The sequence below is a fragment of the Vicia villosa genome, unplaced genomic scaffold (assembly GCF_029867415.1).
Source record: "Vicia villosa cultivar HV-30 ecotype Madison, WI unplaced genomic scaffold, Vvil1.0 ctg.000073F_1_1, whole genome shotgun sequence".
Classification (NCBI taxonomy): domain Eukaryota; kingdom Viridiplantae; phylum Streptophyta; class Magnoliopsida; order Fabales; family Fabaceae; genus Vicia; species Vicia villosa.
The window spans coordinates 202,830-335,402 of record NW_026704997.1 but is presented as its reverse complement, the minus strand read 5'-3'; the positions used below and the strand labels follow the sequence as shown (position 1 = coordinate 335,402).

At 34.6% G+C, this 132,573-nt stretch overlaps 14 protein-coding genes, 1 long non-coding RNA gene and 2 other non-coding genes across 21 annotated transcripts; 6 read left to right on the top strand and 11 right to left on the bottom strand.

Annotated features, from left to right (window-relative positions):
* Positions 1 to 3,300: 3,300 nt before the first annotated feature.
* On the top strand, positions 3,301 to 5,378 carry LOC131623482 (bHLH transcription factor RHL1-like). Of its 2 annotated transcripts, none has more exons than XM_058894490.1 (7): positions 3,301 to 3,701; positions 3,779 to 3,847; positions 3,944 to 4,063; positions 4,212 to 4,277; positions 4,485 to 4,550; positions 4,658 to 4,726; positions 4,886 to 5,378. In XM_058894490.1, exons 1-7 carry the CDS (start codon positions 3,414 to 3,416, stop codon positions 5,192 to 5,194), a joined length of 987 nt encoding a protein of 328 aa, XP_058750473.1. In that variant the 5' UTR covers positions 3,301 to 3,413; the 3' UTR covers positions 5,195 to 5,378. The 2 variants fall into 2 exon arrangements, with proteins under 2 accessions (XP_058750473.1, XP_058750472.1); XM_058894489.1 differs by having other exon boundaries at positions 3,770 to 3,847.
* Positions 5,379 to 7,245: 1,867 nt separating this feature from the next.
* Positions 7,246 to 9,539, bottom strand: LOC131623515 (uncharacterized). Of its 4 annotated transcripts, none has more exons than XR_009290245.1 (4): positions 8,969 to 9,539; positions 8,367 to 8,877; positions 7,957 to 8,168; positions 7,246 to 7,858 (listed from the first exon to the last, which is right to left on the bottom strand). It is a non-coding gene; the product is annotated as an uncharacterized LOC131623515 (long non-coding RNA). The 4 variants fall into 4 exon arrangements; XR_009290246.1 differs by having other exon boundaries at positions 7,246 to 8,168; positions 8,367 to 8,733; positions 8,823 to 8,877; XR_009290244.1 differs by having other exon boundaries at positions 7,246 to 7,634; positions 8,969 to 9,537.
* A 9,957-nt stretch (positions 9,540 to 19,496) lies between these two features.
* LOC131623514 (ATP synthase subunit O, mitochondrial-like) lies at positions 19,497 to 24,435 on the top strand. Its single transcript, XM_058894525.1, has 6 exons — positions 19,497 to 19,717; positions 20,160 to 20,210; positions 20,469 to 20,712; positions 23,542 to 23,654; positions 23,883 to 23,969; positions 24,159 to 24,435. Exons 1-6 carry the CDS (start codon positions 19,604 to 19,606, stop codon positions 24,282 to 24,284), a joined length of 735 nt encoding a protein of 244 aa, XP_058750508.1. The 5' UTR covers positions 19,497 to 19,603; the 3' UTR covers positions 24,285 to 24,435.
* A 25,406-nt stretch (positions 24,436 to 49,841) lies between these two features.
* Positions 49,842 to 49,912, top strand: TRNAG-GCC (transfer RNA glycine (anticodon GCC)). Its single transcript has one exon. It is a non-coding gene; the product is annotated as a tRNA-Gly (tRNA).
* A 1,314-nt stretch (positions 49,913 to 51,226) lies between these two features.
* Positions 51,227 to 51,770, bottom strand: LOC131623481 (uncharacterized). Its single transcript, XM_058894488.1, has one exon. It carries the CDS (start codon positions 51,744 to 51,746, stop codon positions 51,273 to 51,275), a length of 474 nt encoding a protein of 157 aa, XP_058750471.1. The 5' UTR covers positions 51,747 to 51,770; the 3' UTR covers positions 51,227 to 51,272.
* Positions 51,771 to 54,078: 2,308 nt separating this feature from the next.
* On the bottom strand, positions 54,079 to 55,235 carry LOC131623513 (uncharacterized). Its single transcript, XM_058894524.1, has one exon. The coding sequence runs from the start codon at positions 55,018 to 55,020 to the stop codon at positions 54,136 to 54,138; it is 885 nt and encodes a 294-aa protein (XP_058750507.1). The 5' UTR covers positions 55,021 to 55,235; the 3' UTR covers positions 54,079 to 54,135.
* Positions 55,236 to 58,438: 3,203 nt separating this feature from the next.
* Positions 58,439 to 59,326, bottom strand: LOC131623551 (uncharacterized). Its single transcript, XM_058894565.1, has one exon. It carries the CDS (start codon positions 59,324 to 59,326, stop codon positions 58,439 to 58,441), a length of 888 nt encoding a protein of 295 aa, XP_058750548.1.
* A 2,722-nt stretch (positions 59,327 to 62,048) lies between these two features.
* On the bottom strand, positions 62,049 to 62,838 carry LOC131623480 (uncharacterized). The gene has a single exon (XM_058894487.1). It carries the CDS (start codon positions 62,681 to 62,683, stop codon positions 62,216 to 62,218), a length of 468 nt encoding a protein of 155 aa, XP_058750470.1. The 5' UTR covers positions 62,684 to 62,838; the 3' UTR covers positions 62,049 to 62,215.
* Positions 62,839 to 66,063: 3,225 nt separating this feature from the next.
* Positions 66,064 to 67,099, bottom strand: LOC131623479 (uncharacterized). Its single transcript, XM_058894486.1, has one exon. It carries the CDS (start codon positions 67,059 to 67,061, stop codon positions 66,177 to 66,179), a length of 885 nt encoding a protein of 294 aa, XP_058750469.1. The 5' UTR covers positions 67,062 to 67,099; the 3' UTR covers positions 66,064 to 66,176.
* A 2,295-nt stretch (positions 67,100 to 69,394) lies between these two features.
* Positions 69,395 to 70,705, bottom strand: LOC131623550 (uncharacterized). The gene has a single exon (XM_058894564.1). The coding sequence runs from the start codon at positions 70,703 to 70,705 to the stop codon at positions 69,395 to 69,397; it is 1,311 nt and encodes a 436-aa protein (XP_058750547.1).
* A 500-nt stretch (positions 70,706 to 71,205) lies between these two features.
* LOC131623548 (glutathione S-transferase T2-like) lies at positions 71,206 to 72,287 on the bottom strand. The gene is made up of 2 exons (XM_058894562.1): positions 71,996 to 72,287; positions 71,206 to 71,912 (listed from the first exon to the last, which is right to left on the bottom strand). Exons 1-2 carry the CDS (start codon positions 72,285 to 72,287, stop codon positions 71,206 to 71,208), a joined length of 999 nt encoding a protein of 332 aa, XP_058750545.1.
* Positions 72,288 to 88,020: 15,733 nt separating this feature from the next.
* On the top strand, positions 88,021 to 89,262 carry LOC131623478 (uncharacterized). Its single transcript, XM_058894485.1, has one exon. The coding sequence runs from the start codon at positions 88,274 to 88,276 to the stop codon at positions 89,180 to 89,182; it is 909 nt and encodes a 302-aa protein (XP_058750468.1). The 5' UTR covers positions 88,021 to 88,273; the 3' UTR covers positions 89,183 to 89,262.
* A 771-nt stretch (positions 89,263 to 90,033) lies between these two features.
* Positions 90,034 to 91,443, top strand: LOC131623477 (uncharacterized). Its single transcript, XM_058894484.1, has one exon. It carries the CDS (start codon positions 90,429 to 90,431, stop codon positions 91,311 to 91,313), a length of 885 nt encoding a protein of 294 aa, XP_058750467.1. The 5' UTR covers positions 90,034 to 90,428; the 3' UTR covers positions 91,314 to 91,443.
* Positions 91,444 to 93,729: 2,286 nt separating this feature from the next.
* LOC131623476 (uncharacterized) lies at positions 93,730 to 94,805 on the top strand. The gene has a single exon (XM_058894483.1). It carries the CDS (start codon positions 93,808 to 93,810, stop codon positions 94,693 to 94,695), a length of 888 nt encoding a protein of 295 aa, XP_058750466.1. The 5' UTR covers positions 93,730 to 93,807; the 3' UTR covers positions 94,696 to 94,805.
* Positions 94,806 to 95,716: 911 nt separating this feature from the next.
* On the bottom strand, positions 95,717 to 95,787 carry TRNAG-GCC (transfer RNA glycine (anticodon GCC)). Its single transcript has one exon. It is a non-coding gene; the product is annotated as a tRNA-Gly (tRNA).
* Positions 95,788 to 108,175: 12,388 nt separating this feature from the next.
* LOC131623475 (uncharacterized) lies at positions 108,176 to 109,254 on the bottom strand. Its single transcript, XM_058894482.1, has one exon. It carries the CDS (start codon positions 109,225 to 109,227, stop codon positions 108,328 to 108,330), a length of 900 nt encoding a protein of 299 aa, XP_058750465.1. The 5' UTR covers positions 109,228 to 109,254; the 3' UTR covers positions 108,176 to 108,327.
* A 9,070-nt stretch (positions 109,255 to 118,324) lies between these two features.
* LOC131623474 (small ribosomal subunit protein eS25y) lies at positions 118,325 to 120,332 on the bottom strand. The gene is made up of 4 exons (XM_058894481.1): positions 120,197 to 120,332; positions 120,030 to 120,104; positions 119,616 to 119,750; positions 118,325 to 118,558 (listed from the first exon to the last, which is right to left on the bottom strand). The coding sequence occupies exons 1-4, from the start codon at positions 120,197 to 120,199 to the stop codon at positions 118,445 to 118,447; spliced, it is 327 nt and encodes a 108-aa protein (XP_058750464.1). The 5' UTR covers positions 120,200 to 120,332; the 3' UTR covers positions 118,325 to 118,444.
* Positions 120,333 to 132,573: the final 12,241 nt, after the last annotated feature.

The following is a 132,573-nucleotide window of genomic DNA, read 5'->3' as shown; positions in this document are numbered from 1 at the left end:
CTTTTTCTGTGAGTTGCCCCAAACTCAAAATATTTGTCTTGAGATCTGGTACATAGTACACATCTTGGATTGACCCAGTCAAGTCATCCTTCTGCAAGTAACAAATTGTACCTTTGCCTTCGACCTTCACTTTCGATGCATCTCCGAAAGACACATGACCATCTTCAATCTTTTGCATTTCTTTAAATAGGTGTTTGTGACCACACATATGGTTACTTGCCCCTGAGTCAAGATACCACATATTATCATTATTCGCGTCTACTTCTTTTTGAGTCATCAGCAGAAAGCCTTCATTCGCTTCGGCTTCCAAAGCTAGATTGGTTGTTTCTTCTACCTTCATTTCGACTCGACAATCTTTTGCAAGATGTCCCACTTTATCACAGTTATAGCATTTGTAGGAGTTGCAATCCTTTGCATAATGACCATGTTTGTTACACTTGTAACATTCGATGTTGGAGTAGTTCGACCGACCACCTCTTTGACCATGTTCTCTGTCACGCCAATTTTGCTGGCTCGACTGTCCTATCTCGAAGTTGCTGCCTCGACCACTGTCACGACCTCCACGGCCACGTCCTCTTCCTCGAAAGTTTTGAGAAAAGAGCACCTTTTCGTCTTTGGTGGACTCCTTGGTCTGAACTGCTTCGTCGTTTGTCTCCTCCTTCTTTTTGATCTTACGTTGTTTGTGTGCTTCGAGAGAACCAGCTAGCTCTTCGACTGTGAGCGTTGCAAGGTCCTTCGATTCTTCTATCGCGCACACAACATTCTCAAAGTTATCAGTTAAAGATCTGAGAATCTTTTCGACAATACGAGCATCAGTCATCGTTTCTCCATTTTGATTGAGTTTATTCACCACTGTTTGCAAACGTGTGATGTATTATGATACAGTTTCCTACTCCTTCATCTTCATTCTCTCCAGTTCTCCTCGAAGAGTTTGAAGATGAACTTGCTTGACTCGGTCAGCTCCTTTGTATACATTTTCTAACGTGTCCCATGCTTGTTTCGAAGTCGTTGCACCTGCATTCTTTTCAAAGCCTGATTCATCAACAGCTCGGAACAAGATGTACAGTGTCGTCTTATCCTTCGAACGCGTCTCTTTCAACGCCTTGGTTTGAGCCGCTGTATACCCTCCGGTATTATCCGGTTCTGTGAAACCAGTTTTGACTGTCTCCCACGAATCTAGAGATCCAAGAAGAGCTTTCATTTGGATACTCCAGTTTTTGTAATTCACCTTCGTTAATCGTGGTAGCGGCATTTGACTCATCGTATTCGCCATTAGCTCTGATGCCAATTTGTAAAAAACTGACTGCTAGTTCTATTCTGCAGTTGTAACAATTTTGGACACTCTTAACACTATACTTCCACTGGTGGAAGACTTGCTTTAAAACTGCACAGAACACTTTTTACACTATACTTCCACTGGTGGATATCTTACTTTAAAACTGCACTTTTTACTTTCTTATTGAAAATGAAAATACAAACAAGTCTTTATATAGACCTAAAAGACTTCTGCTATACTAGGAAATTAAAGCAAATAAATACTCTTAATATGCCACTATCTCTTGGCTTTTCTACTACAAAAACTCTTGGCCTTTCAACTACAAGAGACTCTTTATTTTTCACTAACTTATTAATAAAAACCCACTTAATAACATTAAAGTTTATTCAACAACATCAACAACATTATTCTCTTTAACCGGATTGTCTTCGTCACCACCACTTTCCTCAATTCCCAAACCAGAGTTAGATTTAATTGATTTTTTATAAGCCTTATAGGATCAACTGGACCTATTAAGTTTTTTAGCTTCAATAGAGTTAATAACTTGAGAAGTTTCCCCGTTGTTGGAACTCATAACAGAACAAAGCTCTGTAGGTTTTAATGATATTGCAGGAAACAACGAAGAGAACCCTGAAGAAGAGGAATGTAATAACAAAGTCATTGAAAAAACTAAGGCTTTGTTCGCGAGTTTGTAGGGGAAGGGAGGGGGAGGGTTTTGGAAAATGGGAGGAATGAGGTGAAAAGAATAAAAAGATTTTGGGTAGGAGGGTTTTGGAGGGTTTGATTTTATTCATAACACCAAAAACCCATAAAATGGGAGAATTAAAAAATTGCATTGAATGAGAGTTTTGGAGGGCTTATATAAATTTTTTCAAATATCTTTTAAGTTGTTATACTATTCTGAAAATTAAATATTTAATAATGATAATGACTCTTTTATCATTCTAAACAAAATAATTTTTTCAAAAAATGTTAATTATTTTCCTATAATTTTTTAAAATTTTGTTTTCGGAAGTCATCCCCTCCACTATAAACTGGCAAACATAGCTTAAGAGACTGTTTGGTAACACTCAAAAAAGAGCTTTTAGCTTTTAGCTTTTAGCTTTTCAGCTCACATTAATGAAATAGCTCTGTTTGGTAACGCTGTTTTAGCTTTTAGCTTTTAGCTTTTTTACTAGCTTTTAGCTTTTTTTTCAAAAGCTATTTGAGCTCTGTTTGGTAAAACTAGCTGATAGCTTTTAGCTGGTAGCTTTTAGCTGGTAGCTGGTAGCTTTTAGCTGGTAGCTGGTAGCTTTTAGCTGGTAGATGATAGCTGGTAGCTGATAAGCTGGTGTGAGTGTTTGGTAAATTAGCTGTTTTATTAGCTGATAGATACAAAATGACATTAATGTCATTTTAATTAATGAGGGTAATAATATATTTTAGTTAAAATAATAAGGGTATTAATGGAAGAAAAACTCACAAGCTAAAAGCTACAAGCTCAAAAGCTACTTCAATTAGCTTTTGAAAAAAAAGCTAAAAGCTAGTAAAAAAGCTACAAGCTAAAAGCTAAAATAGAGTTACCAAACAGAGCTTTTTTATTAATACGAGCTGAAAAGCTAAAAGCTAAAAGCTCTTTTTTTGTCTTACCAAACAGACTCTTGAAGTAGCTTTTGAGCTTGTAGCTTTTAGCTTGTGACTTTTTTTTTCCATTTATACCCTTATTATTTTAACAAAATATTATTACCCTTATTAATTAAAATGATCATTTATGTCATTTTGTATTTATCAGCTAATGAAACAGCTAATTTACCAAACACTCATATTAGCTTATCAGCTATCAGTCACCAGCTAAAAGCTACCAGCTACCAGCTATCAACTACCAGCTATCAGCTATAAGCTACCAGCTATCAGCTACCAGCTAATTTTACCTAACAGAGCCTAAAAGTACTAGATAGAAAAAATAAATAAATGAAAATAATTCATGTGAAAAATAAATATTCATCACCACTCAGAATTGAGCATGTATGTGTTTGTTGCAACTGCCTCTCTCTCTCCTACAACAACCCTTCCATTAATTTCTCTCTCTTTCAACTTATTAAATAAATAATCTCTCATTCCAACCCTACCACTTTCTCTAACTTGCACACTTTCCTTCATGCAACCTTTCAGCACAGAAATGCATTCTCTTAACTCCCTTTTCAACTCCTCTTCTTCTCCTCAAATCCCCATTCCTCTCCCCAATCACCACCAACACACCAACAACGACACAGAAGATTTTCTCAAACAAATGCTCTCCAATCTTTCTCCTCCCTCTCCCTGGACCATCCACCCTAATTCCGACGAGCATTTCACTTTCCCTTATGATCAACAAACCAACCTCGCCTCCAACAACCACCAGATCACTGTTAAAACCATCCCCGCCCATCCCGCTGACTTTGACGCCGTGAGTATTTACATTATATTAATATTTTCTCTCGCACGTTATCTTTTTACTGAATATTTTATTGTTAGCTTTTACAGACTGGTGACGGTTCCGTTCAAGATATCTATAACGGCCTCTCTGGATTTCTCCACAATCAACCTCCTCAGGTTCTACTCTTTTCTTAATTTTATTAGAATTTAACATTTTCTGTGATTTTTTCTCATATTGATTTGATTTAATTTTTTTGGAATTTTGAATGATAGGTCCAAAATATTGGAGGTGGTTCAGTGAGTGCAACGAACCAAGCTCCGGTGGCTCAACCGAAGCAGAAAGTTAGGGCTAGGAGAGGACAGGCCACTGATCCACACAGCATCGCCGAGAGGGTATGTTTTTCACTGCAAATTGAACAAAATAGTTTCAGTTGTCAGTTTCAGGGTAGTAATTAAGTTAAAATTAATTTTCAAAACAAAATCAATTTTTATGGAATAAATGGTACAACTCATTTGATAATTTTGTTTTGATGTATGACAGTTAAGGAGGGAAAGAATAGCTGAAAGAATGAAATCATTGCAAGAGCTTGTTCCAAATGCAAATAAGGTAAAACAATCCTCAATTATCATCCTCTTCGAATGATATTCAATTTCAATGATCCTGTGATATTTAATTAAACTTTCAATAGTCATGGCCTTCACATTCCCTCTTAGTTTAGTCAACAAAAAATTTAGTATACAATAATTTTATAACCAAATTAATTATCTATTCTTGTTGTAATTTTAATAATTTGTCTGGTCTATGGTGTGACAGACAGATAAGGCCTCCATGCTGGATGAGATCATTGATTATGTCAAGTTCCTAAAGGTTCAAGTCAAGGTGGGATTTTTTTTTTTTTGTTTTTCTTCAATAATTTTCTCGTTGAAAGACATAAACTAAATTAAATGTAGATTTTGTTATTGATGGCCTAATTGTAAAATTTACAGGTTTTGAGCGTGAGTAGATTAGGCGGAGCTGCAGCGGCCGCTCCTCTTGTAGCTGATATGTCCTCCGAGGTATTTTCTTCATTTCTTGTTGCCATTGTTCTTTCAAAAATAAGAAAAGAAAAAATCTCACAAAACAACAAATCAAAATATCAAAAGAATCACGCGTGGCTACTTTTTGAGTTTCCACTATTTCCCTTAACAATGACACGTCGTATTTTCTGTTTTCAGGGTGTCAGTGACTGCGTCCAAGCCAACGGCGGCAACGCTGGGCTCCACCCTAAAACGTCGTCGTCGAACGAGAGTCTCACAATGACGGAGCATCAGGTGGCGAAGCTTATGGAGGAAGACATGGGATCCGCCATGCAATACTTGCAGGGCAAAGGCCTCTGCCTCATGCCTATTTCTCTCGCCACTGCAATCTCCACTGCCACGTGTCACACCAGGAACCCTTTGATTAACGGTGATGGGCCATCTTCTCCCGGAATGTCCGTTAACAGCATAGTCAAAGATGCTAACTCTGCTTCTAATAAGTCGTAGGCACCGTTTGATTGACTTTTGGTAACAAAATACAAAATGAAGAGGACCTTTACGACGTCGTATTTACCTAGACTTAAGAGGATACTAACTTTTGTATTTATTTCCGCATATTCATCACACCCTTATCAATTTTCTAGGTTCTTATTTTTGTTTGATATTTTTTAAAAATATTTTCCCTTTTTTTTTTACATTGGTTAAATCTTAAGTGTTTATCTTTTTTCTTTTGGAAAATGGTAAATGCTCTAAAATGTATTTGTTAAGAAATTAAAAAAAGTTTGCAAGAGAAAATGACATATTTTGTATTTTGTATTTGTATAAATAAATTTATTTTATTCTTTAACTAGTAAGAGACCCGTGCTGCCGCAAGGGTATTCGAATATTTGATGTAATTTATTTTGAATAATATGCGTAAATGCCTCTCTGAGCAATTTTATTAATGATTATGTTAATTATTTATACGTGAAAAAATATCAATTTTATTAATATTTATTAATGATTATATAAATTAAAATAAGAATTAAGATAATGATTGGTTAAATTAAGATAATGATTGGTTAAATTAAAATAAATATTATATTGATAGTGACCCGTGAGATGAATAAATTATTAATTTTATTAAAATTTAGGTTTACGTAAAGTTAACATTAACATTTTATAGATTGAGGTTAGTATCTTTGGTTAAGTGAAAAAGTAACTTCTAAGATGGGATATATGTGAATGTTTGAGTTTTTTCTATGAACAAATTAAGAAAATGTCTTAAACAAACCCAAAGTTCAATGTAATAATAGTTCAAAATTAATTCAACATAATAATCAGAGTTTCAAAATGAATTCTAATGTTTTTATCTGAAATTGAAACAACAAACTGAGAACAATTTTTTTTTTATCAATAACCATATTGAAAAAAAAAATGAATGAGATTGTGTAAATGATAAATTATTTGCTAGATTGAGATACTAAATTATATGGTTCGATAAAAATTAAATGAATAAAATAAATTTATTCTATATAAATTTAGACTATATAAAAAAATGGAATTTGTGAACTTACAAACAATTTTGTTCATTAATAAAACTTGTAGACTATATTTGAATATAGGTATATTGCAATGCAATAATCGTTCTATACTAATCAATTTACTTCCAAAAATATATTTCCAATAATCATTCTATATCAATCAATTTACTTCCAAAAATATACTTCCAAAATCATTCTATATCAATCAATTTATTTCAAAAACTGAATATTTATTATTAGTTAATTTGATTTTTATTATTTTTAACAAACTTTAATAGAATGATTTCATGATGTTTATAAATATTTCACACTTGTGAGATGTTTATAAATATTTCACACTTGTGAGTTTTTTGGTTAAAGATGGTTAAAAATGATAAAATCAAATTAAAATTGTGATTTTTCAGAGAAGTGTTTGGGTACAGACATGATTTCCTGTGTGTTGCTGCTACAATGGTAGCTGGTTTCTGCATTCTTTTTGCATTCCTGTTCCCGTATGCAATTAAATCCTTCAACTTCCAAAGGAGATGATGGGATGAACTTTGCTGTTAGTTTTCCAATACAATAAGCGTGAAAAGTGTATAGCCATATAGTTATAGCAAAGATCTTGTGTGCTATAGCAACACAATATCGAAATTATTTATTTTACATAATTCAGGAGCAAATTTGTTGTAAAGTGAAGTGTTGTATTATTGGTTAGTAGGTTATCCTGTTAGATATATAAAATTCAGATTACCTACTCTTTGGCTTAGTGACAGATTTTTGGCAAAACTGTAAGCAAGTTTTTCTGCAGCTATATGGAATATAATCATACTGTCCTTAATTTGGTTCTCATAAAATTTCATAGATATGTCATGTAGTTCTTTACTTATTTAATTATCTTTGTCATCTGTCTCTTATATGTTATATGAAGAGGTAAGGTGCAGAAAACATTTTTCTGACCTACTTTTTGGAGAAAGAAAGACCTAGAAAAGTGCTTGTGAGTTGTGACTCATCCGAAAGGGAAAACATTACTTGGATTACATTCATAGATGTGAATTATTAACAAAAACAATTCTTATATTGTTTTTTTAGCAAACATTTGAAAATGTGTTTGTTTAAATTGGTTTATCCACCAGTTCTTACAACATAATCAAGTAGTGTATTTAAGAAATTGGTTGTAGAAAATAAATCTCTTACCAATTGATTCTTTGTTGGTATAAATTGTGTACAATATACTATCTTGTCCAGATGGCAGTGGTGTTTACATAGTTGGAGTCGAGAGTGATCCGGTGGATGATCCTATTATGTTTGAACTTACAAAGCTATATGATGCTGTGAGACTCCAAGAATGCTGGATTGAAAGTGGACGGGGCTGAATAATTGTTGAAGATGCTGACTACTCTTTTGAACTTCTTGTTGAAAAAGATACTTTAATGCACCACGGGCTGTAATCTCAACAAAAATGCATAGTTTGTTAAATTTAATTAGATAAATACTTTAAGTTTCGCACACATTCAATAAAAGGTGAGAAGGGAAAAACATAAGAAGCTATGTCTGGTTATCGTATTATGAATGACTTCATAGCACAGCAGCTAATTTAGAAACATGAATACCCCAGTTCGGTGATTTTCTTGGCAAGGAGCTCAACCCGATTCACTGAGTTGCAGAACTGGTTTATTTGTAGTTAGAAAAGAAACTACTATTATTAGCATCTTAATATTCACAGATGGCAAATAAGAAAATCAAGAGGACAAAGAAAAATCAAACCTTAGAAAAGAGAGTATTTAAGCAGTGGATTTTCTGTCTCTCTTCCACAAATACATAAAATTGTGTAATACTCTTCAGAGTGAACTCATCTGTAAGTCCTTCACAGTAACATGATATATTGCTGAAAACATCAGGATTTGACAGTTTGTTGGAATAAAATGAATCCGTTGCTGAATCGAATGCTAGAACTCTGGGGATAGAAGCTTATGAGCCTGAGAAACACATAAAGTCATGGAAAACTGCAGAGTGATAAATGCCAATCCACACAAATGCCAGACTATAACTTAAACTCCAATAACAATTCATAGCAAACTAATCACACTTATAAACCAATCCATATAATGCCAGGTATACAGTTTAACTTGATTGAACTAAACTGTTGAAGCTTTATAATTATGGATTAAACTTACATATTGCAACTTATGTACAGTGAAAGCCATGGCTCCTGTAAATTCAAAAGGTTCTGCAATTTCTCCATCATCTGGAAGCCAAAAACTTAACTTTATAAATACAACCTGAAAAGGATCAAAAACTCAAATGAACTATAAGAACAAAAATTCAAAATCAGAAAGTCATTGAACTCGGTGTTAATCAAGTTGGCAGCAGAGTTATCAAAAGGGAACGACCCAAAGACAAGTTTGCAACGAAATCAAAACCTGAAAAACCAAAATAACATGGAAACTAAAATGAATGGAAAATCATACTTTGAGTTAAAGTTCTTATAGACCGCAAAAGGTCCATTTAAAATAGAAGACTTGATTACCTAAGCATTGACTTCTGAAAAATTAACAAAAGTCATTAAAATGTGTTCTTAAAACTAAACAGAACTTTGTGTTATAACTCTTCAACCATATGACTAAAATTACCTAAACTCTCATTCGCATCCATCGGTTCAAGTGTGGTGGGTAAAGCTAAGGGAACCTACAATTTGTTAGTGAGAAATTAAATAAAATCAGTATATGTTTTATTCATAATATCTTACAAAGATGACTAAACATGCTTACTGTCACACCTTCACCATCTCACAACTTTCGTTTATTCTTCTTTGAAATTTATAGATCTCTAATGTTCAGGAATGAAAATAATGGGTAGTAAATAGATGTGATACACTTAGAGAAATTTGCAGAAAAAAGGGGTAAATCTATGGTGGAGAAAGGAGGGTGGCGGTAGTGTTAGGGTTTGTTGATGAACCGAAATCAGTGGTGGCATGAGAAAGAGGCGACGACGGGGATGGGAGTCCCGGCGCGATCTGGGTGTGCGACGGCGGGGGATGGGAGTCTGTGGCTTTTTTTGTTCAGACATTTTTAGGGTTTGAGAAGAAGAAGAGAGAAGAGGGAAGGAGAGAAAGAGAGAGACGAGAGAAAATGAGAGAGAGAGAGAGAGAGAAAAAAGTTGTGTTCTTGAAAACAAAAAGTGAGAAAGAGGGAAAAGGTTTATCCAAAGTACAACAATTGAAAAATCTGACCAATGAGAATACAACATTTGGCATGTGCTATTTTTTATTTTGTTAATTACATGATTAACCTTTTGTATGGGTAAAGAAATTATAGGAGAAGGGCAAAATGGACAGTTTGGGCAATTTCTTAGTATTGGATAGATAGTAGATTAATTCCTTAAAGAGTGTTTTTAATTAAGACACTCATTAGGAAGATCATTTACTTATTTGCCATCAAATTTGTGTATTTGTTTAAGTTTTTTTTATTTTTTACATCGCATTTTCACTGCTCATTTTGTTCCTTTTTAAATGTTATTTTAGTATAAAATTCTTCAATCAAAATAGTAAATTTTTAGAGTTATTTTTTCTATTATATTCTCATTTATTTTTTCTTTTTAAATAAATTCAATCATCACTCTTTTTTTTCAATGATTAATTAAAAAATATTTGATAAATTATAACATTAAATTATAAATACGACACTTAAATAAAAACAAAAAACTCCTCTAAAACCACACTTAAGAAACAATTAAAGGAGACCAGAAGAATAATTTTTTTCAATTTAATACTTTATGCACAGAAATGCATTATGATGTAAACGTATGTAGGATGAGAATTAGGCATGGCAACGGGGCGGGTCGGGGACGGTTTTTACCTCCCCCAAACCCAAACCTGAATCCCCAATCAATCCCCGTTACCCGTCCCAAACCCAAACGGAGATGGGGAATTAAAACCCAAACCCGTCCTTAACGGGTTCGGGTTGGGTTCGGGTATCCCCGCCACCATGTATTTCGTAAAATCAATTTTTTTAATAAAAATGTTTAATTTTTCAAAAATCAAATTACATTATAAATAACAAAATAAAACAATCTCAAAAAATTCCATACATATATTACAAATATTTAAAATAATAAATACAAATCAAATTATTAAAACATTAGCCACATATTTAATAATATAAATTATGAAATATAAATAATAATGTACATATTAAAATAAACGGGGCGGGTTCGGGGTGGGTACTAGTGTCCCCATTACTCGACCCATCCCCATGTTTTATAATCGGGGAAAACCCAAACCCGAACCCAAACCCAGTCAAAGCGGGTTTTCCTCGTCAACTTCGGGGCGGGTTCGGGTGGGTACCCGTGGGTCTGGGTTTTATTGCCATGTCTAATGAGAATATGTTGTTTTGTAGCATAATTATCTTTTAGTCTATTTTTTTTATTTTTTAATAAGTAAAAGATTGAATTAAATTAGAATAGAGGATAAGAGGTGCTCAATCCAAGATATAAACATCACAAGATACAAAAATTTACTAGCTAAAGCTATGATCAAGACCAAGTCAACTGAACACAAATCTAGATTTACATTCCATTAATTAAAGTATTTTTGCACAACCAAATTATCCAATAAACAACTAACCAGAAGAAAAAAAAAACAATGGAGGTTCATATGAGATTTCCCTTTAATTACGCCATTGCATTAGATGAGCCACTTGATTGATCCACCAAAATTGAGTGCTCATTAAACAGTCAAAGAATAAGTAGATTAAGTTTTCTACTGCATTAAAACATAAGGGACATACCAACTTATAGTTTCTTTGAATGAACACTCTCTTTGTAAGTTCAGTTCTAGTTGGCAATCTATTGATCAAAAGTATACAACCAAACAAACGCACTTTACTTGTTACCTTTGTCTTCTATAAAGTATAAAGTATCTAAAGATCTTAACACACCTTCATTCACATGATTTCTTGCATAGCATAATTCTTGGTGTCTTGCAAAAATGCTTAGACCCTACTCTGGAGAGTTGTATCAGGTCAAATATACCTTGGTCTTTCCATGCGTGTTATTTCTTTTATTGAACCCTATGCAACCATGCGATATACGTAGAGTTATCTTCATTGGAATGAGACACCTTAAACACTCTATTTTTCATGAAACTAAAGTCAAAAAACTGATCACGAAAGACCAGTGGTTTATACATAGGGAAGCTAGGAAATAAATATGTTATAATAAAGGGTTTCTTAATGCGCTTAGGAATATGACCCACAAAGGCTAAAGTCTTACCTGTTATGGAGTAAGGCATTAATGTTGTAGAATACCAAACCGTTCTTTTCTCTTCTTTCATGGGAGGTTCTAGCACATAGGTGTGATTATCAATGATGATAGGTTCGCTGATTTTAGCAACAAAAGGCAAGTCTGGAATAGGTTGTGAAGCTCGTTGATGCGCCATTGTTGTTTTCTTAAAAGTTTTGTGGGGAAGAAGATGCGTGAAGAAGATGACGTAATAAAGGGGTTTTGTGTTTTATTCTTTTTGAAGAAGAAATGGAGGAAGAGAAAAAGAGTTGGTGACAAATGTTTAAATAGTCAAAAGAAGGAAGAGAAAACATTTAAGTTTTCCCTCCAAAAATGGACAAGTGGTATGATGTTAGTCACAGATGGCGTTAAGTCATGGGAAAAGATGAGCTTTTGAAAATTTAAAAGATATTTCTTTTAAATTTTATTAATGTTAGTGGCTAATTAACCTCATAGGAAATAGGGGTTAATGACGAGTCTAATGTTGACATGTTTAGACATGACAGTTTGTTGAAAAGTTAATCATGATGACTAACAAATGTCCCATTGGTTTGACGTGTGCAGGGTATTGTAAACAATCTTGAAGTAGTTACAAAAAATGTCAAATTTTTTCCATCAGACATATATGATCGAAAGTAGCATTTTTGGGGGGTAACTGTTAATCTCAAAATTCCATCTAAAAGGAAATTCATTAATTAACAAGCTAGCTCATTTCCGTCGAGCTCAATCTAATGACTTCTTAGAGCACTGATGAGTTCTTCAAGGGATACTTCATCTAGATTTTTTGCGACTTTGAACGGTGTAACCATTGGTCCCCATCTTCTTGGTAGACTTCTGGTTATTTTCTTGATATGATCAGCTTTAGTATATCCTTTGTTTAGAACTCTTAAACCAGCAGATAGAGTTTGGAATCTCGAGAACATAGCTTCAATGGTCTCGTCATATTATCTTGAAAGCTTTATACTTCTGGATTAATGCTAGAGCTTTTGTCTCTTTGACTTGAGCATTGCCTTCATGAGTCATTTTGAGTGACTCAAATATATTGTGCGCCGTATCTCTGTTTGTGATTTTCTCGTATTCTGCATGTGAGATAGCACTTAGAAAGATAGTTCTGGCTGTGTGATGGCTCTTGAATTCTTTCTTTTGTTTATCCGCCATGTTCTTCCTAGCTATCTTTTCACCCGCATCTTCAGGATGATTGTAGCCATTTACCATAATATCCCATAGGTCAGGATCTTGTCCTAGAAAGAAACTTTATATTCTATCTTTCCAATATTCAAAATTTTCTCCATCGAACACAGGGGGTTTTGTATAACCATTGTTGTTGAATTCATTTGTCATAGTGTTTTCTTTCTGGATCTTTTTCTGACACAGTTAAGTGTTTGCACCCAAAACCAAGCGCTCTGATACCAATTGAAGGTTGAGAAAACACTTAGAAGGGGGTCGGGGTTGAATAAGTTTTTCTTTTTTTGCTTGGAGGAACAATAGACAGGACACAGTTATTTTAATTCTGGTTCGTTTGCAATTCAAACTACTCTAGTCCACTCTCCACATGTGATTTGCCTCTCTCAACGAGGACTTAATCCACTATAATCAGAACTTGATTACAATTGCACAGCCAACTGGTGTGACTAACAATACAATGCACGAGCCAAACTGCTGGTGACTAACAACCTGCACAAACCAACTGCTTGTGACTAACCAACTTCTAAGACTCAACTAGTCATAAACTTCTTGAGACTTCAGACCCAACTGGTCTCTCAAGGAACTGTTACAGAGTAACTTCAAATGAAAGTGTTTAGGATTGCTTCTATAAAGCGTTAATCACAACTGTGATATTTCACAAATATTTAGTACAAAAATCTTGAACTCAAAATATGGATATGAAACTTTTTCTTCAGCAAGTTTGATGTATTTTCACACTTTGATAATTTTCAGACTTATGATGTTCGTGTGTGTAATTGTTGTTGTTGTTGTTTCAAACGAACATGAATATATATAGCTCAAGGATTTTTTGTCCGTTAACTTGATTATTGGACGAAACATTTAATGCTTGTGTGTTTCTTTTTGTTTTGTTTTCTCCGATGAGCTGCATGTGGATAGCTTCTTCAATCAACCTTAGGAGTTGCACTTTTTGAGTGTTGCAGCCGCCTTGCTAATGATTATGTTTTTAACGGTATCTTTCTTTTTGAATCAGATTTCATGAAATTCTGTTCAGCCTTGAATAAATCTTTTGTATCAGTATGTTTGCAGCGGTTTTGGTGCTTTATCAAAAGTTGCCTTAAGACTTAAGTATCTTTGCATTTGTTCATCTTTGCGCATCAAGTTTTGATGGTACTTGTATTGAATCATCTTCTGAAATCAGAAACATATAATTAGAGTACCACATTTGCTTATACAAAATTTATTTGCTTGTTATCATCAAAACACTAAAAATATGATTAGAACCAAACTATGTTCTAACAGATGCATCTTCAAAAAAAACCCCAAAAAATGGTCAGAGGTTTTTCGGATATGCATATCCGAAAAAATCCCAAAAAAAAAAAAAATTTGGGATATTGATTAATTCAGATATTATAAAAATGATATAATTTATAAGTTACGAATAATAATAATAATGATAATTATACAGTTGATATTTCTATTCTAATTCTAATTATAAATTAAAAAATAAAACTCATAAAATATTTAATTATTTTTTGTTAAATTTCATATTAATAATTACTAAAATTATAACTAATACACAACAATTATAATTATATAAAAAATAAATACATTAATAATTATTCAACAAAAATTTAAAATAAAAGAGATCAAGTAAGAATAAAATTATTTACTACTTTATTCATATTTTAATATAAATTTAGAATTACATAGTTTTTCAAAATAATAAATAAAAATTACAAATATAAAAATTATTTTAACAATATATATGATAAAAAATCATTTTTCATTTAGTTTAAAAAAATTACAAGAAGATTTTGTCTTAATTTTATTTAGTGAATAAAATTTTATATAATTCAAAATTTACTTATGAAATATAATAAAAATATTTTTCATTTATATAAGTTAGTAAAATAATTTTTAACTCTAAAATTGTTTTAAAATTTTTGTTTATAAAATGAATTTTTTTAACTATAAATTGTTTTTGAAAATTAGTTTATGAAATAATTTTTTTATGTATCATAAAAAAATAAAAAAATAGTAAATAAAAATCTTTATTATTATTATTATTATTATTATTATTATTATTAATTTTAAGGTTAATACCTATTTTCACCCATGCCATATGGGGTTGGTTTGAAAAACCCATGCCAAAAAAAATGTTGCCAGAATTCCCTTAACAATTGAAGATTCTCTCGTTTTAAACCTTGTGAAAATTTTATTTTTAAAATCAACCTTGCCACTTGAAGGACTCTATCATTTTGAACCCTGTAAATTAATTTTTTTAGTAAAACCAACCTTGCCCGTCATATTTCAGAGAGTTTAAAATGACATAATCTACAAGATTATAGGGTTTAAAATGACTTAATCTTCAAATGGCAAGGTTGGTTTTAAAAACAAAATTTTTACAAGTTTTAAAACGAGAGAATCTTTAAATGTTAGGGGAATTCTTGCAACTTTTTTTTTGGCAGGGGTTTTTTCAAACCAACCCCATATGGCAGGGGTGAAATAGGTATTAACCCTTAATTTTATATATAAAAATAAGATGTTGATTTAAATATTTATTAGACTAATATTATTATTATATCTTGATTATAATGATATATATTTAATAATATTATACTATTAATTGTATTGATTCAACTTGATTTTAATTTTTTAATAATTATTGAGCTATTTCGGATATGCATATCCGAAAAATTACAAGACCGAAAATTGGAATATTTCGGAAATGCATCTCCAGAAACACTCCCTTTCCCAAAAAAGGGTGTTTCTTGAAGTACATCTCCGAAATCACCTTTTTTTTTTAAAAAAATAAGGTGTTTTCGGAAATGCATCTCCGAAATCACTTTTTTTTTCTTAAAAAGGTGACTTCGGAGATGCACTTCTGAAATATAAGAGCATTTTTGGAATTTCGCCACGGATTTTCAAGAAGGTTAGGGGGTTTATAAAGAAATTGTCTTTTTGTGTCCCTACTGTGAACCAAACTTGGTTTTGTGATTTGTAGTAGGGATTAGGCCTATGATTTAATCTTTGAAATGTATGAGGCCTTTGCTTTACAAAACATGATTGAACCAAATCCCTAAATTCCGATTCCATACACAAACCCTAATGATGAATTATCAATCTTCTTGAGACTTTCTTGTATTGTGTTCATATTCATATTGATGGTGCATTCTAACACTTTCCATCTCTTGTTTCATGTACAATGATGATGATTGCGATGGCAAGTCAACAAGAGGTTTGGAGATGCTTGGAGTGAAGCTTTGAAAGAAGAAACTTTGAGACAAAGTAGAATTTAGGCTTGTGTAAATTGGAATGACTTTGGACATTGTTCGTAACTTGAAATAATTTTGTAGTCTTCTCTTTTTGTTTGTTAAATGGACTTGAATGATTGAATTCCAAATAACTTTGTATCTCAAATGAATTTTGAGATGAATCTTGCATAATGATATGTAACCTTGAATCTTATAACTCTGTGCTAAGAAAACCAAATGAACACATCCTTCATCTTTGTATGTTCAAATAATTTTGATTCAATCTTTGAATGACAAGGAAACTAAAAACATTACACAAATGAATTTCACTTTATTTCTCGATTCGAGTCCAAACCAACTTGTATGACAAACCACAAACAAAAGAGACAATGATAACGCCTTAAATCACAACAGATAGACCTTAATCCACTTGATCTTGAGAAATCTTGGCGAAGACAGAAAACCTTGTAGCTTGGTGAAGAAGAAATTCCTGATAACCATACTTCACAACCTTAACTCTCCACTTCATTGCTTGAAGCATCACCAAAATAATTAGAAGAATCAGACCTTATTGATGTAGAACTCAAATCTCAAAAAAACCTTAACTTCATATGGTTCATGATCCCATGCTTCAAGAGTTTATGAAGTGAATGGGTGTCACATGCAAATGGTCTGATGAATATATACAGATGAAGATGTAAAGCATAAACCAATAAAAATAAAATTAGGAGGGCAAATTTTAGGGTGCAACAAACGGGCTACCGAAAAGAAGATGCATCTTGTTGGTGTATATAGTACCCATCAGTCCTTATAAGCTTTCCTTCAACCACGCAGTCCAACATCTGCATAGCCTCAAGATACCTCTCATTCCGATATGGTGACCACTCTTGTCCTCTTCGATCTCAGGTGTTACTTGCGGTGCAACAACCATCGCCTTCTTCGGCCTCAGGTATTATATGCCCACCAGCTTCCTACATGGTTCGTCCTCGAACCACATCATACTGGGAGAGGTCTGGCTCTGATACTATTTGTAACGCCCTAGACTGCTTTCGGGATGATCGATTGACCCCACAAACCAACACAGGTCTTTTCAGCATGATTTATCCTCACTCACACGCTTTCTGGGAAACTTTCCAGAAGGTCACCCATCCCATAATTGCTCAAAGTCAAGCACACTTAACTATGGAGTTCTTATGAAACGGGCTACCGAAAAGAAGATGCATCTTGTTGGTATATATAGTACCCATCAATCCTTATAAGCTTTCCTTCAACCATGCAGTCCAATACCTGCAGAGCCTTAGGATACCTCTCATTCTGATGTGGCGACCACCATTGTCCTCTTCGGCCTCAGGTGTTACATGCGGTGCAACCACCTATCGCCTTCTTCGACCTTGAGTGTTACAGAGCTTCTTGCGACACATCAAGCCGCTGGTGATGACGCAGAGACGGATATACACAAAGAACGGGTGCTGAGATGTTACTTTCTATATTTGATAGGCACTCAGCTCTTAGTGGACACGAGCTCGACCTACACCGACGTTGTTTACCTAACGTACTTATCGGACATTGCATGTGTCCGTGAGTACAACTAGAGAGCAGTTACACTGGCCTACACCTACCATTGACTGGGAAAGGGATGCCTATGGAAGGTGAGGGTTGTGGCTGGCAACTGTACCCTCTTAGTGGTAGCAAACTTTTATCCTTCTACATTTTCTCAAAGTTTATTATATATTTGTGATAGTATGTTTGATCACCGTGTATTTTTTTCAGGCTTGGATACTACAACACTTCCATGATATTATTGGTTGGGGAGAGGTGTCGGGTTACATCGAGGACATGCCGCGTGCCAGAGACTACGCCCTCCTCAGAGAGAACCAGGTGTCGGATCCTTATAGGCGCTGTCTTAACCGCATGGTTGCTGAGGACATCCACTTCGACTGCTACACTGATCACCGTGAGACGGTTCCGTTTGATGAGATCGTATTATATTCTGGATGGTTAGCTGCAAGTTTGACCATCATTGTCCATTATCTTCCGGAGCGCGTCATGCATCAGTTCGACTGCCAGCAGATGATACCTCGCCACCCTACTGAGTCCATTCCTATTGTCATAACCTGTTGGCAGCTAGATGAGGTCATTGCAGACTATGAGCACCACTTGGTTCCTGCCGAGGCTAGGACGACCACATCAGAGAAGGACTGGAGCTGCGGCGGAGGGTACATCACCTGGTACTATAGAGTGTCACACCTATACATGCTTCCCACCGTACCTGGATCACCGCCCATACTAGTCCACAAGGAGATTCTACGGCTCATCAGGTTGAGATAAACCACACTCATGATGTTCTTCCTCAGCGTCGTGAGATATCTGACATCCCGCGGGCAGGCATTACCGATGGTTTCTTCCCCGAGGGGTTTGCTGGCATGCGTCTTGTGGAGGATATCCTTGTGGTGGCAGAGGGGGCATTTTTGTACCGTAGAAATCGTTCCAGGACAGGTGGGACACTCGACGCTAGAGGCAGAGTAGCCAGCAGACGCCGCGGTGGATGCAGAGGCAAGGCCATAGGCAACTGAGAAGTGCAGTATAATGTATGACACATGTAGTAGTTATGCCGACGGATTTATTTCATATATGTATTTTGATTTTATTTTTGTACGAGGATTTGATAAATGTATTCGACATTATTGACCGACGATTTTATACTATGTTTATTTTTGGTGTACTATTTACTTATTGCCTCTAAATTGCATTACTATCACTGACTAGAATTGGATTTTCAATTGTTGTTATAAAATTTGAGTTTTGGAGTGAAATGTATGTGATTTTAAAAAATAACAGACTGTTTCGTAGGTGCATCTACATAACACTTTGTTTTAACACGTTTCGTAGATGCAACTACGGAAAAAAATAAGGTTTTTTTTTTTTTAAAAATTGTACTTCTGGATGTGCATCTAAGAAAGTAAATGACAAAATTGGAATTTCGTCAGGTAACTAAGAAATTCAAGGTGACTATTGAGAAATTCTCTAAATTATAACTCTTCCGATTACAATTCCATCAATTAAAAATAAAGTAACTAAAAGTATTATAATAAAAAATTTATTAAAAATAATTAAGTATTTTTTATTGATTATTACTATCAATTTAATTCATATAAATTTCTCCATGTAAGAATTTTTTTATAATATTTAATATGCGTAAGGATTTTGATTGGTTGTATGTGTAAAGTTAGTTGGCATTGTCAATGCACTATCTTTAAACTCTATTTAAAATAGCTTAAAAAAAACTCTATTTAAAATAATTTTTATAAATATTCATGATTTATAAATTACAATACTAATAAATTATAAAAAATGCTTAATAGTAAGAAAATATGAAAACAAGAAAGGCAAGAATAAATCTCAACTATTCATTAACACCACCACCCCATGATCCCTATTAAAAAGAAAATTAAATTTAAAATCAATTTAAAATTTACTTATAAAATAATGACATGTATACATTCTTTGCATTTATTCTTTAAATTGTTTGGTACTAAATAACAATATTCATAAATTATTATAATTTTATTTTTTGATAAAAAGTATTATTATTTTATTCGTTTGCCTTCAACCCATTCAGAGCAAAACCATATATTTCTTCGTTTCTCACTCCCTCAAACACAACACCACACAGAATCTTCAGAAAACAAAACTAGGGTTTCGAAATCGCGGTTATGGCGTTTTACGGTCGCGTCAAATCTGGGATCTCTCTATGCAACAAGTTAGGGCTTCTTTCTTCTCAGAGATCTACTCTTCAACGCTCCCTCATTGCGCCTTCAATTTCCCAGGTGAATCAACCGTTCCCAATTTCGATTTCTTATACACTAATCTCTCTTTTTTACATTGGATTTGATGAATAAATGTTTGATAAAGTTGTAGTTCGTTAGAGTTTTGAGAATTTTCATGTTTTTTAACCTAGTGATCCAATATGTTAGACTTAGATCTTTTCATGCAATTTAATTGTTTGAGAAATTACCCCTTTACGCATGTAACCTATTAAACTGGTCATCCATTTTTGTTGGGAAAATGTTTTCTCCTTGATTTTTATGATTTTGTTTCATCCATTTTTTGAGTGCTTGTGTGTGAGAAACGACCGCTTTTATACATAAAATAATATAAAAAAAATAAATAAATTAGACGTAATCACAGGTGTTTCGCGTTGGTTTTGTTGCAATTCTTTTGTTTTTCTGGGGCATTAATGTGTTATCTTTTCATCTTATGTTTATGCAGGCCTCCAGAAATTTTGCTGATGTGCCGGGGCAAAAGGAAACCAAAATTAAGGTAATTGGATATATTGGTCTTGAATTGTTCAGTCCTTTATGTGATTAGTAGAAGAAGAAAAGAAAATATAAAAAAAGTCAAGAGTTTAAGTTCAGTTATTTGAAGAAAACTGTCAGGACTAATTTGATATATCTTTTTCTGTTTCATATATTGTATTTTCTTTAGGTCAGGTTGAATGGTTGTTAGTTTTTTTACCATCTATTTTGTTGTTATCGGATTGATTAGTTGTTCTCGGATTGATTTTTATTGTTGTTTTAGGTCCCCATTGCAATGTTTGGAGGTTCAGGAAACTATGCCTCTGCTTTGTATATTGCAGCAGTGAAAGTTAATGCAGTCGAAAAGGTTGACTCTGAGCTCATTCAGTTTGTTGAGGGAGTAAAGGGTAGTCCCATAACCTCACAATTTATAAAGGATATATCTGTGGCTAAGGATGTTAGAGTAAAAGTCATCCAGGATATTGCTAGCCAAGCTAAGTTCTCTGATGTGACAAAGAACTTCCTTGGTAAGATAGGTTTTACTTATAACAGTACTGTTTTAATTAAGTTACTGTTTCAATTATGTTGCTAAAGTAAGTTAAAATATTTTATGTGATTTTATAATCTTGGGTCAGAGAAATTATTGCATTTTTGTCTTCCATGCAAAAAGAAATTTCACATCGATGATGAAATTTTGCTGATGTGCCGGGCCAAAAGAAATTATTACGTTTAAGGAAATTTATGTTTTAGTTGGTGTCTCTCAGTAGTGCCATCATTTTGTAAAAACTTCGAGTTAGTTATTAACTTATTATTTTATTTTGGATGGGATAATTGGAATTTTATCCCATTCTGGGTTGATTTCTAGTCACAGGTATCACATCAGCCTCAATCTAAAGTGGCAAAGTTATCTCTTTTGATTTATAATCCACTGGAATGATACACGTGAATTTCCTGCTGTCTCTAGAAATATCAATCCTGAAATGATTGTGAATGGATTTATTTCCTATAGCATCTATCACATAGCATTATGCTACTGTTATTCTGAAGTTTCCCTTGATTTCATCTGTATGTCTTTACTTGTTCACGTTATGCAAGTCCAACCTATTTATTAGAGCCAATTCTGCTTGTGAAACACTCACATCTTTCGTTGGGTTCTAGTTATTCTCTCAATGTACTGTCATTACCACCAGTTTATCTCAAATGTTTCGATTACATATATTTTCAATTTTAATATCAAATTTTCAACTAAGTTATGATACAAAATGCTGAAAATAATCATTTTCAACAAAATTGTTCATGTTTATAAATGCTTTTTTTCATTTTTTCTATAAGTCGTCTAGCACTTAATATTCTTAGTTAGCCAAAGTTACAGCTCTTGTGTGGCACATAGGGTTTGATTTTGCCTGAAATTTTAAGTTGTTTTACCATTTAGTTTAGAACCATTAATAGATTTAATCTATTGGAACCATTACATAAAAAAAAAAAAAAGAACAGAACCCCAACTTTAGTGCTAACAAAAATGGAGACTCACATTGTAATCATTTAATACTTTTCTCAGTCGTAGGATTCAGCTGTATTTGTATAGCTTTATATATTGTTATGCTGGATTATGTATTCCTTATTCTGAATATCTGTGCTATAACCTGCTGCATACAAGAATTCACATAAGTGATGATTAAGACTTCTGATTTACTATCTTTTTCCCTATAGAAAGTATATAAGGCCATTTAATAAAAATATAGTATTAGTTAACTATATGGAATGCCATGATATTTGGAATTTTGGATGTTTTATACTTGTTTTGTTGTCTTGGAAGACTACTAGTTACACCAGTGTCCCTTCAGATACTTTAATTGCTGATTCTGTAGTTTGTTGTATGTTAATATATTAAAACATCTTGGTATATTAGTTTCTAATCTTCGAATATCTTTGACCACTTCTTAAGATTAGTTTTTGTTTGCCTTTGTCATTTTCATCATTTGTTCTCCTGTATAATTGCGATTTGGAGTGTTGTATTAGTATCAATAAGAGTTAGCTTGTATTCTTTTCTGTATGAAATTGTTATCCTCTATAATGTCTCATCATATTCATAATTCAAAGACTTTATTCGTTCTCCTCTTTTATAATAAAATCATATAACTTCATCATAGTAACAAAGCCATACAATTCAGTGGTTTATTCTGTCAGTATTTTGTTTATAGTTCGTCAAAGTTTGAAACTCTATTTTTTTGTGTACATATTTTGGCCTTCTCTCGTTCTGAACAAGTTGTGGTTTGAAGCTCTCTGCTGTGGTGTCATCCATCTGTCTTGTTATTGGTGTGTTCATATTCTTTCCCGTGTCAATTTTCTGGCGTGTTCAAAACCCTCTCCTCTGTTGTATCCTCTTTTTCGGGCAGTTCTGAATTTCTGAGCTGCAGTTTGGCATTATTTTTTCCTCAGTTGTAGTTTTGCATCAATTTTGTTGCAGTTGCTGTATGATATTGGTTTTGTCCCTGATTGGGTTTGTCAATGGTTTTGTCTTGTTTCTGCCTTGTTTTCGGTTTGTTCATATTCTTTCCCGTGCCAATGGCGTGTTAAAACCCTCTCTTCTGTTGTATCCTCTTTTCGGCCTGTTCTGAACTTCTAATTTGTAGTTTGGCATTAGTTTTGTCTCAGTTGTGGTTTTGCACTGACTTTGTTTCAGTCACTGTTTGATATTGGTTTTGTCTCAGTTTGTGTTTGTCAATGGTTTTCTCTTGTTTGTGGTTTGGCACTGGTTCCGTCTTAGTTGCTGTTTGTATGGCACTATTTTTGCCTATGTTATAGTTTTGCATAGTTTTGTCTCACCTGTAGTTTGTTTCAATTGCACTTCTGTTTTGGTTTTCACTATTGCAGCCTGGCACAAGTTTTATTCCTGCTGCAATTTGCTCTCGACTCTTGTTTCACATGTATCTGGATTCTGGCCCTGACAAGCTTTAATGTTGAACTATATTGTTTTGGTTATTTTTCTCTTTCAAAGTGTGCTCATGAAGAGCTAATAAGGTTTAGTTTTGAGAGGAAGTGTTACTAAATTGCAAATATCATATAATTTTAAGTACCTACTATCTCAAAGGGCTAGATAAGTTTCTTATCTTAGATTACCTCTTAAGATTAGTTTCCATATTTTTTTGTTATTATTATGATAATATGTTTCTCTGTTTAATTAGGATTGAGTTTTTATTATCATAGATAAGGAAATAAGGATTATTGTTTAGTATTGTGTGGAATAACTATCCAATTCCGTCCTTAAAGTTGTAGCAGTGTCTTTATTCTTTTTCTTTACATGTTTATCTAAAACTTATAACTTCAATGTGCTGATTAATTTATTTGTTGTAAAGTTCTCCTTGCTGAGAATGGCAGACTTAAAAACGTAGATACCATCGCAAAGAGGTTTGCAGAGTTGGCAATGGCATATAAGGGAGAAGTGAAAGCAACCGTGACTACTGTCATTGTAAGTGCTACTTCTTTGATGGGTAGTTTATTTCTAATATTAATGCGTGTTATTAAATATTTGTACTCTTAATTGTAGAAGTTATATCTATAATATTTGCAAATAGATTATTGCATTTGATATTACTTTTGGATTCATTTTAGCATTGTTATCTCATCAAACAAGAGAGTGGATAATTTCTATATGACCTAACTTTCTATCTATATATATATACGTATGTTTAATTAGGCCCTTCCCCCTGAGGAGGAGAATGCATTGAAGCAGACTGTTCAGGAAATGCTAGGTTCCGGGGCAAAGGTTAAGCTTGAACAAAAGGTATTTACGTGACATCTTATCTTCCATGTTTTACATACATACATGGCTCAATATCATCCTAGATGCAAGATTTTTTTTACTCAAATCTGTTCAAGATTAGCTCTTCTTGTCTCACTCTCACTTTGTATGCCAATATATTCACGCACGTCGTCTGAGTTGAAGCTTTACATTTGATTTTTGAATTTTTAGATTGATCCAAGCATACTTGGTGGTCTAGTGCTGGAGTTCAGCCAAAAAGTCTTTGACATGTCTATAAAGACTAGGGCACAACAGATGGAGAGGATCCTCCGCGAACCGGCAAACTATTCCATTTAGAAGACAACAATTTTCTCCTGACAGTCTGCATCCTCATCATCGTTTGATGAAAGAAATGTTACATTATTGGTTAATATAAAATTGTTTGAATATGGATTTATTTGGGATGGAATATGCCATCATTTTGCAAATAAAAAGACACATTTTCTAAGTTTTTGTTATACTTAATTGTTGTTTCATGTTTCCGAGTATATTTTTATTTGGCCTGTTGAGGTTTTAATTGAGTCAATTACACTAATATTCAAATTTGTTATGATTTCTTGTATTGCCAGATGCTTTGTTATTGCATGATCTATAAGTCATTGAGAGGTGGACCCCATGGGTCTGTTCATCGAACTATTTTATTCTCAGAATGGTTCATGATGGGTGCTTTTTGAAACTATTAATGTCTTTTGGGAAGAAGGTGATTTGATGAATACCTTAATGAGGATGAAATATGCTCCTTTCTCCGTCTATCTATTTTCACCTTTTCTGAATGAGTGATTTTGGGGAGTTTGTTTTAGTTTTAAAAAATAGTTTGTGATGAAGATTGATCTAGCAAAAGCTTATGATAACCTGAACTGGAACTTCTTCAGCAAAGTTATCACTAAAATTGAACTACTTGACAAGATGAAATCCATCATTATGGAAGCAATGTCCAAGGTGAAGTTAAGATAAGATGTAGAAAGGACAACAAGATAACTACTTTGACACAAAGAAAGACACGAGGCAAGGAGATCCTATTTCTCCTATGTTTTTTGTTATATGTATGGAAAAGTAACACACTTGATTTTAAAAGTTGTGGAAACATAAGGCAAGGAGATCCTATTTCTCCTATGTTTTTTGTTATATATATGGAAAAGTAACACACTTGATTTTAAAAGTTGTGGAAGATGGCACTTAGAAATGCATAAAGGCAAGCAGAAGTCAAGTATGAGAAATCCAACACTCTCTTCTCGAAGAATACTAACATTAGCTGCAGAAGTCAAATGATCCAAGTGACCGACATTAAAGAGGCCAAGTCAATAGGATTTTATCTTAGGGTTTTCTTAACAAGAAGGAGCCCTAAAGCCAAAGACTACCAACATGTTATTGATAAAGTTAAAAAAGGCTATCTCTTTGGAAAGGGGGCTCTAGGCTATTGGAAATGGGGAAAACACCAACGCTTTGGAAAACTGCTGGATTGAGACATGTACCTTTCTCAAGAAAGTCCTAATTAACAACCTCGATAATCATCATCCTATTACTGTTGTCGAGCTACTGAGCGACAAAGGAGAATGAGACTGGTGTAGGTTAAGGCTCATGTTTCAGGAAGATATTCTTGAGAAGATTGCTTCCATTCACCCTTATATAAAAGATATGGGGAGAGATGTTAACATATGGGAAAGATCAACACGTGAAACATTTACTACCAAAACAACTTATGAAGCATTACCTGATGAGAGTTGCAACAATCAACAGAGCCAATGGAAGAAAATCTAGAATTTAAAGATACCTGAGAGAATTTGTATTTTCATCTGACAGGTTCATTGAAAAGGTTTGAAAACAAAGAAACTTTTTGATCAAAGATCCCTTGTGATCCTATATGCAATGACTGTAGGATCAATGAAGAAACTATATACCATGCTTTAAGAGATTGTAACTCTATAAAGCACGTATGGCTAAACATTGTGCAAAAAACCAAACAAGCTGCATTCTTTAACTCGAACTTGCAGGAATGGCTAGCCCTGTACATGAAAAATAACCTCAATAGGAGTGATGAGTTGAAGTGGCAGGAAACATGGGCCACTGCTTGTCACTGTATATGGCTATGGTGTAACCAAAAAAAAGTTCGAAGAGCACTTCATCATGCCTCATAACACGGTGGCAACTATCCATAAGCTATTGTAACAATACACCAACAGCTCTGAACTGACCCGCAGAAGTAGTATGAGATCAAGATCTGTGATCCACATTAAGTGGGAACCTCCAGAGTTGGGTTGGCTCACGCTCAACACAAGCGGAGCAGTTTGGAAGAATGCTAAAGTTAGTTGTGGAGAGGTTTTGCGTGACAGTAGCGACAACTGGATAATAGGATATACCAAATATTTGGGAAGAAGCAACAACCTACAAGTTGAGCTTTGAGGAATTCTGGAAGAGGTGAAAATGATCCAAAACAAAGCACACCTGGATTTGTGTGTTCAAACTGATTGCAGGCAAGCCTTTGAAGCCATTACAAGAGGTAGCAAGATAGTTGGAGTTGGGGAAAACTTGGTGAGGCTGATCGATAAGGAGTTAAGCTACTTCAAGGAGATGGACGTCAAGAATATTCTGCTTGAAGCAAATTGCTGCACTGACAGATCAGCGAAAATTGGTGCTAGACATAAATTGAATTATCAAATGTATGACAACCGTCTCATAGATGTCTTTAAGGTGTACATAGAAGACTTGAAGGGTGTTGCCAAACAAATGATTGTGTCTATGTAGTTTTGGTCTTTGAGCCTCCTTTTTAAAGAAAAAAGAGATTAATTTTGACATATAATAATTTAAATATACATTATTAAAATTATATAATATTTTAAAAATATACTTTAAAAATACTTTTTATAAAAAATATTTGAATTAGATTTTAAATTTAAATGATTTTTTAAAATTTAAATATAAAAACAATTATAATAAATTTGACCATAGGTTGGATTATGACCATGGTGAGAACTGTTTCTTATAGGTATAAGATTAACAATGTGACTTCTGATAATGTGCAGGTAAAAAGGGGGTTGAGACAAGGTAGTCCTATGTCTCTCCTTCTCTTTATTCTAATCATGGAGTAGGGGTTGAGACAAGATGATCCTATGTCTCCCCTTCTCTTTGTTCTAATCATGGAGTACTTGCAAAGGGTACTGCAAAAGCTTTGTAAGAATCTCAATTTTAGTTTTCACTCTAAATGTGAAAAGTTGAAAATTATAAATTTGAGTTTTGCTGATGATCTCTTGGTGTTTACTAGAGGTGACATTGACTATGTAAACCTTGCTTTGCAAACTTTAAAAAGCTTTTATGAGTCCACAGGTTTTTCTATTATCTCCAACAAATATAAAGCTTACTTTGGTAATGTAGAGGATCAAGATGAGGTCAAACAGGAGATCCTTAGAACCACTACCTTTGTTGAGGGTCCCATTCCTTTTAGATATTTAGGGATTCCCATCACTAGTGAGAAACTAACTGTTAATAAATAATTGCATTGGGTTGGTTAACAAAATAATGAGAAGAATTAGGCATTGGAGCTCTAGGTTGTTGAGCATGGCTGGTAGGACTAAACTGATTAAAAGTGTCCTTTTTGCCATTAGTAATTTCTGGCTGAAATGCTTACCTATGCCTAAGAAAATTATCAAGAGGGTTGAAGCTATTTGCAGATCCTTCTTGTGGTCAGCATTGAGACTATTACTAGAAAATCGCAAATGTCTTGGGAGAAGGTGTGGAAGCTATTTGCAGATCCTTCTTGAAGCTATTTCTTTTTTGTAGGAACACTGAAACTTTGGATCACTTGTTCTTTAAATGTCCTGGTATCCAAGTGATTTGGGAGAGTATATTGTAGTGGCTGGAAATTGTGCATTGTCCTAAAGAGTGGAAGGAGGAAATTCTGTGCATGACTATCATGTACAACAAAAAAGGTTGGAAGATCAAGATTCTACAATGTGCTTTTAGTGAGACAATTTACGAATGTTGAAGGTTCCGAAACCAAACCTTTTTTTGGAGACAAACCTTATCACAAAATAGCAGTTTCTAAGATTATTGATGCAACTGTTGGTGTACAGATGTTGGCTTAAGCAAAAGTTAAGGAATCCTATTAGTAGAACTCTTATGCCTTAATCCTAGGCTAGTTGTTATTTTGTAAGTTGGATTAGTTGGATTCTTGGGATCACTTGTTTTGTAATGTTTTTTGAATCCATATCAATAAAGTTTACTTTTTGATTTAAAAAAAAATTGTAATAAATTAATAAAATATTTAAAATACTATTTAAATTAATTTTTAGTTGATTTTTTATTTTTTCATAAAATTTATTTTAATAAATATATATAATTATACAAAATTATTTTTAAAAAAAATTAAAAGTGCATTTGAGGTCTAAATAGAGAGAATAAGCGTTGTTCTATACACAATTTTGAAACATTTCTACAAGAAATAACACTTAAAATTGAGAAGTTATTTATCGTAGCTTCATTCTGAGTTTTTGCTGTTACTTTTACCAAACGTGAAAATCCTATCATCTAACCAAACTGATGTTATTTCTGTGTTACTATTCTGATTAAGACAGTTGGTTATCTTCATTTGCAACAATTTTTTATTTGTTAAATAGACTAAATAAAAAAAGGAAGTAGAAATGGGAAACTGGAAGGCAGAAATTTAGCAGATTCAAGTTATGAACTACTCCCTCCATCCCAAAATATAAGAGAGAAAAAATTCATTTTTCTTGTCCCAAAATATAAGAGAAAAAATCATCTTTCATTTCTTTCAAGATAAAATTAAATGCAAATTGCATTTAACTTACATTCTCTCTCATCATTTCCATAACCAACCACCAATTATAATTTTTTTTTAAATTTTCCAAAGCACTTTATTTCAAGAAAACCATAAGTCAAATGAGTGTGTTTTTACTTTTCTTAATAAGCGTGATTTTGTTTTTTCTCTTATAATTTGGGACGGAGGGAATAAATATTATTATTTTAAGGGTTAAATATTCAAACCCCCCTGTAATGTTAACGAGTTTTAGTTTTAGCCCCTGTAAAAAAAAATTATTGACCCCTGTGAGATTTTGGATCGAACTCTAGTATGGCCGAAGGGTAGCTTCTTGGTTCGACAGGGTTAAGCATGAAGTCGAAGGTTGTTCACATGCTTGTGTCGAAGATGCTAGGGTTGTTAGCATGTTAAATTAGGTTTTAGTGTTTAAACCCTAATTTGTTAAGTTAGCTTGTTTATTAAGTTGACTTGTGTAACGGGCCTTGTGGAAAAAGCCCATTAGTTAGTATGTTAGGTTTTATTATAAATAGCATACTAGTCTCTCATCATTGCTAAGCTGCAAATCCTAATTTAGGGTGAGAGAGGTTATTTGTTATTCTTGTAAACTTGTAATCTTGTTTTAAGAGAAAGTGAAAGAATAGCAGTTATAACCAATTATTGTGTTCTTCTTCTCCCCTATAATTCCCTATTATACTTTGTTATTGGTATCGTTTTTCACAACAAATTGGTGCGGTGAGCGTGGAGAAGATGCCTTCAACAAAGTATGAGATTGAAAAGTTCACCGGAGTGAATGATTTCGGTCTGTGGCGCTTGAAGATGAAAGCCCTACTGGTTCAGCAGGGTTGTTTGGAAGCGTTGAAGGGAGAGGCAGCCATGAATGCTGCATTAACGGCAGCGGAGAAGACGACTATGATTGAGAAGGCACACAGCGCAATTTTGTTGAGCCTTGGTGATAAGGTTCTCAGGCAGGTATCAAAGGAGACGACGGCATCAGGGTTATGGGTGAAACTTGAAAGTTTGTATATGACCAAATCGCTGGTAAATTGACTCTACCTGAAGCAAGCTTTGTATTCATTCAAGATGATTGAAGACAAAGTATTGGCTGAGCAGTTGGATATGTTCAACAAGCTGATTCTTGATCTTGAAAATATTGATGTGAAGATCGATGATGAAGATCAAGCGTTGTTACTATTGTGTTCTTTGCCTCGATCACATGCTCACTTTAAAGAAACTCTCCTGTATGGAAGGGAGTCCCTGACGTTTGAAGAAGTTCAATCAGCCTTGTACTCTAAGGACTTGAATGAACGAAAGGAGCATAAACCTTCGACTGTTGGCGAAGGTTTGGCCGTTAAAGGAAAACTCTTACGAAAGGATGGTAAGTTCGACAAGAAGAAAGGCAAAAGCCAGTCGAAGACTTATAGTGGCGAAGCATCTGGCATTCGATGCTACCATTGTAAGAAGGAGGGTCACACAAGAAAGGTGTGCCCTGAACGCTTGAAATATCATGGAGGTAAGGATAATGGCAACGCTGCCATTGTTCAAGATGATTTCGAATCATCTGATGTTCTTGTGGTTTCAAGCAGTGACTCTAAGAAGGAGTGGATTATGGATTCAGGTTGCACTTGGCACATGACTCCAAACAAAGACTTGTTCGAGGAATTATGTGATCAAGATGGTGGATCAGTATTGCTGGGAAACAACAAGGCTTGCAAGATTGCAGGTGTTGGATCTGTGAGATTCAAGCTCCATGATGAGTCAATAAGGTTGTTGACTGAAGTCAGGTATGTTCCTGATTTGAAGAGAAATCTGCTTTCTCTTGGTGAATTCGACAAGAAAGGATATGTTTTCCAAGGAGAGAAAAGTATCCTAAGAGTCATGAAGGGTTCGAAGGAAGTCTTGAGAGGCGTGAAGAAACAAGGCTTGTATACCCTTGAGGCTGAAGTTGTAAGTGGTTCGACAAATGTTGCATCCACGAAACCTTTGTCGAAAACAGAAATCTGGCACATGAGATTGGGCCATGTCAGTGAAAGGGGTCTGGTCGAATTAGGGAAACAAAATCTGCTTGGTGGAGACAAAGTCGAAAAGCTGAAGTTTTGTGAACCCTGTGTACTTGGAAAATCTTGCAGAGTGAAGTTCAACAAAGGCAAACAAAGAACACATGGTTCCCTTGATTACATCCATGCTGATCTTTGGGGGCCTGCAAGGTGTCCATCACATTCAGGAGCAAGGTATTTTCTATCCATAGTAGATGATTATTCCAGAAAATTATGGGTATTCATCCAGAAGACTAAGGATGAAACTTTTGAGAATTTCAAAAGTTGGAAGACTCTGGTTGAAAATCAGACTGGCAGAAAGGTCAAGAGGTTGAGAACCGACAATGGCCTTGAATTTTGCAATGAGGCATTCGACAGTTTTTGTGCTGCCTCTGGTATTGCAAGGCATAGAACTACTGCAGGTACTCCACAGCAAAATGGTTTGGCTGAAAGGTTTAATCGAACTATTTTGGAGAGAGTCAGATGCATGTTGACTAGTGCGGGGTTAACAAAGGTGTTCTGGGCTGAGGCTGTTTCGACAGCAACATATCTGATAAACAGATGTCCTTCGACAGCGTTAGATATGAAGACACCTGAAGAAGTTTGGTCGGGACATCCACCAGATCTCGACAAACTGAGAGTATTTGGCTGCGTAGCCTATGCTCACATTAGGCAAGACAAGGTCGAACCTAGAGCTCTGAAATGCATGTTCATGGGATACCCTGAAGGAGTCAAAGCTTATAGGCTATGGTGCCTAGAGCCAGGTCACAGGAGGTGTATCACCAGTCGAGATGTAGTTTTCAATGAAGCTGAAATGGCTTTTAAGAAAACTGATGATGTTGGTCGAAGTACAGAAACATCTGACGAAGAGCTGGAACAGGTAGAGATTCCTGTTGAGGTGGAGCATGTTGATGCTGAATTGCATATCCCAGATGAAGTCGAAGAAGAAGCAGAAGATGCTGAAGTTGAGGAAACTGACGATGACTACCTATTGTCGAGAGATAGGTCGAGAAGAGTCATCAAGCCACCTCAGAGACTTGGATATGCAGATCTTATAGCTTATGCCTTAATCTCTGCAAGTGAGGTTCTAGACGAAGAACCTAGAGACTATAAGGAAGTTATGAGGAGTCGAAATAAGACTGAATGGCTGAAGGCCATGGATGATGAGATGAAATCTCTTCATGATAATCATACTTGGGAACTGATCAAGAAACCTGTTGGGGCAAGGTTAGTCAGCTGTAAATGGATTTTCAAAGTTAAGGAAGGAATTGAAGGAGTGACGTCGAAAAGATACAAGGCAAGGTTAGTTGCAAGGGGTTTCACTCAGAAAGAAGGTGTCGACTTCAATGATGTGTTTTCTCCTGTTGTGAAGCATAGGTCCATTCGAATGTTGCTTGCCATGGTGGCACAGTTCGATCTTGAACTAGAACAGATGGATGTGAAGACTGCGTTCTTGTATGGTGATTTAGATGAAACGATCATGATGAGGCAACCTGAAGGGTATGTCGAAAAGGGGAAGGAAGATTATGTGTGCAAGTTAAAGAGATCTTTGTATGGGCTGAAACAATCTCCTCGACAGTGGAATAGGAGATTCGACAAGTTGATGGCACGCATAAGTTTCATTAGAAGTCAGTTCGACCACTGTGTTTACTTCAGATTTCGACCTGGTAATTCATTTGTTATTTTGTTGCTTTATGTGGATGATATTCTCATAGCAAGCAACAGTGTCGAAGATGTGATGAGGGTAAAGGCTGAACTCAATAAGGAGTTCGATATGAAGGATCTGGGAGCTGCTTCCAGGATTCTTGGAATTGACATTCGAAGAGATAGAAAGAAGTCGAAGTTATGCCTATCTCAAGAGGCATATCTACGGAAGATTCTTGAAAAGTTTGGTATGTCGAATTCGAAGCCAGTTGTGACTCCAACAAACCCTCAATTCAAGCTGAGTATTGATCAGTGTCCCAGTACTGATGTGGAAAGAGCCTATATGAATAGCATCCCATATGCTAATATAGTTGGTTCTTTGATGTATGCTATGGTTTGTACTAGACCCGACATAGCATACGCAGTAAGTCTTGTAAGCAGGTACATGGCGAATCCTGGAAAGGCTCACTGGCAAGCATTGAAGTGGATTTTAAGGTACATAAATGGGTCTCTGAATAGAGTCCTAATTTATGGTGGAGCCTTGGGTGAAGATGGTAAAGCAGTAATCGAAGGATATGTCGACTCTGATTATGCAGGTTGTATGGATTCCAGGAAATCTATTTCTGGATATGTTTTCACTATGTTTGGCACAGCAATTAGTTGGAAAGCAACACTTCAGAAGGTTGTTGCTCTATCAACCACTGAAGCGGAGTACATTGCATTAACTGAAGCTGTGAAAGAAGCATTGTGGCTTGAAGGTTTTGCGAAGGAGCTGAAACTTCAAGGTCGAGGTATCACTGTTAAATGTGATAGTCAAAGTGCAATACACCTGTCGAAGAATTCAGCCTATCATGAGCGAACTAAGCACATTGATGTGAGGCTGCATTTCGTCAGAGGAGTAATCGAGCGTGGAGAAGTCCAAGTGCTGAAGGTTTCGACTGAAGACAATGCTGCTGATATGATCACCAAGACATTGTCGAGTTGCAAGTTTTTCCACTGTATGCAGTTGATAAAGCTGCATGAAGAAAGCTAGTTTGTTCCCTTGATGTTGTAGAGTTAGATCCAAGGTGGAGATTTGTGAGATTTTGGATCGAACTCTAGTATGGCCGAAGGGTAGCTTCTTGGTTCGACAGGGTTAAGCATGAAGTCGAAGGTTGTTCACATGCTTGTGTCGAAGATGCTAGGGTTGTTAGCATGTTAAATTAGGTTTTAGTGTTTAAACCCTAATTTGTTAAGTTAGCTTGTTTATTAAGTTGACTTGTGTAACGGGCCTTGTGGAAAAAGCCCATTAGTTAGTATGTTAGGTTTTATTATAAATAGCATACTAGTCTCTCATCATTGCTAAGCTGCAAATCCTAATTTAGGGTGAGAGAGGTTATTTGTTATTCTTGTAAACTTGTAATCTTGTTTTAAGAGAAAGTGAAAGAATAGCAGTTATAACCAATTATTGTGTTCTTCTTCTCCCCTATAATTCCCTATTATACTTTGTTATTGGTATCGTTTTTCACAACAACCCCCTTGATCTTATTTAGATTCCATCAACAAACTCCCTAATTGCCTAGTGGCATGAAAGATTCTATGTTTTTTTCCAATATTTGCTACGTATTAAAAGTTATTTTTACACATGGCATTTTGATTAAATTTTATGGCCACTGGATATATAGTTTTCAAAAAGCCCCTTGAAATTCTTAGGGTTCATCAGTGTTTGGAGTTTCTTCATCTGGGCATTGCGAAGACGAAGAAGGTTCATGCGAAGACGAAGCAAAGGAGCATCGAAGCCCTAGAAGCCGAAGTAAAGGCTGCGAATACGGTTGATAATGTCTCAGGTAAGTTTTTCGTACACTCCTTCCAAGTTTTTCGTCTGGGTATGGTTTTTGGGAAAATCTGAAATTCCATCCAATTTCTTAACAGGGATCGGAACATTTTAACTTCACCTGTCACCATGGGGGTGAATTTGTTAGGGACAATCAAAATGAACTCATATATAGAGGGGGTGTTGAAACAAAGGTAACTAGGGTACACACTGTGAGTTTTACAATGGAGGGTCTTATGAAGTTGATTAGTAAGCTGGGATATAAGGATGGTAGAGTTAGGGTTTGGACAAAAGTACTGGAGATTCAAGATGGATTTATTCATATAAGAAAAGATGATAATGCTTTAGACTTTGCTTCTTACTTCAGTTCAACGGGTATTGATGGGGATATATTTGTGGATCATGGACAGGAAAATAGGGAAGATGATATAGCCAATGGTCTAGGAATGTTAGGAGAGGTGTTTATTGATAGGTTAGATGATAGTGAAGATGAAAGAGCCACAACTATTCATGATGGCTTTGAATTATTTGATGTTACTTTGCCCATCAGAGTAGATGCAAGTGGTAGTGGGCTTTTTGGTAGGTCCAATAAGAACATGGATGAGGATGAATACTTTAGTGATGAGTTGAATAGTTCTGACCCAGACGATTCAGGTGATGAAAAAAGGCCCAAGTTTGAGAGATTTAAGAAAGAGCATCTTAACAAGGACTATAAATTTAAGTGGGATATGAAGTTTAATTCACTTGTTGACTTCAAAGATGCTATTCGTGAGTGGTCAGTGGTCAATGGGAGGGAAATTACTTTTGTGAAAAATGAGAGCTATAGAGTAAGGGTAAAGTGTAAGGCTAAATGTGGTTTTTGGTCTTATGCTCTAAAGTGGGCCACAAACACACCTTTGCTATAAAAACACTTAAATACACCCACACATGTGCTAGGGTTTTGAACAATAGATCTGCCTAGGGGTGATGAAAACCAAACCAACCCAATATAAAACCGCAAACCAAACCAAATCAAACCGAAACCGCAAAAAACCGCATTTGGTTCGGATTAATTTGAGTCATCTGTTAACAAAACCGCACGGTTTGGTTCGGTTTGCGGTTTGTATTTTGTAAACCGAACCAAACCGAATCAAACCGCATCATGTTACAACCTAAATTTTACTTAACTCACATCCAACCAAAAATTAAACCTATTATACCTTATCCTTATGATTACCAACAATTTTCTCATCCTTACACATATAATTTTAGTCCCGATCTTCTCAAATCTCTAATAATATTATCGCACCTTCTTTGCCACATAACTCTTCCTTCTTCTTCTATAATCTCTACTCTCTTATATTCTTTCTTTTTCACCTTCTATTTTTATGTAAATGTTCCGTATTTCAGTTTCGTTTTTATCGCACATTTTCTTCTCTAATCTCTCAACACTTTTTTTTTCTTTTTCACCTTCACTAATCTCTTGTCTCTTATATTATTTTGTTTTATTATAATATTTTTTATATTGTTTTATGTTATTACTTTATATTTAATATTCCACTTTTTTCTAATTTAATTTTTATATATTAAATGGAAAATTGTTGTCAAAATATGACGAGTTTTGTTGTTATTTGATAGTGTATGAATGTCTAAATACAAAATTATGTTGTCATCTATATGTGTATTATGGCTCAATAAAATATTTGTAAAAAACCGAACCAAACCACATTAGTTTGGTTTGGTTCGGATTTTTTTAAAAGCAAACCGAACCAAACCAAACCGCACGATTTTTTCTCTTGCGGTTCGGATGATTTTTTTCGTCAAAACCGCCCAAACCGCACCGCGAACACCCCTAGATCTGCCAACTCTAAATGGGTGGCCAAGCATGTGGTGAAGATGCTGCAAACATCTGAAACTGTCAGGATTAGTGACATAATACAAGAGATAAGGCAAAAAAATTTCATTGGTGCAAATGTTGCAAGAGCTTGGAAGGCTAAGATGATAGCCAAGAAGGTGATTGAAGGAGATGCTGATTCTCAGTATGCATCCATATGGAGGTATGCAGCTGAGTTAACAAGGGTAAATCCTGACAACACAGTCAAGATTAATGTTGAAAGACCTAGCCCAACCATACAACCAAGATTTGGCTCCTTTTATTTTTGTTTTGATGGCTGTAAGAAAGGCTTTATAAATGGATGTAGACCTTTTGTGGGGGTTGATGGGTGTCACTTGAAGACCAAATATGGTGGGCAACTACTAATTGTTGTGGGTAGGGATGCTAATGATCAATACTTCCCTTTAGCATTTGGTGTGGTTGAGACTGAAACTAAAGAGAGTTGGAGATGGTTCTTCAACTATTAATGGAAGATATTGGACAAGAGAGGAGATATGTTTTTATATCTGATCAACAAAAGGTACACTTCTTCATTATGTTCACTACTTCATTGTTTATTATGTTCAATTCTTCATTGTACACTTATTTGAGAAAGTTTTTTTTTTTTTGTTTTTCAGGGACTTGTTGCAGTATTTGATGAAATGTTTGATAGAATTGAGCATAGATTGTGCATTAGACATTTGTATGCTAATTTCAAGAAACGGTTTGGTGGTGGAACCTTGATTAGGGATTTGATGATGGGAGCAGCTAAGGCTACATACTATCAGACATGGGTCTAAAAGATGGATGGATTGAAGAAGGTTGACACCAATGCTTGGAGTTGGTTGATGGCTGTCCCTACAAGAAGTTGGTGTAAGCATGCATTCTCTTTTTACCCTAAATGTGATGTTATGATGAATAACATTTCTGAATCCTTTAATGCTACAATTCTAGTGGCTAGGGACAAGCCTATTCTCACTATGTGTGAATGGATACGAAAATATCTTATGAATAGGTTGGCAACATCTGCAACTAAACTTGAAAAGCGGCAGCATAGAGTTATGCCAATACCTAGGAAGAGGTTAGATACTGAAGTGTTTAATAGTGGGCATTGGTTGCCAACTTGGTCAAGGGATGAGAAATTTCAGGTTACTCATAGTTTCAATACTCAAGAGTTTATTGTGGATATTGCAAAAAGGACTTTTAGCTGTAACTTTTAGGAACTAGTAGGAATCCCATGTAGACATGCTGTAGCTGCCTTGAGCTATAGGAAGCAAAACCTAGATGATTTTATGGATGAATGTTATACAAGATAAAAGTTTAAGTTGTGTTAGGGTTTTTCTGTTAGCCCTATCAATGGTCAAGATATGTGGCCAGAAGTTAAAGTTGAAAAACCCCTTCCACCTGCATACAAAACTGGTCCAGGTAGGCCTAAGAAGTTGAGGATAAGAGAAAGTGGGGAGGATGGTGCTAGGAAGAGAAGGTCTGGGGTTGCATATAAATGCACCAAGTGTGATAAGTTTGGTCATAATTCCATGACATGTAAAAGCAAGACACAAAACCCCAATGCACTAAAAAGAAAGGTAAGTAATTTGAGATAATGCTTAACATTTCTGGAACTGCTGCCAACATTAAGACTGCAGCACCTGATTCTGAGACTGTTAATGCCAACACTGCCACTGAGTCTTCTTGTGTGGCTGATGATGCCAATATTCAGACTGCAGCACCTGATTCTGAAACTACAATATCTGGTGATGCCAACACTGAGCCTACTGTGGAGCCAGACCAATTACCAACAGTTCAGAGTCAAAGTGGATCATGTGTTGTAGAGTCAAGCAAGAATAAATCTAAGAAACTAATGCCCAAGAAACCAATAGTTAAGAGAAGGCAGAGTGAGAGGATTAAGTTGAATTGGTTTAAAAAGCCAATTATAGGCCAGGGATCTACTAGTGAAGAACCAATTACTATAACAGATGCTGAAGAAAAGCCATGTGCCAAAGACTCAAAGCTTGGTGTGGCTACTAGGTTTATGAAGTCATGGAAGAACAAGAAAACTAGAGATTAGAGATGTTGTAAAACTATGTACTAAGACTAAGTTTCTGTTATTTTGTGCTTGTGGCATTTTGTGTTTATGTACTAAGACTAAATTTGTAAGGGTGTCATTTTGGGTGTCATGTCATTTTGGGTATCATGTTATAAGGCTGTAACAAGTGTTGTAACAGACCTTTTAGAAGTTAACTTATGATGGAACATGTTTTGTAACAGACCTATTTCAAGTTATGATAAGTTATGTTAAGTTATACACAAGCTGTTCAATTACAATACATTATAAGCTATAGAAGGTACACATAATATTACTTTCATTGATAAACCAAATCAATTACAAATATCAGAACAAGGTTTTCCATTGATAGACCAAACCAATTACATAGAAACTATGAAAGTTACATGAACCTTCCATTAAGACACAACTACATTAACTTAAACAATTTTCAGTACAAGGAAATTACATTAGCTTAAACACTAAAGCAAAAAACATCCATGACAGACTAAGTACAACAATCAGAACAAGATTTTTTCTCTTCTCCATTCCAAGCTTCTTCTTCAATTTGTCTAATTTCTTTGAGTCTTCTCCCAATCTCTTCCCAGCTTCCCAATCAATATCCTTAATAATTTTCTTCGTAAATTCAAGCAACGAAACTGTGGTGATTTCACATTGACAGAATCTTGAAGGATTAAGTTCATTCACCAAATCGTCCCACATAAACAGACCACAGCCATTCTACAAAATCCAATTCAACATTCATCAACTTCTGAAAAAATTGTACATTCAAAGGAATAGAAACACTTACCATTGAATTTTCACATTTCTAGAATTTCCTATTGGGGTTATCAATTGTGTTTGAAACCCACAACTTCATTATTTCATTGCACCCACATGTTGGCAATCCCCTACCAAAATTACCAGCTGATGATGACGATGACTTGCTACCACCCATGCTCGATGAAAAAGGAAGAGAAGGACAGAAACGAAGAAGAATCAAGACGAAGAAGGAAGAGAGGAACAAAAACGAAGAGAAGCATAAAGAGGGTTAAATTGTACAAATCGTAACCCTAGATTTTGAACCTTCCAAAATTTGGCCACGTTGTACTGCACATGTGGCATAAAACCATGATTTAAAATAAACAATAAAGCCACATAGGAAAAAAACATAGAATCTTTCATGCCACTAGGCAATTGGGGGGTTTGTTGATGGAATCTAAATAAGATCAAGGGGGATCAATATATTTTTTTTACAGGGGCTAAAACTAAAACTCGCTAACATTACAGGGGGGTTTGAATATTTAACCCTTACTTTAATTATCTAAGTTATTTATAAAAAAAATAAGGATGACAAATGAGTTTGTTGTTCTGTGTTAAGCGGAACTAGGAATGACAATGAGTATGATTAAATAGGATACTAGTATCCGTCTCTAAAGTCACAGTTTTGAAAAAATTTCCGTACTCAAGTCTATACCTGCGTGGACACCAATCTTTATACTTGTACTCGTATCTTATGGATACTTATATATCTGTATCTATATCCGTTGTCCCCCAATTCTAATAAAATTAAATCTATAAATTAAAAAATATCATATCATTTTAAATTTTTAACAAAGCTAATAAGAAATTCAAAGATTTTATTATAGAATTATGAAATAAACGAACACTTATACTAAAATGTGTAATAGTTCAATTGTGATGTATTATTTAAAGAGATAAACACATTTTTATATAATGATATAAATTAAAATACATAAATATACATTGTACGTGTGGAGTCAGGATCCTCTTCATTTCTCTTTCTCTCCATTATCTCCATTACTATAGTTTTTTATAAATATTAATAACACATTTTCATAACATGTGACATTTATGTTATATTAATTGAATTTTATGCATATAAAATCATAGTAATTGAACCTATCTTTTTTTTAGGAAATGGAGAGGGTCTCTACTCGTGCGCGTATGGATGTAGATACTAAGGTATCCGTATCCTCATCCATATCACTTATTTTAATGGATAACTATCCGTGCTCACGTCTATATCTATTTTACAAATTTTTATTCCACTCCTAAATATTATAGGACATATATTTTAAGTATATTTAAGTCATGAAACCATATTTTATTATTTTAGTATTTTAATTTATTTATGTTATTTAGAGAAAAAAAAGTAGTGGTGAAAAATGGATTTAGCCGTAAAAATTCAACAAAAAGTACAACATCATTTAATTTATTATTATTATTATTATTATTATTATTATTATTATTATTATTATAACACCTCAAAAGAAAAGGAATATCCTTAGGAAGGGCAAAATGTTGGTGCACAAAGAATAAAGATGATGACAGAGAGAATAACGGCGCAAAGATTAATGAGAGAGAATAAAGTTGTTGATCTTAATAAATGATAGCTACTACAAGGCTATTTATACAAAAGAAAATTCTTGCCACGTAGGCCCTAACAGACTAAACTTAGTGAACAAGTTTAAGGTACAAACTAGGGGTGGCAAAACGGGCCGCCCGCCCCGCCTTATGCCCGCCAAAAAACGAGCGGGGCGGGCATGCCCGCCAAGTAAAATGGGCATCAAAATCATGCCCGCCCCGCCAAGATGGCGGGTTGGCGGGCGGCGGGCTTACCCGCCTTTTTTTATTTATATATTTTTTAATAGATTAATATGCTTTTTTTACCTTTTAATTAAACTTTTCACTTATTTTTTATGAAAGTAGTTTTTTTAACAAATTTACTCTAAAAAATATTACATATATTTATAAATAAATGTATAAAATAAACCATCAAGAATTTTAATTACTAGAATTAACTAAAAAAAAGAGTGAGTTTTGGAGGAGGAGCGGGTTTTGGCGAGCGGCGGGCTTTGGCGGGGCGGGTATGGCGGGCGACGGGTTTTGGCGTGGCGGGCTTTGGCGAGCGGCGAGCCTAAAATCCCAACCCAACCCGATAAATTTTGGCGGGTGCGCGGGCGGCCCGGCGGGCCCCGACCCATTTTGCCACCCCTAGTACAAAAAGTACAGTACTACAAAATACTAAAGTACCCTTACTACTAAACAGCTAAGCTAATGGGACCCATAAGATAACATCTTCTGGTCAACAACATCTTCTGAGTAATCATCAGAAGATCATCCCACATTAGAACTTCTGATGCTCATCTTCTGAATATTGAATTACTCTTCAATACCATCCCTTAATTCATATTCTTCAATCAAAGCTGACAACGCCAATTCCATCCCTCAATAGCAGAAATTGATCCGTCTTGATTGCCTTTGTCAGAACATCTGCCATCTGCTTCTGGGTGCTACAGTGCACAACTTCTAATGTTCCATTCTGGACTTGGCTTCTCAAGAAATGATACTTAGTCTCAATATGCTTGCTTCTTCCATGTAACACCGGATTCTTGGCAAGATTGATTGCAGACTTGTTATCAATCATCAGCTTCAGAGGCTTCTTCACTTTAATCTTCAGATCTTTTAATAAGTTCAGAAGCCACACAGCTTGACATGCAGCTACAGCGCCTGCGATGTACTCAGCTTCACAGGTTGATAGAGCAACAACAGGTTGCTTCTTGGAACTCCAAGAAATAGGACCTCCCATAAACATGAACAAATATCCAGAAGTACTCCTTCTATCAACTCTGTCACCACACCAATCAGAATCAGAATAACTCAATAACTCTGATTCTTCCTTTCTCCCAGAAGGAAACAATATGCCATACTTCAGAGTTCCCTTGACATATCTCAAGATTCTGACAGCAGCTTGGTAATGGGACCACTTAGGTTTACTCATGAACCTACTCACCAATCCAACTGCATAGCATATATCAGGCCTGGTATTACACAAATACCTTAGAGAACCAACCAGCTGTTTGAATATCATAGCATCAACATCTTCACCTTCAGAATCAGAGTTCAACTTCTGATTCGTTTCTGACGGTGTAACAGCAGCTTTGCAATTCTCCAGCTTGAATTTCTTCAGAAGTTCTAACTCATACTTTAGCTGATGCAGAATGATACCATCCTCTGAGTACAGAATCTCCATCCCTAGAAAATATGACATTTTCCCAAGGTATGTAATCTCAAACTCATTCATCAGCACCTTCTTGAACTTCATCAGATCTTCTGGACCACTCCCCATAAGCAATATGTCATCAACATACAGACACAACAGAATCATATTGCTTCCAGAATGTTGCACATAAACTCCATATTCCATCTCACACTTTTGGAACCCTTGCTTCTTGAAAAATGAATCAATTTTCAAATTCCAATCTCTGGGCGCTTGCTTCAATCCATACAGAGCTTTGTGTAATTTGTACACCATCCCTTCCTTATTCTTTTTCACAAAGCCAGGGGGTTGTGACACATATACCTCCTCTTGTAATGGACCGTTTAGAAATGCAGACTTTACATCCAGATGCATTAAGGACTAACCTCTGTTTGCAGCTAACGCAATCACCAGTCTGATTGTTTCATGTCTAGCTACAGGAGCAAACACCTCAAAGTAATCTAGTCCAGGTTTCTGAAGAAAACCTCTAGCCACTAGCCTCGCTTTGTGTTTACCAACTGATCCATCTGGCTTCAGCTTTACTTTGAAAACCCATCTGACGCTGATGTCTTTCTTCTTCTTTGGAAGTTCTGTCAGCTTCCAAGTCTTGTTTCTTTCTATAGCCTCAAGTTCTTATTTCATGGCATTAATCCAGACCTTCTTCTTGAGCGCTTCTTCAATACTCACTGGTTCAGAATCTACTAACATGGCACACTGAATGACATCTCATTCTGAGTCAACTTCTGTGTCTTGCAACATGTCAAAATCAGCAAACCTTCTAGGTATTGTTCTGACTCTTTGTGGCCGTTGAGCTACTTCAAAGTCAACTACTCTAGAGTCACCACCTCCATGATTATCTCCAGAAGCTTATCCTTCAGACTCTACGTCTTCAGAGTTTTCCCTTCCAGAATCATGACTACCACCAGATTCTGGGTCATCATCAGAATCTGGATCAGAATCAGATTCACCATCTGACTCACCTTCAGAAGATTCTTCATCTTCTGAATCGTCTTCAGAAGATTCTTCATCTTCTGACTCTAACTTTTCTTCAAAAGTTCTCTACATCAGAAGTTGGTTGAGACTCTCTCCAATCCCAAACTTCTGATTCCTTCACAATGACGTCTCTGCTGACTTCAACTTTGTTAGTTTCTGGACAATAGAGCTTGTATGCACCTGTACTGTGGTACCCCACCAATAACATCACTTTGCTCCTATCATCCAGCTTCTTCCTTCTAGCTTCTGGAACATGTTTGTAACACACAGAACCAAAAACCTTCAGATGACTAACACTCTGCTTCTCCTTAGTCCACTTCTCTAAAGGAACAATTTCCTTCAACCTCTTCGTTGGACACCTGTTGAGAACATATGCTGCAGTAGCAACAGCTTCTCCCCATAGATTGTGAGGAAGTTTCTTCTCTTTTAGCATACTTCTCGTCATATCAAGCAAAGTACGATTTCTACGTTCAACAAGACCATTGTGTTGAGGAGTATAAGGGGCATTAACCTCATGCTCAATTCCATTATCATCACAGAACTTCTGGAATTCTGTAGAGTTATACTCACCTCCACCATCCGTTCTAAGAATCTTTATCTTCTGACCACTCTGTTTCTCAGCCTTCACCTTGAACTTCTGGAATTCTGTGAACACCTCAGTCTTAAACTTGATAAGTGTTACCCACGTCATTCTTGTGAAATCATCCACAAAAGACACAAAATACCTATTTCCTCCAAGTGAAGGTTCTGGAAATGGTCCATACACATCAGAGTGCACTACTCCCAGAGCATGCTTTGCTCTTGGAGCAACTTCTGATACAAATGGCAATCTGGGTTGTTTTCCTTTCATGCATACCTCACATGACTTCTCAAGCTTCAAAATCTTTGGAATGCCATGTACAAGCTTCTTAGAACTTAGATGCCCCAAGCTTCTATAGTTCAAGTGCCCCAACCTCTTGTGCCACAGCTTACTATCACCTTCTGAGCCTTCAACACTCAGACACTCTGTTTCAGCTGTTTCTACATTCACCTTGAATGTTCTGTTGCTTCCTTGTTCAGATTGCATAATCAACTTCTGATTGGAATCATACAACTTCAAGAGATTGTTCTTCATAACAACTGAGAAACCTTTCTCAATGAGCTGACCTACACTCATCAGATTGCTTCTGATTCCAGGAACATACCAAACATCCTTGATTAGAACAATCTTTCCATTCTTCACTTTGACTTTGACATTTCCCATACCTTCTGTAATAAGATACTTATCATCAGCACATCTGATCTTTGTCCTCCTTTCAGAGTCAAAGTCTATCAGCCATTGTTTGTTTCCAGTCAAGTGATTTGAACACCCAGTGTCCATATACCACCACTCTGACAAACATCTTCCGTCAGATTCTGAATCCATCAATAGCAAAGGTTCGTCATCAGAATCACCTCTAGCTATATTTGCTTCTTCTGATTTCCTTCCTTTGTTTTCCAAACAGTCTCTAGCAAAATGGCCAAACTGTTTGCAACAGTAACATTGAACTTTCTTCTTATCCTTTCGTTTCTGATATCTCTTCTCATCAGAAGTTGAGGCTTCCTTCTAGAATCTATCACCACGTCTATGCTTCTGGTCCTTCTTGACAAAGGAAGCCTTCAGAGCTTGCTCAACTTCTCTCTCAAAAGTTCTCTAAGTCAGACGCAACTCTTGTGCTTCTAAACTGCTTTGCAACTCTTCTATTCTCATGGTTTCCAGATCTTTAGAATGTTCAATAGATACAACAATATAATCAAATTGAGGAGTAAGAGACCTCAATATCTTCTCTATGATTACTTGTTCAGAAAGAGTTTCTCCACAAGCCTTCATCTCATTAGTGATCACAATCACTCTAGAGATATACTCAGAAACTTTCTCATTGTTCTTCATGTTAAGATTTTCATAGTGCTTTCTCAGGGATTGAAGCTTCACCTTCTTTACTGATACGTCACCACCGTAACACCTGACCAGTATATCCCACGCCTCCTTAGACGTCTGATCAGTGGTTTTTGCACGTTTATTTACCGTTGATTTTAGTCGTCTTTGCTTTATATTGTCAAGTGTTTTACTTCATTCTTCTACATTTTATGTTTTGGTTGTGTATTTTACTGTTTGCAGGCTCAAAGGAATAAATCGAGACAAATCTATGCGAAAAAGTACAAAAAAGGGAGTTTCGAAGGAAGTGAAAAATCAAGCTACATGAGGTCTGACACGACCACCCGTGTCACCTGAAACTGGCCGTGTTAGGATGAAGCGTGGCCAAGAAAATGCAAAAGAGATGAAAGTCACGGGGCTGACACGGCTCGTGTTAGCAAGTGTGCGATCTAGAAATTTTCAGCATGTTTCTCATCGTGACAGGCGTGTAGTATTTTGATCATAACTAGAGCTTCGTAACTCGGAATGACGCGGTTCTGGTGGCAAAATTTCGCTAATGAAAAGGGCTACAACTTTGCTGAAGAACTCAAAGCCAAATTCTGAAGTTAAGGGCTGACACGGGCCGTGTTACCTAACACGGGCACCCGTGTCAGCAGTGCTGGGCGTGATTTCGAGAATTTAAGTTCAGAGGGCCAACACGGCCACCCGTGTTGCCTGACACGGGCAGTGTTGGCTAAAACGCTGATTTTGCTGATTTTTGTGATTTTTTATTAAGTGTTGACCCAAGGGGCATTTTGGGTACTTCCAACCAACCTAAGTGAGTTTTCACTATTTAGAAGAGTTTTAACGATGAATTAGAGGACTTTTTTGGGCGAGGAGAAGACACGATTGAAGATTGGAGAAAACAAGGGTTCGGGAGAGAAGAAGGTTTTCATGAACGGAAGCGATTGAAGATCAACTTTCATCTCAATTCTTGTAATGTCTCTATTTTATATTTTGTTTTCTTTGAACAATATGAGTAACTAAACCCTAATGCTAGGGGGTGTCCCTGATTTGATTATGTAATGATTTTGAATTCCTGAGTTCATCAATAGATTTGTTTTCTTATTTAATTTAATTGTATAAGGTTTTTATGCTTTCTTTATCGGACCAACAAGATTGATTTACGGTTAACAACCAGCTGGACAGCGGTTGTTAAGGTTTTTGTACGATTAGACTATAGTAGATATCACCTAGGACTAGGGATACCCTATAGTTACCGGTTAACTCTTGATAACATAAAGGCTTGATTTCATCATAATTCTCTAAGGACTTAGGATTTAGGATGAATGTTCAAAGGTTTTCCCGCTAAGGAATTAGGGGAAAATATCCTAAAGGGCTGGTAATTGAATACTATGAACTTGTTGAGGAGATCTAAATCCAAGGTTATTACAGGAACAATCACACACTTTACCCTAGCATAATACTCATATTTGTCAAAAAGCCAATTTACTTTTCTGCTTATTTTAATTATTGTTTAGTCACAATTTGCAAACACAACCCCAACATTAGTTTTTATTCAATTGAACTACAATTTGCACTCGATATTACAACGCAGTCCTTGAGATCGACATTCGGGGAATTTCTCCGTTATTACTACAGAGGCAAAATAGTACACTTGCTATTTTTCTGATCAACGTCATAGCATCAGAAATCTTCTCAAACACATTCACATCCACACACTGATGGATGAAGAACAACGCCTTTTGATCTCTCTCGTTCATTTCCCTCTGCGCTTCTCTTTGTTCTTCCGTTGCATCCGCTGCAACCGGAACATATCCTCTAGTGACAAGATCTAAAACATCTTGAGCACCAAATAATACACGCATTTGAATCATCCATCTATTCCAGTTTTTACCATCAAGAACTGGAAGTTTGGTATTCAAGTTGCTTCCACTCATCTTTAAACTTGTGCAGAAAAATCAGATTTCACTCACACTCACATAGTGTTTCCCAACCCACAAACAACCAAGAAAAATGTGATTCAACACAACTTTGTTTCCCAGAAACAAAATCAATCACACAGTCACACAAACTCACGTTCACTCGTGTTTCCCTGTGTTTGAAACCGGAGCTCTAGATACCAATTGTTGGTGCACAAAGAATAAAGATGATGACAAAGAGAATAACAGCGCAAAGATTAATGAGAGAGAATAAAATTGTTGATCTTAATAAATGATAGCTACTACAAGGCTATTTATACAAAAGAAAATTCTTGCCACGTAGGCCCTAACAGACTAAACTTAGTGAACAAGTTTAAGGTACAAACAGTACAGTACTACAAAACACTAAAATACCCTTACTACTAAACAACTAAGCTAATGGGACCCAGAAGATAACATCTTCTGGTCAACAACATCTTCTGAGTAATCATCAGAAGATCAGCCCACATCAGAACTTCTGATGCTCATCTTTTGAATATTGAATTACTCTTTAATACAAAAGACCAGCCAAACCACATAAAAATTAGAGGAATGCTATGGTTACAATTTATTTGACATTTACACCGTATGTATATACGGTAGTGTATACTTTTTTCTTTATTTTATTATTTTTATAAAAATTGAGATTTGTGCCAAGACAAAGCATAGTTTAAAAGTTATGATGTATGTTTATGGTGTACAATTGGTAGTGTAAATATAGCATTTCTGTAAAAATTATATAACTCAACGTATCCATAAGCTCACAGATCACAATCAGATGGAAAACGTCTCTAACGGGTCAAATCACAAACCGTAGAAAAATACTATCAGTGGCGAGTAAAACACACCACTTAGCAAGGTTCTCTTGTTGGATGGGATCCTATACTAAAGAAGTTGCCTAGATAAGACAATCACTTTGGAGGGGGTCTAACTGATCCAAATTAATGGCAATATTAGATCCTCTCTATACGTGCTAGTGGCAACTCTGAAATTGGTTTCAAAGAGTATATTATAAGTTGAAGCAATAAAAAAACACCCTCATTTCCATGTCTCACCACCAGCAATCGCTATCCAGAGAAAATGTAGTTTCTTGAATCATCAGAAGGAGGTTAGAGACCAACCCCTGCTCCTCGATAAAAAGGACTTTTCTCTCTTGAAGGTCCCAAACCAAAACACCATTAACCTAAAGACTGATCTTACTCGCTTTCTTGTTCTGTTGGCTAGGAATATGATAAAACCTAGGGAAGCTTGTATTTTAGCAACAAGGCAGATGAAATAATAGAACTTGATAAAATATTGGATGTTATTTATGTCTTGTTCATTACTACAAAGTAGAAGAAGATATGAGGGCAACATCGTCGGTATTTCAAGTTCAAGAAGATAAATGGAAAAAGACCGAAACAAAAGAAGAGAAGATTGATCTCAAAATACTTAATGAATCTTTAAAAAAAGGTTTTGAAAGCTGTTGAAAAAAATTCATAAGAGGTGAAGTTGGGCCAACTTTCTAAATTTCTCAAAGAAATCATGAAAAAAATTAATGACAAAAATGACATTGAGCGAGAATATTAAACAGCTAGCTACAAAAATGACATTTAAATGAGCGGGGGATATAAATTGACCAAAATGCCATTGAGACCAAGTTATAAAAATATTACTAATACCTTAGTAATTCCAAAAATTAAAATTTTGAGTTTGAAATAAGCTCAACGCGATTCGTTTGGCTCTGATCAAACGAAACCAACGAGCTAGGGTTCCCAAATTTGGAGGAAAGAAGCGATACTGCTGCTGCAACTTAAATTCAATGACTCAAGCTTTTGATATCAAGCTGTTGCTGTGGCCTTTAGCCTGTACTGTCAAATGGAGCCACAACCTTACTTTCTATGGTTGCTACTGCTGTTTTTGGTTGGGCTTGATGTGTAAGTCACCTTGTGCTTGGCTCAGTAATTTTAATTCAATTTTAGTTTTTTCTGAAAAAGAACAAGAGAGGAACCGAAAACATACTGTTTATGAGTCTACTAAATATATTTACAGTCTCTGGTCAAGCTATAGTAAAAGCTTTATCATTTTATTAATTCCATTTGAGTTCTGATGCTGTTTCATGGCAATTCAATTTATAGATATACTTGATACATGATGCTATTGTGAATTGATACCACATTACCACCACTTGTTTACAGGATCAAATGATTGGTGTCGAATGTGAGTCAAATGGTCTCTATTATCTCTGCCAAATCATGAACCTACCATTGATTCTCTTCTTGCAACAAGTTCTCTGTTGGGTCAGTTTTCCCTAACTTCAACTATTAGTGCCTAGTCTTTCCAAATAATCTAAACTATTCAATATCAAAATTACAAAAATCCATAAAAGTTTCTTTCATTAGTAAAATTTCTTAGTGCAAATTTTACTGTGATTCCATATTTGATTTTGATCTTGCATTAGAAAAGTGTTCAAATTTGACCTGCATCTACAAAGGCTTCAAATGGAACCATGATGATCCAAAAGGCAAAACAAATGGTCTCATAATATAATCCATGTTTTCTTATGCAAAAATATGTCCTCATCCATACCATAGATAGTAAATATATAACTCCCCATACTGAAATTAAATTTTATAGAATATCATTCACTTTTATTTAATCCATAAAGTTATGGTAGAGTTGTATGTTGTAACATTTTGTATGGTGATCAGTTCATACCTCATCTGCAAACAATTTATTCAAAAGCATAACGATATTTTACAAGGAATATAGACTATAAATACATAAATTTGCAGCAATGCAAACAACAAGCACCAGTGGTCTAGTGGTAGAATAGTACCCTGCCACGGTACAGACCCGGGTTCGATTCCCGGCTGGTGCATAATTTTTTATTCTTTGCCGAAAAAATATCCCTGCAAGTGCTAATTTTATTTTTACTTTGGTGAAATTCACATAAATTTAATTTGTTTCAACAATTTCCCCCCCTTTTTTAATGTTATTGAATCATGGTCACTTGATCATTTTAATTAGTTTGCATTTGATGAATATTGATGCATAGCATGCTCGAACTGGTCTAATAGGGAAATTTATTGATATGATGTTGCCCCCTTTTCCGGATAATTTATATTGGTCTTGCATTTGATGAATATTGATGCATAGTTTGGCCAAGTATGTGCTACATGCATGATATGGATGTTTGAAATATTAGACACTGTTTAGAATAAGTTACGAGTGAAGGTGTTAAGTTGTGGAGTAGTTTGTTACTTATCCAAGTAAGACTTGGATTTTAGAGGTTTAAAATTGATTGAAGCATGTATCAATACAATGAATACTTAGTGATGGCTATACTATTCTGTGACCCAACTTCATATCTACTATTTTATCATTAATAGAATGCATGTTAGCATCTGATTTTAATATGTATTCTCTGATTGAAGTGGTAATGTTTCCTATACACTCAACTTCCAACTCATCCCTTTCTTTTTCATTTGGCATCACATGGATAAACAGAACTCTGCATTTTGCTAATATAAAATTTCAATCTCTCAAATAGTATGCATTATTTTGAATTAGTCTGCTTTCAGTGGATCAATTGGAGGCATGAGGAATCTTCTTGTCCTGGTATTAATACAATTAGTACATCATGATGACTATGCTTTGCAGTGTCCCAAACTTCATATCTATTGTTTAATCAATTATTATTATAATGCATGTTAACTCCTAATTTAATACTAATTTAACGGTCCTTGGTGGATGAAACACAAGGTTTAGAACACAAGGTTTTTTATTTAATCATGAACCTAATAGCAGTTTTGAGATTGACAACTAGGATATTCATTTAAGTTGACCTTGAGATTCACATGGACATAATGTATAGAAATGGTAATCACTTACATTTATATGCGACTGAATTAATAGATTAAATTTTATTAATCAGTTACTTAATTACTTCTTTGATGACTCTTGAAGTGAAAAAATTTGCTGACTGGTTTATCTTCTCTTTCCTTTCAGATATTTTAATGCAGAACATTTGGAAGAAAAGGTTAAGTTGAAAGATAAAGATTTTGAAGGGAATTGATCAAGAGAGATAGATGTTGAACTAATAGTATTTGATCCTTAGATAATAATATTCAGTATCAAAAATAAGATATATTCACATTCATGTACAGATATGTAACTATGTAAGTATGTAACACTCATGGGGGAAAATTGAGTGCACAAAAATCATATAGACACTATGATTAATGGTTGAATATGTTAAGAAGTGAAACTCTATTTCTAATTAATTTTCTTGACATGCGCTCAACTCCTATTTCTAGATCTTCAATGCACATCTCCAAATTTTCCAGTTGACTTTGAACATTTTCAGTACATGTAAGCTTGTTGCTAATGAGAGGCTGCAATGCTGCATCCACCTTCTCAAATTCATTTGTGTCTGATTCTTGAGAATCACAAACTACTCTTTTAGAATGCATCAACTTGGATATTGCTGACCATCTTCCGTTCTTTGACTGTCCTTTTGGATCAGAGATAAATAGCAACAAATGTTCTAGTGAGTTTAGGGTTATGGATTCTGCTTCTTTCAAGGATTGAAGCATGGGCGAAGAGTTATTTTGTTTATTGTTTGAGGAAGAAGAAATCAACTCATTCTTCATTGATTTCAAATTTACCAACGCCTTTCGGATTTGCTTCTTCATGCTCTTCCTTAAAGCCATGTATTTTGCACCCTCAACTGTGAATCCAGTTTCATTTCCTCTCCTTCTGATTATTGATTGTAGTTCATGGATGCTTTCGGTTGATATCAAAAGAAAATCCTTAGCTATACTACAGATATCCAAGATCCTAACTGATCCTTCTAGTAGGTCATCGACACTTTTTTCATTGCACTCTTGTACTAAGGTTTGTTGTTCAATTGGCAATTGAAGCAAATTATCGATGCAGTCATGCAAATCCTGCATGCGAGTAAGTTTGTTGCATACTGAGGATGATGATGCTGAACAAGCGCCTTCAGAACTCTTCAATCTTTGCAAATTGTCCTCAAGTTCTGATACAAGAGGGTGAGGTGCGGAGGGTAAGCTGTTGCTGCGAAGATGAAGAGAGCTGTTTGTGTTTGTTTCAATGACTGCCATTTTTCTTCCCAGAAAACAAAAGGTTAGTAGGTGAAAATATACAAGATTTTAAAACTTGAGTTTTGTTTGGCTCTTTTGCTTCATATATATATAGCAAACAAATCAAGGGGACAAGAATATTTTTGTTTGTTAAATGTCACCTAATTAGTATACAATTATATCATCTTGATTTGGATCTCAGCTTCCTCACCATGATCTGTCAATGCTCTTCATGCACCAAGCTTCCAACTCACCCCTCAAAATTTTAATTTGGAATCATGTTGATTCTGAAAAAATGGCATCTTTACAATATAGTACTCTATACATAGAAATGCATCATGCATGCATTGTAAGAGAGCTTTTGTTGGAGGATGAGAAGATGCTGTTTTGTAGCATAAGTATCTTTTAGTCTATGAAGTTGTCTGCCTGCAACCAGACATATTGAAAGCAAGGAAAGTCTTGATCTTTAGCTACTGTCAAATTGGTTACTTGTTGGTGGCAATGTTTATGCAGTGTTCCCAGCTAGACACCTTCTTAATTTATGTTACCATTTTATTTGTTGCAGTTACCTGTCTCATTTACATGTGAAAAAAAGCAATTGATGCATGATGGTTTGCAGAAGCTCACTTTTAAAATAATTCTTTAAGAGTACTGTCAATTGACTCGTTCTCAAGAGTGTTGTTACCTTTGCTAATGACACTGTTAATTTGCAGGATCAGCCTTTGGGACCGATGATTGGTTTGGATGTGAGTCAATATGGTGTCACTTTTCTCTTTCATATAATGATATTTTCAACGCAAAATCCATATTATATCAAAATCTTCTATTCAATAATATAATTCATTTGCATGCACGCGTGGACGACTATTCTGATAGATGAAACCATGACTACAATTCTTATGCACATGACTCTGTTCAAGAGACAAAAACTGCAATAGTTATTGTTTCAATGCATTAAAATACAGCTATAAACGTATGAATGAGAAAGACACCAACCCAATTTTCATGATCACCAATTTATGTGTCATTTCATGTAGAATTGAAAAAATTAAACTGCTTAATGGTTATCTCAACTCTAATTCCAAATTCATGGACTTTGAATATTTGATCAAGAAAAATATGTTGTTAGGTATATATTAATTTAAAGCATTATAACCATGAATCATGATCTAAATAAAGTTATCTAATGCAATTATATCATCTTCCAACTCATCCCTGTATTTTTAACTTGGCATCACATGGATAAACAGCATCTCTGCATGTTGCTAATATAAAATTTCAGACACTGCTAATCATGCATCTTAATGTCTATTTTATCATTTGTTTGCAGAAGAAGAAGCTATTCTATTCTAAAGTAGCATGCAGTCTTTGAACTTGTCTTCCGTCAGTGGATCAATTGGAGGCAAGAGGAATCTTCTTGTTAAGGTATCAATACAATTAGTACATTCTGATGACTATATTTTACAGTGTCCTCAACTTCATATCAATTATTTAATCAATATTCATTGTTAATATAATGCATGTTAGCTCCTAATTTTAATACTAATTCAATGGTTCTCGGTAGATGAAACACAGCTAGCTTCTTTATCTCTATTATTAGCATATAAAATTTGTGAATGAATATGTGCAAAGTTTTCATTTATTCATGGGCCCAATACAAGTTTTGAGATTGACAACTCTGATATGCATTTAAATTGACTTTGAGTATCATGTTGGCATGCTTAATTTTTGCGAAGGTTAACAATTATTTTATTTTTCATCCATCATTATATTTTTTTACCAAAAAGAGAAACATAAATTTATCAAGTGAAAAAATTTGTTGAAAGATAAGATTTTGAAGGGAACTAAGCAAAAGAGATAGATGTTGAAATAATAAGGGTTAGATCCCTAGATAATAATATTCACATAAAAAAGAAGATATAATCACAATCATGTACATTTATGTAACACTCATGGTGCAAAATTTGAGTGCACAATAATCATTTAGACACTATGATTAGTGGTTGAAGATGTTAAGAAGTGAAACTCTATTTCTAATTAATTTTCTTGATATTTGTTCAACTCCTGTTTCTAGATCTTGAATGCACATCTCCAAATCTTCCAAATGACTCTGAAAATTTTCAGTAGATGAAGACTTGTGGCTGATGAGAGACAACAAAGCTGCATCCACTTTCTCAAATTCATTTGTGTCTGAATTTTGAGAGTCACAAACTACTCTTTTAGAATGCATCAACTTGGATATTGCTGACCATCTTCTGTTATTTGAGTGTCCTTTTGGATTACAGATAAACAGCAACAAATGTTCAAGTGAGGTTATAGTGATTGTTTCTGCTTCTTTCAAGAATCCTAACATAGGTGATGAGTTATTGTCTTTGTTGTTTGAAGAAGAAGCAATCAACTTCGTTGCTTTCAAATTTGCCAACGCCTTCCGAATTTGCTTCTTCATGTTCTTCCTCAAAGCCATGTATTTTACACACTCAACTTTGAATCCGGTTTCAATTCCTCTCTTTCTTCTGATGACTGATTGTAGTTCATGCATGTTTTCCTTTGATAGCAAAAGGCATTCCTTAGCTATACTGCAGATATCCAAGATCCTAAGTGATCCTTCTAGTAGGTCATCGACACATTTTTCATTGCACTCCTGTGCTAAGGTTTGTTGTCCAATTGGCAATTGAAGCAACATATCAATGCAGTCATGCAAGTCCTGCATGCCATTAAGTTTGTTGGATATCGAAGATGATGACTCTGAAGAGGCACCTTCGGAAGTCTTCAATCTCTGCAAATGGTCCTCAAATTGTGATATAAGAGGGTGAGATGTGGATGGTAAGCTGTTACTGCGAAGATGCAAAGAGCTTTTTGTGTTTGTTTCAATGATTGCCATTTTTTCTTCTCAGAAAGCAGAAGTTTAGAAGGTGAAAATATACAAGAGTTTATTTGAATACTTGAGTTTTGGTTGGCTTTTTTGCTTCATATATATAGCAAACAAATGAAGGAGACAAGAAGAATATTTTTGTTTCTTAAATGTCACCTAATTAGTATGTATTGATATCATCTTGATTTGGATCTCGGCTACCTCACCATGATCTGTCAATACTCTCCAACTCATCCTTCAATTGTTTTCTTGGGAATTGCGTTGATTCTTACAAAATGATATTTTTACAATATAATACTCAGAAATGCATTATGAATGCATTGTTAATGGAGCTTTAGTTGTAAGATGAAAAGATGCTGTTTTAAAGCATGACTATCTTTTAGTCTATGAAATTTGTCTGCCTGCAACAGGACATATCGAAGACAACGAAAGTCTCTTGATCTTCAGCTACTGACATTGTTATATTGGTTACTTGGTGGCGATGTTTATGCAGTGTACCCAGCTAGACACCTATTAGTATATACCATTTTGTTTGTTGCAGTTACATGTCTCATTAAGGTGTGAAAAGAGCAGTTGATGCATGGTGGGTTGCAGAAGTTCCCGTTGGAAACAATAATATTTAAAGAGTATTATTACTTTTTTCATCAACTTGTTATGATTAATAATTTCTTGTAGCCTTTCCTATGTTCCTGTTGGTTTGAAAATTAAGACAGATAAAAAACATGTGTACTTTGGTTTCATGCCATTTTTATAATATTTTGTAGAGATTGTCTCACCTCTCAATTGAGTTTAAGAGGTGTAGTGAAGGGACAGATTAGATTAGCTGAAAGTTTTGCCCCTTTGACCCTAAGTTCAGTAACCTTCAAGTTTCAACTATCTTTTGCCGCTCACAATTTGTATTAAAAAGAGTGCTTTTATATTTTCAGTTACCTACAGGTTTCCACACAAGTTTTTCTGGGTCTTGTCTGAAAGGAGGTATTTGAATATATTTGGAGTTGGACTAGAGAAAAATGGAAGGGCAGCCAAATTTATTTGGCATCTCACTCGGTCATCAAACTGTTATCATGATTTGACTTCTCTAAATTGAGTAGAGTGTAAAGTGAGCCAAACCCAACTAAGGTAATTCAAATCTAAAGGAAGGCAATCTAAGTCTAATATAAAGAATTTAGATTTACAAATATAAATCGACCACAATGCCATTGAATCCAATTTATAAAAATATCAATACCGTATAATTAAAAAAAAATCAAATTCCGATCATGAACTCAGCTCAACGTTCATTCTGCTCTCCACAATCAAAACCAAGGAGGCTAGGGTTCCCAAATTTGGAGGAAAAAAGCGATACTGGTGTGGCAACAAGCTGCGAGTTATTGACATCATTTTTTTTCTCTGTCAAATTACTAGCTTAGTTTTAGCATTTAATTGATGAAGATGAGGGGAGCCATTTCATGCTCATGCATAATCCCTAAATGGCTGATACTGAAGGACATAGGAATGCCTTTAGTTAGCTTGTGTAATTAGTTTTGGAACTGATTTTGAGTTTCTTTTGGTTGCATTTGATGAATATTGATGCATATTTTTAACTTGGCATTACACGGATAGGTGTCCGCTTTGCATGTCGCAGGTATAAAATTTCAATATCTAAAGATCATGCATTGTATTGGCAATTATATATTTTGTTTGCAGAAGGATAAGCTATTCTACTAACAAATTGCATGCAGTCTTTGAATTGGTCAACCTTCAGAGGATCAATTAGGGGCAAGGGGAATCTTCTTGTTCTGGTATCAATACATGATGATGACAATATTTAACTTCCTCTAATGACCTATCCTTCAATTTATCATAATAAATTTATTAAAATTTGATGCTCTATATAATCTTAATCAAGTGCCTAACCAAAATCTCAAGCCTTTCTTCAGTTTTGAATAACCAACTCCAGTTTCTCCAAAGTGGTTTTGCAGCTTTTTCTTGTTTACAAATTTATTTGATTGCAATGCTTCATTATGTCTGACAAATTCACTTTTAACTACCAATTTTTTTGGTCTGCATTAGCTTGGAAATCAAAAGGAAACTGCTACTTACTTTGATTCTGTTGTTCATGAGGTAAATTGCATCAGGATATTTTCTCATGTTGTAATAAGCTAATCGAAGGTACCTTCCTTTCAATGTTATTTTCTCATTATATATTACGAGTCTTGGATAGAAAAGGAATCTAATCTTAAACATACATCAATAAGTGCCAACTAAGCAAGATTAGATCTTAACATTATCAAAAAAGTGTTTTTGAGTAGTGTCTCACATCAGGAAACTGTCAACTGTAATATTTTGTTTTATGTTTTTGCGCTCTCACTTCCATGATTAAGATAATTTCAATGCAAGTATTCACATTCTATATAAAACTTGCATTCAATAATACAGTTCATCTGCACGCATGCATGCACGTGTAGACTACTTTGTTGCATAAACAATGGCTGCAATTCTTCTGCGCATGTCTATGTTGCAGAGACAAGATTTGCAGTAATTATTGTTTCCATGCATTAAAATAAAGCTATAAACGTGTGAATGAAAAAGAGACCAACCCAGTTGTATTTTCTTGAAGTCATGATGTTTCTGATACACGCACCTTCCAACTCATCCGTTTATTTTTTAATTTGACGTCAAATAGATAAACAGCATCTCTGCATGTTGCTAATATAAAATTTCAATCTCTGCAGATCATGCACCTTATAGCCATTATATCATTTGTTTGTAGAAGAAGAAACTATTTTCTATTCTAAAGAAGATTGCAGTCTTTGAACTTGTCTGCTTTCCATGGATCAATCTGGAACAAGAGGAATCTTCTTGTTTGAGTATCAATACAATTAAGACATGATTATGGCCATATTACAACTTCATATCTATTATTTAATCAATATTCATATAATGCATGTTAGCTCCTCATTTTAATACTGATTAGCTGGTACTCAGTAGATGAAACTTAACTAGGTTATTCATCTCTATTATCAGCATACAAACATGGGATGATATGCAAAGTTTTTATTTAATTATGAACCCAATGAGAGTTTTGAGATTGACAACTAGGATATGGATACTTAAGTTGCAGAAGTTTATAATTATTTTATTTGACTTCTCTTCCTCTTTTTCCATTCTTCATTTTACTTTTTACCAAAACGAGACATATAAATTTTATTAATTAGTTACTTTACTTCACTTATTTCCTTGGAGAATATTTGAAAGAAAAATGAAATTGAAAGAAAGATTTTGAAGGAAACTGTGCAAGAGAGATGATGTTAAAGTAATAAGGGTTTGATCCCTAGATAATAGTATTCAGTATTAAAAAGAAGATATATTCACATTCATTTACAATTGTGTACTGTAACACTCTTGGGGGAAAATTGAGTGCGCAAAAATCATATAGACACTACGATTAATGATTGAATATGTTAAGAAGTGAAACTCTATTTCTTATTAATTTTCTTGATATTTGTTCAACTCCTATTTCTAGATCTTGAATGCATATCTCCAAATCTTCCATATGACTTTGAAAAGTTTCAGTAGATGAAGACTCATAGATGATGAGGGACTGTAAGTATGATTCCACCTTCTTAAATTCATTTGGCTCTGATTCTAGAGAGTCACAAACTGCTCTTTTAGAATGCATCAACTTAGATATTGTTGACCATCTTCTGTACTTTGTGCATCCTTTAGGATCAGAGATAAATAGCAACAGATGTTCTAGTGAGCACAGGGTGACTAATTCTGCTTCTTTCAAAATTCCAAACATGGTCGAAGAGTTATGGTTTTTGTTGTTTGAGGAAGAAGCCATTAACTCATGCTTCATTGCTTTCAAATTTAACAACGCCTTTCGAATCTGCTTCTTTATGTTTTTCCTCAAAGCCATGTATTTTTCACCCTCAACTTTAAATCTAGTATCATTGCCTCTTCTTCTGATGACTGACTGTAGTTCATGAATGTTTTCCTTTGATAGCAAAAGGCAATCCTTAGCTATACTGCTTATATCCAAGATCCTAAGTGATCCTTCTAGTAGGTCATCGACACAATTTTTATTGCACTCTTGTGCTAAGGCTAGTTTTTCAAAATGCAATTGAAGTAACTTATCAATGCAGTCTTGCATATCTTGCGCGCCATTAAGTTTGTTGCATATTGAAGACGATGACACTGTAGAGGTACTTTCAACACTCTTTAGTCTGTGCAAATTATCCTCAAATTGTGATACAAGAGGATGCGGTGTGGAGGGTAAGCTGTTGCTTCGAAGATGTAGAGAGCTCTTTATGTTTGCTTCAAAGACTGTCATATTTACTTTGCAGAGAAGCTTAGAAGGTTATAAGGTTAGAGGGTGAGTTTGTTTCAAAATTTGAGTTTTCGTTGGCTTTTTTGCCTCATATATATAGCAAACTAAGCAACAAATTAAAGGAGACAAGAGGAATATTTATGTTCTTCAAATGTCACGTAGTTTTGATTTTTATGCAATTATATCATCTTGATTTGGATCTTAGCAACCTCACCACCGTGCTTCTCTGCATTAAGCTTCCAACTCATCCCTAAATATATTACTTGGAAACCACATGGACTCTTTCAAAATGGCATCTTTGCAATATAATAAGTTTTAGTCTAAGAAATTGTCTGCCTGAAACAAACATAATGAAGGCAAGGGAAGTCTCAATCTTCAGCTACTTCTTGGTGGCGATGTTTATGCAGTGTCCCCAGCTAGAGACTTATTAATTTATGTTACCATTTTGTTTGTTGCTATTATCTGTCTCGTTAACATGTGTAAAACTAATTTATGCTACCATTATAAGAGAGGAAATCTAATTTAAGCCAAAACCCAAGTAAGACGATCCATATCTAAAGGAAGGAAATCTAAGTCTAATATATAAAGAATTTAGGTTTACAAATATCGAAAGAATAAAATTGGAAGAACCAAAAGACATTTGTCCTATCAGTATGTTTCTATACAGTTTGATACTGATGCTGTTTTGGGTGTATTTTATGTGGCTAGCTGTGTGCTGTATTTCTATGGTTGCTACTTGCTATTGATGTTTTTGGTGTTTTTGGTTGTGGATCAATGTGTAAGTCACCCTATGCTTTCGTTTATCAGATGTTACAGAACTATTGTATTTTATTTTATGCATAACCTTTCTACACCTTGGACTAAATATACCAATTTATGAGTCCAGTAAATATATCGACAGTCTCTGATCAAGATATAGTAGAAGATTTATCTTTTTTATTGATTCCATTTGAGTTCTGGTGCTGTTTCATGGCAATTCATTTATTCTCGCATGAAATATAGATCTCTACTTGATGCATGATGCTATTTTGAATTGATACCACCACTTGTATCTGTCTTTTCCTGTAAGTTGCATGTGTTACTTTTACTAATGACTATGTTACTTTACAGGATTGAACTTCGGGATGGTTGATTGGTGTCTAATGCGAGTCAAATGGTTTCTATTATCTTTGCCAAAACATGAACATGCCGTAGTTGGGTCAGTCTTCCCAGACTTCAATTATTGGCGCCTAGTCTTTCCAAATAATCTGACCAACCATTGAATAGACTATGTGCCAATACCATTAGAGGATTAGACCAAAGAGCTGGTTTCTTTACCACTTTTAAGAATGTAGTTCCTTTGTTTTTTATTGAGTTTGAATTTGACCAGACAGGTTTTGAGTTGAAGATAATAGGTTCTTGTCATGTCTTCAAACATACCTTGTTGGAAGAGACTTGGATTGGGGTTTGTGGGCATTTCTTGGAGGTATTATGTTAGAGGAGACAAAGTCCAACTTGATGAATCAATTGGTGTAGTAGATGCTACTAGGCAAGGGCTTAGATACCTAATTTCACTACCAAGTTCCAACTTTTGCAATGGAAAAATTAAGGTGAGGACAGAGGATATTATTAATAAACATAGCTCAATTATACGCGGCAACGACTCTATCTATCTTTTTATAGGAAAAGAAAACCCTCATACTTGCTAGTTTGAATTATTATTGAAACAGTTAGCACCTGTGCAGAACTCGTCCACTAGTTTAAATTAGAGTAAAGACTCATTTGGGCCATTGAATTTGTGAGGTGCTGCTAGGATAGTCTCTGAATATATAAAAAAAATACAAAAATCCACAAAAGTTTCTTTCATTAGTGAGATTGATCATCAAATCTTTCTTCCGGCCAATTTGGCCATAATATCAAGTTATGGAAGAGTTGTAAAATTTGTATGGTACACGGTTCATACTTCTTTTGCAAACAACTTACTGAATAGCAGGGAATATAGACTATAAAGATACAAATTTGCACGGATTGTAACATCAAGCACCAGTGGTCTAGTGGTAGAATAGTATATCTGTTTGCAGTAGCCAAAGCTTCTGCACAATATAAACTCGGCTTAAAAAATGCTATGCTCTGTATGTACTAATCTTTCTGCTAAGAGCACGCTCGAAGGGGTGAGTGATAGGGAGATTGTTGGTGATGATGAGATGGAAGAAGTGGTTATTTCTATTCTCTTTAGATCATGCAACTTAACGGCTATTATATCATATGGTTGCAGAATAAGAAGCTATTTTCTATTCTCAAATAGCATGCATTATTTTGAATTTGTCTGCTTTGAGTGGATCAATTGGAAGCACGAGGAATCTTCTTGTCCTGGTATTAATACAATTAGTACATTATGATGACTATACTTTGCAGTGTCCCAAACTTCATATCTATTGTTTAATCAATTATTATTATAATGCATGTTAACTCCTAATTTTAATACTAATTTGATGGTCCTCGTAGATGAAACACAACTAGCTTATTTATCGCTATTATTAACATATATACAACTTTAGAACACATAAGGTTTTGTATTTAATCATGAACCTAATGGCAGTTTTGAGATTGACAACTAGGATATGTATTTAAGTTGACCTTGAGATTCACATGGGCATAATGCATAGAAATAGTAATCACATTTATATGCGACTGAGTTAATAGATTAAATTTTATTAATCAGTTACTTAATTACTTCTTTGGTGACTCTTGAAGTGAAAAAGTGAAATTGAAAGATAAATATTTTGAAGGGAACTGATCAAGAGAGATAGATGTTGAACTAATAAGATGTATTCACATTCATGTACAGATATGTAAGCATGTAACACTCATTGGGGGAAAATTGAGTGCACAAAAATCATATAGACACTATGATTAATGGTTGAATATGTTAAGTAGTGAAACTCTATTTCTAATTAATTTTCTTGACATGCCCTCAACTCCTATTTCTAGATCTTGAATGCACATCTCCAAATTTTCCAGTTGACTTTGAACATTTTCAGGACATGGAAGCTTGTTGCTGATGAGTGGCTGCAAAGCTGCATCCACCTTTTCAAATTCATTTGTGTCTGATTCTTGTGAGTCACAAACTACTCTTTTAGAATGCATCAACTTGGATATTGCTGACCATCTGCAGTTTTTTGATTGTCCTTTTGGATCTGAGATAAACAGCAACAGATGTTCTAGTGAGGTTATAGTGATTGTTTCTGCTTCTTTCAAGAATCCTAGCATAGTTGATGAGTTATTGTCTTTGTTGTTTGAGGAACAAGCAATCAACTTCATTGCCTTCAAATTTGCCAATGCCTTCCGAATTTGCTTCTTCATGTTCTTTCTCAAAGCCATGTATTTTACACCCTCAACTTTGAATCCGGTTTCAATTCCTCTCTTTCTTCTGATGACTGATTGTAGTTCGTGCGTGTTTTCCTTTGATAGCAAAAGGCATTCCTTAGCTATACTGCAGATATCCAAGATCCTAAGTGATCCTTCTAGTAGGTCATCGACACATTTTTCATTGCACTCCTGTGCTAAGGCTTGTTGTCCAATTGGCAATTGAAGCAACATATCAATGCAGTCCTGCAAGTCCTGCATGCCATTAAGTTTGTTGCCTACCGAGGATGATGACACTGAACAGGTGCCTTCAGAACTCTTCAATCTCTGCAAATTGTCCTCAAATTGTGATACAAGAGGGTGAGGTGCGGAGGGTAAGCTGTTGCTGCGAAGATGCAAAGAGCTTTTTGTGTTTGTTTCAATGATTGCCATTTTTCTTCCCAGAAAACAAAAGGTTAGTAGGTGAAAATATACAAGAGTTTAAAACTTGAGTTTTGGTTGGCTCTTTTGCTTCATATATATAGCAAACACATCAAGGGGACAAGAAGAATATTTTTGTTTCTTAAATGTCACCTAATTAGTATGCAATTATATCATCTTCATTTGGATCACAGCTACCTCACGATGATCTGTCAATGGTCTCCATGCACCATTCTTCGAACTTGTCCCTTCTCACAAAATAGCATCTTTACAATTTAATACTTTATGCATAGAAATGCATTATGCATGCATTGTAAATGTATATTTTGTTGGAGGATGAGAAGATGCTGTTTTGTAGCATAATTATCTTTTAGTTTATGAAGTTGTCTGCCTGCACTAGGACATATTGAAGGCATGGGAAGTCTGATTCTTCAGCCACTGTCAGATTGGTTACTTCTTGGTGGCGATGTATATGCAGTGTCCCCAGCTAGACACTCTAATAATTTATGTTACCATTTTGTTTGTTGCAGCTACTTGTCTCATTAACATGTGAAAAAAGCGATTGATGCGTGATGGTATGTAGAAGTACCAAGGAGAATGGGATTAGAAGAACCTAGAGATTTTTGTCCAATTATCATATATCTGTCAATAATTTCTGGCTTCATACTTTTCTCATTATTATTTCTCATATATATAGAAGTTACAAGGCTATACCGGTAATTACACTAAATAATTACATTTAAACAAATCAATTCTCCCTTATTCTAGGAACAAACCCTTATTCTAGGAACAAACCCATTCTTATTCACAATATCTATTGTATTGTTTGGGTGATACCACCACTTGTATTTGTCCTTCTTTGTCCATCCATCTCAGCTGCATGTCATTTATGTGTGATCTGGATGTCCATTTTATTTTGTGTTGATCAGTCGATTGACTCGTTCTCACGACTATTGTTACCTTTACTAATGATACTGTTAATTTGCAGGATCAGACTTCGGGATGGATGATTGCGTTGAATGTGAGTTAAATGGTTTCATTTTTCTGTTTCACTTCCATGATATTATATCCAATTCTTGCATCAATAATGTAATTCATTTGCATGCACGTGTGGACTATTCTGAAAGATGAAACCATGACTGCAATTCTTATATGCACATGTTTCTATTGAAGAGACAAGAACTGCATTAGTTATTGTTCAATGCATTAAAATAAAGCTGTAAACTTGTGAATGAAAACACCAACCCAATTTTCATGATCACCAATATGTGTTTTTTATGCATCTCATTTCGTGTCTAATTTAAAAAATTAAACTGCTTAATGGTTAACAGATATGAGATCTCAAGTCTCAACTCTGATTCAAAAACATGTAGTTAGGTATATATTAATTTAAAGCATTATAACCATGATCTAATAAAATTATCTAAAGCAATTATATCATGTTGATTTGATTCTCATCTTCCAACTCACATGGATAAACAGCATCTCTGCAAATTAGGGGTGTTCAAAAATATGGTTAACTAAATTGTATACTAGAACTGAATTGTTTTGCACCATTAAAAAACTGAACCACTTAAATGGTTAATGAACTGAACCATTTAATTTAAACAATTCAATTTCAGTTTAAAACCGGTTTAGAACCAGTTTCGTTTTATAAATTGGTTCGAAAATATTTGTTTTTTTCCTAAAGCCAAAAATAATAATTTAGCACAAAAAAAATTTTAAAAATATTTATTTTCCTGAAAATTAAAAAAATCTAAAAAATAATTTTTTTCCTAGAAAATTAAAAAATATTTATTTTCCTGAAAATTAAAAAAACTAAAAATTAGGCCTCATTCGATCATTCTTAGCATCATTTTGGAACAGTGGACTCTTGTTTGATAAAATAATTATTTTTCTTGCGGAAACAGGATCATTTTTCTTAAAAGAAATCATTTTCCTTAAACAGTGCATAGGTTGATAAAATAAAAAACAATTATATTCTTAAGATAAGTTTCGAATAGGAGATTCTTGTTTGTTGCAAAACAAAAACCATGCCATAAATACAGAGCACCGGAGCACATAAAAACCAAAAAACCAAATTATTATTATTATTATATATATATATATATATATATATATATATATATATATATATATATATATATATATATATATATATATATATATATATATATATATATATATATATAAAGACAAAAAAGAGAGGGAGATAAATTATAAAAAAAAAAACAATTTTAAAAAATAATTTATAAAATAAATTTGACTTTTAAATATAAACTGGTTTTAAACTAGTTTATAACTAGAAATTGATTGTAAACCAATTTATATATACAATCTGGTTCAAAACCAATTTAAAACTGAATTGAAACTGTTTTAACAGTTAATCGATTTTTTATTAAAGTGGTTTTTAAAAACTGAACTGAACCATTAATTTGGTTCAGTTCAGTGCAGTTCTTGAACCACGAACACCCCTACTGCAAATGATGCAGTCTTTGAACTTGTCTGCCTTCAGTGGATCAATTGTAAGCAAGAGGAATCTTCTTGTTTAGGCATCAATACAATCAGTACATTATGATGGCTATATTTTAGTGTCCCCAACTTCATATCAATTATTTAATCAATATTCATTGTTAATATAATGCATGTTAGCTCCTAATTTTAATACTAATTCAATGGTTCTCGGTAGATGAAACACAGCTAGCTTCTTTATCTTTATTATTAGCATATAAAATATGTGAATATGTGCAAAGTTTTATTTAATCACGGGCCTAATGAAAGTTTTAAGATTGACAACTCTGATATGCATTTAAATTGACTTTGAGTATCATGTTGGCATACTTAATGTTTTCATCCTTCATTATATTTTTTACCAAAAAGGAAACATAAATTATCAAGTGAAAAAGTTTGTTGAAAGATAAGAATTTGAAGGGAACTAAGCAAAAGAGATAGATGTTGAAATAATAAGGGTTTGATCTCTAGATAATAATATTCACATAGTAAAAAAAAGATATAATCACAATGATGTACATTTATGTAACACTCATGGTGCAAAATTGAGTGCACAATAATCATATGGACACTATGGTTAGTGGTTAAATATGTTAAGAAGTGAAACTCTATTTCTAATTAATTTTCTTGATATTTGTTCAACTCCTGTTTCTAGATCTTGAATGCACATATCCAAATCTTCCATATGACTTTGGAAAATTTCAGCAGATGAAGACTTGTGGCTGATGAGAGACAACAAAGCTGCATCCACTTTCTCAAATTCATTTGTGTTTGAATCTTGAGAGTCACAAATTACTCTTTTAGAATGCATCAACTTGGATATTGCTGACCATCTGCGGTTTTTTGATTGTCCTTTTGGATCTGAGATAAACAGCAATAAATGTTCTAGTGAGGTTATAGTGATTGTTTCTGCTTCTTTCAAGAATCCTAGCATAGGTGATGAGTTATTGTCTTTGTTGTTTGAGGAAGAAGCAATCAACTTCATTGCTTTCAAATTTGCCAAAGCCTTCCGAATATGCTTCTTCATGTTCTTTCTCAAAGCCATGTATTTTACACCCTCAACTTTGAATCCGGTTTCATTTCCTCTCTTTCTTCTTATGACTGACTGTAGTTCATGTGTGTTTTCCTTTGATAGCAAAAGGCATTCCTTAGCTATACTGCAGATATCCAAGATCCTAAGTGATCCTTCTAGTAGGTCATCGATACATTTTTCATTGCACTCTTGTGCTAAGGTTTGTTGTTCAATTGGTAATTGTAGTAAGTTATCGACGCAATCATGCAAATCCTGCATGCCATTAAGTTTGTTGCATATCAAAGATGATGACAATGAAGAAGCACCATCCGAAGTCTTCAATCTTTGTAAATTATCCCCAAATTGTGATATAAGAGGGTGAGATGTGGATGGTAAGCTGTTACTGCGAAGATGCAGAGAGCTTTTTGTGTTTGATTCAATGATTGCCATTTTTTTCTCAGAAAGGAGAAGTTTAGAAGGTGAAAATATACAAGAGTTTTTTGAATACTTGAGTTTTGGTTGGGTTTTTTGCTTCATATATATAGCAAACAATTCAAAGAGACATGAAGAATATTTTTGTTTGTTAAATGTCACCTAATTATTATGCAATGATATCATCTTGATTTGGATCTCGGCTACCTCACCATGATCTGTCAATACTCTCCATGCACCAAGCTTCCAACTCATCCCTCAATTGTTTTCTTTGGAATTGCGTTGATTCTGACAAAGTGGCATCTTTACAATATAATACTGAGAAATGCATTATGCATGCATTGTTAATGTAGGTTTAGTTGGAAGATGAGAAGATGCTGTTTTAAATCATGATTATCTTTTAGTATATGAAATTGTCTGCCTGCAACAGGACATATTGAAGGCAAGGAAAGTCTCTTGATCTTCAGCTACTTGTTGGTGGCGATGTTTATGCAGTGTTCCCAGCTAGACACCTATTAGTTTATGTTACCCTTTTGTTGTTGCAGGACTTGTCTCATTAACATGTGAAAAAACTAATTGATGCATGTTGTACTCATGTGATTAATAAAATTAGGATAGTCTAAGAGTTGTTGTGAAGGGAAAAATTGAAAGGAGAGAGAGATTAGCTTAGAGTTTTTTATAATTCTCTTTGAACCTAAGTATAGTAACTTTTAAATATCAACTATCTTTTGCTGCTCACATTTTGCATTTACAATTAAAGTTATCTATAGGTTTCTACAAAAAATTCTTGAGTCTTGTTTGAAAAGAGAAATTTGAATGAAAGAGCAACCAAATTTCTTTGGCATTTCACTCATCTATCAAACAGTTATAGTGATTTGACTTTTCAAAATTGAGGATAATGTAAAGTGAGAAAATCAAAGTTGTTATTTTAAAGAAAGCATGCATGGTTTGTTATAACGTACTTAATAGTAGTCATCTTTGATTTGTTAATCCCTTTAGTGTTTAGATAGAAGACTCTTAAAAAGAAACTTGTCGGTGAGCTTGTGAAAAACAGGTTCAATTGTGTTAGACTAACATATGCAATTTATATGTAGACATGACACTTTTATTGATTTGGATCTCCTACACAACTTAGAGACACTTACAACAGTTTCTCATATATATATATATATATATATATATATATATATATATATATATATATATATATATATATATATATATATATATATATATATATATATATATATATATATATATATATACACTCAGATATTTTTGTAGCATCGCAATATTCAAAGACTAAATAGTTGTATTAGTGGTCTGCACTACAATAAATTGTACATTTCGTAACAATATTTTATTTTGGACAATTAATCCATTGTGGTAAAATCAATTTTCATTGACGCCTTTCTTTTTAACTTTTAGTTCACATTTTATCTCGCTCAAAGCACCCAACCGTAGTGAAATGTGGCATGTTCCTTTAGTTTTTATTTTTAATTTAAAATTATATAACTTTTCCTCGCGGTTATGTTTACCAACTGCGGGAAAATGTCTCTCAAGGACAGTCCCTTTATGGGACATGCTTCGAATATTAGTACTAGTAGTTTTGTTTTTTATTCAATGTTGTTTCTTTTCTAAGTTTTTATTATTTATTATTATCTTTTTGAGCTGCAATGCCTTTCCAATTTTTACTATCTCGAAAATCTTAGTTTTAAAGATTAATGTTATGATTCAAACATATTGTTTACTTGATAAAGTGAAATTTAACATTAATCTTCAAATCGAAAATTTCAAAGTCAGTAAAAAAAATAAAAAAGAAAGAATGTCCGTATAAGAGTATAAACGACACAAATCTTGAAATGTAAAATTGGCTAAAAAGAGAAGAGAAAATTTATCATGAAAAAAGAAAAAACCTCAAAAAATTTGGTAATTCATGCATAAATTTATTACTATATATCTTAAATATACTCCATCCGTTTCATAATAAGAGCATCTCCAATGGTGCAACCCATTATTTGGTTCTTTGTGGGACCCATTAGTCCACATCATCTTGAAGCAACTCACTCCAATTTTCACTCCAATGGTGTAATTCAAAAGAACTCATATTGGGTCCCACAATTTTCCTTTGTATAATAATATTTTATTCATACTAAATTTTATTTGATTTAAAATAATTTTTTAAATTTTAATTAATATAAAATAAATAAAATTAAACATAAAATTTAAAATTATAATTTAAATTAATCTCAAATACATGACATATAATTAGAAACAATAAAAATATAATCAAAACAATAAAAATATAATCAAAACAATAAAAATAAATTACATAACATAATTACTCAAATTTAATTTTCATCGTCCTCATGTCCAAAACGTTCCCAGATATGCTCGACTAGATCTCCTTGAAGTTGGCGATGAACTTGTTTTTCACGAACAGTTGCCCTTCTTTGTAGTCTTGTTGCAAGATTCGGATGAGGACCGTTAAATATTTCAGGCGTTGAGTTGTTGTTACCTCCATTATCGTAACAGTAATCAAAATCACCTCCATATGTGTGTCGTTCGTCTTCGACAATCATGTTGTGCAATATAATGCAAGCATATATGGTATGCTTGAGGGTTTCCATGTGCCAAGCACGCGCTGGACCACGTATTATTGCAAATCGAGATTGAAGCACTCCAAATGCCCGTTCCACATCCTTTCTAGCTGATTCTTGGTGTTGTGCAAATAGTTTTCTCTTTTCTCCTTGCGGCATTGAAATGGTCTTGACAAATGTAGCCCACTCAGGATATATACCATCCGCTAAATAATACCCCATATTATATGGAGTCCCATTGATTGTATATTGCACAGTAGCAGCACGTCCTTCCAAAATATCGTTAAACACATTAGATTGGTTTAGCACATTAATGTCATTGTTTGAACCTGCAATACCAAAAAATGCATGCCAAATCCATAAGTCTTGTGATGCCACTGCTTCAAGCATGATCGTGGGTTTACCATGATCACCTCGACAAAACTGTCCTTTCCACGCAACAGGACAATTCTTCCATTCCCAATGCATACAATCAATGGAACCTAGCATGCCTGGAAATCCACGTGACTCCCCAATTTGTAAAAGATGCTCAACATCATTGTTATTAGGCCTTCTCAAATACTGAGCCCCAAATACCTCATTCACGCCCCTTACGAATCTCTCTAAGCACTCAATTGCAGTGCTTTCACCAATTCGAACATATTCGTCTACAATGTCAGCGGAAGATCCATATGCCAACATACGAATAGCAGAAGTACACTTCTGCAATGGTGAAAGACCCATTTTACCAGTTGCATCGACCCTCATTTGAAAATATTCATCATGATTTCCAAGGGTTTCTACAATTCGAAGAAACAAATGCCTATGCATTCTAAACCTTCTACGGAATTGGGCATCAGTGTATACTGGATTTTCTGAGAAGTAGTCGTTGAATAATCGTATATTCCCTTCTTCACGATTCCGATCTATCACTGATCTTCTTTTTCGCTTTGATGAACTTCCAGATTGATGTTCCTTCTCGAGCATTGACAACAATAGTTCTTCGTCTGTGTTGTCCATAAGTTCTTCTTCAATCACCTCCCAAAAAAGTTTGTTGAGGTTGTTTGAATTGTTTGAATCCATTGAAGTGAGATAAAAGTGATAGAAAAATGATAGAAGAATGAGAGAAGGGTGATAGAAAAGATGATAGAAGAATGATAGATGGTGGTAGAAAAGTGAGAAAAGAATGAAAGTATATATAAGGATAGTTTGAATAACGGCTAGTTTGAATAATAACGGCTAGTTTGAATAGCGGCTAGTTTGAATAATAACGGCTAGTTTGAATAACGGCTAGTTTGAATAATAACGGCTAGTTTGAATAGCGGCTAGTTTGAATAATAACGGCTAGTTTGAATAACGGCTAGTTTGAATAATAACGGCTAGTTTGAATAACGACTAGTTTTGAATAATATTTAAATATAATAAATACTAGAACATTGCATATTATTACAATAATTGTTGATACATAACAAGTACTACGTAATTTTTAAATATAATAAATACTAGAACATTGCATCTTATTACAATAGGGGTTGATACTACATAATATTTAAATATAATAAATACTAGAACATTGCATATTATTACCATCCATATTTTTCTTTTAGGTTATTACAACGTTTTTCATGAAATTCACGTTGATTATCGTTCATCTTAGAAGTGTCTGACATTATGAATTGCATTGCTTCAAACTCCATCTTTTCCTTGACTAATTTGTTTTCTTCCTCCTTAAGTCGTGCAAGGTTTTCCATTACTTCCATTCTTTTATTCATTGTATCAGAAATAACACTAGAAGGAGGTTCAGTTGCATTTGCATTTTCCTTTGCCTTACCTTTTCGTTTTGCCGCCTTTTGTCCCATTGGACGCTCCATTGGAGATGATGAGTTAAACTCATAACTTGAAGGTGTCTCTGAGTTTGGCGATGCCGTGTATGCACCGCTAACAGAATTATTTGTTCTCTTTGAAGAATTTTCAATGGATGCTCCCATCCATTTAGGTTCATCTTTTAAAAGCCGCCATGCATACTCAAGATTGAATGGTGCACCTTCATCTTGTTCAAAAAAAGCATGTGCATTGACTAAGATATCTTTCTCTGATGCCCCACTTTTTTTTTCACGAACAGCTTGTTTGTAACACCCAACAAATTTTTGAACAAGGCCATTTATTCGATGCCATCGAGATTTTAATTGGCCTTGTAGCTTTTCTCGTGACTGCCCACGATATTGGTTATAATTATCGGTGATTCTTAACCAAAAACTATCGACTTTTTGATCAACTCCCACAATTGGATCCTTTGAAATATTGAGCCATGATTGCATAAGAAGTGTATCCTCTTCTCTTGTGAATACCTCTCGAGGTTTTTTTTAACAGAACGCCTTTGTTCTTTTTCAACTGTAATATTTTCAATACCAACTTGAGTTGAAAATTGTGGAACTTGGCATTCAGACATAAACCCATTTGGTGTTTCGGGTTCATGATGAGAAAAATTCATCCCATGAGTATTTATCGGTGGTCTAAAATAGATATTTGGGTTGTTTGGTGGCGGAAAAAATACAGTAGAGTTTGTTGACGGCAAGGGAAATTGAGAATTTTGAGGATTAGAATTTTGCTGATTTTGCATGAGATGGAACATAGATTGTTGAAAATTATATTGATTAGGGTCCATTTGACCTTAACAATAATAATTTGAACAAAAAAGATGAAAAATTTGGTAAAATATATGATCAATTGAAGGCTAATAAGATGAAATTGTGAGAGAAAAAATTAAAATATTAGGAGTAAGGAATAAATTTGTGTGATGAAATTTGACTAACATTTGCTTCTATTTATAACCAAATAAATTATTAAAATAAAAAAATAAAATAAAAAAAACAAAAGAGCCGTTGCATTGCAACTTATTAAAAAAAAAAGAAAAAAAAAGAGCCGTTTGAATAGCACAAGTTTCAATTTATATTAATATTTTATTCAAAGTAACCGTTGTAATGCAATTGCACGCATGCTTGCGTGGCGGAACACTGTTTTTTTCATTTCATTCCAGCTGGCGTACGAAACTGAAATTGCCGGCCGTTGGAGAAGCTCTAAGTGTCTTATTAAGCTCTGCGCGGTTCTTAAGAAAATGATTAGATGCATTGATTTTAATGATAAAATTAGTATAATTTACTAAAATACCCTTATTTATTATAGGTAGTGAAGTAGTTGGAAAATGTGAAAGTTAATAAATAGGGGTATAGTAGTAGAAAAAAATAATAAATGTTGTATTGATATTCTAAAGAGACATTTATTTTGAGACATAAAAATAGTGCAAATGAGACACTTATTATGAGACGGAGGGAGTAATAATTATTACTTATATTTGATATTTGTAATACAAGTTACTTCAATTATGCACGAAAAATGTGCTTCAACAAATGATATTGAACATATCCTTCATTCAAATCAAATTTTTACTCGATTGTTGACGATAATCAAATATTAGAGTTATACCACATGTCATTATTAGACAAAAAAATGTTGATCTCCATTTCCTTAGGAAACGGAGATAATCTGATCTCGTGTGACTAGGGTTTTTAGATTCTATTTTTAGATGGAAATAACTAAAAATGTGTACCAGTTTTAAAGTCTTTTCTTAGGCTATGTTTGAGAGTTTGGAGGGGAGGGGAGGAGAAGGCTTCCGAAAACGAATTTTTAAAAAAATATAGAAAAATATTTGACATTTTTTGAAAAAATGATTTTGTTTAGAATGATAAAAGAGTCATTATCATTACAAAATTCTTAATTTTCAAAATAATATAACAACCTAAAAGATATTTGGATAATTTATGTAAGCCCTCCAAAACCCTCCAAAACCCTTATTCAATACAATTTTTGAGTTTCCTATTTTATGGGGTTTTTGGTGTTATGAATAAAACCAAACCCTCCAAAAACCCTCCTACCCAAAATCCTTTTCTTATTTTCACCAAATTCTTCCTATTTTCCAAAATCCTCCCCTCCTTTCCCCTCCAAACTCCCAAACATAGCCTTAGGTAACAACCATTGTAATTTTTTATCATAATTCGAGCTTTCAAAATTGTTAACCATAAAACGTAGGAGCTAGGGTTTATGTTTTACCATATCTTTCACGTTTGAAACCAACCACCAGCCACAACGGGGAACATTTTGCGGTTGTATAGAGATAATGTCTTGGACGATGATCCAGCCTGAACCTGAGCCCGTGACTGTGACTGTGAAACGTGAAAAGGTTGATCCTCTTAGCTCAAAAGCTTGTGTGGATTGAGCTCGTCGAAGGTAACAGACTCTCTCCTATGCTACATGTTAAGAAAGAACTTATTGATCAATTGAGTGTACCTTGGAAAGAAGCATTGGTAGTTAAACTACTCGGCAGAGAGCTAGGATTTGAGGTCGTGAAAAACCATCTCGAGACTGTATGGAATTTAGCAGGTGAATTTGATTTGAAAGATATGGGAAATGATTACTTCATGGTCAAGTTTAAAACTCAAGAGGGTAAAGCAAAGGTCATCAATGGAGTTCCTTGGAAGATAAGTGGCTACTATCTCTAGGTTCGTCAATGGACGTCTTCTTTCGATGCAACAAAGGGCTCATTCATAACCATGGTTTGGGTGAGAATTCTGAACCTAAGCATGGTCTATTATGATGAGAGTTTTCTGTGGACTCTTGCATCGACTATAGGACAGCCGGGTTATGGTTGATCTTCATGTTAAACATGGAAAATTTGCAAGAGTGTGTGTTGAAATTGATTACATCAAAGAGCCTGAGGTACGTAAAGTTGGAATCAATGGAGAATGGTATGAAGTTCAATACGAAGATTCGTATGTCCTCGGGGTCCTTGCGGCGCAAAAAGAAAGGAGTCGGGAGAAGTAGGCAGGTGCATCACATTAACCAAACACTTTCTTTTTCTCATGGAATAAATTTTCATGGTAAATTTAGTGAATCCAATTAGTTACTTTTTTATTGTATTCAACAATTAAATAAAACCAACTACTTTTTGTGATATTATGGATTATGTGTCACTCTTTTTTCACACTCGAAGAACCAATGAATGAGTTCTCCTTGTTATTCCTAATTTTAAGTTAATCTTTGGAAATTATGTGTTAGATTGTTGCATTAAGAATTTGGAAGTAGGTGTTGAGTACCTTTCAAGACAACTCATTGTCATTAGAACAAGAGTTTCTCTGAACATCTTTAGCCACTAGTTGGGAGGGGAAAATATCTAGATAATGAATTGAGTTGAGAGACTCACAACCCATTATGAAAGAATGAAATTGAATTTAATATATTGGCCCTATGGTCTCATAAATAATATTGGCCCTACAAGTTTGTTATAACCACCAAACTAACTATCAGGGGCGGAGCCAAGGCCCAGCCAGCCTGGGCAGGCGCCCGGGCTCAACCCCTATTTTCTTTGTATTCCCCCAATGTAATAGTCGATTTTTAGATAAAATTAGGGGTAAAATTAAGGGCAAAATTAGTAAAAATAAGGTGTGAAAATTAAAACAGATGAATAATAAATGGTGTAAAGTTTTTGCCCAGGCTACCTAAAATTTCTGGCTCCGCCACTGCTAACTATTATAACTACCAAACTGATTAACTGCTATCTTATAACTAACTTATAACATGATATAGGATAGGCTAACTATTAACTAATATTACACAAATACATCCACTTGCATGAGAAATATAAGATTCTAGTAAACATCTACATCATATTCAAGCAAAGGTATAAATGAATGCATATGTATTCTTATTCTTTTGAAAAAAAAGTATTTGTATATCAACACTAAGTTATAAACTATGTGTCACTCCCTCACGCTCAACACTTTATTGGACTTAGTGCGTGGATAATAATGATGGACGGCCCATAGTCCGATCGATAAGTTATAATATCATCTTAGAGATTTGTCTAATTCATCCTTACAAAATCGACTTGTAAAATGAGGGGTGTCACTCTAATATAAACTTTCTCAATATTCTATCTCCAACCAATGTGAGACTTTAGAATCTTCCGAACACTCACGATAGTTGACTTGTATTAAAAATAATTGTCTTAAAATAAAGACTTCTAATTTTTGAAGTGATATTAACTATTTTATTTGATCATTTTTACAAATTATTATTTTTTAACTTTTTAAACACTATAACAAGCATTTGAATAACTCTACAAATGACACTATTTATTCTTCCATTGTTTTAAAAGACATTGGAGTTTATATTAGATTATTATTGTAAAATACACATGCTTAGTTACTTAACTACAGACCCAATGCATCATGTGAATAATTCTTCCTTCGTCTTGTTGTTTGCAAGGTCATGATTTTTATTTTGAGAATTTCTTTATTGACCTCTTATGAGGGTGACCTTCAGCAAAATTTTCAACTTGCCCCTATTTCGGAGATGTATCTCCGAAGTATTTTTTTTTAAAGATTTTTTCAGACTTCGGAAGTGCATTTTCGAAATCTCCAAAAAATTGGTGTTTTCGGAGATGCATTTCCGAAATGCATGAAATTTCAAAAAATACGTTGGTTTTAACAGTCAGCTATTATTTCAGAAGTACATTTCCGAAATAATGTGTTCATATACCATTTTCCCTCCTTCACTATTTCATCATTTTTCTCCAAAACAAACTCAAACCCTCTCCAAAACTTCCATCAATGTCAATTCATTTTTCGTCTCAAAATCAAGTTTCAAACTGTTGATCACGTTAAAGGGAGCATAGAAAGCTACAATTTGAAGTAAACATCTCTCATTTCATCCCCTATTTCACTACATTGTTGCTGATTTCTGTGATGAAAACTCCGTCAGTTCGGAAGTTCATTTCCGAAATAAGTCACCTAACAAATTTCAGAAATGTACTTCCGAAATAATGTCTGACGGTATTAAAAAAAACAGTTTTGACCATTTTTGCTAATTTTTGCATATGTTAGGTATGGTGCATCCGGACAACATTGTCGCCGATGACGTATTAGTTCCGGAAGATGTCAACGTTAATAACGACCCGGTTAACGATGTTAAATCCATGATCGATGCGGTGGATGTACGACAACAATTTACAAATGATCAGAGCTTCGCTTGTCGTGAACAATTGCTTGATTGGGTTTGTAGTGAAGCTAGTAAACTTGGATTTGGCATTGTTATTTTAAGGTCCGACAATGGAAATAGTAGACGGAAAGCTTTTGTCGTTTTGAATTGTGAGAGGGGTGGGAGGTATGTACCAACAAACCGGGTGTTAAAACACGAAGACACAGGATCGAGAAAGTGTGGGTGTCCGTTTAAGTTGCGCGTGACTCGGAGGATTGATGATTTGTGGCGTTTAAGCGTCATTTGTGGAATTCATAATCATGCCTTGGATGCCAAGCTACACGGGCATCCAACGGCGTGTCGGTTGTCCTGCAAAGAGAAGAATGTTATTTCGGATTTATCGATAATCAAAGTGGCGCCGAGAAACATACTTGTCGATTTGAAGCGAAAAAAATCGGATAGCGTTTCAAATATCAAGCAAGTATACAATGAACTACGCAATCTTAAAGTCTTAAAAATGGGCCCTCGGTCGGAAATGCAACAACTTTTGAAACTATTAGGCGATAACCAATACGTGTCAAGCTTCCAAACGTGCGAGGATAAAGTTACGGTGCGTGACATTTTTTGGACTCATCCCAAAAGTATCAAATTGTTCAACACATTTACAACCGTTCTTGTGATGGATTCGACGTACAAGACCAACAAGTATAGGCTTACGCTTCTAGAGATTGTCGGTGTGACCTCGACGGACAAGACATTTTCTGTCAGATTTACTTTTTTGGAATGTGAAAAAGAAGATAACTTTACATGGGCTTTGAGAATATGCAAGTCTTTGTTGGTTGATCAAAAGAATATGCCAAGTGTCATTGTTACCGACCGAGACAATGCTTTGATGAATGCGATCGATACCGTCTTCTCGACATCGACCGCATTACTTTTCCGGTATCACAAAATGTGCAACGTGAGAAGTAAGCTCAAACCCGCGGTTGGCACGAAAGATAGGCCGGATGAAAATGGTAAATTCATCAAAGCCGATGTTGTGGTGGATAGGATTATGGCCGCATGGAGGGAGATTTTAGATGCACATTCCGAAGAGTTGTATATCGAGAAATTGGTACACTTTAGGTCTTTGTGCGTTTCTATTAAGACTTTTTGTCATTATGTCGAATAAGACATCTTGGTTGCACTACAACTAACCGAGTTGAATCCGCACATGCAGCATTGAAGTGATGGTTGGGTGATAGAAAGGGGGATTTGTGTCGGAGATGGGACACCGTGGACCAAATGCTCGAAAATCAACACAATGAAATTCAAACATCTTTCGGTCGGAGCAAGACGGTTATGGAACACCTGTTTAAGGGCCAAAATCTATTCTCGCAATTGATTTACAACATATCCCGTTCGGGATTGAATTTTATGTTTCATGAAGCGAAGCGGGCGGAGACAACGGGTCCAGATAGTTCTAAATGTGGGTGCACAATTAGAAAAACATACGGGCTTCCATGTGCTTGTATACTTTCTAAAAAGATGAAGTTGAATACACCGATACGCGTGGATGAAGTAATCGACCATTAGAAGAATCTCCGTTTTGATGATTTTGAGCCGCCGAAAGAAAATGATTCCAAAATCACCACCTCTGACGAGTTGGAAGTGATAATGGATAAGTTTGCTAAAGCATATGACACAATGAAAATGCACATAAAAGAACAATTGCGGAAAATTGCATTTCCGGAGACCACCGATTTGAAACCGCCATCTCAACCGGTTAAAACGAAAGGTGCGCCGAAAAAACCAAAAAATACCCAAGAAGACACATCAACCAAACGATCTCCTTCCTACTTTGAACATGTTGATGCATTGATCCCGGATTCACCATCACCAAAGTCCAAGAGTAGTGGTAACAAATGAGCGCGTATTTCGAAGCCACCTCGCACACCTCCAATCAAAAAATCTCCCATGATCTACATTGATGAGATGCCGCTTTTTATGCACAAATATATTGATAACATAGTTGATGTTGGCACCGACGGCAATTTTGGATATCGGGCCGTTGCGGGTTTGCTCGGAAAAGGAGAAGAAAATCACACTCTAATTCGACGGACACTTATTTCGGAGTTGACTTCGCATAGGGACATATACGCCCGACTCTATGAAAATCAAGAGAACTTTGAGAAACTTCATGATTCACTTTTTCCATCACTAAGAGGTATCGCCCCGGTTTCGAAGTGGATGTCATTCCCCGATATGGGCCATCTCATAGCAAGTGCGTGCGATCGGGTGTGTGTCGATTTGAGGAGATTTGGATTATGTGAGACATTCTTTCCACTTCATAGTCGACCGCCTTTGGACGCGTCGAGCCGCATCATATGTATCAGGTATCTAAGATCGCGCCACTTTGTGCAAGTTTTTTTGAAACCGGGGTGTCCTATATCGGCTACTTATTGTCACTGGACGACACATCATACACATGAGGCGGAGACTTGGCCGGATCCTTTCGTTGAAAGAATGAGGAAAATAGAGAGCGGTCGAAGAACATACCCATTTTAGATCTAAGCGCCACCGATTGGTTCGGCGAATTTTAGTTATAACTGAACCTTTTTTTTTGTAATGACCGGTGCGTGTCATTTTTTGTATGTATTGTCGTTTACCATGTAAAATCAAACCGATTCAATACATATATAATATAAGTATGTTTAATATTGTCATTGTTTATGTTGTGCCTATTTTGTATGTATTTGTTATTGTTATCTCAAAACAGAATGCAATGCACAAAATATGATTTTTCACCTCTGTTTCTGCATAATTCGGAAGTTCATTTCTGAAATATAGTTGTTTTTGGACTTATTTCGGAATTTCATTTCCAAAACATCCACTGAATGTAAGATAAGGTTTGTTGGGCCATTATTACTCCAATAAGTCTATAAATACAACACAATCTTTTTCATCCTCATCACACCACAAAACACCAATGACACAAACCTACCCCCACCTAGCATTTGTCTACTTCACCAGTGGCTACCCGATGTCGTTCCAATTCTGCTTCTCGCACGACACGCTGTTCTCGGAAGGTTGTCAAGCTTAAGTACCGGTCACCATTGCTTAACGACGAGGGAGACGTTCAATTCACCCAATTTGAAGTCAAGAATGACGAAGATTTAGCGGTTTTGTGGACAACTTTCGACCGATTTTCTTCCAAGGGTCCGATCGAGTTGGATGTGAAACTTCAAAGATTGGGGGCCGACGTTATCAAAATTTTGACTCATCCTCACCTACCCGTGTTTAACAATATGTAACTTTAATTTTATATAATGTGATCTTTGTAATCTTCATCCTTTAAATAAATCTAATCGTTGTTGTTTGTTATTTTTCTTCTGTATCAGACCTTATTTCAGAAGTACATTTCCGAATTCTTCCAAGGGGGGTGAATTCGGAGATGCACTTCCGAATTCACCTATTTTGTGGAAAAAAAACATTATTTCGGATGTACATTTCCGAAATCAGTTTTTTTCATTAAAAAAAAACATGTTTTCGAAAATGCATTTCCGAAACCACCTTTTTTCTCATTAAAAAGTGACTTCGGAAATGCATTTCCGAAATAAAGGGGCCTTTTGGAGTTTTCGCCACGGGTGACCAAGAAGGTAGGGGGGTCAATAAAGAAATTCTCTTTTATTTTAGTGCTTTTGTGATATAGGGTTTCAAACATATTTTATTTAGCTTTGATTTTTGACTCTTGCGCATGTTTGTTTTATTATTTCATGTTAACAAATTGAACAACATGGTTATTGATCGTCCTTCATTATGGTTTCAAGGAGTATTGTTTAAGGTTAACATCATATTTTAAATTTAGGTGTTTCAAACTTAACTCGACTTTGAGTCTCTTATGATTTTTTAGTATATTGATGAGACTTGGAATCAAAATTCAATTTTTTCTTGTGATCCTTACAAAAGAGCTTTGGATTGTTTCAGGTCTTAGTTCATAGATGACAAAGTGATTTGTTCGGTTGAGAACTAGAAATAGGAGAAAGGACGTCGAAATTGTGTTTTATTACGGTGGAGCAATACTTCTGATGCGATGGAGCAGGACTAACTTGTAAGGTTAACACTCCAATCCGCAAGTCAATGAGATAATGAGAATAATGTGAGACTGTGAATCGATTTGAATACCTGAAATAGCTCTCTTTACCCTTATATATCAAGAACGGTTGGAACTATCCACGCGTAATACAACGTGTTGCACGGACAATCGTCTGATTGGATCAGACGGTGATTGATACACTGAAGTGTGAGATCATTTGCTTCTGGCCAAGCGAAGGTCTACCTGTTATGTGCTCCTTTTAACTCGAAGTTTGCTTTTGGTACTTTTTCTATGGGCCTTGCAAACATCCAAAATTAATTTTCCCTAAGCCCTTATTCCTAGGTTGTAGAATGACAGATTTGCCATGTTCATCTTTCGACGCATTGGGATAAAGATGCATTAAATGTTCTCCTATTGATTAGTGATGTCTCGTAGGGAAGTTCTAACACATGTCCCTATGTCTGATAGTAATGGAACCCTCTATGTCTTAGGGTACTCGAGTACTATGAATAATTCCCGATGAGATCTCAATTGTTGGTGGTACGATTCACACTTCCCAATGTGGTGGATCACACAGTTCAATGCAGTGGAAATTAATATAAGAAGTTCTTGGACTATTAATCTTCTTCTTCATTGTAGATGTTTTCAAATTGGTTGCATTTTATGGTAAAACATTCTTGTGTGTTATGATGTCTTGACTAATGTCATGACATGCTATGTGTAGTGTTATGCAGGTTGTTTATGTTTAAGCTAATACAGGATTTAGTTGGATGTCATGCTCGATGTCATGACATCAGTAATTAACAATAGTGGCTGTTATGTTTCCTTATTTATCTCAGACTACATTTTAGGAAACTATATAATTAGTGTTGTATGGTTTACGCTAAAAGATCTCGTCTACAGCATATGAGTTAACACCATGATGATATGGAAATCAGGTTAACTTGGTTAACCCTAATTTATGTTTGGAAGACCCAAGTGCTGTCTATAAGAAGATTGCTAATCCTACTTTCAGAAGCAGAGATTTTTGCGTGAAGAATTATGTGCATTGTGGTTTACTTTTACGAGTGTTTTTGTTAGTGTTTTATTGTGAGCCAAACAATTACTCTTTGATAATTGTATTGGAGTAGGGTGTTTTTGAGTTGTAATTTGGTGTGTCACTCTAAGCTTTTAAGCATGAGTGCTATGTCTCTTGATTGAAGCTTTTAAGTAAGATCGAGATTTGTTTGGAGTGTGTCTTCAATTTGCTTTTCATAGTTTTCTGTTAGTTATCACTGTTGTGATTGAGGGGGAGTGAGTAGGGACTCAGGTCTAGTGTTAGATTGAAATTACATTGGGTAGGTCTTAAGTGAGGGGTTTAAACTGGTAGTTTTGGCTCTGAATTAATACTGCGTATAGTGGATTTCCTCCCTGGCTTGGTAGCCCCCAGAGTAGGTGTCGTTTCACACCGAACTGGGTAAACAATTTCTTGCGTTCCTTACTGTTTTTGTTTACTCTCTGCAAAATTTTATAATCAGTTTTGAAGTGGATGTCATAACATCCGATACGATATCCATCGTGTGTTACTAGAATTTTCATTCGTTTACGATTTCTTCCATTGCCTCCCGAGTCTCAACAGGTCTTCATCTCTAACTAGTTCGCACCTCTTATTTTACCGCACGAATACCAGAAATTCATTTCTTTTAAATTATTGTCCAGGTTCATGTTTCTTTCAATGTTGCTTTCTTTATTAGGGTTTCTAGAGAAGAGGATTACAAGACTCCTGGTTCATCTATTTTTCATTTTGATGAACCCCTTTGCCATACATATACTTTAATAGAGATGCCATATTTACCTTTAAGTTTATCTTATGAAGATATTTGTATTTATTTCTTTTTTATGTGTTGACATAACCTTTATAATAGGGGGGTCTTCAACCTGAAATTTGAAAGGTGACACTGGATAAATTTCTAGTGTTTGTGGACCATAAGACGTTGGATACCGCCTTTATCTTCACTATTAAGGAAGGTCTAGATCATGCCTTCATAGAGGGGAGAACTTTTGAAGACTTGGGGTGATTCTCCTTAAGGAAGACTAGAGGATCTACAATAAATTTTACGGGTGTGTTGTTCCCTTCCATGAATGCTTATTCTCTTTAATATGTTTTTATCTTCCCTTTAATAATTTTGAGGTCGGCGTGCTCAATCATTTATTAATATATCCTTTGCAATTGCATCTAGTGAGTCAGGCTTACATCAAAGTATTTTTGTATTGGTGCGAGTATAAGAAGGGTGTGTCGACTACACCGCTCTTCCTACACCTCTTTAAGGCCCGACACAGCTATGCCAACTCATAGCATGACCAAGGTCTGATATCTCACATTTCAAAGATATCAAACTATTAATGTTAGATGTCTACTCGGAGAACGTGAAACATTTCAAAGATCGATACTACTTGATTTCCCCCACTTAACAAGACGAATCATGCCAACATATGTACTATAGTGCCCATGTTTCCCATCAATGTTCAAACAAGTTCTATAAATTATGGCGCAAGAGCCATTTCTTGGTAGATTAATCATGGATCTTATTTCTATAAAATGGATTATTTGTCTCAAGAAGAGATTTACCTGAAGAGGAAATTAGTATCCTTCTTCGAGGGTCTGAGCTACATCGACTGTGTTGTCCCTTATAATGTGGTGTTGAGTTAACAAGGGAAGTGTTACATAAAGACAAACTTGCTAGTGGATGTTGGCACAAAGAAGACCAGAAAGATCATCTTCTCTCAGTGACACGGGGATCCCTCTCCCTTGAAATTATTTTGGCGACTCTCTTTTATAACATGTATGTTTTGGCTTGTAGATAATATGAAATGATATAAAACAATTCAACAGAATAAAAGAACTCCATGAGTAATTCCTCTCCATGTGGATGCTACCAACACTCCAGCTACTAGGGGTTTAGACCATGATGCCTTTTGTTGGGTTTGTTACTCTCAGTTCACTTACCCCGTTGTGGGTATAGGTATGTGATTCCCTTGAGCGGGTCACAGTGGAATATGCTTCGTTATAATTCCAACATGTGATATGTAACACCCTAAAATCCCGACTCTTAATTTAAAAAAATAAAATCATTATTTTAGGATGCTACTCAAACATACATGCATATTTTTCAAATAATTTCAAAACTCACAGCGGAACTCAAATAATTAACATATACTTCAAATATCTCTTCAATTGAAATACTTAATGAAATTAACGAAATTCATACATCAACTCAAAACAAATCAAACGACTCATTCTCCGATGCTACAAATCATAGTAAGATCCCACCTAGTAGCGAAAAACAATAAATAAAAAAATAGAACTTCAAAGTCATCTTCCAACTCATAGCAGCACATACCCCTCCTAAGTATCTATACAATATTGAACAAAGCCACACAAAAACGAACAAGAAAGAGGTGAGAATAATCCTTACAGAAGTTATTGGTGTATTAAACAACAAGGATAATATATTTAATCAAAACTCAAACATACATAACAATTCTCATTCACAACCAAATAAAATGCACATATGAGATATTGTGTAATCCTCCTCAGATATGCATGTGGTACCAAAAGTTTTGGATGTCCGAGTTATGTTACATATTTATCCATGTCTCCAATTCCTCTCTGAAAAATATTCTATCTTAACAGTGAGACCGTCTATGGCTCTTTCTGAACACTGGACCTTGTTTACCTATCTCGTATCTAGTATTAATTAACACTCACTAAATACAAGGTTCTCTATGAACCACCTCAAAACAAGGTTCTCTCCGAACCACAAATTTGTCAATGTAAGGCCAAACAATCATTTTCTCTAAATTACTCAACTCATCATTATACAATTAAACTCAATAATTATATAAAAAATTATAAACACTTATGAACAAAGAAAAATGTATTATTGCTCACAAATATATCAAAACACCTAAAAAACATGTCAAAATTATTCAATTTTAACTCTGATAACTCATGTTGTCTTACTCAAATAATAAAATAACTAAAAACAACTTTAAAGAGTCAAATCTCTCAACTTTAACTCTAGGGTTCGTCAGACATAACTATAAGCAACTCAAAAATCAACTCTAAATATGTCAGAGTTACTCAAACAAATAAAAATATGATTCGTGATAACTCAAAACCAACTCTGACAATTTTATACCAACTCTAACAAATCTGTTGACAACTCTAACAACTATACATCCATTCCTACAACTCTAAAATAATTCAAAATAACTCTAGAATACTCTAAGATATCTTAAAGTCCTAAATTGACAACTCTCGCAATGATAAAACAAATAACTTAAACTATCCAATTAACTCAAAATTATTCAACTATCACTCAAGTTGACCCTAAAAGTCATCAACAAGATAAAAACAAATATTATTACTTATGTAAAGCCACCAACAAAATAATAATATAATTCTATAACTTTTACTTGTTTAATAGGGTTAACTCAAAACATTTCAGAATTCACGTAATAACTCTAAAAATCAACAATGTTGTTATTATTATTATTATTATTATTATTATTATTATTATTATTATTATTATTATTATTATTATTATTATTATTATTATTATTATTATTAATTAATTAAAATAAAGGGTTAAATATACTACATCCCCTACAATGTTGGTCAGTTTTGGCTTATCTCCTATAAGTTTTTTTTATTCCCCTTTGTAATATTTAAATTCTGTTAATTAAGCCCCTTTGTTAATCAGTCAACATAGAATCTTGACATTTATTGACGTGACAGTCCAAGTGTTATTTATTTTTATTTTTAAATCCATGTGGACTTTTTATTTTATTTTATTTTAAATTTTTTATATTTTTAAATTGGAAGAAACAATATTAAAAAAATAAAATAAAAAATAATTAAAAAATCCACGTGAATTTTAAAATAAATAAAATGACACCTGGACTACCTTGGACTACCTTGTCAGTAAATGTCATGATTTTGTGTTAATTGGTCAACTGAGGGGTCAAAGGCATATAATCTTAATATTACAAGAGATTAATTAATTTTTTTTATATGAGGTAAACCGAATCTCGCTAACATTACAGGGAATAAAGTATATTTAGCCCTAAAATAAAATAAAGCTCATCAAATTTTAACTAGTATTTTGGGCAAAGGTCTAATTACTAAGTCATGTTCACAAATGCGTCTAGAAATGTTAAAACAAACATGTTCGTGGAAACTTGCTTCTCTGTAAAATAATAGCACAAATACACATTTAACATAAAAGTGTCACTAGAGAACTCTAAAATGCACTATTTAAAATGCACTTTTAAATATTTCAAGACTCAAAGTCAAAGAAGGACAACCTCAGTTCTATTCTTTTGAATAAACACTCGTAGAACGAGATCGCACAGTTGTCAAAAGAACTACATATCCTCTTACTTCACTCCATTGGAGAAATAACCATCCAGGGGATCGTCGACCACAATTTCATCTACATTTATAGCAACCTCAGTGCGTAGAATAGGGGAAGTGCCCATTACTTCTGTATCCATCCAGTCAAGCTTTTCTACATCTGGCTGCCTTCAAAGGTTCCAAGTGGGCCTTCACCTTATCATCATTGGGTTCACAGTTATTTGTATTCAAGTGAAGTTGAATATAACCCTTAGTGAGTTCTCTCCTCTGTCAATTGGCTTGGATTTCTTTCTCAGATAATATGCGAGGGGGCATAGGAGCCTTAACGCGATTAACTTCTTTGCCAACATTTGATATGAGCATCTAATGAGCTGGATGAAGAGGTTCCTTCCTCTAAGGAATTCTCAGATATCCTTTTTTAGTCAGAATCGTCAAATAAAGGTATGATTTGTGGTTCTAGGCGATCACTATTAAGAGGGGTGAGATGAGAATCAAGGGATGTCCCCATTATAAAAGCATACAAAGTTTTAACTTCAAAATCGGTAACTACTTCAGTCGTATTATCATGCATCCTAGCTAGAAAACATGAAATGTTGAAGATAAAAGCTTAGGTTAAGATATTATCTGGTTATGTGTGATTAGCAAAACAAGAGAATAGAAAAAAAGTTGAAAAAACTTTGAGCGAAACATGGAAGATTGCTTCTAGCAATATTCTCAAAGAAGAGGATGAAACATTGCATTTAATGCGATTGTTCCCTACTGCTTTTTCAACTAATTCCAGACGTTTCAGTTCTATTTTACATCGGACCACATCTTAAAGGCAGACAAACATCACTTAAGGCTTCCTCCGACTCCTTCAATGTCCGACAAAGTCTTGGGGGTAACTGTACTGGACCAGCCAAAAGCTCAAATGACTAGGGTCTAATTCATCTCAAATTCACTTCACTTGACTCAAGGTATAAAATCAGTTCACACGCCAAGAGAAAAGTACATTCTCTTATCTCCACTTTCACTATACTCATCTTGAATTTTGAACTGATTTGAACGTTGAAGTGCTAACCATACAGATCCACTACATGCCGCCATTAAGAAGATCAAAGGCACCGTTCAAGATCATCAATTCTTCAACTACATCTATTTCTGGTTCCAGAACAAAACACTTAACAATTTACTCAACACACAAAAAGATATAACATTACCAATATATATATATATATATATATATATATATATATATATATATATATATATATATATATATATATATATATATATATATATATATATATATATATATATATATATATATATATATATATAAAATAAATACTTTTTATTGAAATTTTTTATCAACCTAATTGCCAACCAAAGTTGAATGTTTTTTGTATTTTCTCTATTGAAATCATCTCTCAACAAAGTCTTATTTCTCATATTTGTAATAAAAAAATATAACATGACAAAAATGATGGAGAAAAAGAAGGAGGTGGAGTAGCATTAGCAAAATTAGAAACCTCTCCACATCAATTATTATCAATCCCACATGGGATTCAAAGTCAATTTGAATCCAAACTGCTGTCAAGATAACAAGTGTAGTTAGGTAAGTTGATGATTAAAAAAGGTCAAATTTTAATGTTTGCACATGTTCTTTTATTTTATGAATCTAAAATTCAATGAACAACGTGATTTTTGTCTTTCCTATAATGAAAGTGTATATTAATTATTACTACTTCCCTTTGTGTAGGAAAGACTGCACAGAACTTGCTATAGTAATATGTACAACTAATTCAATCTGTATTTTGTACTTATACCTCATTTATAATACAACAAATAAGTGATTCTATGAAAAGTTAATTTTATACTTGCATTAATTGCATTGAATTGAAGAAACACCTTGCAATAGGAAAGTGTATTAAGAGACAAAAATATTAAGTATGTGAGTTGTAGTGTTCCTATGAATGAGACATTGTATTAACATTACTGAGATTTTCCATAGATCTGAATCTAAATCAGTTAGCTCATTATGGATTTTTGTTACTATTTGATTCCTTGTGTCTCTTCAACTCTCAATATATATATTGAACTAATCTGAAAGGTAGATCCAAATTCAAAAGATCTTTTCTTCTCTTTTGTGAAGAAAAAAAAACCAATGGCAACTACAATTGATCCTTTTAGTCCAACATCACATCACCAACCTCGCTCGAAAAGCCTGCCTTCGAAACCGCACCCTCTCATTCTACAATGCAATCAACATTTGGCAAGTTTGGAGTCTTTAGATGAAGTCAACACTTCATCGTTGTTCGGTCGGAAGCTAACCGATCTTCAAGCGTTACATGATTGCGTTGAAAATTTGGTTTTGCTACCTCTTACACAACAAGTCCTTGTCCACGCGCGTCAAGAGAAATGGATAGACGAGCTTCTAGACGGATCTTTGAGACTCCTTGACGTGTGTTCGGTAGCAAAGGATTCTCTAATTCATACGAAGGAATGCGCACGTGAACTTCAGTCGATTATGAGACGGAAAAGAGGAGGCGAAATGGAGGTAACGGCCGAGGTGAGGAAATTCTTGGCTTCTAGGAAGGTAGTAAAGAAAGCAATCCTCAAAGGTTTGGAGAATTTGAAGACTAATTCGAAGAAAGGTAAAGGAAAATTATTATCTCCTAGCAATAATAAGGATCATGAAAAAGTGACTTTGGTTAGTTTGTTAAGAGATGTGGAAGTGATTACTCTTTCTATGATGGAGTCACTTTTAGTATTTATCTCTGGACCGGCGCAATCGAAACCAAGTAATTATTGGTCGTTGGTTTCGAAGCTTATGATGCAAAACAAGAAGGTTTCTTCCACACAAGAAGGTGATCAGAATGAGTTTTCCAATGTTGATGCTGCTTTGCAGTCTTTTGTGTTTAATGTGACAAGAAAATCGGATAATGTGAATCATTTGCAGAATCAATTGGAAAATTTGGAGTCTGTTGTTCAAGAGTTTGTGGAAGCACTTGAAGTTCTTTTTAAACGGTTTATTAGGATTAGAGTTTCTCTTCTCAACATCCTTAATCATTAGTTTTGTATAAATTTGAATGAATGTTTTGTAATTATGTCATGTCAATGAATTAATGAAATTGGCTTCTTGTATTTTAGCTTTGGAAGAAAACCATTCTCTAACTTTTTCTTCTTGTGTTATTATGTTTCTTTTCATGTATGATTTGGCATCATTTTGACACTTTATCCATATTCCATTTCATGTTGAAAACTTTTTTTTGTTATGGCTGTAAAACTTAGCTCCAAAACTTATGTACTAATACTTGATGATGGTTATCAATTGTGTTTTTTTCTGCTTATTTTTCTACTTTTAGTCCCAAAGTTAATGAACTTATATCATTAAGTTTAATTTAAGTACAGAAATCTCTTTAGCGAGAAAGGTGTTTCAAAATATTCCACTCTTTTCATGAAGGTTATTGAACTTAGGGTCAAAGGGAGTAATAGCAAAACTCTCATCAGCTAATCCAACCTGTCCCTTCACTACACCTCTTAGACTCAATTGAGAGGTGAGACAATCTCTACAAAATAATATAAAAATGGCGAGAAACCAAAGCATGCATGTTTTTTATCTGTCGTAATTTTCAAACCAACAGGATCATAGGAAATGCTACAAGAAATTATTAATCAAACAAGTTGAAAAAAAAAAGTAATAATGCTCTTTAAATATTATTGTTTCCAACGTGAATTTCGGCAAACCATCATGCATCAACTGCTCTTTCTCACATGTTAATGAGACAGGTAACTGCAACAAACAAAATGGTAACATATACTAGTAGGTGTCTAGCTGGGAACACTGCATAAACATCGCCACCAACAAGTAGCTGAAGATCAAGAGACTTTCGTTGTCTTCGATATGTCCTGTTGCAGGCAGACAATTCCATAGACTAAAAGGTAATCATGCTTTAAAACAGCATCTTTTCATCTTCCAACTAAAGCTCCATTAACAATGCATTCATAATGCATTTCTGAGTATTATATTGTAAAAATGTCATTTTGTTAGAATCAACGCAATTCCCAAGAAAACAATTGAAGGATGAGTTGGAGGTGCATGGAGAGTATTGACAGATCATGTTGAGGTAGCCGAGATCCAAATCGAGATGATATCATTACATACTAATCAGGTGACATTTAAGAAACAAAAATATTCTTCTTGTCTCCTTCATTTGTTTGCTATATATATGAAGCGAAAAAGCCAACCAAAACTCAAGTATTCACAAAAACTCTTGTATATTTCCACCTTCTAAACTTCTGTTTTCTGAGAAGAAAAAATGGCAATCATTGAAACAAACACAAAAAGCTCTCTGCATCTTCGCAGTAACAGCTTACCATCCACATCTCACCCTCTTATATCACAATTTGAGGACCATTTACAAAGATTGAAGACTTCGGAAGGTGCCTCTTCGGTGTCATCATCTTTGATATGCAACAAACTTAATGGCATGCAGGATTTGCATGATTGCGTCAATAACTTACTTCAATTACCAATTGTACAACAAACCTTAGCACAAGAGTGCAATGAAAAATGTGTCAATGACCTACTAGAGGGATCACTTCGGATCTTGGATATTTGCAGTATAGCTAAGGAATGCCTTTTGCTATCAAAGGAAAACACACATGAACTACAATCAGTCATCAGAAGAAAGAGAGGAATTGAAACCGGATTCAAAGCTGAGTGTGTAAAATACATGACTTTGAGGAAGAACATGAAGAAGCAAATTCAGAAGGCGTTGGTAAATTTGAAAGCAATGAAGTTGATTGCTTCTTCCTCAGACAACAAAGACAATAGTTCATCACCTATGCTTGGATTCTTGAAAGAAGCAGAAACAGTCACTATAAGCTCGCTAGAACATTTGCTGCTATTTATCTGTAATCCAAAAGGAAACTCAAATAACAGAAGATGGTCAGCAATATCCAAGTTGATGCATTCTAAAAGAGTGGTTTGTGACTCTCACGATTCAGACACAAATGAATTTGAGAAAGTGGATGCAGCTCTGTTGTCTCTCATCAGCCACAAGTCTTCATCTACTGAAAATTTTAAAAGTCATTTGGAAGATTTGGAGATGTGCATTCAAGATCTAGAAACAGGAGTTGAACAAATATCAAGAAAATTAATTAGAGATAGAGTTTCACTTCTTAACATATTTAACCACTAACCATAGTGTCCATATGATTTTTGTGCACTCAATTTTCCACCAAGAGTGCTACATAACTGTACATGATTGTGATTAGATCTTCTTTTTTACTATGTCAATATTATTATCTAGGGATCTAACCCTTATTACTTCAACATCTATCTCTTTTGCTCAGTTCCCTTCAAATTTTAATTCTTATCTTTTAACAAACTTTTTCACTCTATAAATTTATGTTTTCTTTTTGGTAAAAAATATAATGAAGGATGAAAAAAGTGGAGGACGATTAAAATAGAATAATCGTGAACCTCCACAAAAATTAAGTATGTCAACATGATACGCAAAGTCATTTTAAATGCATATCAGAGTTGTCAATCTTATAACTTTCATTAGGCCCATGATTAAATAAAAACTTTGCACATATTCACAAATTTTATATGCTAATAATAGAGATAAAGAAGCTAGCTGTGTTTCATCTACCGAGAACCATTGAATTAGTATTAAAATTAGGAGCTAACATGCATTATATTAGCAATGAATATTGACTAAATAAATTATGTGAAGTTGGGGACACTGTAAAATATAGCCAGCATAATGTACTAATTGTATCGATACCTAAACAAGAAGATTCCTCTTGCCTCCAATTGATCCACTGAAGGCAGACAAGTTCAAAGACTGCATGCTACTTTAGAATAGAATAGCTTCTTCTTCTGCAAACAAATGATATAATAGACATTAAGATGCATGATTTGCAGACTGAAATTTTATATTAGCAACATGCAGAGATGCTGTTTATCCATGTGATGCCAAGTTAAAATATAGGGATATGAGTTGGAAGATGAGAATCAAATCAACATGATATAATTTCTTTAGATAACTTTATTTAGATCATGGTTATATTGCTTTAAATTAATATATACCTAACGACATGTTTTTGAATCAGAGTTGAGACTTGAGATCTCATATCTGTTAACCATTAAGCAGTTTAATTTTTTAAATTAGACACGAAATGAGATGCATAAAAAACACATATTGGTGATCATGAAAATTGGGTTGGTGTTTTCATTCACAAGTTTACAGCTTTATTTTAATGCATGGAAACAATAACTAATGCAGTTCTTGTCTCTTCAACAGAGACATGTGCATATAAGAATTGCAGTCATGGTTTCATCTATCAGAATAGTCCACGCGTGCATGCAAATGAAGTACATTATTGAATGCAAGATTTTGATATAATATGAATTTTGCTTTGAAAATATCATTATCATGGAAGTGAAAAGAAAAGTAAAACAAATGTTGATTTGATAGCGATAATAGAAACCATATGACTCACATCCGACACAATCATCCATCCTGAAGAAGTCTGGTCCTGCAAATTAACATTTTTATTTGTAAAGGTAACAAACAACAGTCATAAGAAAGAACGAGTAAATCGACTGATCGACATAATATTAACTGGACATCCAGACACATAAATGACAGATGCAACTGAGATGGATGGACAAAAAGGACAAATACAAGTTACAACAGAGATATGATAATTGCACAAAAATCTCTAGGTTCTTCCAATTCCATTCTCCTTGGTCCCTTCCAAATTATGCAGGGCCGCACAGGACCGCACCTGTTTACAGGTTGAGCAGGATTTAATCCATTAGTAGCAAACAGTAACACCCATCAAGGAATAGATATTTGTGCAATTCCACATTTGAAACAATATTTTATTGGCGCATACACACCTAAGAAATAAATTAGTATCAATAGCCTCATTGTAACAGTCTTAATCAGTTGACTTACATGAAAGTATTGAAAGAAAGAAAAAGTTAAATTATACTTTAATTTTAATGTCCAACTATACTTACACTAAAATTATCCCTTTGGATGCCCTCCATTTGGAAATGTTACAGTACTCTTAATGAGTTATTTAAAATAAAATAAAAACTCCTCAAGCCATCACACGTCAATTGTTTTTTTCACATGTTAATGAGACAAGTAACTGCAACAAACAAAATGGTAACATATACTAATAGGTGTCAAGCTGGGAACACTGCATAAACATCGCCACCAACAAGTAGCTGAAGATCAAGACTTTCCTTGCCTTCAATATGTCCTGTTGCAGGCAGACAATTTCATATACTAAAAGATAATCATGCTTTAAAACAGCATCTTCTCATCTTCCCACTAAACCTCCATTAACAATGCATGCATAATGCATTTCTCAGTATTATATTGTAAAGATGCCAGTTTGTCAGAATCAACGCAATTCCAAAGAAAACAATTGAGGGATGAGTTGGAAGCTTGGTGCATGGAGAGTATTGACAGATCATGTTGAGGTAGCTGAGATTAAAATGAAGATGATATAGTTGCATGCTAATTAGGTGACATTTAACAAACAAAAATATTCTTCTTGTCCCCTTGATGTGTTTGCTATATATATATGAAGCAAAAGAGCCAACCAAAACTCAAGTTTTAAACTTTTGTATATTTTCATCTACTAACCTTTTGTTTTCTGGGAAGAAAAATGGCAGTCATTGAAACAAACACAAAGAGCTCTCTGCATCTTCGCAGCAACAGCTTACCCTCCGCACCTCACCCTCTTGTATCACAACTTGAGGACAATTTGCAAAGATTGAAGAGTTCTGAAGGCGCTTGTTCAGCGTCATCATCCTCGGTATGCAACAAACTTATTGGCATGCAGGATTTGCATGACTGCATTGATAATTTGCTTCAATTGCCGATTGAGCAACAAACCTTAGTACAAGAGTGCAATGAAAAAAGTGTCGATGACCTACTAGAAGGATCACTTAGGATCTTGGATATCTGTAGTATAGCTAAGGATTTTCTTTTGATATCAACCGAAAGCATCCATGAACTACAATCAATAATCAGAAGGAGAGGCAATGAAACTGGATTCACAGTTGAGGGTGCAAAATACATGGCTTTAAGGAAGAGCATGAAGAAGCAAATCCGAAAGGCGTTGGTAAATTTGAAATCAATGAAGAATGAGTTGATTTCTTCTTCCTCAAACAATAAAGAAAATAACTCTTCGCCCATGCTTCAATCCTTGAAAGAAGCAGAATCCATAACCCTAAACTCACTAGAACATTTGTTGCTATTTATCTCTGATCCAAAAGGACAGTCAAAGAACGGAAGATGGTCAGCAATATCCAAGCTGATGCATTCTAAAAGAGTAGTTTGTGATTTTCAAGAATCAGACACAAATGAATTTGCGAAGGTGGATGCAGCATTGCAGCCTCTCATCAGCAACAAGCTTACATGTACTGAAAATGTTCAAAGTCAACTGGAAAATTTGGAGATGTGCATTCAAGATCTAGAAATAGGAGTTGAGCGCATGTCAAGAAAACTAATTAGAAATAGAGTTTCACTTCTTAACATATTCAACCACTAATCATAGTGTCTATATGATTTGTGCGCACTCAATGTTCCCTAATGAGTGTTACATACTTACATATCTGTACATGAATGTGAATATTATTATCTTAAGGATCAAATACTATTAGTTCAACATCTATCTCTCTTGATCAGTTACCTTCAAAATCTTTATCTTTCAATTTCCCCTTTTCTTCCAAATGTTATGCATTAAAATATCTGAAAGGAAAGAGAAGTTAAACCAGTCAGCAAACATTTTCACTTCAAGAGTCACCAAAGAAGTAATTAAGTAACTGACTAATAAAATTTAATCTATTAATTCAGTCGCATATAAGTGTAAATCATTACTATTTAAATAAAAACCCATGTGTTCTAAAGTTTTATATGTTAATAACAGCAATAAATAAGCTAGTTGTGTTTCATCTACGAGGACCATCAAATTAGTATTAAAATTAGGAGTTAACATGCATTATATTAATAATTGATTAAACAATAGATATGATGAAGTTTGGGACACTGCAAAGTATAGTCATCATACTGTACTAATTGTATTAATACCAGGACAAGAAGATTCCTCATGCCTCCAATTGATCCACTGAAAGCAGACAAATTCAAAATAATGCATGCTACTTGAGAGATTGAAATTTTATATTAGGAAAATGCAGAGTTCTGTTTATCCATGTGATGCCAAGTGAAAAAGAAAGGGATGAGTTGGAAGCTGAGTGTATAGGAAACATTACCACTTCAATCACAGAGTACGTATTAAAATCAGATGCTAACATGCATTCTATTAATGATAAAATAGTAGATATGAAGTTGGGTCACAGAATAGTATAGCCATATCATGCATGTAGCACATACTTGGCCAAACTATGCATCAATATTCATCAAATGCAAGACCAATATAAATTATCCAGAAAATGGGGCAACAACATATCAATTAATCTCCCTATGTCATCTAATGATTATAAAAATTTCGCCAGCACAAAAAATTAAAGGAGCTCAGAGATATTTTTTCATAAAAGACTAAAAAAATACCATGCACCAGCCGGGAATCGAACCCGGGTCTGTACCGTGGCAGGGTACTATTCTACCACTAGACCACTGGTGCTTCTTGTTTGTGCTACTGCAAATGTATGTATTTATAGTCTATATGCCTTGTAAAAATATCTTCATGCTTTTCAATAAATTGTTGGCAGATGAAGAATGAACTGATCACCATACTAAATGTTACAACTCTACCGTAACTTTATGGATTAAATAAAGGTCAATGATGTTCAATAAAGTTGAATTTCAGCATGGTGAATTATATATTTATCTATGGTATGGATGAGGATGCAAGATCAAAATCAAATACTGAATCTTAGTAAAAAAATGCAAATTTGGGGCCTAAGCTAATGAATTCAATATATTATAATTATCAATAGAAAATAAACAAAGTCAGGTTTTAATTTAATTATATTGTGTAAATAAACATATTAACATCATAAGGTCTATAGTGATATATATCAGTTTAATAAGACAGAACTAGAATGTTATTGGCACAAATTCAGAAGGCCCGCCACTTCACTATAGTAGAGCTAGTGAAGTGGTACAAAGGCAAACCACTTGTGTTGCTCACTTAACCCCTAAATATAACGATATTACAAAAATATACTCGACCAAATTGACCTGAAGAAAGATTTGATGATCAATTTCACTAATGAAAGAAACTTTTGTGGATTTTTGTAATTTTGATATTCGATGTTTGCTTAGATTATTTGGAAAGACTAGGCACCAATAGTTGAAGTTTGGGATGAGTGACCCAACTGACCATGTATTGCAAGAGGAGAATCAACGGTACGGCGCATTCATGATTTGGCAGAGATAATAGAGACCATTTGACTCACATTCGACACCAATCATCCGTCCTGAAGTTTGATCCTGTAAAGTAACATTGTCATTAGTAAAAGTAACACACTAAGTACATATGCAACTTACAGGAAAGAACAGATACAAGTAGTCGTATCAATTCACAATAGCATCATGCATCAAGTAGATCTATATTTGGTGCAAGAATAAATGAACTGCCATGAAACAGCATCAGAATTCAAATGGAATTAATAAAAAGATAAATCTTTAACTTTATCATGATCAGAGACTGTTAATATAAATTTCTCTCTTCTTCTTTGTCAGAAAAAGCTAAAATTGAATTTAAATTTCCTGACCGAAGCACAAGGTGTACAAAGGTTAGACACAAAATACAATAGTTCTGTAACATTTGACTTACACATCAAGCTGCAACAAAAAAACTCAAAAAACAGCAGTAGCAACCATAGAATACAGCACACAACCATACACATAAAATACACCCAAAACAGCATCAGCGTCAAACAATACAATAGAAATTTAAAGATAGGACAAAACTCTTTTGGCTCTTCCAACTCTATTCTTTTGAAATTTGTAAACCTAAATTATTTATATTAGATTAGATTGCCTTTAAATTTGGATAATCTTATTTGGGTTTTGGCTCAATGTCCTCCCACTTTTGTCTACTGGTTATCTCTTTTGCAATTACACATTTGAAACAATATTTTATTGGCACATTACATACATATATAGAAGAAATAAATCAGCATCAATTGCCTCTCACCGTAACAGTACAACTCTGTTGACTAATAAAGATGATATAATTGCATAAAAACAAAAACTAGGTGACATTTGAGGAACATAAGTATTCTTGTCTTCTTTAATTTGTTGCTTAGGCTGGTATATATATGAAGCGTAAAAAGCCAACAAAAACTCAAATTTTGAAACAAACTTACACTCTAACCTTAAAACCTTTCTAAGCTTCTCTACAAAGTAAATATGACAGTCATTGAAACAAACGTAAAAAGCTCTCTACATCTTTGCAGCAACAGCTTACCTCCACACCTCACCCTCTTGTATCACAGTACCGGGTTACGGCCACCGCAACTGCTTGAGTCATTGAATTTAAGTTGCAGCAGCAGTATCGCTTCTTTCATCCAAATTTGGGAACCCTAGCTCGCTGGTTTAGTTTGTTCAGAGCCAAATGAATTGCCATGAGCTTAGTTCACACTTAAAATTTTAATTTTTGAATTTATATATTGGCCTTAATGGCGTTTTGGTCAATTTATTTTTCCCGCTCATTTAAGTGCCATTTTTGTAGCTAGCTTTTTAATATGACTTTTAGAAACCGAATGGGAGATTGAACATATGAAATTTTTGGTTTAAGATTCAATTGGTTCAACTATTTATTAAATAAAATAATAATAATATAAATTTAAATTTCATAAATATGCCACACATATAATATATATATATATGTTCACGACTTAATAAAATAGAATTTAATTGGTATCCACCAACAGTGTAAAAATATTTAATTATAGATGTCTAATGTTGGGAGAAGTTTGACTTTTATTTTAACCACCTATAAAGTAATGCAAACGGATGATGGTGATGAATTGACGTTGTAAAACTTTTTACACTAATAGTGCATAATAATTAATCTCAATAAAATAATTAAGTTAAACTAATTTATACCAAAATTAAAATAATAGAATATAATAACTAAAGTAAAGTTCACATAATTAAGATAATCTAAATTAAATAAGATAGAATGTAAAAAATAAACAATATAATATATTTAATTAAATAATAAAAAAAGTATGACAAACAAATCATTATTAACAATAAGTCACCAACATACAATATTGACTTAAACGACAACTAATATTGAGCTATACAGCATGACAATATTTGAAAAAGACGCGTGAAGAAGATAGAGTGGTTGAAAAAAAAAAACTATAACGGAAGGACAAAACTTAGAAATTTGTATGGTTGTTAAAAATTCATAATTATTTTTTGTGATTCGGAAATATATGTTAAGATTTGATATTGACATTTTGAACTTTTTTAAAAAATGGCCAATTTGATGCATTTTTTTAAACCGAGCGGTTTTATAAAACCGACTCCGAGTCTTTTGTTCGATTGGTTTTGGACGGTTCAATCCAATTTTTTTGATTTAATTTTGATTTTGACCGACTAACGATTTTGAAAGGTTGACCCAACTGGGTTCATCTCCAATTCCCAGTCCAACCGGTTGAACCGACCGGTCCGGTTCGATTTTTAAAACATTGCTTCTTAGTTCTTACCAACTAATACTCTAATACTGCATACATTATGGTATTATTTTTGGAAATTTCTTTATCCACCCCCATGTCTTCTTGGTCACCTCTGGTGAAAAATCCAAAATACTCCTTACTTCGGAAATGCATTTCCGAAATGCAAAAAAATGCTGTTTTCGGAGATGCATCTACGAAAACGCCTTTTTTTAAAAAAAATTGTCTTATTTCGGAAATGCATTTTCGAAAACAGCATTTCGGAAATGCATTTCTGAAATACTGCGCGTTTTGCAGATTAAGCAAAACAGCCCCCTCCCCCATTCATTTTACCCTAAATCATCTTCAAACTTCTTCTCTTCAAAATTTTTGCAAAAGCAAGTGTGTAGTCTACAGTTAAGCATTCCAAAAGCTACTCAATCTCAACCTAAAGCTACTCAATCTCTTCAATTGGTAAGTTTTTAAATTTTTAGATCTATGATTCAAATCTCTTTTAGGGTATTTATAAATTGTAAAAATTATATTGGGGTAGGTTGGTACTGCTATTTAGGTTGTTTAGAATCATTAAAAGTATTTTTGATGTTGGATTTTGGGGTCTGCCATGGAAGTTACAGAAATTGCTTCGCAGGGGTGTTTCGAAAGTTCATTTCCGAAAACACCTCCATTCCCAGTTTCGGAAATGAACTTCCGAAGTGGTCCAGAATTGATTTTTTTTTCAATTGTTTCGCACTCTTATTGATTTCAATTGTTTTAAGGAACATGGCAGGCAACCTAGCACGCATCAGACAGGGGAGAGAGACCTAGAGTGTCGGCTAGACGCGAGCGGACGGCGCAACTGGCGTCGATGCAGGGACGGGGTCGTCGTGTGCGAGTACCCGTGTAGATGGACGAGGGTACATCCTCATCTGGATCCAGGAGTCGTCTGGCTCGGGTCTCTTCTTCCCGCCAGTAGGAGGTACGAGAGGAGGAGGAGGAGGAGGAGGCAGTTACATACCACGAGGCGGAGGAGGTACCGGATGTTGACCCTCCACACGGGGAGGAGGATGAGCAGGAGGAGGGCTACCCGGGAGGGCCCAATGACACGACCATGCTAATTACCTACCACGAGCACGTCGCTCGACGTATCTAGGGGAGAGGTATTTTTTATAATTTGCCTGACTTTATTATTTAAGCGTTTTTAATTTAGCTGTTTATTCAACATTTTCTTAACGGTCTAATTAACAGTGTTTTTTATTTGTTTTTGATGTAACAGGAGAGACAAACTTTGAAACAGGCGAACCACTCCCGGAAGATTTTCAGTCTCTTTAAACCAGAGGCGCAATGGTTTAACAACGCGGTGACAGCTTCAGGGCTAGGTGGGTTGTGCATGACAGGATATACCACCATCAGCCACGGCATGCAGGGGGCCTTTGTGGAGAGGTGGCATAGGGAGACGTCTTCTTTCCACTTACCGGTTGGGGAGATGACGATCACCTTGCACGATGTGCACTGTCTTATCCATTTGCCGATTAGGGGGATGCTGCTGGACCATTCCCGGATCCAGAGGATCGAAGCCAGTGAGTGGATGGCGCTCTATCTGAGTATAGAGCCAGTTATGGCTGACTATGAGTGTCAGACGACAAATGGGCCTCATATCCGGTTCATCATACTGAGCGCATATTTCGAGAACCACCTGGTGGCGGCGGCCGAATCCGAGGAGGTGGATAACGCCTTATTTGTGGAGTATCACCGTGCATGCGCTCTCCGGTGCTGGTTCATGTTTGTGGTAGGCGATGCACTCTTTGTGGACAAGAGTGCAAGATATGTCGACGTGACCTACCTCCGCTACTTCGTGGACTTGAATATCGTTCACAAGTTGAACTGGGGGTCAGCTATTCTGGTATACCTATACCAGAAGCTGAATGAGGCCTCCAACTGGAGGACCAGGCAGTTGACTGTATCCTGCACACTACTGACGGTACATTTCATTTTAATTGTTTCACATTTATTTATGTTTCGTATTTGTTTTTAATACATTATCGTGTTTGTGTTTCAGAGCTGGATCATCTCCTACTTCCCCCGCATCCACGGCTTCCGCGTTGATCCTGAGTACGAGAACGCCATGCCCAGGGCCGCCCGATACATTCTCCGGAGGGGGAACAATGCAGTGGGACCATACCGTGGGTACCTCGACCGCACGATGCACGATGACATCAGTTGGAGGCCATTCAGCGACTACACTGATGTTATCGCCTTTGACAGCATCTCGTTATATTCTGGTTGGTTGGCATGCGGGAGCAACACCATGGTGCGGTATCTTCCTAAGCGGTGCATGCGACAGTTTGGATTTGTGCAGATGATACCCAGGTCACCTTTTGAGGCTGCTCCCGACACAGTGACCCGAGTGTAGCTCACTGGCATATTTGAGGATTGGGAGCGTCATGTGGTCCCAGAGGAGTATCGTCGCATGCAGGTCACTCAGGACTGGCACAGTGTGGAGGGGTATGTCACATGGTTCTATCGGGTGTCACATCCTCTGATGACATCTGACGCTCCCGGCGCTCCTAAGCCAGCATACGAGGAGATCTTGGAGAACCAGCAGGCTGAGGATGACCATGCCATTGATCTCCTGCTGAACTGCCAGCGGATAGAGATGCTTGGGCGGTACGCGTTGGATCGAGCTATCATTGATCAAGGCGGTCTAGAGGCAGTCGCCGTGGTGGAGAGGATCGTCGGTGATGCGGGCCGTGCGGCGGCATACAGGTGACAGAGGAGGTCCCAGGGAGAGAGGGTTAGGCATACCCAGTAGGGGTTCGGGTTAATTTTTTTCGTATTCGGATTATATATTCCGCACACTATGACTCCGTTTGTATATATTATTTGAATTTTATTTATTATATTAGTATTTTACGTTGATATGTCGTTTGTTTTGTTCGGCTTTTTCATTTTGTACATATTATACGTTTTGTATATATTTCGTACGGGACTATTAGAAAAAGCATAAAAAAAAAAGAGACTTCTGCATAATTCGGAAATGCACTTCCGAAACACCCTAAAATCTGAAAAAAGGTGTTTTCGGAAGTGCATCTCTGAAAACACCCCCATTTTGGTGTTTTCGGAGATTTACTTCCGAAGTTTGGGAAAATTTAGAGAAAAAAAATACTTCGGAAATGCATTCCCGAAGCAGGGGTAAAGTGGGGTTTTCACTGGGGGTGACCCCCACAGGGAGGTGGATAAAGAAAAAACCTTATTTTTCCTATTATTTAAAGGGTACTTTAATATTTTGTTGGGTCATGATAAGGATTTCCAAAAGATCCAATTAGTTTTGTCTTAGTGTCAATTGGTGTAGCTGGTGACTTGTAAGAGGACATGACTGCTCGTTCTATAATTTCCTCTACATATTTCTTTTGAGATAATAAGAGACCACCTGTATGTTTAGAGACAGATATTCCTAAAAAATAACTCAGAGGACTCGAATCCTTCATAACAAATTCATAATGAGTTTAGACATAATGAGTTACGAAGAGCATTAGAGGAAGCATTGAGAACTATGTCATTTACATATAGAAGGATATAAGCAGTATTAGTATCGTGATGATATATGAATAAAGAGTGAGCTCAGATGCTGTGAGAAAAGCCCAATTGGACAACATAGTCGGTGAATCTTTAGTACCAGACATAAGTGCTTGTTTGAGATCATAAAGAGACTTCTTGAGGAGACATCTATGATCAGGATATTGTGGGTCACGAAATTCAGGAGGATGGTGCATATACACAATTTCATCGAGATTTCCATGCAAAAAGGCATTCTTGACATCTAATTGACAAAGACACAATGACTTAGATAATGCAATGCTAAGTACTATATGAATAGTGGCCAACTTAACAATAGGAATGAATGTTTCACCACAATCAACACCGAATTGTTAATTTTCACCATTACCTACAGGACGAGCTTTGTATCACTCAAAAGAACCATCAGATTTCATCTTGTGCTTGAAAATCCACAAACTTAGAATAACATTAACATTAGAGAGACGAGGAACTAATTCTCACGTCTTATTGTCAATAAGAGCATCATATTCGTCTATCATAGTCATTTACCATTTATGATCATTTAATGCATCAATGAGATTTGTGTGTAAAGGAGAAATAGATTGGTGGGATGATGTGTGTAGGTTGAAAAGCTTACGAGATTTTACAATATTATGTTGTGCTCGGGTAGTCATTTGAGGAGAATGAGGTGCAGAAGGGGAGATATGTGTGTTGATAGGTTGAGGTGAGGATGTAGGAATTGTTTTTGTAATGGAGGTTGGTGTTTGGGATGAGTTTTCATATATATTTGTGTTGTATTGCACATAGTCTTGAGATTTTTTATCCTTGAATATCTTAGAAATCTCAAGTGTTAAATATTTGATTATGTTGTATTTTTTATGCCCCTCTGATTGTATATCAAGTGCATCTTTTTGTCTTTTTATCTAAATTATTTTTTTAGAAGTTTACTGGAAGTCTCTTGCTAGGTTGCTTTAGCAAAGGAAGTCACTTGTTAGGTTGCTTGAGCAAAGAAAGTCTCTTACTAGGTTGCTTAAGCAGAAGTCTCTTTCTAAATTAATTGAACAAAGGAAGTCTCAGGTTGGATTGCTCGAGCAGTTTGTAATTAGTTTTTGATTATAATGAAAAATCTCTTGTTGGACAAGGGGACTGGACTACTCTCAAGTTATGGGAGGAACTGGGATAACTTTGTGTGTGTTTTTACTTATTGCTTATGCACTTTATATCTTTCCGCTACTATCAACTCTAAAATCAGTTTCTGAAGTTGTTTTAAAAAGTAAAAAGAATTCAAAATACACAATTCAACCCCCTTCTTATGTATTTTTCTTACCTTGAGTGATTAAAAAATCTGTCAATTTCTCATAGCACTTCATGTTGGCCTGTTTCAATACATATAGTTACTTCAGTAGCTTACACACTTGATTTGGTATGGGACTTGTAACTCCCTGAGGAACTGGCATGTACACTTCTTCATGCAAATCTCCATGCAAGAAGGCATTGTTTATATCTAATTGATGTAAATTCCAAGATTTTATAGAAGCTAGAACAAGTAATGTTCTCATAGTGGTGATCTTTGCAGCTAGTGAGAAAGTTTCTAAAAAATTGATCAAGTCCTTCCACTTGATTATAACCCTTTGGCTACTAGTCTAGCCTTGTGTATCTCAATTGTCCCATCTAACTTGTGATCCACTTTATAAACCCATTTTCTACCAATAGGTTTGACATTGAATGGTGGATCAACAAAAATTCAGGTCTTGTTGAGCTTCAACTTATCTAGTTCAAAATTCATGGCCTTTATCCAACACTCATGTTTGCTAGCTTCCTAGTAACTTATTGGCTTAGTGGGGGCAGATATAGAAAGAGCAAAGTGTTGTTGTGAAGAAGATAAATTATTCAAATAATGAAAATGATTAATGGGATAAGGAATGCCTGAGAATGTATGATCAACTAATTGCTTCAAGAGACTGCATATATAATCAGACAAGTGACTTGGCTTATGAGTAGGTTTGGTTGATCTTTTTTGATTTTGTGGTTGAGGTATTTGTTTTTCATTTGTATGAAGAGGTATGGATTGGTCATGACTGACTTGGTCATCAAGGTCATGTATAACAGGTCAAGTGGTTTTGCATTTGTCAGGATTTGTGAATTGAGGTAGGTCATGGTCAAGTGTGAGGTCAGCTTCATGATGTGTGGTTTTATCTAAGTAGTATGTCCATTGAAAATGTTGATTTGGATTATGGTAAGGCAAAATGTGATCATGGTGTATGACATGTCTTGACATAAAAATGGTTTTGGTATTTAGGTCTAACAAAGTTACTCCTTTAACATCTAGCTTGTAACCCAAGAAAACACTTTTCCTTGCTCTACGGTCAAATTTTGTTTTATGACTTTGTATAGTGGATGCATAACATAATGATCCAAATACTTTAAATCCATCCAGGTCAGGGGGTTACTTTAAATCTAAGGTAAAATGGTGATTTGTTTTGAAGAGTAACACTATGAATATGATTTATGAGATATGTGGCATGTGTGACTGCATAGGATCAAAAGTGTTTAGGTAATTTTGATTTAAACAATAAGGCTCTTCCTACATTCATTATGTGTTAATGCTTTTTCTCAACCCTCCCATTTAGTTGTGGGATTTCAACACAACTAGTTAGATGTTCAATACCTTTGGGTGCATAGAACTTAGGCATGTGGAACACGGATCCATTATATCTCCTAATTGTTTTAACCTTGCAATCATGTTGTTTTTCAATCATTAAAATTAACCTTAGAACAAGGACACTAACTTCATACTTATATTGATAGAGAATTATCTGAGTAAACCGACTACGATCATCAAGTGCAGTAATAAAATACATGTGACCATGAATTGATGGAATAGACAAAGGGCCCTATATATCAAAGAGAAAAAGTTCATAACATTGTGTAGCTTTGTAATTACTAAGCTGAAAAGGAAGCTTCTTATACTTTGCATAGTGACAAATGTCACATGCAACATCTTTATCTATGGATACAAAAGGAAAATCATGATGTTAAGCAAGTAATCTTTTGTTGGAAAGGTGTCCCGATCTGAAATGTCAAATGGCCTCTTTGGGAATAGAAGTAATGCCAGGTTGAGCTTGTGAGTGGGATGATGTTATGGTGGCTTGAGGTGTATCTTGTGCAGCAAGAAAATATAGTCCCTCTATCAAATCAGTTAAATCAATCATCCTCAGGCTCCTCTTTTCCTGAATTAAATATTTGTCATTATCAAATATTATTGTGCAGACAATGTCAAGACATAGTTTAGGTACATATAGCAAATTTAAATTGAAATCAGACACAAACAAAATATTTTGTGCTGTCAATTTTGGTGAGAATTTTACAGTGCTTGCATGTTTTGCTATTGCCATTTGTCCATTTGGTAATCTGATGTTAACTGGCACAATTTTCTTGTAATCATCAAAGATGTGGGCACTAGCATCTGAGTCAAATATTCATGATCCAATATTTGAAAGATTAAAAGAATATGAAATTCGAGCAATAATTGAAGTAGTATGCTTATTGATGTGAAATACATGATTCACTTTTTTAGTATAAGCATTGTGATTTGAGTTTGATGCATGAAGTAAATGCACAATTTGGTCATATTTCTCTTTAGTAAATCCATAATGGTCATTTCCTCTGTAGCTTTTAGAGTCATCAGCATCCTCCATCTCTTCATTCATTTCGAGACAAAATTGGTTAGTCATAATAGGAGTTTTACCAAAGTGTGGAGAAAGTCATGTTTCCTATAGCAAGTGTCAATAGTATGGCCATTTCTTCCACAATGTGTATAAACTTTCTTGTTACCGGGTGTGAATGAAGAACCATTGCCACGGCATCTTCCATGAGGTCTATGATATTCAACTGCATTGATGATGATCTTGGATTCATCTGATATGGAATGCTTGAATTAGCATTCATGTTGCATGACCATGGAGAAAATCTTGTTGATGCTAGGCAAAAGATTCATGAACAAAATTTGTGAACGTACCAAATCAAAAGAACCATTCAATCCAGTAAGGAATCAAATTGAACGAGTAATATCATGTGGATGCTTTGCATTTCTCAAACCTGTAATGCAAACACATCGATGCGGGAAAGAGCAAGTGGGAATAGGAAGGTATGCTTCGAGTTCTTCCCAAAGAACTTTTAAAGTTGTGTAAAATTCTGAAACTTAACGAGAATCTTGCTTCAAATTGAAATTTTCACATTGTAATTCAGATATGTGAATATAGTCACCATATGAGAAACGTTCTTTGAGTTCATTCCACAAGTCGACGAAATTCTCAAGAAACACAATGTTTTGAGCAATTGATTTTTCAACGGAGTTCATAATCCACAAATAACTAACATGTTGCATCTATTCCAAACTTTGAAATTTGGATCAAACTCAACTGGAACTGGTTTTGATCCATCAACAAAATGAAACTTGTTTTTGCCCCCAAGTGCACGTCTCATGGATCCTACCCATGCATGATAGTTGGAATGCGTGAGAATTTGTGTAACTGAAAATGATAAAGGACCATCTGAAGAATGTACATAATAAACGTTGCCAGGCTACTGAGAAGGATCTTGAATCGGAGCCACATGTGCTGCAGCATTACCAGCGTCGTTGATGACAACATTTGTACCTTGCACCATTATGTATGTTAAAAATTGGATAGAAACATGAGAGATTGATGCGCAGCAGAACTCAAAAGAGCTCAGATACCATCATAAAGTTTTGAATGAACATGATGAAAGTGAAGAAAGAGTGAGAGTTCAATGGAGAAGAAGAGAGAAAAAGTAGAAGTTTTTCATTGAAAATTCTTTAAGCCTAATAGTTAATATCTCCAATTTTCATTTGGGGAAGCCTTGAATATTAACACATATTGAGATATAATAAGTATTTGAATTCATTGTATAACCTTTTTTTTTATGAGATTTTCATGTTTACAAGAAACTTACATATTTTTCATTCTCATTTAAGTGGATGTATTTAGGTGCTTACTATAATTAAGGTTTAAATAATTTTTTAGTACATGTAAGTTGGCGTGTTTTTTTATTTTCGATTTTATATATTTTTTTTATAAGTGATTTTTGAATGTTGAAATCATTTTGGTCTAAATTCCTAGTGTTAAAATCTGCAAGAAAATTTGTGGAATTTTTGCGGATTTTCCTTTAAATTTTTCTGCAAATTTTAATTTTAGAGATTAAAACAAAACAAAAAAAAATAACATTCATGGATCATTTCTAAGAAATATAAGATACATTGACAAAAATTAAAAATACTTCAAATTACATGGACAAAAAAACTATTTAAACTTATAATTAATACTCCTTACATTCATATTTATAAACAAATTTTAACTTTTCATATTCATTGAATAAATGATGTATCTAGTCTTTATATCATCTAAATGCAATATTTATCAAATAAATTTAAAAAGTTAAAATTTACTTATAAATAGGAAGGAAGTAATTATAAATAGGAAGGAAGTAATTATTATTACTTGTTAAAGATTAATATCTAAGTAGCATTGTGACAGTCTTATTTAGACTAGACTAATAAGACTAGACCCGATATGTATCACATAATTCCATTCAATTACTCTCTTTTTGAAATTAGTATTAGTGTTTATGAATAAATGTCATTTCATATTTGTTATTAGTGTATGTAATTTATCATCTTAGGAGTGTTTTTTTTTCTTCATATATATGGATCCAAAGATTGATCTTAAAATGCTAAATTAAGGATGCAATATATTACTCACCCCACTTTTAAGGAGATAGCAATAAAATTGAAAATTTAGGCAAAATGGTCAAGACTTTAAAATAAAATAAAATAAAATTTACACGTATTTTCATCTCATTTCATGAACTTTTACCATCAAAATAATAGGTACATACCACATTATCTACAATTGTATCATACAAACAAGATGCAATATTTTCCAAAATTCTTATGCATCTGGTTCATTACTCAACTAGTGATTAAGGATATTAAGAAGTGCAACTCTTATTTTAATCAAACGCCTAAACAATGATTCAAGTCCTTCTTCAAAGTCTTGTATGCATGATCCTAAATTCACCAACTTATTTTGCAAATTTTCAACATCACTTAACTTGCTTCCAATGTTGAAAGCAAATAACTCCAAAGCATTATCCACTTTTGCAAACTCATTCTCATCTTCACTTTGTGATGATGAATTTGACACCCTTTTGCTATTCATAAGCTTTGAAACCAAAGACCAACTAGTTCTCTTTGTTTGTGTTCCACACATAAAATTCAACAATGACTCAAATATAGAGAAAGTTATCATTTCAACCTCTTTCAACAAACTAATTGTTGCCAAAGTTTGATAATCTTTGTTGTTGTTAATAGATAAAATACATTTATGTGTATTACCTTTCAAATTTTCCAAGGCTTTGAATATAGCCTTTCTCACCACTTTCCTTGAGGTCAAAAACTTCTTAACCTCTATCGTAACCTCTAATTCACCTCCTCTCTTTCTTCTTATAATCGATTGTAGCTCGCGGGCGCACTCTTTCGTGTGGAGTAATGCATCTTTCGTCGCGGTGCATGTGTCTAGAAGCCTTAAGGAACCTTCCAAAAACTCATCAACCCATTTCTCTTGGCTTTGTTTTACAAGTGCTTCTTGTGTTAGAGGTAGTTGAACCAATTTCTCAATGCATAAATGCAAATCTTGAAGGATGTTTAGTTTGTGGATGAGAGTTAAAGAGGAAATTGCATCATGGTTACTATTAGCACCCCCTAATTTTGATAAATGTTCATTGCATTGTAGAATTATAGGATGTGGCTTAGAAGGTAAACTATTTGAACGAGCATGGTTATGAGTTTTGGTGTTCAATGAAGAGAACTCCATTTTTTACAAGAAACTAAAATTGTTCAATTGAGTTGTTATAGCTTGCTATCTCCTAGGGTATTGAAGACTATATAAAGGATATGAAACATTAGGAATCTTATCTTAAAAAATATATAATTAAATGCTAAATTATAAAGATTTGTTGGTATAGTGTCTCCTCCATCCTATCTTTACAACTCATACTATTTTTTTTTTTTTGTATTACTTGTTAATTTTGTAATGATTTTGTAATCATGTTTGGCCCATTATTTTATGGTTCATTGTATCTTTATTATACATTACACGAGGGACATTGACATTTTCTATGGTGGTTGCAATTGAAATTAATTAGAGCTTGTCTTATGTTGAGAGTTATTTTATAAACGATTGTAGATATATGCATGCAAAGACTAGCTAGTTAACAAAACGCCAGCTAAGTAAGGCATGCACCTCTTAGGTAATCAATTTAGACTACTTGTCAATGATATCAATATTCATAACCAAAATTTTTTTTAGCACTTTCAAATTTCTAACAAACAGAACTTGGAAGGTGAGTGAATTAATTCAATAAATGACAATTGTAAGAGTTTTGTAAAAAAAATAAAATAAAATAGGTGTATTAGAAAATAGAAAATAAACTAATTTAAAAAGTTAAGAGTTTAAAATCAAACTGATACAATAGAAAACTGTTAATCAAATTGAATCAAAACGGAAATCACAAAAATTGGATTTGATTTGGATTTGACTGAGTCATTTACTAGCAGAACTCTGTGGTTCAGTTAAATTTGCAATTTAAATTTTACAAATCAAATCAAACTGAACCGCATTATGATACAAAATCTTATTAATCATTATATATTTTTGGCTTAATTATAATTTTGGTCCCTCTATTATCCTTTTTTTATTCTCTATTTTAAAATCCAGAATTTTAGTCCCTTTATTTTAGTTTTTTTGAGGATTTTAGTCCCCTTACAAATATGAAGGCAATTTTAAATAACATGGAGCTCACATTGAAGGCATGTTCAACATAAATCCTAAATAAAAATAGCGTTTTTGAACACTTCACTGTTGAACTGGCACTGACACACCATCAACCATTACTATTTCATCAACTAGAATAGAAATGCCATCTTCGAGAATATCCCACAACTCATCATCAATATCAATGATATGAGTATACATCTTACTTTTCCACCATTCAAACTCTGTTGAATCTCCACTAGAGATAGGAGGTTTAGAGATATAGTTATTCTTTTCAGAAGTATTATAATCATGACTAACATTATAGATACCACTATCACCATATTCAGTTGTAGGTATATTTTCTCTCAGGATCTTTTATGTACCACTGTTAAGTGTTAGGGTCTGTTTGGTTCAAATGAGAGGAAGGGGAGGGGAGGGATTTTAATGGAGGGAAGGGGAGGGGAGGGAGGGGATTTTTTGTAATTATATATATGTTTGGTTCAAACGAGGGGAGGGGAGGGAAGGGAAGGAATTTCGTTTAAAAATATGTTTGGTTCACGAGGGGAGGGGGGGATTTTAATAATAATTTACAATTTTATCCTTGTAATTTTATATATGATATGATATTCAATTGTAAAAATTTCATAAATATTTTCTTGAAAATAATATTTGTATAACTGAGTGATTAAAAAGTCATAACTTATAGCATAATATTAAAAAAATTGAGTGCATTTGATTCGTATTATAACTCTCGACACAAAATAAACTATGTGTTGATAACAACTCCCGAATACATAAAATAAATTATAATAAAAAACAAAAAACTATAGTAGTTATAATTTTTATTAAATAAAAAAAATAAAAAATAATTTGAAGGTGAAGAATAATTATAATAAGTTGATGGACGGCTTGGAAGCAATAGAGAAAAAATTAAAAAAAGAAAAGTAGGAACATGAAAGAAAATAATATATTTAAAATAATAAAATAAAATTGAGGATATTTTAGTAAATATATTAATTTAGTTAATATTAAAACTCAGATCCCCTCCCCTCCCCTCCCCTCCGAATCCCCCCGATTCGGGGGAACGCAAAAAGTGTCATTAGGAGGGATTTTGCTCTCCTCCCCTCCCCTCCTCTCCCCTCCTAAAAATTGAACCAAACACATTTCATTTTAAATATTCCCTCCCCTCCCCTCCCCTCCCCTCCCCTCCCCTCCCCTCGCTTTACCTCGAACCAAACACACCCTTAGAGTACATACCAAGCGTTCTGATGCTAAATGAAGGTGAGAAAAACACAAGAATGTGAGATTGCCTTATGTTAACTATTTCATTCTTTGTAAAGATCTCTTATCATATTCTGAACACAATGTCAAGAATCTGAATTAGAGTTAAGTGTTTAGTAGCTGATTAAAACATTTCAGAGGTAGAGAAGAAAGAAATACACAAATGATATATTATGGTTCCTCTAACAAGTCAGGAGTAGTACAATTCCCTTTTACTTCCAATAACTTTTTACTTTAATCAAATCTGGTTACAAATGCTCAAGCATACAAGTAAGAGACTTCTAATTCTCAAGCACACAAGCAAGAGACTTTTGATGCTCAAACCCTTAAGTAAGATACTTCTAATGCTCAAGCACACAGAAAAGAGACTTTCAGATGCTCGAGCACACAAGCAAGAGACTTCATACAATCTAACAATTACATATGAGATTGTTTAAAAGTTACACCTTATATACAATCAGAGGTGTAATCAAGATACAATGCAAAAGACTCTTAAGACTTGAGAATTTATAAGAATTTAAAAGAAATTCTAAGTTGAACTTGTGCTTTTATTTTGACATCGTAACAGCTCTTGTTTGTCAATAGTTCATTTGGTACTTTATCTTCAAGTCTTTAGTTCCTTAAATAGAGAAACATAAAAGAGACGTTGGAGAAGAAATCTTGCACAAGTGAGTCTATGAGAAGCATTCATCAAAGATGTTGATATGTTTCTCCAAATGGTTAAAACCTCGAAAAAATACTTTTGAAAATTCTTAGCTTCAAAAGAAATTATTTGTTCCATCCCTGTTGTCTTTGATCTTGAATCTTCATGTGATCAGAAGAAGGCAAATTGCTCTCAAAGTCTGATAGTGACCTACCAGAGTTTCGCTTTAACTGACTTCTGATTTTGTGTCTTCACAGTCTGGACCTTTAGAGGTTGACCTTCTTCAAAGCTTGAGTCTTTAGAAGTTGACTTCCTCTTCACAATTTGGATCTTTAGAGGTTGACTTTCCTAAAATTTGAACTCTTCAGAGTCTTCTTGGCAAGCTTCAGAGTCTGAGTTCAGGTTTTGATCCCTCAGATTCAGATCTTCAAGCTTCTGTTTAATGTTCAATCTCGATGTTAGAACTTAACTTGCAAAACAAGTTTATAGGCTATGGTCTTGCACACTTGAACATAAGTGAGTATACCCAATTGTTTTTTAAATACTTTGTTACCATCAAAATCTTAGGGATATGGTACAAATCCATTTTGTTCCAACACACCAGGGATAGTGAGACCCCAAAACAACGATTCACCCACTTCAAAAAAAATGATTCACCTAAGTGTTTTGTAGATGTACCTACGGAACATTCTGTTATATTTTCAAATCAACTACATCTCACTCCTAAACTCCAATTTTTTTAACAAAAATGAAATATCAAATTATAGTAAATCAAAGTAATTGGAAAACCTCAATTGCACTACTTTTTTTTTAATCAATAAAATATTGGATTAATTCAAAAAACGGTTACAACCCAAGGTGATCAAAATGATCCAACCTTAACACTAGTTCTTACATCAATAGTTGAGCCACACTATCGCTATATTTCCTAATTCTCCATCCTCTATGTATGCAAGTATTTTTTATATTATCTACAACTATGTTTCTATCATAAGTATCCCCAAAGCAAGTGTCATTCTTATACTTCCAACAACAGTATATAGTTTCAGCAGCAGCCATCTTCATAAGGCCACATTTTTTACCTTTTCCACTACAGTATCTCATGATCCAATCAAGTTCTCCCTGCCATTGATCAGGCGTGTGGGCTACCCCAATCCACAGTAAGATCTCCTGCCAGATAGCTATCATAGGCTAGCAACAGAAAAAGAGATGCTTCTGAGTTTCCTCTTCCTGGCAAAAACAACATTTAGTTTCAATAGCCATACCAAATTTCTTCAGCCTCGATTTTGTAGCAAGTTTCTGATGACAAGCGAGCCAGAGGAAGAACAGAGCTCGAGGCCTTGCTATATTGCTCACCAGAAGAGTGTGCCATGCAACATTAGGCTCCAGTTGAAATAATCCTCTATACATCTTGCTCATGTGGAACTTCTTTGCCAACAGACTTTTATCCCACTACTCAAGTATTTCTGCAATGTGAGCTCTAGTGTTAAGTATGCTCTTATAGACCCATGAACTTCTTTGCACTACTTTGATTTACTATAATTTGATGTTCCATTTTTGTTATAAAAATTGAGTTTTGAAGTGAAATGTAATTGATTTAAAATATTACAGAATATTTCGTAGGTATATCTACAGAACACTCTATTTTCAAAACCTTCCGTAGATATAGCTACGGAATATTTTATTTAGTCTGGGATTTTCCCAAGTTTCGCCATGTTTTAACGCTTCCGTAGATGCACCTACGGAAAAAACCAATTTTTTTTTAAAAAAAAAAGGTGCTACCAGAGGTGGATTGAGATTTTTTTCTTAATTTTTATATATATTTGAATTTGATATTTGCTAGTGATGGGTTATTTTATTAAAATTTGTTTAATTTTCTCAATTAATTTCTAATTCTTAATTTTGATTACTAATGGTTCTTTTCATTATTAATTCTTAATTTTGAAGAGTTAAAGAGTCTCAAGCATGAGCTTTTGATAAATTTTTAATAAAAGAACCCGAAGTTCCAAGTGAAAGTCTTTATATTGATAATATTGATGTTGAAAATTTTGATAGTGTACCCATTGAAAATGATAATGTTGATAGTGTGCTTGTTGAAAATGATAATGTTGAAAGTATGTCCATTGAAAATGTTGATAGTGTGCCCGTTGAAAATGATAATATTGATAGTGTGCTCATTGGTGATGAAGTTAATAATGATGATGATGATAATCTTGAGGAAGTTAATAATGATGATGATAATGTTGATTAAGATATATTTGATCCAAGAAATTGGGGTCGTCTTCAAGAAAGGCTTAATAGATTGGCATTAATAGCAGTTGAAAATGATATTTTAGAAACAGTAAATTATGAAAATTTATTTCATGAATTTGCTTCAAAAAGTCTCCGTAGGAAGGCTCTTTTTAAATAGTTAAATACTTTAAGTTGTATGAAATGATGTTTATAGTTTAAACAATATTTTAAATGTTTTGGTGTTTCATTTGATTAATATATAATTTCTTTATGCGTTATTTTCAATTATTAAAATTGTTATTTTATTTTTAAAGTTTAGGCCCATTTTTTAAATTATAACAGGGCCCCAGACCTTACTGGACCGGCCTTGCAATGACTATATCCTTCAAACCCTCACCCTGACATTTAAATGCGAGGGCTTAGAGGGCAACTGTTTTGAACCGATCATATCTCCTTTGATCCGACCACCTTGAGACGAAACATTTTGGATTTAGGTGTATCCGCAGGATACTCAATCGACTTCGAGAATATTCTCCGGACCACCAGACTATCATGTATCCAGCTGCACGAGATTCAAGCCTCAAATTCATCTAACGGTCACCTGCATTCCACGCCTAAAAGATAGTGAGACAATTATTCATCTTCCCTATATATATGAAATGACACTATTTCATGTAACAAATTTCAAACACAATTTGAATACTCTCTCATCATTCACATTCTGATTTGAATGTTGAAATGCTAACTTTACAAATACACCCTCACTCCGTCGTATTGAAAGCCCTACTCTATTGCAACTTCCACAACTCTTCATATTTCTGGTTCTAAAACAGAACAGAAACTATCAAGAAAACTGATGGAAAAGAATCCATGGACGAATCAAGCATAGTCAAAGTGGCAGTGATGACAAGACATTGACCAAACAAAAATGAAGAAGTCTAGCAATTGTGCTAAGATTTACGATGATAATAGTTCCAGCGTCAAACTTTAATCCTATCATGCACGAAAAAATAAACATATTGATGTAAAATTTATTTATTTTAAAAAGACTTAACCAAAAATGAAGCGATAACCTAGATTCACTATTGCACAAAAGTTCAAGTGGTTGACAACATTATGACCAAACCATTGAAGATGGGAGACATTTAGCTCATTAAGAAATAGCTTGAAACGTGTGACTTAAATAGCAAGTAATCTGTTTTGTTTTAATTGATTCGTTATAAACCAATTTGATATCTCATTGTAAATCAGTTTAAGGGAGTATATTAGTGTATGCACTCATATTTTAAACTATTGGACCTATATTAGATCAAGTGGTGGATTTTTGTCTATGATCGAGTGGAACTATGAGGAAGGTACTGAGAGATATTATTGTTAAATAATTTTCTCTAGCATAAGTTTGAGTGAGTTCAGACGGTGATAGTGTACCGTAGATTTAGATGTGCTGTCAGAGAGATATCATTAGGAAAGTGTCTGTTAATTTGATTGTCACCATAATTGCTAGAAAACAAGTATCAAGTTGTTCGTTGCATATAAATGAAATTGAGCCCATAAGATGGAATTGATCATTACTCAACAACCAATCTAATAATCAACTTTAATATTGATTCAAATATTAAGTGGGGTCAACAGAAATAATATGCATGCATAAAAAATAAAATAAAAACAAAGACTATAATTAGATCAAAACATCTATATTATACTGATAAAAGAAAGCAACTAAGATTATTGAGCAAAGATTTTATATATAATCATTAGCAATAGCTCGATAGTTACATTCATGTACAAATCTTCATGTAGTTGTGAAGGTATGGATCTACGCATTTTAGCTCATTTTAAGATTTGGTTTGAAATTCGTATATTTGATTTGAATTTCACTAAGTATTAATAATTTATATGTTGAGACTAGGGGTGGGAATAGGCCAGGCCGGCCTACAGGGGCCTATAGCCTAGCCTACTTAAGGTCAGGCTAGGACAGGCCTATTTGATAAAAAGGCCAGGCTTGGGCTTCTTTAAAAGCTTATTTAATAAAATAGGTCAGGCCTAGACTATTAAAAAAACTTATAAAATCTTGTAGGCCGGCCTATATTTTCATATATATTAAAATTAGTCTAAATAGGTTGGCCAATATATGCATATATATTAAAAAAAGTGTTAAATAGATTAGTCTATATATGCATATATATTAGAAAAAAATACTAAATAGGTCGGTCTAAATGTTCATATATATGCGACCTATAAGGTTTTTTAAGTAATATGAATTAATTGAAAATATTAATAAGAAAGAGGCTTTTAAATAGGCTTTCAGGTCAGGCCAGACTTTTAAAAAGGCCAGGTCAGGCTGAAAAAACGAGTCTATAGTAGATCATAGGCCAGGCTCAGGCCTTGTAAGTTTATCGTAGGTCAGACCCAAGCCTTATAAAGCCTAGCCTAGCCTATTCCCACCCCTAATTGAGACAGTCCAAATCTTCAAGTGGTTGCAAAGGCATGGATTTGCACTCATTTTAGCTCATTTTAAAATTTGGTTCGAATTCCGTTAAATATTAATAATTTATGTGTTGAGACACTTCATTTCGAATTTTGTTTTGGTTTAAAATGAAACTCCCGCAAATAAACAATGGGATTGATTCCTTTAAATTTATCGGTCGCAAGACCAAGCTTTAAAAAAATCATATATGATTATGTGACACTTTATCTACTTAATTGTTGATATGGTCATTTTAGTCGGTTGTCCTTTGATTAGAGATGAAATTTAAGGTGTAGTTTGGTTTGACCTATCTAGTAAAAATACTAAGGTTAGATTTTTTAAAATAGTCTATTTAGTTAAATAGGTGAAACTCACACTATTACAAAAATTTATAAAACTTTATAGACGGATTTATATATACATATCTATTAAATTGACTAAAAAGTATATAAAAGAGTTCGAAGTATATAAAAATAAATATACTTTAAATGGGTATGTATCATATCCATTTCCTAAAAAAAATAAAAAATTCTATTATAGATTTATGTGTATAAAATTAAATAATTATTAAATATATGTTACATGTTTGAATTATGTGTTTCATTTACATATAAAATTATAATTATGGAGAAAATAGAAAGAGAAAAAATAAAGATGAAAATGGAAAGAGAGAAAAATTAAGAGGATTCTAACCCGCCTATAATAGACCATAAATCAATCTCAGGACTAAAAACCAACCTCTAATTTCAAGGCCATCATCACAGTTGAATCCTTTTAAGGGGGCAACTTCTCTACCCATCAAAAAAAGTTGGGTAGTGTACCTCCAACCAATCACATGATTCCATCTCATTTAACACATTTAATTATTTATTAAAATACTACAAATGTTTGTTGTTTTTAAATATTTTACAAAGGAGGTAACCTTACCCAACTTTTTGAGTTGGGTAAATAAGAATTCACCTCCTTTTAAATTTCCCAAGGCCTTCTTTAAAACTTTTTCTTCCTTGCCTACTTCCTTAATGACAAGCATTTCCTAAGCATGCATGAATTCAACCTCAAACACAGATATGAGTCTATAAGCTTATTATGCTGTTTACAAGCCATTATTAATTTTAAAAAGATTGGCAATATTTTCCATTTGGAATGTAACACAACTAGTGTTATATAGTTTGTTGCTTGCTTAGCAAATATTATATTTAGATCAAACATTTTCGTAGCATTTGTAATACCAATGTTCCAAATACCTTAAGGTGGAACTTGAAACACTTATGAAAAAAACTGATAATATGAGAGTTAACTACTGGATCGAAATAACGCAAACATTATGTTCAACAACATCCAATGAGTTTATCATATTTTCAAACTGTTGACATTGCTAAGTAAAAAAAATGGGTTTGAATAATGGTATTAGTACTCATTATAAACCTAATCAAATTTTTTCCACAATGCAGATTCAATTAAATAAAATTGGTTCGATAAGACAAATGACAGAATACCATAAAACACTAAGTTAGATGCCAAAAACACAAGGATACAAGAAAATCTCAACCTATCGATTCAGCAGGAACTAATACAAGCTTGTATAATGTGCATCTCAAAATTGGAAAGAGCATTACATAAAAACCTCTATTGATACTCTCTTTCGGCTACACTTAGGTGTTTGTAGCCCTGGTGTAAATCTGCTGGCTTGCATGGGCAGATACCAACCTGATTAAACCTTTAGCCATCAAGTCCCTTATAGCCCTCCTTGCAAGTGATCCATTAATCTGCATAATGCGTGTGCAACAATATTATAATGATTGATAAATTAATTTCTGGGATGTCACTTTAATCATGTAGTCTCATGCAAGGGTGTTTGCATAGGATATGAGTGCATGTGCAAGAAAGCATATTAGCATTGATACAATTACAGAAAATATAATGACACAAGATACACAGAAAACAAACATTAACGTATTTAGTGGAGAACGACAAACTGTTTTCAAGTGCATAAAGAAACATCTCTGGGTATTTAGTGGAGAATGACAACTGTTTTCAAGTGCATAAAGAAACATCCCTGGGAAAGGCAGTGTTTACGCTGCATTAAAAATAAGAAATCTAAGGCTCTAACTTTTTAATAAGATGTGAGACTTTGGTACTGCACTATTGTGATGGAAGAAGAAGAAATATTAGCTAGGGTAATTCATTATTATGAATAACGAAAACAATTCTAAGAAATGCAAGAGTCAAACAATTCTAAAAAAATCTCAGAAACAACTGCATCTACATTGTGCTAAACATCAAACATAAAACATAGATGTGTTGTTGCAGAATAAAAAGTGCATTAAGTGCACAAGAATTATGTACCAATCTTCGGTAAATGACCATCTCTTAAAGCTTAAACAAATATATGTAATTTGTACTACTAAGAGTATGCTTATCTGTTCAGTGACATCATTCTCCAAAAAATCTAATCTCTGTGATATCTAATTTGTGATTACTAATAAAAATTGGTTAAAAGATCTAAAACCAATATTAAATTTTCCAACATGCAGAGTGCAGATTTAAGGGTGAGACTGAAAATTAATAATGAAAATCACCAATCAATTGCATAAACAAATATATGCTGTCAGAAATCTACTCTTTGTGATTCCTTCCCTATGCACCTAAAACTGCCGAAATATTACATGGAGCAAATATTCCTTCCATGACTAGACTTGGCAATTGAAATTATAACTTAAATCATACAAAACTAGCATAACCATTAACATAACATGCATCAAACAACAACCAAACACAATTCAAATATATTATCACAAATATAGAGTAAAAATTAAGTAATACCCTCAAACGATCGGAGAGAACTGAAGGAGTAATGAGCTTGTATTTGGGTGCTTCAGTTAGGAGCTTATCATAAGTACCCTGATCAAACAGCACCATGTTGTTCACCTTCTCCTTTTGCTTTCCTTTGCTCCACTTCTGCAAAACACAAAAACATAAACCTCTTAATATCACACTCAAGTATCACATTATACAAATCACAAAATTAACCTTTCCAAAAAAAAATGCACCCTTGTTTGGATAACCCATAAAAAAATTATAAATGTAAAGGATCTAAAAAACAATTATTTCTTGAAAATCATAGGCAACAAACAATGTATCAAAACTCTGAAATTCACTATTTATCACTTATGATGAAACAAAGCAAAATACAAAATAAAAAAAAATAATAATAAACTTTAAAGGAGAAAACCGAACCTTCTTCTTCTGCTTGCCACCACCAGATTTGGCTGGCTTGGAGGACGGTGGAGGGGCCTTTTCCTTCTTTGGAGCCTGCGAAAGTAACATACAAAACCAATTAGAGATACGAGCATTGCAGAAATCAGGAACAGATGAATTTAGAATATGGATGAAGAATTACACACCATGATTGCGGTTGGGTGGGAGGAGCAAGACTCTGGTAGAGGCGCGAGTTGTTATCAGTAGAGACGATGGCAAACCCTAGGGATTTATTAGATGCAGTTTATATTGGCTTCTTTAAGCTACGTCGTTTGGTCCCAGTGTTCTTTTAAACGGGCCTATGTGCAGGCCCAGTAGGTTTCAGCTCAAATGTTATGAAACTTTTTTTTAAAATTTTTAAATATTTATTTTTCACTCAGACATAAGTAATAAGTTTTTTGTTATAATAACATATGTTTTTTTTATATGTTAAAAAGTTTCAATTAAAATATTTTTTTTGAAGTATTAAATTTTAATTGAAAATTTGTTCCGCTCGAAAACCAAAAATGGATAGAGTTGGAAAATTGATGATCTTGAATAATGGCTCGAATATCCTTCACAGAAGCACGGGGTAAACTTGCATGGTTAGCACTCCAAGGTCTAAGTCAGTTCAAGATTCAAGATGAGAGTGGTAAAGATTGAAGATCAGAGAATGTACTTTATCTCTGCGTGTGAACTCATTTTATATCTTGGGTCTAGTGGAATGGATTTGAGATGAATTGGACCTTTGGCCAGTCCAAAGCAGTTGCCTCCAAGGCTTTGTTGGACACTGAAGGAGTCAAGGAATGCCTTAAGCGATGTTGGTCGACCTCCAGGATCATAATGTTATATTTGTGAGAGTGTCAAACAGGTGCGACATCAAGGTACTTGCCTAGCATGACATTGCTCAGGTCATATGAAGAAAGGGTCATATCACGACTCCCTAAAAGGTAGGTAGTCAACAATATTCTTTCGTCTAGGCCCAAAATGCCTCTATAAACACTTCTCCCCTAGAAGGAGAAGAGGACAGATCATAACTTACACATAATACACAAAGCACAATGCTAATATACATAGCCTCTCACATTACATGAGTAAATCCTCTAAAACCATTGTAATATAACCATATGAGTGGATCCTTAGAGACGTTCAAAGCACTAGATCCTTAAGTGGGATCCTTGTCGCCCTCAAAGGCGATCAAAATACAAGATCTGTAGTGGGATCCTTGCCGTCCTCAGAGACAATCAAAATGTTGGATCCCTAAGTGGGATCCTTGTCACCCTATAAGGCAACCAAAATGCTAGATTCTCTAAGAGTGATCCTTACCACCATAAGAGGTGATAGAAACCCTAGATCCCTAAATGGGATCCTTGCTACCCCAATGGACAACCAAAATGTTGGATTCCCTAAGAGTGATCCTTGCCACCATAAGAGGCGGTCGAACTACTTACCTAAGTCGGATCCTTGTTGTCCTTTAAAAGTAATCAAACCTCCTAGATCCTTAAGAGGAATCCTTATTGCCCCTAGTGATAGCCATGGTGTTGGATTCCCAAGAGGGACCCTAGTCCATCACACGGGATATCCATAAAAGGCCCTGCCAGCATGGAAGTGATTTAAATCGCCCAATACTACTGGTGACCTACATAGGGGCAAACCTCCCTTTTTTTAAGGGCATCAGAAGCATTTTGATACTACTTCTTCGCCAATTTAAAAACATCCTCCAACTTAGTTACCCGATCAGCCAGAGTAGTAAGGGAACCGTGAATCTTCACCTCCCTTTGCAAAGAGTTAGCAGCTTTGACCTTCTCCTGCAATGTCGTAACCTCCCCTTGGAGATTATACCACCTTAGTTTCATAGCTCCACATTTCCTTTTCCAAGTATCTCCTTCCTTGGCGGGATCGCCTGGAGCTGAGGTATTGCCCCTGCCAGAAGAAACTACGAAGAATATATAAACATCCATGTACATGCTAAGAGTAATATTGGAAACAAGTTCCAATTCCTTCCCCTTAGAGAGATTTTAAACGAAGGATAAATTTGAAGCCAAAACAGTAGTGGAAGCCTCCTCAGGAGTGAGAGAAAGTCGGGAAGAGAAGACTTTCGACATCCGCATGAAGGGGGTTATTTCTCTTGAGGCATCACCCCCAATGACACGAGTTTGTTTTGAAGTAACCTCTTTCTTGGGGGCATTGATCTTCATCCCGTGCTCTTTTTGTTGAAATTTAAGGTAAGGATGACTCCCATACAGTTAAAGTGGCCACAACACCCATAAGCTAATCTACCTCGGGTGCAGAAGTAGGAGTCTCTGTAGCCGGATTAGAATAAGGGGTCGGATTAGGAGTAGTGGTTTCCAGAGGAGCTAGTGAAGAAGTAGTAGTCCCAATATTTACCACGATCTTAATACCTTGAACATTTGCAAGGTTGTAAAACAACTTCAACTTGTTCACCTTTTTCCATGTTATCTGCAAAAAGCAATCACGCGTATGAAAAAAGACTTCACTCTCACCAAATATCTCCTCCCTCTTCTCCTGGATAACAACACTCACAATGGGATAAGTGTCAATCTACCTTTTTCTCACATCGGTAAGGGGCACCTCATTGAGGTCAAACCCCTCCTCATAGTCAAGCTCCTAAAACCAAGATGGTATTCCCCCTTAATTGCCACCTCGTATGGAGAAAGAAGGCCCAACTTGGTGGAATTAGAATGAACATCCTAGTTAAAATGGATTTTAGACCAATACTTTGGGTATAAACTCCGGCAAAACCAAGGAGAAATGGCAGAGAGGTGGCAAAAAGTGAGATGAGTTACGGGCATAAGGGACTTTACCAGCACGAAGCACCCCATTAAATCACCTCAATCTTGGGAGAAGATGTCAAACCAAGAATTTACTTGGTGGAAGTTGATAAGTGCCAAAATGTAGTTATTTTGTGTATGTAAATAGTGGCACTTATCGATACTTTTTGTTAATACCATTTGAATAATTCTCCGTTTTCGTGTAAAATTTGTATACTTTTTGAATAGTGTATTTTCATATACCTTTATACCATTTGATAGTTTTTGTATCTTTTTGTATGTATTTTTGCGTATTCGGAGCCTTGAGGAATAAAGTGTCAAAGACACAGCTGCGAGCGCAAAGTTGGAATAAAGAATAAAGTTTTGGTGTAGGGCGCGTCGCGCCCTCTCTATAAGAATAAATTCTGGCAGATTGTAGGGCGCATTGCGCGCTCTGCATAATTTTGTTTTTCTATAAATAGACAGCTTTGTTATTTTAGGGTTTTATCACCTCTTCTTGGACAAAGTTGAGATCTGATCCATTCTTTGTAGTATAGAGGTTCAAGCAAAACTATTGGCTGGTTCATCATGTCGATTGAACGCGGGTGGTCTCCGATTGTGTCGAAAACATGAGAAGTTTCCTCTTGTTCTTCTTCTTCCCTATGACCCATTCCAATGGTGGGTGTTGTATGTATATTTTTCTCCTCTTGTATGTACATTTGTTGATCTTGGGATCGTATATATATTTGCTTTACAAATCATTATTGGCGTGGTTCATGATCTTTTTGCTTAAATGCTTCAGGTTTGTGTTGTTGCAGAAATGGACAACATAGATCTTGATTAGGAATGATATATATTAGTTTCTAAACTCTATACATAGATTTAGGGCTAATAATCACAATGGGTATCGAGTTCAATGCCTCTGTGCTGTTTCGATCGGTGGAGAAATCTTTGAAAGAGCAATACGGTTGAGCCCTCATCGGTGTTGCAGAAACGGACACTAATGAGTGGCGTCTCAAATGATGCTTGGTGATTTTGATGTGTATTGTGGGTGTGTTACGATGAGATTTTCATATTCAAGTATTCAACGGGTTGAGTAGAAATACGATTCCAGAATGAATTCTCTTAAGATACAATAGATTGTTTATTTGCTTTATTTACTTTTCCCGCATTTTACTTTCTGTAACCCAAAACCAAACTTAGAATACGAGAACATTGAACGACAATTTTTCTCTACTAATCTCTGTGGACTACGATACGATATAACCTATATCACCCAGTAATAATATACCACTTACTTTTGCTTGCCGCTTTACCGCATTAACAGAAGCTAATGAACCCCTGATCATGGAAGTTATCTTGAGAGATGCACCTCGAATAAAATAGATAAAAGAATAACCCAAGAGAATGGTTTCGAGATTTATGTCAGGCACACAACTAGAAAAGCTTCATGAATGCCCAAGACCCTGAATGAAGATGGGAATGAGCAAATTTTAAGTGCTTTAAGATAGCTTTCTCAAAATCAGAAAAAGGCAGTCGCAATCCTATTCTCGTGAACAAACACTCATAGAGCAGGATCTCGCAATCGTCAAAGGATTTACATATCCTCTTTTCTGGCCCCACTAGGACAACCCTACCATTCAAGTGGTCGTCGATCACAATTCTAGCAGCATCTATAGCAATCTCAATGTTCAGAACAGATGAAATACCCACTACTTTTGAATCCATCCATTCATACTCCACTGCATCTGGCAGGTCTCGAAGATCCAAGTAGGCCTCCATGTCAGCGTCGCTAGGCTCGTAGATATCGATCTTCAGGTGAAGTTGTATATAATCCTTAGCGTGTTCTCTCTCCTTCCAGTAGGCTTGTATCTCCTCCTCGGTTAAGTTTGGAAGGGACATAAGGATCTCGACACGATTAACTTTTTTGTCAACATTTGACAAAAGGGCTTTTAATGAGCCGAGTGGAGAAGTTTCTTCCTCCAAGGAATTCCCACATACCCTTTTTAAGTCATAATCGTCAGATAAAGATATGATTTCATGTCTCATGTGATTACGACTAAGAGGAGGGAGATGAAAGTATAGGGATGCCTCCATTATAAAGGAAGATGAAGTTTCAACTTTAGAATCGCTCACTAGATCAATCGTATTATCACTTATCTTGACTAGAAAATAGGAAATATTGAAGATAAAAGCTTGAGTTTAGGATGGTACCTAATTAAGTGAGATTAGTGAAGTAGAAAAGAAAAAAAAGAAGAAAGGCAAAGACTTTGAACAAAACAATATCGCTTCTAATAGTATTCTCAGGGAAGAGGAAAGGAAGACGTTTTCTAAGAAAGTAGTTGTAAGTTTGAATGCCAAGACGTGCGAAAACTTTCAAACACTCAATTCATCTTATTGATAAGCAGTGACAATTGAAGCATTCAGACCAACTAGAGAAATAAGTTACAAGATCAACGACTAGATTATCCCTCGTTGATACATGCCATATGAGGGAAATCTTCATATGGCAGAAAGAGAATTCAAACTTTTTTTATCAAATTTTTTTAAAAATCACCAACTTGGTTGAGGCAAAATAAATATTAACCCTTCTTATTATTGAGAGATGAGACAAACAAATGACAACTATTAGACTTTTGTTTTTGGAAATTTTAGTATCCGGCTAATCTAAGAGAACCAATCTCACCGTCCACTAGCGGGAGTCCCGTTTAAAGCCATAGTTTTTATAGTCTCCACCAGACTAACACTTGGGGGATTAATAAATGACCATGGTTAAATTATTTATTAAAAATTTATTGTGAATGTTAACCTACCTTTCTCTCTTCTTTCTCACTATTTTTTTTTACGGCTTACTATTTCTTTTTCTTTTCTAAAGATCATTCTTTTCATAAACCTCTTATGAAAATATATAGTCTTGTTCCTTTTTATCCAAAAAGTGTCGAGTTTTTTTTAAAGAGGGGTTATTAACTGATGTCTCTCCTTGTTCCTCTCGAGCTAATCTCACTGTTTCCATGCTGCTTGGATTTTTCCCATCCCAACCACCCATATATTGTGCGAGTGGGCATTTTAAAAATTTGAATGACTAGCTTGACTATAATAAATAACGAATCTAAAATTCCTAAGGTAATTAAGCTACCATGAATTGCATAAAACAATCTTGTTAAAAGGCAAGCTAAAAGATTGGAATAAACATGAATTTGGGGATGTGAAAGATAGAGTTGTTAAGGCTGAACAGGTTCTTAATGATATTCAGAGGAACATAGGAATATTTGGCTATAATGATTGTTTGCAGGTGGAGGAAGCTAAAGCTCAGCATGCCTTGGAGAAGGCTTTAATTCTTGAAGAAGCTTTCTGGAAAGAGAAAGCAAACATTAAGTGGCATTGTGAGGGTGACAGAAACACCAATTTTTTTCACACTTATGCCAAAATAAAGAGGAAAAACAACATAATTACATCTCTTAATGCTAATGATTCTGTTACTACGGATGGTAAGGTCATCGAGCCTTATCTCATTAATCATTTTTCTGGCCTCTTTAATCAAAATGTGCAGCTGCAGGAAACTGGGCTTATCCAAAGAGTCATCCCTTGTTTGCTTAATGACAACATTAATGCTATGCTCACCCTTATTCCTAGTGATGAAGAGATTTTCAAGGCTGACATGAATCTCAACTCTGAGTCTGCTCCAGGGTCGGATGGTTTTGGTCCTTTGTTCTTCCAAAAATATTGGAACATCATTAAAGGAGATGTTATTGGAGCTGTGAATCAATTTTTCACTCAAGACTGGGTTATGCCTCATTTTAACTCTAATACCATTGTTTTGATCCCTAAAACTAATGAACCCAATACCATAAATCACTATAGGCCTATTGCTCTTGCTAATTGTAAATTCAAAATCATCTCCAAGATCATAGCTGACAGACTTGCCACTATTATGCCTTCCCTGATTTCTAAAGAGCAAAATGGATTTGTTAAGGGAAGAAATATTAAGGATAGCATTTGCCTTACTTCTGAAGCTATAAATCTTCTCCATAATAAAAGCTATAGTGGTAATGTTGCTTTGAAAATTGATATCTCTAAAGCTTTTGACACTATAAGCTGGAAATTTATTCTTAAAACTCTTGAATGTTTTGGTTTCTGCAACAAGTTCTGCAGCTGGATCAACACTATCTTAAATTCTGCCTATCTTTCTGTTGGTTTCAATGGTCTTCAAGCTGGTTATTTTAAATGCACTAATGGTGTTAGACAAGGAGATCCCTTGTCACCATTACTTTTTTGCATTGCTGAAGAGGTTCTGAGCAGGGGAATCTCTGAATTAGTGAATACTAATCAAATCAACCTCATAAAAGCTTCTAAAAATTCTTTTGTGCCTTCTCATACTTTATATGCAGATGATATCATGATTTTTTGCAGGGGTGATCACAAATCCATCACTGCCATTGACATGCTGCTCAAAGATTATGCTAGTTGTTCTGGCCAATTTTGTAACTCGGTTAAATCTCTAATTTATGCAGGGGGCATGACCTTAGGGAGATTCAAAAGTCTTGCTGATTTGATTGGGTTTTCCATGGCCACCCCTCCTTTTGTTTACCTAGGGGCTCCTATTTTCATTGGTAGACCTAAACCTATATACTTTCTTTATGTTGCAGATAAAATCAAACTTAGGCTGGCCAGTTGGAAAGCAAGGCTGCTCTCTATGGCTGGAAGGTTGCAGCTGGTTAAATAAGTGATTCAAAGCATGATGATACATTGTATATCCATATACAATTGGCCAGGAGCGCTTACAAAACAGTTGATAACTTGGATGCATAACTTTATATGGAGTGGCAGCCTGGAGAAGAGGAAAATGGTCACTGTTGCTTGGAAGCAATGCTGCAACAAGTTAAAAGATGGTGGTCTTGGGCTTAAATCGCTGGAGGTGCTAAACTATGCAACCAATCTTCATCTCTGCCGGGAATTTGCGAAAGGTGATAAATCCTGGAGTCATTTGTTGGCAGCTCGGGTCCTTAGAAACAGGAAATCCATTTCTTATTACATAAGTTCTTCTATATGGTCTACCATTAAGGAACACTATCAGAAGGTCCTAGATAAAACTCATTGGATTATTGGAAATGGAGCCAATGTCAATTTTTGGCTTGATAGATGGTTGGAAGAGCCCCTTTCTGTGGTATTCAAGATTCCTGAATTATTTAGCAAGCATTTTAAGGTTAAGGTTAAAGATTGGATGGTGGACAAATCTTGGAGAATCCCATCTAATGTGCTAACTGCCTTCCCTAATTTGGAGCTTATGGTGGAGAAAATAGAAATTTATGACAATGAGGTGGAAGATTCATTAGCTTGGACGGATGCAGTTAATGGTGAATTAACTCTGAAATTGGCTTATGAGTTGAGTAAAAAGAAAAATGGTAGAAAGCTGGCCCTGTACCCTTGGGACAGAAACGTACCTCCTGCTTATTCCATGTTAATTTGGAGGCTTGACCATGGCAAGATGCCTACTGATGATAATTTGGCTGCTCGTGGGTTTAAGTTCCCATCCATGTGTTCTCTTTGCAAGGAAAGTGCTGAAACTTCCTCCCATTTATTCTTCCACTGCAAGTTTGTTGTCGAGATTTGGAATTGGCTGAAGCAAAAGCTTCAATTCACGGGTAACATTTTCTGTCTTGCTGACTGTGCTAGCATGATTAGGCCTGAATGGTCCCCTCAAGCCAAAGATGTGGCTCTGTCTTGCATATGCAGTGTTGTGTATGTTGTTTGGCATGCTAGAAACAACATTAGATTTGAAGGAAAGGCTTCTCACTGGAAAAATTGTATTGCTAACATCATTGCTAGAGCTAGATTAGTTGGGAATTGTACTACCAAATGCTCTTCTAATAGCATAACCAGTTTTACCATTCTCAAATGCTTCGATGTTTTAATTCATCCTAGTAAACCGATGAATATGATTGACGTCATTTGGAGTCCTCCGGCGAAGGATTGGATTAAGGTGAATGTCGACGGGCTTGCTAGAGGAATCCCTATGATTATGGCGTGTGGAGGCATCTTTCGCAACTCGGATGCGGAGCATATTGGTAGCTTTTGTAATTTCCTTGGAGAGGGAGATGCAGTTTTGGCTGAGTTTCTTGCAGCCATCACTGCTATGGAAAAAATGAAAGAGCTGGGTTATAAAAAGGTTTGGTTGGAGTCTGACTGTTTATTAGTGACTAAAGCTTTTTCTGATAATAGTTTGGTTCCTTGGAAGATTCGATCTCGTTGGCTCGGTTGTTTGGAGTATACTCGTTCTATTGAGTTTATATTAACTCATGCTTATAGAGAAGCCAATTTTTGTGCGGATCTTCTTGCGAATCTCGGTTTGGCGTTGCGTAATTATCATTGGTTCTCCTTTTTGCATTCGATTTTAGTTCGGGAGTATCTCTTAGACATGGAGGGTACCCCTAGACTTAGACTCTTCTCTTAAGGGGTTTTGGTTTGGTCCCCCTTGTGTTTTTGTACTCCTTTTTTCTTTTTAATGAAATTCTGATTTATATAAAAAAAAAATGCGGATGGAACACAAGTTATGCCTGAAGAGGACAATTCAAACGACTACACTGAGTGCTTATTGTCGTGTGCTGCCTGATGTAATACAGAATCTGGAACCATATCCAGAACATTGAACTAATTTTTCTTTTCAATTATGACGATACATTCGAAATATAATGTAAAATAATGTTGTTCCTATATATATACCCAGGTATATTTCCATCCTTTTAAAATTATTGGTGGGTCTATTGTATTCTGGACAGAAAGAGTGAAAGGGAATCGTTACAATTTGTCAATTATCATTGGAATATATCATAGTATTTCTGTGAACATAGACAAAGTCGTGAGCATCTTAGTTATTATGAAAAATATACATACTTAAAAGTTTAATTGATATTTAGACTAGATTGATCTACATTCAGTTTTGTAGAAATAGTGACAAGATATGATATGGAATCAATTCCATAAACTGTTGAACGTTAAACTGTGGAAATTATTGAGAATATATCCGTTACGTGTATATCTACTTTATCGACATTGCACACCAACAAAACAAAACAAAAAAATCTTTTTAAATTAACTTTAACGTTTAGAAATAAAAAAAAGGTTTTATAATAAATTAAAAATAAATAATTACAACAAGAACTCAACTTTATCTCACTAAGTTGGTTGACTAAAAAATTAGGAATAAATAGTTGATAAAAAATAAATTTACTATATAACAAAATGCTAAAGACAAAATAAAAAAATGTCAATAATTTTAAAAATGTTGATGACTTCCTATTATTTGTAGAGATTAATTACTGTGCACTGTCAGTGTAAAATTTTTTATACAATCAATATATCATAACCATTCACAAATATTATTTTATAAATAATTAAAATAAAAGTCAAATTTCAATAAGCATTCACGATTCACTAACGGTGTAAAACTGCTTTACAATGTCAGTGCATACCAATTAAATTCTTGTTTCTAATATAAATAGATAAAATAATAGATACATTTAGATTTGAAATATTTAAGAAAATAAATATATAAAAGAAAAATAATCAAAAATAAAATATCAAACTAAAATCATTAAATCTAAATATAATAATTTTAGAATAGGTAGTGTTATTTTCTTTCTAATTATTTTTATCTAAAAAAGGTAAATATGTTTGAAAATATAAAAAAATTAATAGATAGATTAAAAAAACATGAATAAAATCAAATTTATTACCAAAAAAAAAAAGAATGAATGAATAGAAAAGTAAAGGTTATAATTTTATTTGAAAATTTTTAAGAAAAGAAGATGAGAACCAAAACAAACATATTCTATTATTTTTTGGCATCCTCATTATCTAAAAAAAACATATATGAAAAAATTAAAATCTATTCAATACAAAAATATTAAAAATGCATAAATATATTCAAATCGTAGTGGATGTCTCTGGATCCACCGCCTACACCCTTAGATTTGCTGTATCTGAAAGGAGGTGCACCAGCCATGTAGAAATGCGTTAAATTTGTATAAAATGCACACTTACGCGAGAAATGCGTGTATGCCATATTAGATATGCATGAATGTGTTTAGTTTGTATCAAATACGCAATCATGCGAGAAATACACTTAAGTTGTATCAGATACGCATGTATATGTTAAGTCTCTATCGCATAAGTGCATGTACTCTTTATCTACGCATGAATGTAGGTAATCTTCATCTCCTCGCCTTTATGGTCCTAAAGAAAGGTAAACATAAAAGAATGCAAAAGGAGAAAAATAACAAACAAGTTTTTCCATTCATAATGAAATAAATTGGTTACAGTAAAATAATAGAATAACTAGATAGGTAAACCTTCAACTATAATCCAAGGTTATGGTCGGATCTCTTGGGGTCAAGAGAATGGTTAGACGAAGATGAAGTTCATTGAGAGGCTCATTTCCCGGCCCTTGAGAAAGTAACTCGACTCGCTTTCTTCATATGGTAATCTTTCTAAGATCAACGATGTCGGTTGGAGGACCAGAGATAATTTCTGACTAGAAATGCCTTTGGAGGAGACTTGGTTTTGTAACACCCCGTAATTTCATAAATTAATTTAATTAAGTTAAATTAATTATTTGGAAATTATTTAACTATTTAATAATTAAAATTGGATTTTTGGAAGAATTATGAGAATTATTGCTATTGGGCCGTGACGTAGTTAGTAAAAGGGGAGGTGCCAATGGAGAGGCCTTACTAACTAATTATCCTATTTTTCATAAAATAGAGAAATTGTGAAAATAAGGAAAAAGAGAAGCAACAGAGGAAAAGAGAGGGAACGTGAAAGGGGAAAAGAAGAGGAAGAGAAGAATTCAAGATTTTGGCTAAGGTAAGGGGTGACTAATTCTTTTAGCCTATATTATCAGTTTGGGAATGATATAATTGATTTAGTATATTGTTTATCTCAATTGAATGTATGTTAGGTTTTGGGGTTTTGAAACCTATAGGGTAACTTGGAAGATTTTGATAAAATTGATGATTATGGAGTATACTTGATGTTAGATAAAACCCAAGCATGTTAGAAATGTGTTAGAATGTTGAATTTGACACAGTTTTGATGATATAAATGTTTGGGCTTGTTTTGGTGTGAGTTGGGAAGGTGAAATGCTTTTAAAAATGAGATTTTTTGGTTCTGGTACAGTGGTAACCGATTACGGTATATGCGTACCCGGTTACCACTTGAAAAATGGCGTTTATGGGTTTTTTAACACGGCGTAACCGGTTACCAACCATGCCGTAATCGGTTACGGCTGAGTCTGACAATTTTTGTTGAACTTCAAATGTTCATAACTTTTTAACCGTAACTCCGTTTGGATCCCCGTTCAAAGCGTTAGAAAGCTAACGGAATTCTCTTTTTTATGAAAATAAATTGATTAGCACTAGATGATTTAATTATTATGTGGTTGTGAAAATGACATGTAATTGTATATGTGTATGTCATGGAGTAATGTTATTTAAGAACAATATATATTGGTGTTGTATACTACGTGCTAATTGTGATACATGGAATTGATGAATGCTAAATTCTATGCATTGTTGTGATTATTACATGATAATTGCATATTGTACAAGTGGTGGATAATTCAATATGTTGAATTATGGTGATATGCTTAAATGTTAGAATTGCATGGATAATTCGTATTTGTATATGTTTTTGGTAATTGAATGTATACATGAGGCTTAAGTTTATCAAATGTAGATGTTGTTTTGGTGGTTGTTGAGGATGACATTGATTGCCTT

Excerpts from the sequence above, each read along its gene's own strand:
- LOC131623479 (XM_058894486.1), bottom strand. The coding sequence starts at position 67,061 with ATGGCAATCATTGAATCAAACACAAAAAGCTCTCTGCATCTTCGCAGT.
- LOC131623477 (XM_058894484.1), top strand. The coding sequence starts at position 90,429 with ATGGCAATCATTGAAACAAACACAAAAAGCTCTCTGCATCTTCGCAGT.
- LOC131623480 (XM_058894487.1), bottom strand. The coding sequence starts at position 62,683 with ATGGCTTTGAGAAAGAACATGAAGAAGCAAATTCGGAAGGCATTGGCA.
- LOC131623551 (XM_058894565.1), bottom strand. The coding sequence starts at position 59,326 with ATGACAGTCTTTGAAGCAAACATAAAGAGCTCTCTACATCTTCGAAGC.
- LOC131623475 (XM_058894482.1), bottom strand. The coding sequence starts at position 109,227 with ATGGAGTTCTCTTCATTGAACACCAAAACTCATAACCATGCTCGTTCA.
- LOC131623476 (XM_058894483.1), top strand. The coding sequence starts at position 93,808 with ATGGCAGTCATTGAAACAAACACAAAGAGCTCTCTGCATCTTCGCAGC.
- LOC131623548 (XM_058894562.1), bottom strand. The coding sequence starts at position 72,287 with ATGGACCCTAATCAATATAATTTTCAACAATCTATGTTCCATCTCATG. Across the intron at positions 71,913-71,995 it reads AGTTGAAAAAGAACAAAGGC|ATCCAATTGTGGGAGTTGAT; the intron begins GTTCTGTTAAAA and ends ATATTTCAAAGG.
- LOC131623513 (XM_058894524.1), bottom strand. The coding sequence starts at position 55,020 with ATGGCAATCATTGAAACAAACACAAAAAGCTCTTTGCATCTTCGCAGT.
- LOC131623478 (XM_058894485.1), top strand. The coding sequence starts at position 88,274 with ATGGCAACTACAATTGATCCTTTTAGTCCAACATCACATCACCAACCT.
- LOC131623550 (XM_058894564.1), bottom strand. The coding sequence starts at position 70,705 with ATGGATTCAAACAATTCAAACAACCTCAACAAACTTTTTTGGGAGGTG.
- LOC131623514 (XM_058894525.1), top strand. The coding sequence starts at position 19,604 with ATGGCGTTTTACGGTCGCGTCAAATCTGGGATCTCTCTATGCAACAAG. Across the intron at positions 23,655-23,882 it reads CAACCGTGACTACTGTCATT|GCCCTTCCCCCTGAGGAGGA; the intron begins GTAAGTGCTACT and ends ATGTTTAATTAG. Across the intron at positions 23,970-24,158 it reads AGGTTAAGCTTGAACAAAAG|ATTGATCCAAGCATACTTGG; the intron begins GTATTTACGTGA and ends TTGAATTTTTAG.
- LOC131623482 (XM_058894489.1), top strand. The coding sequence starts at position 3,414 with ATGCAACCTTTCAGCACAGAAATGCATTCTCTTAACTCCCTTTTCAAC. Across the intron at positions 3,702-3,769 it reads ATCCCGCTGACTTTGACGCC|CTTTTACAGACTGGTGACGG; the intron begins GTGAGTATTTAC and ends TTTTATTGTTAG. Across the intron at positions 3,848-3,943 it reads TCCACAATCAACCTCCTCAG|GTCCAAAATATTGGAGGTGG; the intron begins GTTCTACTCTTT and ends TTTGAATGATAG.
- LOC131623474 (XM_058894481.1), bottom strand. Across the intron at positions 119,751-120,029 it reads GTGGCAAGCAGAAGAAGAAG|AAGTGGAGCAAAGGAAAGCA; the intron begins GTTCGGTTTTCT and ends TGTGTTTTGCAG. Across the intron at positions 118,559-119,615 it reads TTCTCTCCGATCGTTTGAGG|ATTAATGGATCACTTGCAAG; the intron begins GTATTACTTAAT and ends CGCATTATGCAG.
- LOC131623481 (XM_058894488.1), bottom strand. The coding sequence starts at position 51,746 with ATGGCTTTAAGGAAGAGCATGAAGAAGCAAATCCGAAAGGCGTTGGTA.